General features: G+C 38.2%; 2 protein-coding genes across 4 annotated transcripts; one reads left to right on the top strand and one right to left on the bottom strand.

Moving 5' to 3' along the window:
- Positions 1 to 55,201: 55,201 nt before the first annotated feature.
- Positions 55,202 to 82,917, top strand: LOC145997275 (FAST kinase domain-containing protein 5, mitochondrial). 2 transcript variants are annotated; one of them, XM_083134152.1, is made up of 6 exons: positions 55,202 to 56,999; positions 61,021 to 61,136; positions 65,819 to 65,966; positions 67,528 to 67,751; positions 68,438 to 68,538; positions 82,035 to 82,917. In XM_083134152.1, the coding sequence occupies exons 1-5, from the start codon at positions 55,541 to 55,543 to the stop codon at positions 68,531 to 68,533; spliced, it is 2,043 nt and encodes a 680-aa protein (XP_082990278.1). In that variant the 5' UTR covers positions 55,202 to 55,540; the 3' UTR covers positions 68,534 to 68,538; positions 82,035 to 82,917. The 2 variants fall into 2 exon arrangements, with proteins under 2 accessions (XP_082990278.1, XP_082990277.1); XM_083134151.1 differs by lacking the exon at positions 68,438 to 68,538.
- A 1-nt stretch (position 82,918) lies between these two features.
- Positions 82,919 to 143,835, bottom strand: LOC145997276 (mitochondrial ornithine transporter 1). Of its 2 annotated transcripts, none has more exons than XM_083134154.1 (7): positions 143,641 to 143,835; positions 108,421 to 108,499; positions 107,496 to 107,740; positions 99,901 to 100,050; positions 95,958 to 96,138; positions 89,417 to 89,566; positions 82,919 to 85,696 (listed from the first exon to the last, which is right to left on the bottom strand). In XM_083134154.1, the coding sequence occupies exons 1-7, from the start codon at positions 143,668 to 143,670 to the stop codon at positions 85,572 to 85,574; spliced, it is 960 nt and encodes a 319-aa protein (XP_082990280.1). In that variant the 5' UTR covers positions 143,671 to 143,835; the 3' UTR covers positions 82,919 to 85,571. The 2 variants fall into 2 exon arrangements, with proteins under 2 accessions (XP_082990280.1, XP_082990281.1); XM_083134155.1 differs by lacking the exon at positions 143,641 to 143,835 and adding an exon at positions 121,796 to 121,911.
- Between the last annotated feature and the right edge of the window lie 344 nt (positions 143,836 to 144,179).

The raw sequence follows: 144,179 nt of genomic DNA, 5'->3' as shown, positions 1-144,179 counted from the left end.
TAAAGCAAGGAGCTGACAACACTGCTTGAGGTTTGCCTTACAGTGCATAAAGCAATGTTGCCAACCTACTGGTACTTTTGCCATAGCTTTTTACAAAAAAAAAGAGAGGAGAGAGAGAGAGAGAGGGGGAAAAGTTAAACAACCGACAATGTTGCTAATATTTACCTACAGTTTTTTTACTTGGCAAGGGCTTAACCAATTTATATACTGACGTAACATACATACACTGGGGGCAAGGAGAACTGGCAACAAAACACACACTGCCGTAAAAGAGAGAGAGAGATGGATGGATGGATGGATGGCAACACAGTATGTGTGTGCGTGTGTGTGTATAATATGTAGTATTATTAACTAGATTGTGTTGACAACCCACCTACAACTAAAAAAGATAGAGATACCAATATTGCTGTAAGATGAAGAGAGAGAGACCTAGAGCTGACAACAGTGGTGAGCGAATATGCATTATTTCCAAGTTCTGGGGGCTAATGTATATTGTGACTTTTGCAAACCTCTCTCGCGGGGGAACCACGATGTGCTGCACATGCACACACACGTACGTACTTTTTTTTATTTCTGTATTGTGACGTAAACAAACAAATAAATAAATAATTGTTTTTTTTTTAGGATTCCTGGCCCCTATAACCTCGCCAGGGGGGCGTGGTGCCCAACACAGTTCTAATGGCCACGGCTAACAAAGCCATGCCTCTGTAGAGTTTCATGGGTTTTCTTTTTCAAACCCCCCCATGACCCCCTACAGAGGACCTCCGTGTGTAATGTGTGTGTTTTATGATTGAAAAGAAGAAAAATTTTGGTTAAGAATGGAATGTGTAAGAAGTAAAAAAGTTTCCGTAGGGTGCAGCATCTGAAAGAAAAAAAAAATATCCTCAAAATAGTGTACATAATATGATAGAAAAATATAAAAAAAAAAAGTGTGAATGCAAAAATTAGTGTGAATGATTGTTTTTTTTTTTGAAAAAAAAAATAGAAAAATATAAAAAAAGTGTGAATGCAAAAATTAGTGTGAATGATTGTTTTTTTTTTAAAAAAAAAGTGGTGCAAGAAATAATACGTACTTTTTTGATGCAGAAGTCTAATGGTGCGAGCAGATTTTTTCCTCGCCATGGTATCCCCATTCTCGGGTGTGGATGTTGCAGTCTAGCAGCCTCAATTTGGTGTCGTGGGGATCAAGCGCCACTTTGTTTATCGTGGATGTATGCAACTGATCGATGGTGCTCGTGATCCGATGTTCGGTCACGCGTTTGATTTTTTTGTCGAACAAGCACGACTTGTAATCTTCTACGGTTAGTTTGTTTGTGCTCGAACGCCCCACCCCTTTTGCCTTTTTTTATTTCGGTCTCATCCTGAATTTTGATGGCGTACATTTTCGCTCGAAGGCCAGCAAACTCTGTGATGATGCGGCCGTTGACTTCATCCTTCATCTTCCCGATCGTCATTTTCTGGCTGTCGTCGAAGAGAGGGTGATCTTTCGGATAATTGGAGAAATCGAAATGCTGGCTCATGCTTTTGAGATCTTCGTATAGATCATCGGTGCGGATGTTGTACACGAAGCTGTCCGTGTCGGTGTACGCCACCTCGATCGCCTCTCCATAGCGTGGTTTCATGACGTCGTAGTGAAACTTGTACATGGCCAGCTTCGACAACTCGAGGATCGCGACTCCTACGGCGATTGGTTTGTCGAATGTTATGTTCCTGAGAGCACGTTCGATCAATACCAACGTGTCGCTCAGTATCGTGAAGTTCTTGTACGTGGGCTGAGCGACGAGCTTGTTTATTTTCTTGGGGTCGGAGACCAATTTGATATTTCTTCTTTTCCTGGCATCTTCCATGCTCTTGCCGTAGATGCTGTTGTTCATCAATATGTATAAGTCTTTGTCTGCGGAAGAAGAAGCTGATGCTCGACGTTGAGTGTTGCCGTCGATATAGGGTGCTAGCCACCTGGTCTGTTTAAACTTCAATCCCGAGTGCACGTGCTTCAAAACCAATCCATGCTGGAGGTAGAATTGTAGGAGACGATAATGCACCACGTAATTTTCTTTGCTCTTGAAGGTGAGCATCAGCTTTTTCTCCGGAGCCGTTTCCATTACAGGTGCCATCGCAAATCCATGGTGTTCTTGATGAAGCGATGCAGGATATTCCAAATCTACTTTCAGGAAACATCCATTTTCATGATCTTCGCTCCATTTTAAACAATCTCGAAGTTCCTGCTCGCTCATCCATTCGTATTCTCCGATGGGCAGAGACTCGGACATGGCATAACCATACAGGTTGTTCATGTCCCAGTATACCAAGAAGTTTGTCGGTTTCCCTGCATCGAAATCGGCAACATATGGATTGTTGGCCTTGACGTATCGAAGGGGGCACTGGACGATTCCACCACGTTTTGCCTCTTCGACAAACAAAAGTTGATTGACGTTCTTGATGAGTTCTATCTTCACCTTCGTGGATTTTAACATCGCCTGCCAAGAATAACCCGGTGTGGTGTAGCTGAAAGCGGGGTCCAAACCATATGCTGCCATTCCTCTCGAGCGATGGAGATGAAAACGGTCGCTCAATAGCGTAACATCCAGTTTCAGATACAGATCGTGATAGTCGGCCATGGTTTGACAAGAGAATGTAGACCAGACGAGCTGAGCATGATGGTAGTCCTCTTCGGTGCAACAGGTGTCGCTAAGACGACTGTAGAATGCTTCTCTCGGTGGTAACGATGTTTCTGAGAATTTGGAAGCATCCGTCATGTATTCGTAGGGGTAAACACCCTTGCGTCTCAACAGTGCTAAATGTTGGTCGCCAAAACATTTCCTGGTGGCAACCAAATCATTGTCGGTGAGTTGAGACGCAAGTGTCGCCAAACTCGAAGACAGAAAGTTGTAGGAGTCCAAGAAGCGAATTTCTACGTGATTGCCATTTCCAACGTCCACCATCTTGCTGAATGAAATAAATTTCTCGTTGGTGCGAGCTATGACGCTAATGGGTTGAGCGTCACATCCCATCTCCTTTATGAAGATTTTGGCGTCGTAGCCCTCCAAATTGTGAATGAATACAGGAATAAAATTTGGTTTTTTGATTTGTATATTACAGTCGTTACACAGGGGGGCCACATATTTTCCCGTGTGATGATTGTGGTGGCGAACTTTGACATTTTCGAGGGTGAAGTTACATTCGCACGCATCACACTGAGAGGCAAGGTTGTATGTTTCCTTCTCTTCCTGGGTAAGAGGCTCCATTGGTTTGTCTTCTCTTAGTAGAGGAGCGAATTTTATAGCCATCTGTTTCAAGGTTTGAACGAATTTTTGTGGAGCATCATTGCCACGATGTAAAATAACATTGCCTGTGTTGTTGACCATCAATCCAAAAGCGCAGGCTTCGTGATATAGAATTTCGGTGGTGCTCGATACGCTGGGATTCGGTTCGCAGATGGCGAGTGGAAGTTGGAAACTTTCAAAGTCAGCGCATATCACCACGGGATGCCAAAGTAGCGCCTTGTAGTTGGAAAATTTCATATCATGAGAAGGCATTTCGATAGCCGTAGCCGGATGTTTACTACACATTTCATCATGATCTTGGAGTTCTTCATCAGCATTCTTTTTTCCTCGACCGTAGAATATACTCAGGCATCTGTCGCATACTTGAATTTTATGGTGATGTGTGGTAATTTGACTTCTTATTAATTTTGGAAGATTCTGAATTAGACAATAATGATAATTATCATCATCTTCGATCAGGAGTAATCTGATGACACGATTACTTTTAATGTTGCTATGTCTGAGAACGTAGATGGTGTTGTTTTTGTCTAATCCGAAAATGTGTACTGCTATACTTTCGTTTTTATCTGTCTTGTACTGTACCTCAAATTTACTAATATCTCTCAGATTTACAGGGTAATTAATACCAGCCATAGATTTTTCAAATTCTGAGAGATATTCTACCTTGTTATAGTGGTATAAACAATGTTTGTCATTATTGGCTGGGTGATGATCGGCAATGATGCACCACAAAAAGCATCTGTTATCCTCATTTTGAATGTTGATGATGGCTTTCTTACTGGCTATTTCCGGGGGCAATTTGATGTAGCTGGATGCTCCCATCGGGTTGTATCGTGCCACCTTCAAAGTTAAAGTGTGAGGCGAACCGCAAAGTGTCCAACCCGATCCACGTTGTTCGAAAGTCTCGTGCTTGTTCAACAAAGCGTCAAACATCTGGTTGCAAATGGCATCCAGCTCATCGACATCGGCGGCGTGGAGGCTCTTTACACCAGTGTAATGATGGAAAGTTTCTTGCTCTTTTTTTACGTTTTCGTAAATGACGGAAACGATGAGGTGGATTTTCAACGAGCATTGCAACAAAGCTTTGGTGATAGACGAAATTAACTTGCTTTTGACCGAATGAAAAAAGTTGTTTAGATCAGATGTTTCTTCAGATTGGAAAGTCTCCTTGGTTAAAATATTACGAATACTTTCGCCGGCACTCTTCTGCTTCTTTCGTGGCGCTTGATCGTCAACATCGAGCTCTCTCTTACTTGATCCTTCCCCATGCACATTCTTCCGATGTCTACCCAAGTTTGAAATAGATATATATTTCCCACAGTGGTCACATGCACGTTTCGCTTCCTTCTTCTCCATTTTTTTGCTAAGAAAAAAAAGGTGAAGTTACTAAATTGCACACATTTTTTTTGTGGTGTTATTTATATTAGACCCCAAAACCATAAATGATCTACCATAGATGAAGTTACTATTTGTGGCGTTATTTATATTAGACCCCCAAGCATAAATAATCTACCATGGATGAAGTTACTATTTGTGGTGTTATTTATATTAGACCCCAAAACCATAAATAATCTAGCATAGATGAAGTTACTATTTGTGGTGTTGTTTATATTAGATATGTTCTCAATTTTTTTTAAATAACCAGCATGAATCTTTTTGGTTTTCGAAAACAAACCAACATGGAGACTGTACACCGCACGACGACAGATCTACCTTCCATGTTAACTAAACTCAATGGTCTACTGATTGTTCATCTTAACAGTATTTGGACGAAATTGGATGATGATGTGGGCAAGATGTTTTACGTCTTCAACAACAATTTACATTTTTACGAAATTCCGATCGGTGGGAAACTTCAAATCACCGTGAATCCGGAAAACGTAGGCGAAATCAAAATATCTACCGGCAAGAACATTTTTCGAATCAAGCACGACAAGATACTTTCTAACATTACGTACGATGTTTCTGCAGGAGATTATCTTTACGTTCAACTCCTAGGAGATTATGATAAACTCATTCCTCTCTTCGTAGAATTACGTATTGTCTATCCTATTATAAATAACCGTTAACCAAAAATGCCTAACGACATTTTCGGCAACACTAAGCGTGTAGACCACGCAGAAGAGATTCTCATGTTGGACGGCCGAATTAAAAAGTTGAGGAGCGATTTTATCGCTTTGCAGGAGACCTTAAACAAAAGTTTAGAGTCGGAAATCGCTACGCTCCAAACGCAATGTCTCGACCCCATTCTGAAAATCGATTCCGAACTGAAAACGCTCATAAAAAATTATGTTGACGTACCTTCTTACGACAGCGTTCAAAATATACAGTTGAGCGTGGATTCGCTTCAAAATGATTTGGCCAAATTACAGCAATTTCAATCGAAAAATGAAGATTTGGAAAAATTGAAGCTCGAAATCGAAGAACGAACTTCCGCAATCGAAAAGAATTTCTCTGAACTTCAAACCGTCGTGAAGGATATTGATGTAGAACGCTTGCACGTCGTCGTTTCCAAATTACAAGAAGAATTCGCCAGCACGTTGGAAGAAATTAAATCCAAGTTACAGACTTTGGAAGATACCATGACGAACCTACCATCGTCAGACGAACTGCAGGTCATCGGCAAAAGCGTCGCGAACATAAAAATTCAATTGGAGGCTTATCAAGATTTCGAACACATTCAAACCACCATCGCTACGCTTCAGGCGTCTCTGGAGTTGATCAACGAAGAAATTAAAAATATTCACGCTGAAGCGAGCGCGTTGACGAGCATTCAGGACACGTTAATCACGGTTCAGCAGAAGATCGAATATTTAGAAAATTTGAACGTCGAATCCAATCTTGCTCATTTTCATCACGTACTGGACAACATACAGGGTGATTTGGAATCGTTACGGACGAGCGTGCCTTCGAGCGAAGATTTGGAAAAATTGAAAACGGCGGTGACGGCACTATCCGAATCGAGCGACATCAAAAGTTCGTTAAGCGATCTCGAGAGTAGGGTGGCCAATCTCCCCACCTCCAAAGAATTACATGCTTTGAAAAGGAACATATCACGTATGCTGAAACGACTGGAAACAGAAACGGCGAACGTGGAACAGATGCGAGACGAACTTGCTTCGCTGGTGTCGACGCTGCCCACTTCGCAGAGCGTCGCCGATCTTCACACGCAGTTTACCGAGATGCGAAGCATCGTGAACGATCTCACCGAGAAAAGTTCGAAATTGAATCAAGTCGAGAACCTTCAGAGTATTGTCGTCAACATCAAAAATCAAGTTGGAGTGTTGGAATCCACGCAGGAATCGACGCTGGCCTCTTTCGGTGCCAAGTTGCAAGAACTCAACGAAAACTACAAGCAGTTGAACGTGGAAGTGAAAATCAAACCGTCATTTTCTACAGTAACGGATACCATAGTCGAACATTTGTTGCCCGTACAAAATACACTGGGACAGCTTCACAGCAACCTCGTTAGCGTCGATACTAAATTCGCCAAACTGCATTCTCTGCAAGCCATCGAAATCAACAGCGTGCCCAATCAACAAAGAATCTCCACGTTCGTCGAAGGTAACAAACTGTACATGTTACATCCTTATCATCCGTACTACAAGTTTCTCCTCGATGGCACGATTCAGATAAACGAATTTTCGTACTGGTCTCACGGCAGAAAAGCTAGCGTTCCTACCATGACCTTGATATCGAATCGTGGTGTCCAGAAAGCAGGAAACATTCCTCTTGCACGTTGGAACGAAACGCGCAACGTATATGAAATACACGAAGACGAAGATCTTACTGTTTTCGACGTGAGTGCCGGCGATAAGCTGATCATTCAAAACACAGGTGAGGTGCCACCCTCTTTGAATCCCATCACGCTCGTGCTTCTCTTCAAACGTAATCTCTAAAAAATGTCTAGGCAAGCCATCGTCCAAGAATTGCATAAACCTGCACGCCGCAACTACGAACGTTTGGCGGTGGTGACCAAGGGCATTGATGACCTCTGGCAAAGTGACCTCGTGGAGATGAGCAGCGGCAATTTGAAAAACGTACATAAATTGAACAAGGGCAACAAGTACCTCCTTACCGTCATAGACACGTTTTCGAAATTCGCATGGGCTCTACCTTTGACGGCGAAAACGGGAACATGCGTCACGGAAGCATTCAAGACAATTTTTCGCGAAAGCGGCGGCAGACGACCACGGTTTTTGCAAACTGACAACGGTAAAGAATTTTACAACGCCGTATTCCAAAAGTTTATTCAAAAACATGGCATTCGACATTATTCGACCTTCAGTCACATCAAAGCCAGCATCGTGGAAAGATTTAATCGAACCTTGAAAACACACATGTGGAAACGATTCACGCTTCGGGGAAATTACAAATGGGTCGACATTCTGCCGGAACTCGTCGATACCTATAATGATACGGTACACAGAACGATAGGCATGAAGCCAGCTGACGTTACCAAGTCCGACGAGCAGCGATTAATTTCCAGCGTTTACTGTCCAAAGTACACGCCCACAACAAAAAAACCTAAATACAAAATTGGAGACCAGGTGAGGGTCAGTAAATTGAAGCGAACGTTCGACAGGGGTTTCACACGAAACTGGAGCACGGAACTTTTTACCGTGGTTCGAGTTCTACCCGGAAACCGTCACACGTATATAATAAAGGACAGTGGCGGTGAAATTTTATTGGGACGCTTCTACGAGGAGGAACTCTCTAAAACGAAATACCCCGACACGTACCTTATCGAAAAAGTTTTGCGTAAGAGAGGCGACAAACTTTTGGTGAAATGGCTGGGACTTCCGGACACGAGTTGGATCGATTCAAACGAAGTGATTCTATGAGTGCGTGGAATGTCGTGAAACGTCTACCTGATTCGGAAAATCGAAAGAAGAAAAGGAACGGCGAGTTGCTTCCCGACAGCATCCGCTGTCTGATCGTAGGTCCTTCGGGGTGTGGGAAAACGACACTGCTCGTGGACAATTTTCTCCTCGCACCGAATTGGTTAGATTGGAAGAACAGGCACCTGTACGTGTTCTCGAAAAGTTTGGAGCAAGCGAAATACCAGCAACTGATGAAACTGTACGATGGTCTGGACATTGCAATGTTCTCTTCGGAAATAAAACCACTCGACGATTGTCGTGAAAATTCAGTCGTTGTGTTCGACGATGTCATCCTGGAAAATCAAAATGAAATTCGCAACTTTTTCACGCAAGGTCGTCACAAAGGAATGGATTGCTTCTTCCTAGCTCAAACGTTTTCCAAAATTCCAAAACAGTTAGTACGCGACAACGCTAATTTCATATGTTTGTTTCGTCAAGATCACACCAACCTCAAGCATGCGTACGATGACTACGTAGGCGGAGACATGAACTACAATCAATTTTCGGAACGCTGCTGCTCCCACTGTTGGAACAGTGACGATTTCGGATTCGCGACGATCGACATGACGAGGAAACCCAACGAGGGAAAATACAGAAACAAAATCAACGACTTTCTAAACGTTGCAACGTTGTGAGAAACGACGTGTATAAATAACGTTATGACGAAACGAAAAATCGAGGACGAAAATCTCAAGCTTCGCGATTACCTCGCGAAACGCTTCAAAGGTTGGAAATCCGAGAATCGCGGATTCTACGAAGAGAAGAAACGTCAAGATCAACCTGTGATCGACGCCATCAGCGATCTAGGTAAAGAAATTAAAGGCGTCACGGAACAAAATAAAAATTTGATCAACGAACTCGTACCACTTGCAGCTAAAAGTTACACCGTACCCACGCCCATTTCGAGCATTCCATCGACGCCGTTCGAACTGAAGGACGTACCGGCACGACGTCGAGCCATAGGTAGCACGTCCTCGTCTTTGGATAAGATCGAGTTGGGACCTTTGGCACGAGACTACCTGAGCACGGGGAAATTCGACAAGGATGAAGTGTTCGGATTGTATCCGAGCATGGAGAGCAACGAGGGTGTGGTTTGGAAGATTGGGAAATCGAAGGTGACCTTCGAAGGCAACGACATTAAAGTTAATTTAGGCGAGAAGGATAGTTGGAACAGGTATCCGGGTACGGTGGGACTGTGGGAACTCGTTGCCAAAAAGCAGCCGAAAGATTACACCGACGAAGATTACCAAAGTTACAAGGAAATTTTGATCATGACGGATGCCTTGTACCAGAACAACGACGCCTCGCAGAATAGGGTGAAATCGAGCAGCGGTGAGAAGTACAGAAATCTCATCAAACCGATTTGGAACCAGGTCAAAACAGGCAGCGGCGTCAAACTCTACAACACGTTACCCAAAGAATACGTTTGGGTGGACGACGTGCGCAAGCTCATAGACCGATTGTTGGTTATTGCAGGAGAGGAGAATGCAGGCAATCGTAATTTCTACAACGAGAAGGTTGGCATCGTGGACATGATCAGCGCCAAACTTTCCAACTTCATCGTGAACGACGACAAGGGCATAGGTTACCTCATCAAAATTATCAACACGCTGCCTCCGAGATTCTGGAACGTGGCCGAAGGAAAAGGACTCGTAAACGACATCATCAACAAGTTACCTTTCGAGATGCATTTACCTGGCTACCAGTACTGTGGACCGGGTACCAAACTCGAAAAAAGATTGGAGAGAGGAGACAAGGGTGTGAATCCGTTGGATGCCGCATGCAAAGATCACGACATCGCTTACAACACCACTCGCACCGATCTGGATGCACGTCACGAAGCAGACAGAAAGTTAGAGCACGCGGCTTTCGAAAGATTCGTGAGCAGAGACGCATCGCTGGGAGAAAGAGTTGCGGCACTGGGCACCACCATAGCCATGAACACAAAACAAAAACTTGGGTGGGGTATATAAATAACATACAGTAAAAAAAAACATCATGTCTGGTATAACCGACTTGCCACACGAACTGCTGTGTAAAATATTCAAACATGCAGTAAACGGAGATTGTGAGGATATAAGAAAACTTTTGATCATAGCGAGATCAACGCCGGAATTTCGCATCCCTTGTGAAATGGCTGTCAAGAATTATCTTCGGGAAATTAGCGGCATGAGGTGCGGCGATCTCGACACTCTTTTTTCGGTCGCAGGGGAAAAATTAAACAATAGGTTAGATGAACTGCACGAGGCGAGGCAGGGGAGAAGACGATTCACAGATGATTGGCATAAGTCGAAACAAGAGACGGAAGATATCATCACGCACATCATCGCGTTTTCCGAAGCACAAACTTTCTTCCTCTAACACAGACAAAAAAAAATCTTCGATACAAAAATCTCGTGAAAAAAAAAATATATATAAAATAACACACATCGTGAAAAAAAAAACAATCTTCGGTGTATATATAAATAACACACATTGTGAAAAAAATTAAATTTCTCTAACACACACACTGAAAATTTCTCTTCAATATGACGACTGAAAAAATGAGTGACCTCCAAGCATTAAAACAAATGCTAAATTTGTCAGTAGAGTATGTAAAAATTCAGGAATTGGAAGTCGACAAACCTTACACGATAACTTCCGGTTCAATTGTTTCTACCCAGTATGGTCCCAGGGTGCGTCTGTTGCTCAACGCACAATACAGTCTATTTTTACCGGATCGATACGCTAACATGTTATCCGACGAGAAGCTATCTATTTTAATCGAGAACAAAACTCGAATCGTGTACAAGGGGACAAAGGAACTTCTTGGTAAAAAAACAAAGCACGTAATAGAATTTGTTAAACAACGCTGCGCGGAGTATATCCTTGAAAAAAAATTGCACGAGACAAAAAAAATCTCGGAACATACATATATATAAATAACATACCGTAAAAAAAAATTACACAAAAAAAATCTCAGAACATTTATATATAAATAACATACCGTGAAAAAAAAAACATGAAGCCCAAGGGTGTCGTGTACCAGATACCATACTCCAATCTGAAAAATCTAGGTGCCTTCGATGGGTTACTCACCAAGAAACAACGCGAGAAGAAACGTTCTTGCTTGACGAAAGGACACGGAATGAAATTACTTCTCAGCACACCTCAATTGAGACGCTTGCAGCGTTCGCGGAAACAGCAAAAGATTGGAGGTTTCATATTCAGCATCCCAGCCATCCTGGCAGCTTTGGGGGCCGTTGGAAGTTTGGCCGGCGGAAGTGCCGCCATTGCGAAAACCGTCATCGACTCGAAGAAGAACAAGGCAGAATTGGAAGAACAGAAACGTCACAACCTGGCTATGGAGAAGAAGGGGAAAGGTATAACCAAAAAACAAAAAAGCAACCTCGATGCTTTGAAGAAATATAAAAAAAAGAAGAAGCCCTGTCCAACTTCGATATTGAATCTCTGATCGAACTGTTGGGAATAAGAAACTTCAGGGGTGTTTTCATGTCCGATTCTCTACCCTCTGCTGTGAAGAAAAAGGAGTATGGCATGGTCAACCTGGACAGTTACAAAAATCCTGGTACACATTGGATATGCTACCTCAAAATTGACGATAACAATGCATTTGTTTTCGATTCGTTCGGTGGCACACCACCTGCCAGGTTGGTGAAGTATCTCAGTGTTGCCAACCTCTACTACAATGACAAACGCATCCAGGGTTTCACCGATGTTAACTGCGGCCACCTATGCCTTTCCGTTCTCGCATACATGTCTAAAATAAATAACCCGTCGGTGGAACATTTTCAGAAAGCATTGTGGAATCTTAAACACAATGGGCGTGTTCCATCTCACGAGCGAATCTTCAATCTTGAAACTCACGCTGCACGACGACATCGTCTATCCTAAATCTGTAGCTCTGCGCGCATTCTACAGCATGTACCTCATACCTAACGTCACGCAGCACAACAACAAAATTAGCGTCGGAAGCGAACACATCGTCGTCACGCCAGGTCAATACAATCTTTCCACTTTGCAAGCTCAGTTACCCAAAGGCACGTACCTTTCTCAAAATTCGGTCACGCACAGAGTGGAAATCCTATCCGCGACGGAGACCGTGGACCTGGGCACCATAGGAGAACTTCTAGGTTTCGAGAACAACACCAAACTCGAAGCTGGCATCAAACACACGGCAGTCAATATTCCTAAATTTCTAGCCATCGAAACTCTGAACGTTCACTGTAACGTGGCAGAAGGAATGATCACGAAATCCTCGGACGGATTACTGGGAAGTCACAAGCAGACGGGAATCATAGCCACGTTCAAACCAAGTTCCGAATTCATGGAACCGATCATCTACACACCTTCTTCGCCGATCTATTTTCCAGTATCTCGCAACCGCATAGACGACATAGAGTTGGTGGTGACGAACGAGAAAGGAGAGGTGGTGGATTTCGCAGGTGCAACGACCACTGCCATCGTGGAGATCAACGTATAATAAATAACACACATAGTAAAAAAAAAAAATGGAGCAAATCGAAAGTTACGAATTGCAATCTTTCCCTCCCAACCGTCGCACGTTTGCCAATCTCAACGAAGCGAACAGGGAGATCGAATACGACGTGGACGTAGGCGACGGGTTCGTTCATCCTCACAGAGCGGACCTCTACCTTCAATTCGACGTGGTGAAGAAGGAAAGCGGAGACGCGTTTCCGCCCAATGCAAATTTGATACTCGTGGACAACTTCGTGCCTCACCTGTTCTCGCAGGTGGAGGTGAGGAAACACAACACCGTCATCGACAGAATAGACTATCCAGGCATCACGTCGACGGCAGTGGGAACATTGAAATTATCCAAAACGGACGCAGCATACTATCAAGCGGGAGGATTCGAAGCGGGAACAAAAATATCGACGAGAAGTCACACGGTGCTCTTTCCCATGCGTCTGCTACCGGGATTCTTCTCAGACTACAAGGAGATCATGTGGAAGGGGGGATTGCGCGTCACGTTTCGAAGAGCAGCCAACGACAACAACGCACTGATGCGATACACCAACTTGAACGCCGACGGCACGCCGATAGCCAACACATTACCCGAAGCAGCCAAGTGCGTCATCCGGAGCATGGAATTGAGAATGCCGATCGTGGAATACGAAACGAACTACGCCCTCAAGTACAAAGCGGAGATCTTGAAAAGTCCGCAGGTGCCGATTCACTTTCACGGTTACCAGTGCGTGCAGAAGATGGCGTCGAGGAGTCACATGGAATTCGACGTGACGACTCAGTTCAACAACATACAGTTCGACATGCCAGATTTCGTCGTGGTACTCTTTCAGACCGGACGCGATAACAATCAGGAGAAAGATTCCAGTAAATTCGACGACTGCAAGATCAAGAACATTTATGTGAAGAATGGCAGGAACGAAGTGTTCCCGCGCGAAAATTACAACCTGGACATAACCAAAGACGATTACCTCAAACTTTACGAAGCTTACACGGCTTACAAACGCGTGACCGAGGGAAACGTCGACATGTACTACACCCCCAGCGAATTCAAAATCCGCAGGCCGATGTTCGTCATCAACACCACAAAAAGAAAGCAGGTGGTAGTCAACGATCGCACCAACATCAAGGTCGTCTGCGAGTTCCACGACGCGCTGCCTGCCGATACTCTGTGCAGCGTCATCCTGGTCGCAGAGAAGTCCTTCATCCACGACGTGAAGAACGAGAGGGTCACAGAGCAGTTTTAAAATATATTGTTTTCATCAGGCAAAAATAGTTTTTCTAAAACTTATTACAAATTTTTTTAATTTAAAACACATCCAAAACACTCTAATAGGATGTAGAGTGTTTTTTTAGGATCAAATCGAATTTTTTAAACAAATTGAGAGGGGGGGGAGGAAAAAAAAGGCAAAAGGGGTGGGGCGTTCGAGCACAAACAAACTAACCGTAGAAGATTACAAGTCGTGCTTGTTCGACAAAAAAATCAAACGCGTGACCGAACATCGGATCACGAGCACCATCGATCAGTTGCATACATCCACGATAAACAAAGTGGCGCTTGATCCCCACGACACCAAATTGAGGCTGCTAGACTGCAACATCCACACCCGAGAATGGGGATACCATGGCGAGGAAAAAATCTGCTCGCACCATTAGACTTCTGCATCAAAAAAGTACGTATTATTTCTTGCACCACTTTTTTTTTAAAAAAAAAACAATCATTCACACTAATTTTTGCATTCACACTTTTTTTATATTTTTCTATTTTTTTTTCAAAAAAAAAAAACAATCATTCACACTAATTTTTGCATTCACACTTTTTTTTTTTTATATTTTTCTATCATATTATGTACACTATTTTGAGGATATTTTTTTTTCTTTCAGATGCTGCACCCTACGGAAACTTTTTTACTTCTTACACATTCCATTCTTAACCAAAATTTTTCTTCTTTTCAATCATAAAACACACACACATTACACACGGAGGTCCTCTGTAGGGGGTCATGGGGGGGTTTAAAAAAGAAAACCCATGAAACTCTACAGAGGCATGGCTTTGTTAGCCGTGGCCATTAGAACTGTGTTGGGCACCACGCCCCCCTGGCGAGGTTATAGGGGCCAGGAATCCTAAAAAAAAAAACAATTATTTATTTATTTGTTTGTTTACGTCACAATACAGAAATAAAAAAAAGTACGTACGTGTGTGTGCATGTGCAGCACATCGTGGTTCCCCCGCGAGAGAGGTTTGCAAAAGTCACAATATACATTAGCCCCCAGAACTTGGAAATAATGCATATTCGCTCACCACTGTTGTCAGCTCTAGGTCTCTCTCTCTTCATCTTACAGCAATATTGGTATCTCTATCTTTTTTAGTTGTAGGTGGGTTGTCAACACAATCTAGTTAATAATACTACATATTATACACACACACGCACACACATACTGTGTTGCCATCCATCCATCTCTCTCTCTCTTTTACGGCAGTGTGTGTTTTGTTGCCAGTTCTCCTTGCCCCCAGTGTATGTATGTTACGTCAGTATATAAATTGGTTAAGCCCTTGCCAAGTAAAAAAACTGTAGGTAAATATTAGCAACATTGTCGGTTGTTTAACTTTTCCCCCTCTCTCTCTCTCTCTCCTCTCTTTTTTTTGTAAAAAGCTATGGCAAAAGTACCAGTAGGTTGGCAACATTGCTTTATGCACTGTAAGGCAAACCTCAAGCAGTGTTGTCAGCTCCTTGCTTTAGGTTAGGTTAGACCAATAAAAACCTTGGTGACTTTTTCGAGTAAAATGTTGGCAACACTGCGAGCACACAAGTGCCAGCTCCTTGCTTTAGGTTAGGTTAGACCAGAATAAAAACCTTGGTGATTTTTTCGAGTAAGATGTTGGCAACGCTGCAAGGCAGACCTCAAGCAGTGTTGCCAGCTCCTTGCTTTAGGTTAGGTTAGACCCAAAAAAAACCTCGGTGATTTTTTCGAGTGAGGAGTTGGCAACACTGCAAGAAAATGAGGCTCATGCCTTACGAGAGAAATCCATTAAAGCGAGCCTCACCGAGCCTCATTTTCGGTTTGTGAAAAAAAACCTTGGTGATTTTTTCAAGTAAGAAGTTGGCAACACTGCGAAAAAAGCCTCAAGCAGTGTTGCCAGCTCCTTGCTTTAGGTTAGGTTAGACCAAGAAAAAAAAACCTTGGTGATTTTTTCGAGTAAGAGGTTGGCAACACTGTCATTTCAAAAGTAGGTCAAAGGACCCAGCCAGAACGTACCATTCCACCTACTTCAAGTGTTTCAATATATTTCTTAACATAACTAACTTTTCAAGAAAAGAATACCTTGTGCCCAGATAGCTTAGTTGGTATAGCGTTAGGCTTTTAACCTATCTGTCCAGGGTTCGAGTCCCTGTCTGGGCGGTTACCATTTTTAAATTTTGTCATCGGATCTTTTGCAGAATGGATATAAAATATGTTTACAGTCTAACAGATTATTATTTATCTAAAATTTTGCAAATAAGCTTTTAAGTTTCTCAAATATCAGCATCTTTAGCTAACAGTACAGCATAACCAGTATTATTATAATAGAAAAGTTCTGGTGGTAGAACCTACACCTACTGTAATATCTCTGTGGTATTAACTTACATGCAGCCCATAACTTTTGGGACTGTTTCTCCTCCGTTACATTTCCTCGCCATTTACCCTTAGCGTCGCGATTAGCCTCAGAAGCAAAAAAAGCGAAATCTTATATTTGTTCTTTTCATATCTCTGAAACCACATATACTATAGAACTACATTTAATGAATTTTGCAGTCTTCCTGTTTGATCTGTTAAATAATCCAGTCAATAAAAATATACTTGCATAGAAAAATCTGTTTTTCAGATACTTTAATCGGGTAATCTGCTTTTGCGTACTTCCTCAGAAATATACACAATCATAGTTCTTTATAAATTTACCACCTGATATAGAATAAGTCAAAGTCTAGTTAGAGTTGGCCTGTAAGTGCTTCTGGTACAAGTAGTTACTTGAAAAAGCAAATATTGGGTGTATAAAAGATAGCATTCTTGTGAAACAGTAAAAATCAACCTCATTTCCTCGTAATATTAGCTGTAAGTGCTTCTTGCAGATTAACAAAGCTCTGGCGTCTGGTCCTACGTCACCTACAATCCTTTGTAAGGTTCGTGTTGTCCTATAAATTGTCGATATACATACTAAGTCCCTAGTTACAGCCTAAGCTTTAAGTTTCAATCTGAGGATTTCAGTGTTCAGATAGTGATTGTAGCCTCGTATAATAAACCAAATGGAAATAACCCAAGTGTTGATGCACCCAAACACCAGTAATACTTCAAAAATACCTTGAAAAAGGCTATAAGGCTAAATTATTCTTCTAGCATAGAAAAAAGTTTAGCAAGTGGACCTATGGTTCATATAGTCAGTCGTGTGTGAACTTCGTCTTGTCCTGTGAATTGTCAATATATTGATAAATGGTTATATTAAAAAAAACAAAAAAAAAACAATGTTGGTAAGCGTCCAGTTGTGGACCCCTCGGTAAAAGGATTTCAGTCTTTATAGACACAATAATTTTCGTTACACAAAAAATTTGGCAAATAGTCGAAATGTTAAACATTTCGTGTACTTTATCCAGTAAGCCTTAGCTAGAAATACAATAACAGCGTTACAGGCATTAAAATTAAGCAAGCTTAGATATTCTAGTGGCCCATAATAAGTATAAAATATCCTTTAAAATACTCTGACAAATAGTTGTGGGTTATCTGAGATCAAAATTTTCAAGCCCTCTCTCCTGCATAAATAGGCTCTAGAATTCACTAAGCCTCAAAATAATATTAGGGTACATAAAATAAAAAAGCAGATGAAGAGTGGTGCTGATCTCATCGCATCATCTCCAAAATAGCAAAAACAAAAATATACAGAGCCCTATCTGATATATTTAGAAAACTTTTACCTAGTACAACAGTAACATAATACTCAGAAAACTCTAAAATAAACAAACTTTCGTTGTTATTTGAGTAATAATAAGCCTAAACTTGTAAAATAAAAGGGTAGAACTTGCCAAAACATACTTTTGCATCCAAAATATAATTGAAAACTCTTTCTTGAATAGACTAAGAGGTCTTACTTTGGTAAAATAACCATAAAATTGAAAAATAAAGGGTAAAACTTGACGAAACACACTTCGTGTGTACAAAATTTAATTCAAAACACATTTGAATTGTGTTATTTGAGTAAACGTGGAGAATAATCCTGTAAACTTGGAAAAAAATCTCTCTCTCTCTCTCTCTCTCTCTCTCTCTCTCTCTCTCTCTCTCTCTCTCTCTCTCTGTGTGTGTGTGTGTGTCTGTGTAAGTGTGTAAGTGTGTGTGTGTGTGTGTGTGTGTGTGTGTGTGTGTATGTGTGTGTGTGTCTGTGCAAGTGTGTAAGTGTGTGTGTGTCCAAAATGTAATAAAAAACACGTTCAAATCGTGTTATTTGAGTAAATATTAGAATAAACTTGTGAAATAAACAGATAAAAGTTGAGAACACACACTTTGTGTGTCGAAAATATACCTAAAACTCTTTCCTGAATAGTATAAATAGTGTTATTTAGGTAAAAATAGGTATAAAATTTTAAAATAATAAGTTAAAAAGTTGTAAAAATATCTTTGTGAGTCCAAAATTTAATAAAAAATGTTGCCTGAACAGCTGAAATTGTGTTATTTGAGTAATAATAAGCCTAATAAACAGATAGAAGTTGAGAACACACACTTAGTGTGTCGAAAATGTAACTAAAAGTCTTTCCTGAACAGATTGAATTGTGTTATTTTGGTAAAAATAAGCCTAAACTTGTGAAATAAACAGATAAAAGTTGAGAACACACACTTTGTGTGTCGAAAATATAACTAAAAATCTTTCCTGAATAGTATAAATAGTGTTATTTTGGTAAAAAATTAACGTAAAGTTGTAAAATAATAAGTTAAAAGTTTAGAAAATGTATTTTTGTGAGTCCAAAATTTAATAAAAAAATGTTGCCTGAACAGCTGAAATTGTGTTATTTGAGTAATAATAAGCCTAATAAACAGATAGAAGTTGAGAACACACACTTAGTGTGTCGAAAATGTAACTAAAAGTCTTTCCTGAATAGTACAAATAGTGTTATTTTGGTAAAAATTAACATAAAATTGTAAAATAATAAGTTAAAAGTTGAAAGAATGTCTTTGTGAATCCAAAATTTAATGAAAAAATGTTGCCTGAATAGTATAAATAGTGTTATTTTGGTAAAAATTAACATAAAGTTGTAAAATAATAAGTTAAAAGTTGAAAAAAATGTCTTTGTGAATCCAAAATTAATGAAAAAATGTTGCCTGAATAGTATAAATAGTGTTATTTGGGTAAAAAATTAACATAAAGTTGTAAAATAATAAGTTAAAAGTTGAAAAAATGTCTTTGTGATTCCAAAATTTAATAAAAAAATGTTGCCTGAATAGTATAAATAGTGTTATTTTGGTAAAAATTAACATAAAGTTGTAAAATAATAAGTTAAAAGTTGAAAAAAATGTCTTTGTGAATCCAAAATTAATGAAAAAATGTTGCCTGAATAGTATAAATAGTGTTATTTGGGTAAAAAATTAACATAAAGTTGTAAAATAATAAGTTAAAAGTTGAAAAAAATGTCTTTGTGATTCCAAAATTTAATAAAAAAATGTTGCCTGAATAGTATAAATAGTGTTATTTTTGTAAAAATAAGGATAAGCTGAAAAAATGTTTGACATAAAGTCAAAGTTTGGTAAAAAATAAACTCAAAATTAAGTTAAATAGCACACAGTAACATACATTTACTACCTAAATCAATAATTAAAGGGTCCTAGGTTCGTTACCCCGTGATAAAAGTAAATGGTGAAAACTGTAGGCCCCGTCCCTGATAGCTCTCCCTTCTTCATAGTACAGATAAAAAAAACCCTGCGCTAAAGCGGCCTGTGCCTTGGGGCAACCCTGAGCGGAATATTAATTGGCGGCGGAAACCAGTTCTACAAGCGACGCATAGCTTCGGAGATTTGATCCTTGCTGTGCATTTCCAGACATCCTTTGTTGTCTGGATCAATCCCTTCGCATGCCCTACGGCGATGCATAGCTTTCCCCTGTTATTGCGTACTGGTTAACCTTGGAAAAACCGGTTCTGAAAACCTACCGACGCGTTCTCTGATTGGTCAATCAGATTCCTTCTTTGTTCTGACGTTGTGACGTCATTTGACCTTGAACGCACACTCCCCAAATTCCTTTCTCGTCTACCCTCAGAGCGGAGCTCACCGGTCTCCTGTCTGGCGTGTCGTACCACCGTCCTTAATACAATAATAACATACATTATTACATAGTACTAATTAATAATATTACATATCGCGGGTTCGAGTACCGGGACCGTCCCCAATCGTAATTGGACCTGTACCTACACCCATTACCACCTTTCATAGCTGTTCATAAACCGTAAACTCTTATTTTCAATACTATAAACATTAATATTATCGATTTATACATTACATACTTTGCAGTAATGAATATAAAACCATATGCATACCGTTTAGTACCTCTAATTACCTTCTATATACATATTTTTCATAAAATAAATAATTATATATTCATAAAAAGTTATAAATAAGCAAATACATAAATGTAAAGTACTCTAAGTACTTGCAAATTAGTTCTAAGTACATGCGAATTAATTAAAACCCGTGCAAATTAGTTCTAAATACATGCAAATTAAAGACCACCCACGCAGCGATTGAGCTTATCCCGTTCTCCTTCTACTGGAACGCATGGTAGTTTCCACAGATGCCACATTTTTTTGTACACATGAGGCCACCACACGTTACGAAATCAATAATGTTACTGGTGTCAATAAGTTTGACAGTATTTTTACCGCCCCGAGCATTACAGATTAGCGTACACAGTTCGTACAACGTACAGTGCGTCCATTTCGATCTTCAGCCGAGAGATCGGGAGGAGCGTGGCGGGTGGCGCTGACGGAGATGCCGACATTTGCGGCCTGTAATGCCCGCTTATTTTTATGGACATATGCAGACATTTATATAAATATTGCAAAACGAGCACTAACCTGTGTTATAATTTATCATCTGTAATTCATCCAAGTTCTGCCCTTATATACACAAATAAATACGCTTTAGAAACGATGTTAAGAGTCACAGATAATAGAACATTTTAATCATAATTTTGACCAGTAACGTCCTGCTTAAGTTTATATCCTTGAAAGAGTTTTGTGCCGATGGGAATCGTTTGGAGGTTTCGAATGTGCAACACTGTATCAAGATTACGCTGCAGACGAAACCGTTAAAAGTGAATGGTTTTCGTGAGCTTCCTTGCAATCCGAAATCTCCGAGCTCGAGTTTTTTTGTTCCTTCGCGACTAGATGAAGACAGAGCTGTGAATATAGTGGCGAACAATGTAAACCAAGAGCGTGTTAATTTCGTACTGTGCGCAAGAGTGTTATTCTTGGTTACTTGCAGTTACTTGTTTGTGTTATTGCAGTGTGTATGTGTGTTGTGTCAGTTAGACGATTGGAATGCCAGCCGCAAGGTTCACGTTAGAACAAAGAATTTTTATGTATGACACTTACGTGAAAACAGACTCGTGTCGAGACGTGTGTAGGCAATTTGTACAGAAATTCCCAGGCGTTTCACCTCCACATGAAGATACGGTTAGACATCTTGTCCTTAAATTACGAGAAACTGGATCGTTAAATTTTAAATCACCTAAGCAAAAACGACAGATTCTAACCGAAGCAAAACTCGATGAAATTGGTGCAGCGTTAGAACGTTCTCCAAACAAACCTCTACGCCGTGTTTCACAGGAGATGGGCGTGTCAAAATCATCAGCACATACAGCCACTAAGCTACTAAAATTAAAACCATACTCTTATAACACAGGTTAGTGCTCGTTTTGCAATATTTATATAAATGTCTGCATATGTCCATAAAAATAAGCGAGCATTACAGGCCGCAAATGTCGGCATCTCCGTCAGCGCCACCCGCCACGCTTCTCCCGATCTCTTGGCTGAAGATCGAAATGGACGCACGGTATAAATACTGCTACAACGTCTGATGGGATGTCGAATCAAAGTAAACTTCCGGTCACATGGAAGATATGAGTGACCTCTGATAGGAAAATGATGCACGATTTTGTGAAATCTGCCAGTGTCCGTTAATGCTAGTAGAACGTGACACAATGTGTGATTTTTATTTTGTGCACGACAATTGTCCGAGAAAAGATGCAATTCTGCAACACTAAGGGCCGGTTGCACCATTGGCACTCAATCCGCCACTTTACAAAGTGCTGGATAACGACAGGCGGGAGATTTAGGCGGCGGTGGGTTGCACCAAGCATTTTTATCCTCCGCCTTGTAAGGTGGAACTTTCTCCTGCTTGCCGTACGACCTGGCAACAGAAACTGGAGAAAGTTGTGTTTTCGATTGTGTTTTGTTTGTTTGTTACGTGCTAATGTCTGCTATACAATTCGAAATGCATGCTTTTTCAACCGAAATATATTTTAAAAAACGAAATATTTCTTGCAATAAAAATGATACAGTTGATCGAAGTAGGTAATGCATGTGTCGTACTCTCATTTAATATCAAATGTATTATATATGATACAATAAAACTCGTAATCTTTCGAAGTAATGGGGAGTTATTCTTACAAACTCTCCAAATTATTATTACGTACTCCAATTAACATAATGCAAAGAAAGAATATTCCTAGACTTATCTTTCAGTAAGACATACGGTCAATTTTTTTAATATTAAACACTACTAAACAGTAACCAAAATTTTACGAAGTCGTAACAAATTCAAGTTACATTTTTTAAATTTTTAGTGCGAGGGTGACATATCTGCTCTTACTAATTTATCATTCGGTTCTGTTAATAATTTATCAATCTGTAACCCCTTCTTTAGAGAATATCGAATATCAGTTTTATCATCGTTGACCATCTTATAGGTTTCCTCTTTATTATAATGCAGCTTTTGTGCAAGATTAATATTGAAAGTTGGTTGAGTAATAACGATGCATATGAAAATTAAATTTTTGTATTCAAAACAACACAGTAGTGTAATTTATACTACGATAAACTCGAGAAATGAGGAGGTGTTTTGACTGAATAGAAATATTTAAAACTAAGGCAAAATGTCTATAAAATTTCATTGTTACTGTGTAAAACCTATGATTTTTTTAAAAAAAAGCTTCCGAGAAAAGAGGACCCTCTCAAATTGATGTGACAAAACCTGAATTTGCCAAAATTATTGTTTATAAATTTGTTAAAAATATGGCTTTTCTCGATATTGTTTTGTCTACACTTAAACATAAGAGCTACACACACCCACACACACCCACACCCACCCACACACACACCCACCCACATATTTATACCTACACATATTTACCTCCACATATATATACCTATCTACATATATACCTATATCTACACATATTTATTTCTGGTTTATTTCTAATTATTTCTAGTTTAAATTTAGAATATTAATATGTTAACTCAAATATTTTAATTCGGGACCAGGCAGGCTCAACTTGTTTATCTAATACTAAACACAATATAATATGCAAAAGTCTTCTAGAATTGCTCTGTGACTCTCTCATTTCTTACATCATAAACATATGATTTTTCACCTATAAGAATAACACTACATATGGTATCATCAGGGAGTGTATCATGGAATTCACAGATAATTTTAATGTTTGTCCTGTCATTAACAACAACTTGTTTCCTTTTTGAGGTGTTGATGACAAACATGGGTCTCTGTGCTTTGAATTCATCTGGTGAGTAATACATGTCAGTATTCCCAATTGTAACCCTTTTGAATGCTGTAAATGCCTCATATAATTTGAGGAAATCATCCTTGGACATGTTTAAATTATAACTTTCTCTAGGGAACACCTCATTTCTGCCATTTTTAAGATATATGTTTTTGATGTTGCAGTTATCAAATTTACTTGAATTTTTTTCTTGATTATTGTGTCTTCCAGTCTGAAACAGTACCACCACAAAATCTGGCATATCATATTGTATACTGGAGAATGAATTTGTAGCATCAAACTCATAATAGGTACCAGTGGCGGGCTTCTGCACACATTGATATGTATAAAATTGTAAAGGAACCTGTGGATTTTTTAGAATATCTGCTTTGTATTTAAGAGCATAACTAGCTTCATATTCAACTACTGGAATTCTTAGCTCCATAGTCTGAATAAGGCACTTGCCCTCATCAGGTAGGGTATTAGGCAACGCTGCCCCAGTAGAATTTAATGTACTATACCTCATCAAAGCATTATTATCATTGGCAGATCTTCTAAATGTAATTCTTAAACCACCCTTCCACATAATATCTTTGTAATCTGAGAAGAATCCAGGCAACAAGCGCATAGGAAACAGTACTGTGTGACTCTTAGATATTATTTTATCACCAGCTTCAAATCCACCTATTTTGTAGTATGAGGCCTCGGTCTTGGATAATTTTAGTGTAGCCAATGCTGTGGAAGTAATACCAGGGTAATCTACTCTGTTTATAACAACACCATGCTTTCTAATCTCAATTTCAGAGAACAAATGTGGCACAAAATTGTCTACCAATCTTATATTTGAGTTAGCCGGATAATCTGTACCATCGAGTTTTACAACATCAAATTTAATATATAGGTCTGCTCTGTGAGGGTGTATAAATCCATCTCCTACATCAAGGTCAACCTCAATCTCTGTGTTGGCTTGATTTAAATTTGCAAAGGTCCTCCGGTTTGGAGGGAATGATTGTAACTCATAACTCTCAATATTTTCCATTTTATTTATTTATTTATTTATTTATTTTTTGTATGTATTTTTATTTAAATATTAATTTCTATGATAGCGGTTGTTGTGGCTCCAGCAAAGTCAACTAATTCTTCTTTTTCATTAGTGACCATCAACTCAATATAATCTATTCTATTATGGCACACAGGAAAATATAATGTTGGTGATGGAGTATAGATGATCGGTTCCATAAATTCAGAGTTAGGTTTAAATGTTGCAATAATGCCAGTTTGTTTGTGAGTGCCAATACCATTTGATTTGGTGATCATACCCTCGGCCACATTACAGTGAATATTTAGAGTTTCTATGGCTAAGAATTTAGGTATATTAATAGCAGTGTGTTTAATAGCTGGTTCAAGTTTTGTGTTGTTTTCGAATCCCAATAGTTCTCCTATAGTACCCACATCTACTTTTTCTGTAGCAGAGACAATTTCTACTCTGTGAGTGACAGAATTTTGAGTTAACAATATACCTCTGGGTAACTGAGCATTTAAAGTAGACAAATTATACTGCCCTGGAGTGATGACAATTTTTTGGTCACCAACTGCAATTTTGTTGTTGTGGTGTGTAATATTAGGTATCAAATACATGCCATAGAATGCTCTGAGAGCTATTGTTTTGGGATAAACTATATCATCATGTAATCTAAGTTTCAATATTGAATTTTGGCTGGTGAGATGGAATACCCCCATGATGTTTTAGATACCACAAGGCTTTTTGAAAATTTTCAATCGATGGTTTATTTATTTGAGATAGATATTTAAGAACAGATAAACACAAATGTCCACAATTAATATCTTTGAAATTTTGAATACGGGTATTATTATAATAAAGATTAGTTGATTTTAGATATTTTACTAAATTCTCAGGTGGAACACCTCCAAATGAATCAAACACAAATGCCTCATTGTTTAAATATTTAAGATAACAAATCCAGTGAGTGCCCTGATTTTTGAACTTATCCAAATTAACTATGCCACACTCTTTTTTGAGTGGTTGTTCTGGTAAAGAATCGGACATGTATACTCCTCTAAAATTTTTGATGCCCAGTGGTTTGATTAAAGTTTCAATATCTTGGTTGGTAAGCGGCTCTTGTTTTTTTTTTAACTTATTCATAACTTTCTTAACACCTTTGCCTTGTTTTTCTATGGCTATATTATGGCGTTTTTGTTCATCTAATTCTGCCTTATTCTTGTTGGCATCTATTACTGTTTTTGCTATGGCAGCCGATCCCCCAGCCAAGCTCCCTACGGCCCCCAATGCTGCTAAAATAGCTGGGATACTAAATATAAATCCACCTATATGTGATTTTTTTCTAGATTGCTGTATTTTTTTTAATTGAGGGGTACTAAGTAATAATTTCATACCATGTCCCTTGTCAAGACAAGAACTTTTCTTTTTGCGCTGTTTTTTGGTTAGAAGACTATCAATAGTTTTAAGATTTTTAAGACCTGAATAAGGTATCTGATTCATAACACCTTTGGCCTTCATTTTTTGGGTTTATTATATACATATTTTGGGATTAACTACCTCAATTAAATTGTATCTAATTTACTTAATATATTACAACCCCCACCCCAGTTTTTGTTTAGTGTTCATGGCTATGGTAGTCCCCAATGCTGCTATTCTCTCACCCAAAGAAGCATTTTTGCTTACAAATCTACCAAATGCAGCATCTTCTAATTTTTTGTCTGCCACATGTCGCTTGTCAAGATTGGTATGTGTATTGTATGCTATGTCATGGTCTTTACAAGCAGCATCTAGGGGATTAACACCAGGGTCACCTCTGTTTAGTCGATGGTCTAATTTGGTACCGGGGCCACAATATTGATAGCCTGGTATGTGTAGTTCAAATGGCAACTTGTTTATGATGTCATTAACTAGCCCTCGACCCTCAGAGATATTCCAAAATTTAGGTGGTAGAGTATTAATAATTTTTATAAGATATCCAATGCCCTTAGTGTCATTCACTATAAAATTAGACAATTTGGTGCTTATCATGTCCATAATTCCAACCTTTTCATTGTAAAAATTGTGATTACCAGCATTTTCTTCCCCAGCTATGACTAGCAATCTATCTACAAGTTTCCTGACATCATCAACCCACACAAATTCTTTAGGCAGGGTGTTGTATTGTTTGATTCCACTACCTGTCTTGATCTGTGACCATATGGGTTTGATTAAATTGTTGTATTTTGCTCCACTGCTAGATTTGACTCTTTTTTGTGTGGGATCATTGTTCTGGTATAGTGCATCTGATTTTATTAATATTTCTTTGTAATGCTCAAAATCTTGATCTGTATAGCTACCAGGTCTCAATTCCCATAACCCAGGTGTTCCAGGATACTTAACAAAACCACCTTTTTCTCCAAGATGAGATTCTGAATATACTATCAGATCATCTCCCATAAATGTTACTCTAAAATTGCCAATTCTATGTATGATGCTACCATCAAGTTCTGTGTCGGCATATAAACCAAATACCTCATCTTTGTTGTCTTTAGGTGTGGTTAAATATTTTTGAGCAAGAAGACCCAATTCAATAGGATCCTGACTAGCTTCAATTCTTCGAGGAGCAATAGGACTAGGAGTATGAATACTAGAAAGTGGGGTGATTGGATAATCTAATATGTTCCTAGCAGCTACAGGTACAAGTTCTGTGATTAAATTTTGATTTTGCTCTGTAACAGTTTTGATATTTTTACCTAATTCACCAATAGCATCAATTATAGGCTGTTCTGTTTGTTTGTGTTTTTCATAGATTCCACGGTTCTCTGATTTCCATCCCTTAAATCTTTTTACAAGATAATCTCTTAATTTAAGATCATCAATAATTGGTCGTTTCATGGTTATTTTTATATGTTTCAATGTCTAGAAAATTGTTTATTTTATTTCTATATTTACCATTATTAGGTTTCCTTGTCATATCAATTGTGACAAATCCATAGTTGTCCTGATTCCAGCACCTACTGCAAAACTTAGAAAAATTATTGTAACTCAAGTCGCCACCTACATATTCATCATGTATGTGTTTGAGGTTGGTATGGTCTTGATGAAACACACATATAAAATTGCTGTTGTCTCTTATCAATTGTTTTGGTATTTTAGAAAAAGTTTGTGCCAGGTAGAAGCAATCTATGTTTTTGTGTCGGCCCTGTGTAAAAAAATTTCTAACCTTGTTTTGGTTTTCTAATATAATATCATCAAATACAACAACAGAGTTATTGAGACATTCATGAAGTGGTTTAACATCTGATTCAAAAGTGGCTATATCCAGTCTATCATATATCTTCATCAACTGCTGGTATTTTAATTGTTCTAAACTCTTAGAGAAGACATACAAGTGCCTGTTTTTCCAGTCTAACCAGTTGGGTGCCAATATAAAATTATCAATCATTAGTGTAGTTTTACCACAAGCCGATGGCCCAACAATAAGACATCTAATATTATTAGGTAGTAGATTGCCATTTCTCTTATTCTGCTGTTCAGGATCTGGTAGTCTTTTTATAACATCCCAGGTGTTCATAGTATCACTTTGTCTGCCTCGATCCAACTGTGTTCTGGGAGTCCTAGCCATTTGACCAGTATTTTGTTGCCTTTTTTGCGAATGACTTTTTCTATGAGATATGTGTCCGGCTGTTTAGTTTTGGTAAGTTCTTCTTCATAAAACCTGCCTTTGAGAATTTCTCCTCGGTGATCTTTTATTATATATGTATTACGAGCCCCAGGTTTAACTTGAACCACTGTAAATAATTCGGTACTCCAATTTCTTGTAAAACCTCTTTTAAATAAGTACTTATATTTGCTAATTCTTACTTGATCACCAACTTTGTATTTAGGTTTTTTTGTTGTTGGTTGGTATCTAGGATAGTAAACAGTACTGATCAATTTCTGCTCATCAGATGAAGTTACCTCGGAGGGTATCATGTTATTTGTAGTGTGAACTGAATTATTATATTTATCTAGAAGTTCTGGTAGGATAGTAAGCCATTTATAATTACCTTGAAGGGTAAATTGTTTATACATATGATTTTTTAGAGTTCTGTTGAATCTTTCTACAATAGATGCCTTGAGATCACTCTAACTCGAGTAATGTTTTATTGACCGGCTTTTAATAAATTGTTGGAACACCAAATTATAGAATTCTTTGCCATTATCTGTTTGTAGATAGCGTGGTGATCTTCCACTCTGATTAATAATTGTCCTGAAGGCTTCTGTAACACATTTTCCAGTCTTAGATTTGAGCGGCAATGCCCAGGCAAATTTTGAAAATGTATCTATGACAGTAAGTATATACTTGTATCCTTTGTTGACCTTGTCTAAGTTTTTCAACTGTCCCCCATGAGGGGCCATTTCCACCAAGTCACACTGCCATAAATCATCTATGCCTTTTGTAACCACTGGCAGTCGCTTATAGTTACGTCTAGCTGGTTTGTGTAGTTCATTAACAATAGTTTGTCTAGACATGGTATGTAAATAAGAATATTGCAACTATAGGGTGTTCAGCAGCAGATACTACAGGATTTTCTAAATATAATTTGTCTCCTATTTGTATTTTAAATTCCAGAGATCCATCATCTTCGGCATAAGATGTTTCTAATGTATTGGGATCTGTAAAATCTTCTAACTCTATTTTAGTGATTTTTGGTTTGTTCTCAGCATTAGTTATTGATAAGGTAGGGTAGTGATGTGCCTGTGGATGTAGCCAATATTTAATTTTGATTGGTCTAAGTGTGCCTCCAACAAAAAACTGGTAATAAAATTGTGCAGGGGATAGTTTATACAGTTTCCCACCTGGTGTAAATGGTGAATCATATTCATTATTAGGGATACTGTTTAATTCAAGAATTACTGTATGCTTAGGATTCTCGATTAGGCCAGTTATTTCTCTTTCTGCTGTAAGCAATCTACTTGTTACAGATTCAAGGTGCTCGTTGATAGTCCTAACAATTTCATTGTGGCCTGGTTTTATTCTTATGTCTACAGCAAGTTTTTTGTATTGTTGCACAATTTCTTGAAGCTGGGTGGCAAAAACAGACAGAGTATTTGTTTGGTTGGATTCCATGGTCCCTAGTTGTTGCTTGATGTTTGCTACAATTTGCTGTAAATTTTCAACAATTGCCAATTTAGAATTTTGGGCAGTAAGATCATGGACTTGTCTTCTAATATCCTCAAATAAAGCATGCAGTTCATTAATATGTTGATTAGTTGGAAGAGTGGCCACTGTCTGAGTAAGTTGTTTGATCTCTGTCTGGATATTCTTAATATCTTCTGATTTCAATATGCGATTCATTGATCTTTTAATATTTTTAAGTTCCTGAGATGTAGGTAAATTAGATACAGTATTCTGCAAAGATTCAATTTCACACTATTTAATTCACTAGCGTCAGCCACATTACGCATAGCATCTTGTAGCAGGGTTATGTCTGCCTGAGTAGGTGTCGATTGTTGTAAAATTTCAAGTTTTGTTTGGATATCATCGATCAAGTGATGAAAATGAGATAGCTCAGATTCGGTGTTGAGGTTTTCAAGTTTGGTAATCTGTTGCTGGACACTGACAAGGGTGTCTACAATACCAGGCAAGCGAGATTCTAGAGTTTCTTGTACATTTGTCAGATCATTTTGTACTGCTGCTATGGTACCCTCAAGGTGGGTTATGGTACTCTGAATTTTTCCAAAATCTTCATATGTCTCAAGTTGCAGTTTGATGTTGGCAACATTACGAGTTATAGCACTTAGAGCATCAGAAGATGGTAAGTTGTTCATAAAATTCTCAAGTGTCTCAATTTTTTCTTTAACCTCGGATATGGCATTGTTCAAGGGGTCCAGATTAGGTATCTGTAGTGATTGAATTTGTTCTTTTAGAGTGGAAATTACTAGATCAAAATCTTCTTGTGATTTTATGCTTTTGACAATTGTTTGGAGTTGTGCCTGGACACTACCAATTTGCTCTTCTAGTTGTTGTTTTAATTGTTCAGAATTGGTATTCTGAGTTTTTAATTTGTCTTGAAGAGTCGCTACAGCCTCCTCTAAATTTTGAAAATTATCCAATGTTGCCAAATCAGTATATTTTTGAAGCAATAATTTAAGTTCTGAATCAATTTTAAGAAGAGGGTCCATGCATTGTGATTGTAAATTTGTAATTTCTAGTTGAAGACTGGCATTGAGTGTGCTTTGTAAAACTTGTAAATCACTTCTTAATTTTTTGACTCTGACATCAAGCATCAGAATCTCATCACTGTGATCTTCATGTCTTGTATGGCCAAATATATCATTAGGCATTTTTATTTTTATTTTATTTTAGGGGTTATTTATTATTGAATATCTAATTCTTAATTCTATAAAAAAAGGTATAAGTTTGTCATAATATCCCGGGACCTCAATATATAAACAATCACCGGCAGAGACGGTATATACAGTACCAGAAATCATGTTTGAGTGCTTAATTCTATAAATATTTCTCCCTACTGAAATTTTGACATCACCCTCGGGAGTTGTAATAAATTGTAATTGACCACCTATAGGTAATTGGTAATGGTTTAAATTATTGTTAAATATGTATAATGTTTTACCTGTTTTATCATCAACATCTGTAAGTATGCTATTGAGATGAATAATTAGCAAACCAGTTAGTTTAGATATTATATCAGGAGAGGGTGCTGGTGTCGGCAGGTCCATAATATCTTGTTTTTTAAATCCAAATAAATTCATTGGCATGTTTTATTTATTTCAAATCATGCTCTGTAATTGGGCATTGATTACCACTTCTCAAGTTATAATGCCCCCATGGTAGAGTATGTATGCCACATGATAAAATACATCTCTTATCGTCATGTGGGTCCAGAGCCACTTTTCTTACAATATTTGTGGTCAACAAATGATCCACACTCTGGATTCTACATTCGGATGTTCTAATTAACCTATCTGATTTAAGACAATCTTCATAATCCTTAAATTCAAGTTCTTTATCTACAATTACTCTACCAACGCCCTTGGCTTTTTTAGTAACACCACCACTACATGTTTTAAAACTATACATCTTGGCCCTTAACCCAGCAAATCCTACAATAACATCACCAAGTGTCTCATCTTTTAACTTGCCAGGCACCTTTTTGTTGTGGGGTTGAATTTTTGAATGTTCACTGGTATCAAAATATTTAATTAATTCAGGATGTGATATATCTTTATAAACATCTTCTGTTTGAATATCAAGAATAAAACTATCTGTATCCATATACATTAATTTTACACGATCACCATAAAAAGGTTTCAACACATCATAATAAAGTTTTAACATATGTAATTTTGCCAATTCTAATATCACCGCCCCTACATAAATAGGTTTATCAAACTTAATTTTTGTTTTTTTCATGTTGAAGAGTGCCATATTGTCATCATAAATTCTTCTATAATTAAAATTCGGCTTTGCCACTAATTTTTTGCTCCGGCTGGGGTCGGTAACTAATTTAACATCACTATGCTTTCTAACATTTTCTATTGTTTTGCCATATACTGAATTTACCATTAATTTAAACAAAGTTTTATCAAATTGGCTTACTGCAGATGTTCGAAGCTCGGTATTGGTATCAATATATGGTTTTAACCATTTTGAGTGCCTAAATTTCAAAACTTTGCCAACCTTAGTTACTTGAACACCATGATGTATTAGGAACTGGAGATTTTTGTAATATATTACATAATCCTGTTTTGATTCCAAAGTCATCATCAATTTTTTTTGTTTAGAATTAGGTGAACACTTAACCTCAGAAATTGGGGGCAGATCAGAAAACTTATTGTGTAAATTTTCAGGAATTATCAGATCAACTTCTAAGAATAAACCATAGTGACTGTCATCAAAATCCTGAAGATCCCCAATACTAAAATTTTCAACCCACTCAAGTCCTGCATATGGCAATTTATCCATCATAGCGTGACCATACAAATTATTGGCATCCACATAAAGTATATAATTTGATGGCAATTCTGGATCATAATTAGAAATATATTTGTTATTAGCCCTGGCATATCTCTGAGAGCATTGCACCATCCCTCCTCTTATACACTGTTCCATAAATAGATACATATCTTGATCTTGGATTAAATTTAATTCCATTTTAGTTTTAAAAAACATTGCAGACCATGCTAGACCTGGGGCACTATAAAAATAAATTGGATCTAGTTTATAATTTTTCATGGAAGATTTTCTAAATGCCTGAAGTATATCGGCTAAAAGAGTGACATCAAGTTTTAAATATGCATTATGATAATCACCAAATGTCTGGCATTTTAAGTTGGTCCACATCAACTTGGCATGGTGATAATCTTTATCAGTGATTTCGGATGCCCTGAGTTTACTATAGAATGCTTTTTGTGGTGGCAGAGAACACTCATCAAATTTAGAAAAATCAGTAACATAATCGTATGGGTATACACCTTTCCGCCTAATTAATTTCAGGTCCTGATTTGGAAACATATCACAAGTAATTTTAAATTGATCATCTGATAATTGACTGGCCAGAGTAGCCAAGCTAGCCGACAAAATTCTATATGAATCAAGAAATCTTAAGTGAATGGAAACACTATTAACTTTAATTATCTTGCTAATAGATATATATTTCTCATCATTTTCTGCTAAAATATTTAAATTCTGCTTGTCAAACCCCTCGTACCTGATCAGATGATGAAAATCATAATTAGATGCACCATGGCAAAATATCGGGACAAATTTTGGTCTCTGGATCTTAATATTACAATTATTACACAGTGCCATTAAAAATTTACCACTTGTATGGGAATGGTGTTTCACCTTGATATTTGTATTTGAAAATTTAAAATCACATACCGGACATTTTTCTGCATTAATGAAATTTTCAATTTGTTCTTCTGTTAAAGGCATCATAGGTCTTGATTTTAATAAAATATTAGATGCTATGTCATGGCACTCATTTTCTATTCTATGTGCAAATTCTTTGATAGCATTTGGTCCCATGTATAATTGTGGTTCACTAGCAACACCATCCCGTATAATTATATAACAAAAACTAGAAGGTTCATGTAATTGATATGATGTAATTGAAGATTCATCAGGATCTGCACTGCAGAATGCAAGAGGTTTGAGGTTTGACTCAAAATCACAAACTATATATGCTGGGTGTTCCAACAAGGCTTCAAATTTTTTAAAATTGGCATTTTCACTTGGCATAGGCATTACCATATGAACTGGTTTATGATTCCCACAATATTTTAAATGTTCAACTAACTTGTTTTTAGCAATTTCTGCATTTTTTTCACGAACTCCATTTACCATTTTTTGACCATCAAATACAGTTAAACATCTTCGGCACAACTTGAATATTGTATTAGATTTATTTACTTGTTTTCTTACTAAAGTTTCAAGATTATGTATTAAAGTGTAATGGTATGTACCATCCCCCTCAATTAAAAGCAAATCAATCGGAACAGCAAAATTATCATCAACTGTACTAATTCTGAGAGGTTCTATTAAGCAATTTCCAGCACCAGTAGAACAAATAAATACATTAATAGATAATGGTTTACCATTAATATCTCTGGCCTTTTTTTCAAATTTATCAATATTCTGAACATACATTGGATATTCTAAGCCCCCCATTGCGTTATCAAAATCGTGTTCATATTTTTTATAATAACTTATTCTTTGTGGATTCCTTAAAACTGGATACAGAGCAGCTAAAATACACCACAAAAAGCATTTCTGATCATTATTTTCCATGTTAACCACGGCTCTTTTATTTTTAATATTGGCAGGTAATGGCACATATGTCGAACCTTGTAGTGGGTTAAATTTGGAAATATTAATATATAACTTGTGTGGACTTCCACATAAACTCCATCCGGATTCTTTTGCCGCAAATTCAGAGTGTTTAATAATTAATTGCTCTATCAAACTACTTATTATTTTGTTTAAATTTGTATTTGAATATATAACTACAGTTTCTGTTATGTGGGGGTGTGTAAATTTTGTTCCATTTGCTTTCTTATATTGTGTAAATAATTTAAAAGATAATTTATAAGAGTTATTTTGCTTATTTAGAATATCCTGCACATCAGGATTTATATTATTCAAAAAATTCTCAATATCACATTTTGGCTCTGATATAAAACGGTAATCACTTAGTTGACCATTAAAACTACTATGAATAGGTGCATAGCCTGCCTGCTTTGCTGGTTTATAATTAATAGGGGTTTCAAGTTTTCTTTTTAGACCAGATGAAGATGTAGATGGATGTGATAAAGTAGGAAACTGTGCAGAACAAGTATTTTTATGTTTATATGTAATATATTCCAAATTATATTTTCTATGGCATTTTGGACAAATTTTTGTGGGAGTTCTATATTTGCCTGGATCACAATTCTTTTGGTGTCTAGTCCAATTATGGCTAGATATATTCTTATTGCATTGATCACAATATTTTTGATTTGGCATTTTTGTTATTAGTTATAAAATTTCTTGGGGTTCAAATTAAATCTCTATATTTAATATATAATATGAATTGGGTTCAGGAGTGTACTTTATATAATTATTGTATATATTTAATATGTTAATATTATTAATTTTTATCCTCGGTTTATTATATCAAATTTCTCGGGTTTCAAATCAAAATTTTATACTTAATAAAACTAAGACAAATTGTAATGCCAATATAGCTTACATGCACGAAGGTGGAATAAGTATGGATCGACAGAAAAGCAGCGACCTACTGAAACACTAACCTTCCTCAATTGCATGCACAAACATGCACGTCGGTGGCAGTGACCCAATAGCGTGTGCTATATATTGATTTTGTAAAACACACGGAAACAGATTGCAACAGATGCAGGCTAAAACTCTAAATATAAACTAATTACAACTAGATGTAACAAATATCAGACTTTTTTATACAAAATATAAAATTCTTGTTCAGTATACTAGAAATATGTTTAATATAAATAATAAAAAATTCACTATATCAAACCAAACAGAACTATAATATGAGGAGCACTGGAACAACACGTCTGTACTCTTCAACTATTCTCACAATATTAACTATTATAGTTAGATCCCGCTTTATATATATAGCTAAATCCGGTCTGAGAAAAAAGAAAAACGGGAATTTCCCGAGGAATTTGTTTTTACGGGAATTTCCCGAGGAATTTGTTTTTACGGGAAATTCTGAGGAGTCATACTTTTTACGGGAAATCCTGAGGAGTCATACTTTTTACGGGAATTTCCCGAGGAATTATACTTTTTACGGGAAATTCCTGTGAGCTTTTTACAGGAAATCTTGAGTTAGACACTATAATCAAAAAACTCATATGAGCATCTTAACTTAGTTTTAAGTGTAGACAAAACAATATCGAGAAAAGCCATATTTTTAACAAATTTATAAACAATAATTTTGGCAAATTCAGGTTTTGTCACATCAATTTGAGAGGGTCCTCTTTTCTCGGAAGCTTTTTTTTAAAAAAATCATAGGTTTTACACAGTAACAATGAAATTTTATAGACATTTTGCCTTAGTTTTAAATATTTCTATTCAGTCAAAACACCTCCTCATTTCTCGAGTTTATCGTAGTATAAATTACACTACTCAACACAAAAAATCGTTAATCAACGGTTCTATGTACAAGGTACATTTTTGGAATTACTATCATCTTAGCACAAAAGGAATAATCAAATAGTAATGTACCGTAGTACTATATGTATGCAGTTTTATTCTTATTAAGAAAAAAAATAAGAAACTCCAGGCTGTACATACTTTGAGATGAGTAGTTTTGTGCAAGGTTATATGCTAGTGCAGTGCAAGAACGAATACATTTGTTTACAAAAAAATGCTACTATCAACCCGAAAACATATCTTGTACATACGTACAAGCTGTGGTCGTTTTTAGACGAGCGGCTAGGGACAGCATTAGCACATTGAGAAATAAATGCTAATGCACCATTGTAATGAACCTTGCACAAATCTATATGCCTGAAGATGCATAAAACGTGAACTCATGTTTTTCTGTTTTTTTTAACAGTTTTTGATTTTTGAAAATAACTGGCCTAAAAAGACGAGAGTCGAGACAAATTATAACTTGCCAAACCTATTTACATGCTTATTTATGCTGTTATATGACTACATGGTTAGGTTACGCAGGCCAAGTTTGGTGTTGTTAGCATGTATTTCTCAAGGTGCAATGCTGTATAGCCGCTCTTCTTTTTAGGCCCGTTATTTTGAAAAATCAAATACAAGATCATGTGTATTGCATATGAATGTTAAAAAAAACTTGAGTTCACGTTTTATGCATCTTCAGGCATGCAGATTCGTGCAAGGTTATTAAATGGTGCATTTTATTTGTATGTACGAAACGTAACACCATTCGGAAATTGTTCCTTGTATAGATCTATACGTATCAACGTCGTAAAGATACTGCTCTACCTGTGTCTCTATTATTTTTTTCTTCCCAGTTTTAAAGTTAAAGTACAAAATATCGCACAATCTAATTAAAATATGTTGCTTCGCATAAAATGTTTCCTGTAAATAGTAAATACAAAAAAAAAAAACTTTGACATTTACGTCTTATGCACTCCCGTGTGTATTAGGGTACGTTAGGTTAGGTACAAAACAAGTAGGAAATTGTTCCTTGTACATGCTTGTCAACATCGTAAGGATGCTTGTTAACAGTAAACTTTTTTTTGCCAGTTTTGGAAGTTAACATACAAAATCACACAAATACAATATACGTTTCTTTAAAGATTGGTATTACGTCCTATGTACTATTAGGTATGTAGGTTCTTGCAAGGTTATTATTGTAAATGTGTGTGTTTGTACAAAACACACCACCATTCGGAAATTGTTCCTTGTACATATGTATGAAGTGCACGGTATTATACGTGCATTCTTTGCCAGTAATTTTTCCAAAACAACACGTTACTTGTTTATTTGCAATGTTACATTCACATCAATGGCGACGGAAGTGACTCGAAAAATATTACATGTGTCATTTTAAATTACTAGGATTGCGAAAAAGCAACTGATGCATGGTGTACATTTCGTGTACTGTGTTGTTTGGTTGAAGAAATTTGTTACAGCAAACACAGATTCATATATTTGGAACGCCATTTTAACACAATTTTGTAAGCATCAAACGCATTACTATAACCTGGAACGGTAGTTTTTATTTATATATATACACCCGCATTCACTCAAATCCTACTTACGAAATTAAATTACAGTGAAACTGCTAATATCAATATGCATCATTTTCGGAACACACGCGAAAATGATCACCTGATATTCATTTTTACACATATATTTATAAACGTTGCTTTATTTATTGCCTTTCCTGGGATAATTAACAAATCTGCCTTTTTTGCAGTTATTTGGTAATGCAAAACAGTAGCAAATTTTCGCAATTTACAACAGCTGATCGAGACTTTGCCATTTTATCAACTATAAAAGTGCAAACACAGATTATACTAGGTACTGCACGTATCTGTTGGCTGCACAGTGTACTGCTTTTCCATGTTTATCCGGCACTTAACGCGTCAGGCGGAGCCCCGACCGCCACTTACGTTACACGGGACTTTAAGTGCTAGGTAACGTTAGGCGGACATTGAACAACCGCAAAATGGTGTTAAGTGGGGGATAAGACGTTAAGCGGAGATGGTGCAACCGGTCCTAAGAGGCACATAGTCTGCAATATAATCTAACAGGAAAGAAGTCACGGCATTTGGTCCTTTGCCTGCTTGTCCTTCACGATACAGGAAAAACTGAGAATGTCCTGTTTTCATGTTAAACACACAAAACGTACTTACAGTCAGTTGAAGCAAATAGAACATGCCTTGTACAGGAACTTTTGGTAGGTCCAGATTTTGCATGAAATCAAAACACAGCCCCACTGTGTCTTCCCTAGAACGAGACAAAAGTTGCAGATTCCTTCAGTGCTGTGTAGAACTTGTTTAATCGTGTTTTATGAACTATTAATTCGGCAGCAGCAACTCTTTTTGCATTGTCATTTAAGAGTATACTCTTCATTTTGTTAGTCTGTTCTTCACCGACACCACACGTGTCTAGCTGTGACCTCCCAAAACTAAACGCAAAATTTTCCTTAAAATACTTGTAAGAAAAAATTGTATTTTATTCTGGACGTAGGGTATTTTTCTTTAAACAGTTCATACATCTTTTGAATTGACAGGTTTTCATGTAGGTATTTGATGTTTGCATAATGTCCACGTTTAGTTGGAAAATACGCGATATTTCCATGCACTGCCTGTATATCCTCAGCCTTAATCATATTCCCACCTTTGCTCTGTCCGCGCATATCATGAGGTATTTTGCCCTATAACAGTAACTTCCGCAAACGCCATATTCTTTTCTCTGACACATCATTAAGTCTGCAAAACGCCTCACGACAAACTTGTATTTTGCTACTTGCCAGTAGTACGTGGTACTTAAACGACTTTTCGTGTAACGCAGCATATTCTTTGCGTGGACGATGTGTCTTAACATTTTCAACATGGATGATTCTCTGCAAATGTATATCCTGTTCATCTTTACTTTGCATTCTATACAATATGTCAAACACTGCACGTTGTTCGTCTTCTTTGAATTGTTCATAACACTTTTTGGGGCACTTACACGGCGACCGCACACTTTTCGCAGGTGTTGTAATACCCCTGTACTTCACATACTCCTGTCCATTCACCCTTGCAATTTTAATCACATTTCTGTTATGTTTCCGGATGTCGAATTCCTTTCCGACGTTTTCTTGTATTGTCAACGCTTACGTCTCTAACACTACTATCGTCCTGCATATCTGTAATTCAAGCAACAAAACCTCTAACAACAGTTGCCACCGCTCTGCACTAACACATATTACCCTCTACACACCACGGCTACAGACGAACTTTTTTTTTTTTTTTAGGAAATCGCTTGTCACTTGTTTCAGAGTTGAAAAGTTTATTTTCCACACGGTTCTCGTATCTCTTTCTCTGTGAAAAGGGACCAGTGTCCGTGCTACAGAGTAGCTAGGTTTATTGCAGAAAAGGACCCGAGTCAGTGACTTAGGTACCTTTCTGCATTAAAGTACACTTTTCACTGTGCATTTTCTTGGCTATAGTCTCGTGTGACTGACGTCCTATCTGCACTAAAAGATGTGTCTGTAACTAGGAAATCCAAAAATACCATTAACTCCGATACCTCAAAAACGTGTCTCAGGTCCCTTTCTGCAATAAGCCATTCATATGTATATATATATATATATATATTAGAGCTGATCCGATACCACCATTTGCCGATACCGAAGCCGATACCGATACCATGACCGATACCCACCAATACCGATACTTGTATAATTCCAGTACAAAATAACAAAGGCTAGTTACCGAGTCATACTAACGCGTCACATCACTAGGCACGTATTTAGAAATATATAATTTGGGGAGCTAGTCCGAGCCAAGTGTCTCATAAATATAATAATAAAATTGTTTCTATTTACAACTTTATTGTTGTATGTAGCCACAGACTAAGAAATGGAGGAATGGAGGAAAGACAAAGTTAATACTTATTTTGTTCTTTCTAGCTTGACTAAAAAATATTGTTATTACATAAATAGTAAAAAGACGCTATAAAATCAGATATAAACCAGCAAATATTCATCATCTAGCTTACGTGTAGTCAAGACCGCTAAAATTTGTGTAGAAACAACAGTCATGGCAAGGAAATTTATGTCAAAGAAGTAAAAAGAAATTGAATATTTATTGAATAACAAAAAGAATGATGGTACGTCCATTTGATGAAAAGTAAAGTTCCTGACAAATATTTTATGTACATTATTGTAAGTAGTGGTGTCCATAAATCTGCAGATGGGGTCTCTTCGATGGTGTCGCCGTCGCCTTGTAATAAATAGATCGCAGTTTCGATACTCAGTGGAGGCACATAGTGGTTCGGTCCCACTTTAAATTGTAAGTCCAGTCCCGATTAGCTTATCTGTCTTAGTACTGTCATTCAAAGCCGTATGTTCTCAATCTAATCTCGGCGGAAATTATTGATTGATTAATTTGTCTTATTTTACTTCCCTTTTTGTGCCTATTTTGGCTAATTTGCGAAGATGGGGATGAGTGATGATGTGATGAAATTGCTGAATGGACATTCCCAAACATCCATGCCCAGGCCGATGTGCTAACCACTCCGCCACGGGAGCCTGCTTTCGGCGGAAATAAATAGCCATCATTGGCCGATACCGGCAGTCACACAAAAGACAGAAGTGAGGAGCTGATTCCCCTTCGCGCTTGTACGTAGATAAAACCAAGCTAATTTCACAGTGACCTTCATCCCTCTTTTCCAAGAACTCCGCAACTACCTGACCCGGCATTAGTGGGGCGGGGGGGTTAGAAACTTCCACCTATCTTACCACCACGAGTTTCAAGCAAGAATTAGCAATGAATGGTTTATTTCCCACAGCGTTAACTAAGCAGTTACATGCCTTCATAGTCTTTGGGTTCATCTTTCACTTACCATGCCTTTGATCTTGTCATATGCTTTCCAGGAGGGTGGGGGTTTATGATCCAGTGTTTCTAGGAAAATCTAAGGACCTTCCTGTGTTGGTCTCCCAATCTGTCACAAGGAAGGGTGAACGAACTTTTAGAAAGGACAAATGTTGAGAAGAGCTGTTGCCTTTGCCCGCTCTTCTATAGCCACTGAAAATCTTTGGTATCGGATGATATCGGTAAAAGAAAATCAACCGAAATAAAATTACGCCTGGACGTATTTTGCAGTTGATACGAAATATTCAACTAGCGTTGGCTGACTAGGTTTCACCTGTCAGTTTATTCGTCAATCTAAATCAAAATACAGTCGTTTCCAGACCTTCTAGCACTCATGAAATTGGCTTGAAATTGGCCCCCTAAATACAGCGCCTTGAATAACGTAGTGTGGAAAACGACCCAAGAAACTGGTTCCCCAGACGGATGAGAAACATAGATGGCAGTGCGATCAATGTCGGTGCTAATTTTCTTATGAAAGTAATGCGGCTTTGTTAGTTTTTGGAATATATGATGTAGATTTGTTCGTCTTGAAAGGCGGTACGTGAATTGATGGAAACAGTTATATTTGTTAAGTGATTTGCAGGCACGGAATGGCATAAATTTGGAAAATAAAATGAATAAATAAATAGCATTCGTGCGTGACACAAGAAGAAACATATCAATGTGATTCCGGACGTCAGGTCTTGCACTGTGTATTAGAGTTTATTTTTCTATGTTATTAGAATATAAATAGTATCCTGAGAGATATTTCATACCGAGGCAACAAACCACAAGTGTCACTTGAAAGCGAGCAGTCGGAAATCAATGCAGCCTTTCGAACCGTAGGGGGACAAGCTCTGACTGCACCGTTTCCTCAAGGAGAGTTTACACCAAAGCGACACGCGACAAACGATAATAGGATTTCACACCAAAGCGACACGGGTCATTCGGTCCAAGGCAGCTTTCATACCGAAGCTACACATGTTGCTTGGAAAGGAGCCAATCAAGAGCAACATTTCACATTGTAGCGGCATGATACAGGCCAGCGTTCGGTTGGTGAAATCCTCAAGCGATAAGTGTCGCGTGCCGCTTGTCGCTTTGGTGCGCAATCTTACTAAAGCAAGACACTCATTGCATCGCGTATGCGCGAACAACAAACATGTTGCAAACTATTGAGGAAATGGCCCAGTTTGAGCTACGCACAAGCTAGAAAGCGACACGTGTGGCTTATCGTGTCGCCTAGATCTGTTGTTGTAATGTGTGGTTTATCGTGTCGCCTATCTGTTGTTCGCAAGCAACGCTTGCTAATAGACTGAAGGCACCATGTCGCTTGTCACTTAGTTGGGAACTCCCCCTGTAGCGCGTCGCTTCGGTCTCAGCACCCTTCCTTTAAGGAGCTTTCCGACCGAAATAACAAGTACCACGCAAATACGCCATATGAACGTGTCGTTTGCTGTTTGGACTCTCATGTGCAATGAATGCTATTTTACAGTCTGGAAGTGTGTGTCACTAGTGTGATGGTGTGAACATCCCGTGTCGGTTGTCCCATTGGTTTGAAAGTTTCCTTACACTCATGTCGATGGCACTAAGAAAGTTTTGTGGGGTTCCCCTTGTCATTTCATGCAATCATCATTATCATCATCGCCGCGATTAGTTTAAAGCGGAAGAAAAGAGACAGTAAATATCAAAAATACAAATGCTTCAGTGTGTATATCTTTAAAAGAAATGATGATGATGATAATAATAATGAACCTAATTCATACACAAAAATTTAGTTGCAAAGAGCATTCCACGCGTATTTTTTTCTCCCGTATTATTAACGAAAGTATGACGATAACAGGACGTGGTCGACTGTCTAGAATGTTCGTTAATATCTTCGCGACCACTGTATTAAATATCATAGCAATAATCACATTCATAGAAATGCTTCATGTCAAAGAATCAGACGCAGCGAAAACTCCATTTACTTCCATTATAAGCAGACGAATACCAAGCACCGGGTCCAACACCAGCGCCTCTAGCGGATCATTTTCGAGTGGAACCAGCCAGAGAGCGCTGAACCGTGCCGTTTTCCACACTACATTATTCAAGGCGCTGTATCCTAAGTATTTCCAGCAACCGTTTGATTGAATTACGAGAGAGCAACGTATAAAACATTTGCAAGTCGACGGTGTCGCCGCCATGTGGCGTGTTCGTTTCGCCGTCTTGCGTGACTCACTTTATTGCTTTTACGTATATGACTCCTCATACATGATGTCCGTACGTTGAGACCAGAATGCGGTGTATCGTTTGAACCATTAAAACAAATTTGATGGCGTTCTAAATGAGGCAATATAGTGAAAGTAATTTAAATTTGAAACACTCCTTCCCCAATAAGACAACTACAACACCAAAAAAAGTGCGCATTATGTCTTGAAATGGGACCTTTCTTTCCTTCTATTCCGGTCACTTTTCGTCGCTTTTATTCGTTTTGGATTAATCGCGAGTATGACTTCGTAATGTGTAGCGTTAACGTAAACACTTCGCCATTTTTATATTTTAACGTTATTGTAAGATACGGGCAAAATCGGTGTAAAGCAATCAGAATAACGTTGCAATAACATGAGAGGAGAGGCAGAATATTTTGAAGAGGGGTTTAAAGAGGTTTTTTTTTTTAATACGAATTTGGGGCACAAGTTTATTAAACCACAAAGTTTTTCTTGCCTGTCCTGATTAGTAATCGAAATATGGTCGTGATCTCAACAGTGGCGTAGGAACGTTTTTGATTTGGGGATTACAAAATTAATACAAACACACACACACATAATTTGTGTATTTGAGTATGAGCAATTTTTCAAGGTAGCTTTTAACAATTTTAAAAACATGTAAGACTCAAGGCTTCATTCCGTAGTTTTCACTCTTTTAAAAACGTTTATACTTCCGTACAGTGGGATCCATAAGTATTACCAAGCAAATTGTCCATCAGCACGTTTACTTCCTTTATTTTATGCAATGAGAGCTTCAAGAACTGGCACAAAACACCAAACAATCTTCTTTCAACCTCTGAACCAGTATACGTAAAAATACAGTCCTTAAAAATACGTAGGACTAAGAAAAAGGCCAACGAAAATAGTCATGGACAATTTGCAGAGTAATACTTATGGATCCCACTGTACAAAGCTTTCTGGGAGCACAGAACAAGTGAGGTGACTAGTACAATGAGATGCATAAGTATTATCCTACTCAGCAAATTGTCCAGGACTAGTTTCATTATTTTTATTCTCTTTCATTCAAAGTGTTTTTAAGGCATAGATTTTTACGTATACTGGTTCAAAGGTTGTCAGCGACTTATTTCGCGTTTTGTTTCAAATCTTGAAGCTCTCATAAAGTAAAATAAAGTGCATGAACATGGTAACGGGCTACTTGCTCTGTAATACTTATGCATTCCACTGTACCACAATGATTATGGAAAATTATTACTGAAGGCAGCAACTGTTGAAGAATTCTTTCTTTTTTTCGAACATTTTATTTGTTGGTTGGATATCATCACTCACTCTTCACATTACTTCAGGCACGTATCGGGGGGGGGGGCTTAGGGGGCTCGAGCCCACCCCCGATTGTTTAAGGTTTACACTAGATAAAATTAGGTTTTTGGCTTCTTGAATAATGTGACGGTAATTTAAGGAGATAAATAATTATCGAGGCAAGATGGAGAATGTTCTATAACCCTGTTGTTGTTAATAGCACGTATCCAAGGTGGGGATCAGGGGGATGGAGCCCCCACCCCTATGAAATTTTTCAGTTTACACCACATAAAATTAGGTTTTTGTTTTCTTGAAAAATGTGACGATAAGTTAAGGAGAGAAATACTTATCAAGGCAAGATGGAGAATCTTCCATAACCCTGTTGTTGGTAATATTGCACGAAAACTTTTCTTGCGCTTTCCGTGTTGTCGCAGCACTACGTAAATACTTGTGAGCATTTGGAAGCTGCAAACCTAGAACCACACGTAGGGCGATTCATTGTAATTTTTTTTAATCTCTGGAAGTCGCAAGACGGAACGTTCTTGAATAAGAGAAGGAGTCGAACTACTGGCAATATTAACGAATCGTTATATCTGCGGAACGTTCTAGAATATAATGAGGATATAACTGAGCGGCTTTAATTTCCTGGTTGATCTGTACATTGAATCGGTTAATGAGACTTCAAAGGTAAGTGTGACACTAACTAACTAACTAACTCCCTAGCCTTCTTAAACCCGAAGGTTCATGGGTGCAGCAACACAGGCCTTCCATCTTTCCCTATCTTGAGCAAGTTCTATATACTCTTTTCCATCCCTACCGATTTCCCTTAGGTCCATCTCAACGTTATCCCTCCATCTTCGTCTTGGCCTTCCTACAGGTCTCTTACCATCAGGTTTCCCAACAAGAATCCTGTGAACTCCTCTTTCCTCTCTCATTCGTGCCACATGGCCTGCCCACCTAAGTCTTCTTGATTTAATTATTCTAATAATATCTGGACATGAATACAAATTATTTAGTTCTAAATTATGTAACCTTCTCCACTCACCTGTCTCCTCATCCCTTTTACGTCCAAAGATTTTCCTACGGATCTTATTTTCAAATACTCTCAATTTATGTTCCTCTTTCAATGTAAGGGACCAGGTTTCACATCCATATAATACTACAGGTAAAATTACTGTTTTGTATATTTTAATTTTTAGTTTCTTAGATATTAACCGAGAAGCCAAAAGTTTATGAAGAGAGAAGTAACATGCATTTCCTGAATTAAGCCTACTTTTTATTTCCTCTTTAATATAATTTTCATTTGTTAATATTACTCCTAAGTATTTGAATTTGGAAACTGGTTCAAACGAGTTGTTATCAATAATTAGATTTTGATTATTACCTAACCCTTGGTTTCGGCCTGTAAGCATATATTTAGTTTTCTCTTTGTTAACTTCCAAACCTATCTCTTTAGCAGTTTTGAAAAATATTTTAGCATTATTCTTAATTGTATTCACATCATCCTCCAGTAAGTCTACATCATCTTCATATGCTAACAACTGAGTCATACCATTTAATTTTAGTCCTTCTTTAGTTTCTTTTACCTTCCTAACAGCATATTCTAAGGCAAAATTAAAGAGCAATGGAGATAATGCATCTCCTTGTTTTAACCCATCATGAATTGTAAATTTGTCAGACATATTAATACCCACACGAATTTTACTTTCTGTTTCACTGGTGTATATTTTTATCATACTAACAAGCTTCTTAGGTATTCCAAATTCTACTAATATATTATATAATTGACCTCTCTTGACCGAATCATATGCTTTTTTGAAATCAATGAATAGCTGATGGACATTTTGATTATATTCCCACTTTTTTTCAAGTGTCTGTCTGATGTGAAAAATTTGATCTGTAGTTGATCTGTTACGTTTAAATACACATTGATAATCACCTATAATTTCATTAGCATATGGGGTTAGTCTTGTTAAAAGAATGTTAGATAATATTTTATATGTTGTTGAGAGTAGAGAAATTCCATGGTAATTATTGCAGTTCATTTTATCACCTTTTTAAAACACAGGAACAATTATTGATTCTTTCCACTGTGGAGGGATTTCTTCTTTATTCCATATTAAACAAATTCATTTACGAATTTGACATATTAACGAATTTCCACCATATTTAATTAACTCAGCTGGTATTAAATCAATGCCAGGTGCTTTGTTATTCTTTAGCCTTTTAATAGCATCTTTAACTTCAGTCAAGTTAGGTTCTGGAACTAAATGTTCTGCTGTGTAGACTTCATTTACTTCTGATTTATCTCCTACATGGACATTTAAAAGGTCATTAAAGTAGTTCTTCCATCTATTTAGAATATCGCTTGGGTCAGCTAGAAAATCACAGTCTTTATCTTTTATCAAGTTTACTTTAGGTTGCCAACCCTTTCTAAACTCATTTACACCTTTATATAAATCTCTGATATTTTTATTTTTGCTGTTTGTTTCAATTTCGTTAATTTTGCTTTTCAAGTAATCTCTTTTTTTACTTCTAAACGTGCGGTTAACTTCTCGCTTTATTCTATTATAATTGTTTAGATTTGTATCATCAGAGTTATTTAACCACCTAAGTCTAGCCTGATTTCTTATTTCTATTAGATTATGACATTCATTATCAAACCATGGCTTACTTTTTCTCGGTTTATGGTATCCTATACTTTCTTTAGCTGCTGATTCTATTGCATTACGTATGTGCTCCCAATTCTTATTTACGTTTGTTTCATTTATATTTTCATCATCATTTAAATCCTGCAAAACATCAAATCTATTTGACAGTTTAATTTGGTAATCTTTCTTAATTCTTTCATCAGTAAACTTTCCTGTATCAAATTTTAGAACTTTTAGATTTTGTTGCTTATGATTTATCACTGAGAGTCTTTCTCTTAATTTAGCAATTACTAAATAATGGTCACTGGCACAGTCAGCACCTCTATGTGTACGAACGTCAATTATACTAGTATGCCTTCTCTTATCAATGAGAATATGATCTATCTGATTATGAGTTTTACCATCTGGAGAAGACCAGGTATATTTATGGATATCTTTATGTTTAAAAGTGGTACTTTTCACAATTAAATTCTTTGAAGTTGCAAAAGTAATCAATCTTATACCATTATCATTACTTAATTCATGAAGACTTTCTTTACCAATCGTGGGTTTAAATGTCTCTTCTTTGCCAATCTGTGCATTACAGTCACCTAACAGAATTTTCATATCATACTGAGAAAATTTATCAAAGACCTGTTCTAACTGTATAAAAATCATCTTTAGTATTATCATCTTTATCTTCCGTTGGTGCATGTATGTTTATTAAAATAATTTTACACCACCTACCCTGTAAAACTGCATATGATATCCTATCATTAATAAATTCTACTGTTTTAAGAGCCGAGATAATTCTATTATTTATGAAAAAGCCTGTTCCAAAATTATGATATTCAGTACCACCATATAAAAAAGTATAATTTTTAGTTTTACAACTCTCTTCTCCTGGCCACCTAACTTCCTGGACAGCTACTACATCTAATTTATACTTAACTATCTCATTAACTGTACACTGAAATGCCCCAGGCCGGTAAAGGCTCAGAACATTCCAGGTGCCTAATTTAATATCCTTATTCCTAACGGAGATCTTATCCTTAATCCAGGGACCTCCCAAAGTAGTCCCCACCCGGAGATCCGAACGGGGGACTATTTTACCTCCGGAATATTTTACCTTGGGAACATCCATGGCCTTATATTGCTGTTTCTTGACATTTTTTTTTTTTTTTACCGTGCAGAGTTGTCAACTCTACGCCTAACCCCCAATATCAATGGAGGAACTATTACACAAGACAAACATAAACACATTAGACAGCACAATTACTACACAAGACGAACACAAACACATTCGACAGCACAACTACTACACAAGACACACACAAACACATCACAACTATAACACAATATAAACACACACACACCACAACTAATACACAATATAAACATAAACAAGCTACACACCACAACTACTACACAAGACAAACACAACCAAATTAGACAGCACAACTACTACGCAGGACAAAACAAACATACTAGACAGCACAACTACTACACAATCATACTAGACAGCACAACTACAACACAAGACACATCATAGAGCTCGGAAGTAGAAATAGAACTCGATAGAAGTCGTAAGAAAAAGTGTGTATTTCATAAACTAATCAATGTAACAGTATCATAGAGCTCGGAAGTAGAAATAGAACTCGATAGAAGTCGTAAGAAAAAGTAGATAGACATGTTATACAAATCGAGGGTGTAGAAAAGGGTCCCGGAGCCCATTTCATTTGTGTAATAAGTGGTTTTAAAATCAAATTCTGGATTATATTCAAAATTTTAAAACCAAAATGTCATTTTATATACTGCTTTTGATTCGATTTTTCACCGGTATAACACCGAAATTGACTCTGTTTTTGTACCAAAATTTTGCTCCTTTATTTACCAAAAAATGTGCCTCTACCAATACAGTATAAATATTACAAATTATGAGTGGGACATATTAGTTTGTCACAGATACTGATGTTTCAAAATATTCAAGAATTACATCAGCATGCAGTAATTTTATATTCTGCATAATTTCCAGGATAATTAGACTCCCGGAAATTGTCACGCAGGATTTTTTCAGGGTGTTCAAACAACCAAAACGTTGGAAAAAATATCATTCATTAAATAAAATCCGACCAATACTTTCTGATACCACTGGTGCTGTCATTTGTATGGATCAGAAAGAATAAAAAGGTTTTCAGTTTTCAATTCTGGCATGCAAAAGAAAATATATATTTCTTTCCCGGACTTTTCAAAGTTTTACAAAATTTGACGACCTTTCCATACCCTTTTCATCTCAAGTGGATTTCCTGGACTTTTTCCACCAGGTCAGTGTAAACCAGGGTGGATAAAAATCAGGATTTTTATTTTTAAAAAAATATTTTTAATGATTTTTTTAAAATAAAACATGCTTAAAATTGCTTACATAGAAATCTTCAGCGAAAAATGCAGGCTCGACCAGGACTACAACACGGGTCCCTGGCACACCGCGCCATTGGTCCAACCACTGAGCAGGTAAAACAGCAATAGCAAAAAATCAGGCGAGGCCAGGATTGGTCGGTAGCTTAGTGGTTAGAGCAATGGCACGGCACTCCAGAGACCCGGGCCCGAGTCCCGGTCAAGCCTGGACTTCTCGCTGAAAATTTCTATGTAGTACATCTCCTGTGTGTGCCTAATCTACAATAATGTGTGTGACACTTCATACAGTTAATTAGTGATCAGTCTTGGACCCGAATCAGGGCTCTACCAACTGAGTCACCGAGCCACCCTTGATTTCGACTGATTTTTAGACATGTTCTGTGTATGTCAAATCGTAAGATGTTGCCTGTTTAATTAACAAGCACAGAAAATAAAGGAAAAAGAAGAACGTTGTTGTTGATTGGCTCATTCCAAACGACATGTATCGCGTGCCCCTTCTGTCTGAAATCTTCCTAAGTATTGAAGATCCATGTAAATTATAGCGAAGGCAGGCGACAGCACCATAAAGGATCATATCCAAACCTGCAGGAAGAACGCATCTTACTTCAGTCTCCAATACGAAAGGCTGCTGTGACATAATTTTGAACACTTGCGAGTGCTTAGGCCTGAATATGAACAATTTGGTGCGTTTCGGCTTTTATAAGAGCTGCAAACATGGGAGGACAAGACAGGCACATTAGTGGTGTTCAGGCTCGAATCAGAGAAAATATGCGAGTGCTGTCTGCGTCCACTTCGCAACCCACAGTTTGAATTTCGCGTTGTAGAGTGAATTGTCCATCCCGTGCATGTGTAACAGCTTCGTAAAAACACTTCTGGTATATAGATGTTTCGATGCCTGATGAGAAGAAATGGGCACACAATGTTAATGCATGGAAACAGAGGAGTCGAGTGGTTCTGATTAAAATGGCAGCCTTAAACAGTGGCGACGACTTAGGGGATAGTTGCTCCCCATTTCTTTGCCTCCACACTATGGCCTCTTAATGCTAAGCCTTGTCTACCAAGAGAAAGTAAACTTTCCTTGCACCCCCTCCCCCGTTTTGGAACCTAATTGCCACCATTGCCCTTAAATATACAATTGTAAGGTTCTATCTATACCCCTTAAAAAGAATTTGTTCAGCCCCCCCCCCCCGAAAGGAATTCCTGGATATGTGCCTGCATTATTTCTTCCCTATCGGAGGGGTATGTACAGTGGGATGCACAAGTATTTCTCGGAAAATTGTCCATGGCTATTTTCATTGATTTTTCTCTTGCATTCTACGTGTTTTAAAGGAATATTTTTTATGTATTCTGGTGCAGTTTGAATTTTATTTCAAGCTCTCATTGGGAAAAATAAAAGTGCATGAGTGTGATGATCGACAATTTGCTTGGTAATACTTGTGCATCCCACTGTACCACCGTGCGAACAAATAAGCCGAAAATTTCAGAAAGCAAAAGTCTTTCGACAGAACCACCTCTATGGATGTGGGTTTCAATTATTTTCTACATCAGCACCATCGAGCGGTCTAGCGTGCATTTACAATATCTCTGAATTTTATTGCAATAACTGAGTAGATGATATGGAAGAAGTTTATCACTGTTTTCGTAATCCGATTATACGCCTTACAATTTTCTTGAAACATACACGTAAGGCTATCATTAAAAATTTGAAGGGAGGGGAAATGGTGAAATGGTGATTTCGTAAGTAGAAAGAAGAAACCCGTCTTTTCCCATCCCTTCCTCAAAGTGTTGATTGGATGAGGAGGGGAGGAAGGGGGGTTAGAAGTCAAAATCAATAATGTCATGAATATGTCTTGCCGTTCTGAAAAGCCCCGCAACTGTGATGAAGGGAAAAGATGCAACACTTCAAGATTTTACCATGTCCCACAAATCAGCGCGTCTAAAAATAGAGCATTAACCTATATGTGCGAACCTGAGAAAGAAGGGTTACTCATATTCGCCCAACTATGATAAGTAATAAGCATACGTATGAATGTGCACTGGCCTACGCAGGATTTTTTGGTGGGAATTTTAAAGGTGTATAGAACATACTTACTTGCTTTCTAGGGGGAGGAATACACGACAAGATATTTCGTATTTTTAGAACTTTCCACTCTCAAAAATTGCAAACGGGATCATTTTAGAGGGAGGGGATTGAATTTACCTCTTTGGTAAATTCACCTGAGTTCTTCACTCCTCTTATTTGAAAATGTTGATTTTCTCAAAATTTCCGAGGGGGCTGTAGCCCCCCAACAGCCCGCCTTCTGCGTACTCCAGTGTATACGCGCGCGCGCGCGTGTGTGTGTAAGAGAGAGGAAGATAAACAGTGGAGGGGGGAGAGAGAGAGAGAGAGAAAGAGATAGAGTGTGTGTGTGTGTGTGTGAGAGAGAGAGAGAGAGAGAGAGAGAGAGAGAGAGAGAGAGAGAATACATCTAAAAGCCATTTCCCCATTTTGACCGTGACACACACCTACACTGGTCCTCTAGGGCCTGTGAATGGTCAATGTTAGGTTACCCAAATCGGACTTCTCAGTCAGGCTAACAGGGTGAACAGATGACCAGACCCTGACTGGTCACAGGTGTAGGATTGATACCTTCCTTTGTGAAATGAATGTTTATGGAAATTTCTTCCAATATATGTCTTATTTATTGTCCTTTATGCACAATTACATCAAAATCAAAAACGTATCCACTGGCAATCCTGAATCGGGTCGACAGATGCAGATCTGCGTACAAATTTGTAACAGGCAACCCTTCCAAGATTAATAACGGTTTGATAGTATCGCAAGAACCTGGCTCGAAAGCAGTAGGTTATGAGACCTTGGATTTTTAGGATCTAAAAAGTTTGCTTTTAGATTCCTAAAATAGGCTCTAAAAATCCAAAAATATGTTCCAAAAACCGTAAAATAGGTTCTAAAAATCCTAAAATAGGTCCTAAAAATCTTAAGTTAGGCTCGAAAAATCTTGAAGTATGTTCATAAAACTTAAAATAGTTCAAAATTCCTGCAAAATGCTGATTAGGTATAGTCACCGGCAATGAAATTGGGACACCTATATCCTGAAATACACGCTATCTTGCATAACGTTATGTGTGTTGCCTAACCCTACGGCGATGGCAGAACTTAACATTGGAAATAGTGTTGTCCACGGGAAGAGACGGAACAGACTTTTAAAAATTCGAGATATAGTTTTTTTTTTGGCACTATAAAACTTCATCAGTTGCGTTTTCTAACGGAACGCTGACGTAACTTATTATTTCTTACATATATGTAAAGGAAAAAATAGGTTAAAAACCTAATATCCGAGGTCTAGTTATGAGAAACTAGCCAAGCATAAGCCGATTCGCCCATTTAGGGTACGGATAGTTTTCCCTAGGAGCTTATGATACCAGCCTCACGGCAAGCGGGTAAGAAAGCCAAAAAATACAGAAATCTGGTCCCTTTTTATATTGAACGGTTGTTGACAAAATACCAAGGAAACTTGTTCGATATTTACACGTATGCATGAATCTACATAATTACATCATGATTACATCATGCAATTTAGGCTTTTACAATATTATCATAAAATTATTAAACCAATGCTGAAAAAGATCACAAATTAATTAATTTTGATATCTAAAAAGATTACAAATTAACTCGAGAATGTTCGAATTTCGTGCATGGCACAGATAATGTAGCTACGCGCAGATGTTGCGCTGCTGCTTACAAATGGAAGCATGACCAGATTCGACTGGGGCGACACAACCGTTCCCCAACTGACAATAAAAGAAAATACTCGTATTATCAATATTTTGAAGTATCTCCGCGAAGTTTACTCCTTTCTTATTTTTTTTCTGTATTTGCTCGTTCGGCAACCAGGGTGACTGCCCCTCTGTTTCCCCCTAGCTACAGCTATGCCAGAGAGCATAGCTATGCACTCTAACGAAAAGGTGGGCGGTCACTCCTCTCCCCCCTCTCCGTCTCCTCTCTTTTCAGTGACATTTCCTGGCCTTGAACTTGAGGAGTTGGCAAATATGGAAATTTTTATTAACCCTAACCCCTGCCTTTTCTGTGAGCAATGTTTCAAATTCTCCCTGAGCAATGGTTCACTGTCTTTTTTTCACTGCAATATTAAGTTTGTTTAACTTAGAAATTCAGTGTATAAAGATATTATCGCCATTAATAAACATTATTGCACTAAAAATAGAATGATGATGCATTTTCAAGATGACTAAATTTCCAAGCAACAAGGGAAGCAATCTTGTGGCAGTGGCAGTGGCAAAGCAGAAATTTAAAACTCTTGTAGTGGGATCCATGAGAATTACCGTGCAAATTGTCCATGGCTATTTTCATTAATTTTTCTCTTACATCCTATATGTTTTTAAGCGATGGATTTTTATGTATGTTGGTGCAGAAGTTGTCAACATCTTGTTTTGAGTTTTCGTTTAATTCTTGAAGCTCTTATTGGGACAAATAAAGTGCACGAACACGGTGGTGGACAATTTACACGGTAATACTCATGGATCCCACTGTACCAACTGAACGAGGACTAACATTGTAAGAAAAAAATAGTTTATTTTCTTAAGACTGCACCAACAATGTTTCGAGTGCTGTCCAATATTTGTAAATATATGTGCATTCAACTCGCATATAGTGTGGTAAAACAACACTTGGCATGAGTTTTTTCCCCGTATATTTTCTTTCCGACAGCCCGCAGTTTCCACGGTTCAACGGACATCGCTGTGTGCCCTGTTATATTTACTCCGTTGAGTAAAAATCTGCATAAAATCTGTTTCGCAATGTGAACTAGCAATGATAATGGATTTTTAAAAAAACATGTAGGTCTACTGGTTAATTTTAAATTGGAGTCTAAACTCGAATATCCAGTGGCGTGCCCAGGAATTTACGCATACTTTTCTTTAAGTAGTCAGAATCCATTTTACCATCTTTTCCTGACTTTGGTATTCTCTTTTTAGAAATGCATGGTACATGGACGTCTGGAAGGGGGCAAGGATGGCCACATATCCCCCTTAGAAATCGAATGTCCACCTAAAAGTACATTTTACACGTATAATTTGATTTGTCATAATAATAAGAAATAAATAAGAAAATTTATTATTATTATTATTATTATTATTATTATAATGGGGATGCAGGAATGCGATAATTTCAAATTGAGCAGGTGTTGTTTGAGGGGCAACACTATTATCGGTGTAATATTCCCCATGGTAAAATACCTTGCTTGTCCCTCCGTAGAAAAAATCTGCGGACGTCCATTATTAGGGTTTGCATTTGACCCCCTTGCGCACGCCTATGATAATAGTGTGTTCTTGGTTTTATCTACTGATCTTATTTGGCGCTGCAGTCGAAGTGCGATTCGAAATATTTCGATTCCAGACTCCAGTCTAAGCTCCAAGGCTTCAAGACTGAACCAGACTGAACTCCGAGTCCATTTTCGAGGGATGTTCGCTTCAAGTATGTTCTTGCACCTTTCGGACACGGTGGGTCTCATTTCACGCGCCCCTGGTGAAATACCCTATAAAAATCTATCTTCGCATGTAATCACTAAGTTTTATTTACACATCAGTCTTGTCCCTCTTTATCCATCGCGATTGGTCCCCGGTGTAGCGTACTTCTGGAACAACAAACAGTTCTGTTTATTTTCTTTTTAGTCTCGTTCAATAGCATGACAAGCGTATCCACACGACAAACTCGCAAGATTATTTCCAGCTTAACAATCTAGACAAACACCGAGAGAATTTTGTTAGTTGTAATGGAAGGTTTTCAAGTGTGTTTCCATGAATAAATAATGTTAACACTAAATAATATCACGCAGAAACTGCTTTTCTGATAGTGCTAATTGATTGGAATTCTCTTCCATAACTAATTTTAATTGAGTGCTAATTGATTGGAATTCTCTTCCATAACTAATTTTAATTGAGGTAATTACAATGATGAAAATTTATAAACGCACATTTGGGTTATTGAACAAGTTAAACATCTTGCAAAAACATGTATGCTTGCAAGTAAGGAAGAATAATAATTTCCGTAATTTGTTCCACGCAAAACCATTTGATGCCACTAGACAATGCACAAGTGAAGTATCACATCTTTCATTAAGGTCAACTAGCAATTTTTGGTGCTTGAATAGGCATTCCCATTCAGGACCTGGAAGAACAGGCAAACTGTTTGCAGAAAGGGAGAATGAACTTGCACATTCTATTATGGAGAATAAGTCCGAGTATAGTGAAACACTGGCTTCCCGTTTGGAAATGGAAACTGTGAATGAAACTGAATTTCAGAGCTTATTGTCATCAAGTTGGACGGACTTAACACCACAACAAGTTGTTGGAAACTTTAAGAAAGTATCTTTTTACTGTGCAAATTCACAGCGAAGTATGACAGATTGTGCTTTTGATCCTGTTTTCAAATCTCTGGTAGAAACATGCAAATCTGTAAGTGATGATGAATTGTTGATGTTACTGCAGTGCTTGTGTATGTGGAAGCAAAATGTAGAAGTAGAATCCATAAATTCTCATAATTTCTGTGAAGCATGGAGTTCTCTTGATAAAGAGTGCATTGCTCGTTTGAAATTGTGGAAGAGACAAAAAATTTTGCTCTTTGCAGATCATTGGTATAGTCTAAAGTTGGGCCGTGTTTGTGACTTTGTGTGGTATGGCATAAGAAAAATCAGCCGGAAAACTGACAAACTTTCTCCTTCAGAACTTGTACAAACCATGTTCTTTGTGAATATCTGCAGAAGGATAGATTCAAACATCAGTATGTATGATTTTGAATATTCATTTGAAAGATGTATTAATGAATTGACCAGCAATGAAATGGGAATTATAGCTATGGGATTTTTTAAATCGCAAACAAAGATTCATAGCCATACACTACTGACTCTCATTATGGAAAAAATAATTGACGATATTAACATTGTTCATGAAATTACGTTGTGTTCTTTGTTAAAACTTTTTCGATATGGTATGCCAATTAATCTTACTGCCATGCTGTATGAACTCCTAGATAAGTTAGTTCCACAAGTGGAGCGTTTGTCGTGTCATGCTCTTGCTCACGCTGCATTAGCTGGTGTCAATTCTCAAGTTTTTCATGAAGCATTAATAAGAAACATTGTCCATAAGTACATTGAAAACATACACAGTGTACGTTTGAAAGAGTTGGAGAAAATCCTGTTTGTAATGAATTCATTTAACTTTGATCCAAAAACTGAACCATGCATCTTCGAAATTATCTTGCAAGAAATGACCAGGCAGGAAAGAGAAGTGGAAATAACAAAACACCCAAAGTGTTTCATAGAATGTATTCAGAACCTAAGTTTCAGAAGGATATTTCCTTCTGAACAAATAAGCAGAGCGTTAGATCCAGATTTCATCAAACTTGTATATGGTAAGTTTCCTAGGAACGACTTAAGATGACCGGACCCCTCTCCGATTTTCTTCATATTTGGCATACTCACTAATTGAGGCCTCCTAATCACAGATCTGAAGTTAAGAGTTGTCAGAAACGTCTAGAAATTGCAAAATAAGCAAAAATAAGTCGTTAGTTTTCGGAATGGAAGAGTCTATTTTCGCAATTTTTTTTGTTTCACAAGGAAATATATATATTCCTGATACTACCACGACACCAAATTTTAACTATGTTTGCCTAACCTAACCTAACCACATGCCAATGGTTCGTGGGGCTAGCGTCAGTGGTTCGCAATTATTTTGCAATTTCATAATTATGAATAGGAAATAAGTTAATATAAATATTGTGAACAGGATTATTCAATTTAGTGGGTATATTTGTGGAATAAAAAAAGTATCTAGCTATAAGGATAATTTAGGTTTGATTTCCGACAAATTTTAACTTCAGATTCGTCATTAGCAGCCCTCAATTAGTAAGTATGTCAAATATGAAGAAAATCTGAGAGGGGTCCGGTCATCTTAAGTCATACTGTTTGCTATATATTAGTGACTATGGTTCTTTATTAGAATGCCTAGATCCAAAAATGTGTAACAAAGAGAAGTTCCGAAATACTATTGGATTGATTGAATTAGGTTATTTTACATCACTTTTCTGCCACTTTTGACTATTTGTGACGATACATGTGAGTGATTATATGATAAAATTGATGAAGGAACAAGTATAAAGAATGCCCATGGCCAGGCAGGGATTTAAACCCTGGAGTCATAGCATACTGTGCTAACCACAACCCCATGGTGGTTGGCAAAATGCTGTTTGAGTATTAGATGTGACCACCGATAGTCACCCACCGACCCTACAATCAGCAACATGACTTACGGTTGACTGTTGTCAAAAAGTTTAGTATTTGTATGATATTTCTAAATTTTCTATAGCCAATGACCCCCTCCCCCCACACATAATTGAAGGAAGCGTGTGTAAAACATGGTAAGTGACATTTTGGTCATTTCTGAGTTCATTAAGAAAAAAGGTTATTAGAAGCTAATAATTATTACAAATGATAATAGGAAAAAATATTCCATAATAATACACAAGACATGTGAGGTACTGTTCAATGAAACCTACATCCACCATAAAATGCATCCTTACTAATAAAATATTAAAAATGATGTAAAGCATATTTAAAATAAAATGAATGTTTCCCTACAACTGGGGTCATCATATATCTGTTATTACACCAACTACAGCAAATGAACATACAGAAACCAAGAACAACATGATTATGATTGCTTGTTATACAAACAATATAAAGATATTTGTAAGAGTTTTATCATGAAATAACAAAGTTTTCTTGCCTGAAAACTGCTTATGAGTTATGTGGGTACTAATGTACTATTCCACAAACAGATTTCTTCATTTTTACACAAGAAACTACTTATGGTAATATGTTCCTGTTGCATTGTCTAACATCTGGAAGGTGTTTTCTGTCATGTGGGAATATATCATAGTGGAAATTCATTATTTTTGTTGAAAATTAATTCTCCGACGCACAATAGCCTTTGGCGCGTACAGCTCCGTAGAGTATCGCGTGTCGTGCTTGTGTTTTGTCAATTGCAGGGTTTCCAACCAACCACTCCATTGTTTTCCGAAAAGATGATGTGTCGTGGATGCGTGGTGAAATTCATACCATGTGTGGAAGATCCACTGGATTTTGTAATTGGGTACTTGAAAAATGGATAGCCCCACAAACCATTCACGCATAGCCCCACGAACCATTTCCGGCAAGGTTAGGTTATGTTATGCAAGCATAGTTAAAATTTTGTTCATAAAATAATGCGTAGAAGCTTAAAAATAAATAAATCACTGGAGTATTTTATGGGTTACGAAGGTTGGAAACACTGCATCGACAAAGCACGACGCGCGATGATCTGTGAAGGTGTACACGCCATACCGTTTCTTACGCAAATGAAACAACGCAAATAAAGAAGTACTTGTAATGTAAAAAAAATGACATTACCTTCATCAAAAAAACGTGAATACATCTTCAAGAATGTTCCGCGAAGCAGATAGGTAAGTACAAATGTTAAAAGTGACGAAACTAAGAAGTTACATGTGTTTGTGGAATAGTAAATTTTTACTGTTATTTGTACTACTTTAAAAGTTCACATAACCATTACTGTACAGTACAACATAGTGTAATAAACAATAGACACACAACCTCATAGGGCTATTCCCTGTAAGATTGGAAAAGATCTAGTGAACTAGGAAGAAAATGTTGCTAGAAGACTAAAAAAAACATTACATTACCAGTTCGATCTCCGGGAAATGTCTCTAACTCGTTTCTTCCGTCATTTTTAACATTCGTACTTACCTATTCGACATTGCGAAAGATTCTTTAAGATGGGATTTTGCTTTTCTCATGAAAATAATTTCTATTTTCAACATATTGAATAATTTTTGTTCGTTCTTTTTTCGCTTGCGTAACACACAATATGGCAGGCACAGCTTGACTAGCATTGTCGATCATCAGTGGGTATGCAGTGTTTCCAACCTTCCTAACCGAAAAATAACTACTTTAGTGTTACTACATTAGTTACGTTTCGTTAACTAGGTTAGGTTAACATAGTTTAAAAAAGGGTACATAATTCATGACTGGGTAACATATATTCTGCTTCTTTTTTTTTGGCATTATACATCTTTTAATGTTTCACACAACAAGTGCTGTTTCACTTTAACTACATTATGCATATCCTGTACGCGTCATCTTTTCGCAAAACAATGGCGTGGTTGGAAACACTGACAGGAGGTTACGTCATCACACTTACACAGCATCCGGTTTACATATAGAAAGCAATTACAAGCAGCAGCAACTTTGCGTTGGAGAGATATTTTCCTTTGAAAATACATTACTTCCCAGGAAAAATGGAAGAAGACACCACCTCCACCTTTCATAAGGCAACATGAACTCCTTTCCGTAAGTAGTTTCAAGGGTCCCGGGTTCAAATCCCGGTCGGGCTTGGTTGTTTGTGAATGTCCATTCATCCATTTCATCATTTCATCACTCATCCTCATCTTCGCAAATTAGCCAAGAGGCACAAAACGCGAAGTAAAATAAACTAAATCAATCAAAACCGTAAGTAGTTTCTTCTGTAAAAATTAAGAAATACGTTTCCCAGAGATCGAACAGTTACCAACGTTACATAAAGACCATTCATTGAATTATTTTGTACTACTTCTAGAAAAAAAGTATTTTTTTTTTACACTGTGTTTATGATAACGTGACCAGATGTCCCCCATTCACAGAGACAGCTCCATTGTATCACATGGCAATTTTACTCGAAATTTGAAGGATGGCACGTTGTACTTTATAACTCAAAAATGACCAAAATGTCACTTAACATGTTTTACACCTGAGCCTTTCAATTTACCTTCATTTAATAATTTTAAACTTTTGAAAATTGGACTGGGTTTAAAACCCCCACCCCTTCCACTGATATCCGGTGAGCTTCCCCTGGAGATCAATTTTAGACACGGAGCTGAGTAATAGTAGAGAAGGTGTATTGTTGCAGTAATTTTAAGCTGGTAAGGCACAAAAAAAGAATGCATTTTGTGGTGGATGTAGGTAGAAGTAGAGCATAGGCTTTATTGAACAGTACCTCGTGTGTATCTGTTGTGTATTATTTATTATGTAATATTTTTTCCTTTTAGCATGTGTAATTAGTATTATTATTTGTGTAGTCAGAAGAAAATTGCTGCTTAAAATATACCCTAAAATTTCTGTAGGTTTTGACAGACAAGTGGCAATACATGATGCAACATGTTTTCAGGATAGAGTGTAAGTTGTAGGAATTGCAACATGTTTTTCAATAAATTCTAACAATGGTAATGTATCTCTGACCGGAGGTATGCAATTTGATTCAAATGTACAGAAAGTGGTGAGCAACATCTTTGTTCATACTTCTGCATGTGGGACTTTCGTTTGACTTATTTCTGTTAATTTTAGGGTCAATGTATGGCATTGGAAGAGAAGTCCTTATCCTGGACTGCAATTTGGAAATAGATTGTCCAGAATATAATGGAAAGAGACTTGATTCTGATAAAAGAAGACATTTGGCACATGTATGTAAAATCATAAGATTTCTTTATTGGTTCTTTAGAAAATTAGACATTGGTGCCCATGAAAGGCTCTAGGTTTGAGCTATGTCAATGGGTGTTCCTTTATGAGTGTCGATTTGCCGTATTTAAGTGTATAATGCGCACGCACCCTGGTGACAAACAATTATATCTCGTATATAATGTGCAGTACAATTCAGGTCCAAGAAATGGCTTTCTTAGTTGTAGGTCGTAAAGTTCTTGCTATGCCGATCAAGAGGAGAATATCGTCTTGTGTATACAATGAGTCGCCAACCCACACCACCTTCCACGTCTCCCTCTACCGTGCTTATCATCCCAAAGCTCCTGTAACCACCTTGTTTATTCTGTAGTAGAAGAAAGTGAGATCAAAATTATGTTATGGATTTGCAGCGCTCATAAAGTTATTTTGTATCATTTCCTGCCCGACAAACACCACTGATACCATCCCATGTGACAGAAGGTGCATGCTCGAATTCAGCCAGAACAGCACCATTTTTCTTCGTGATGGATGCGGTAAACACGGTTTTAAATTACTTACGTGAAATTTAGAAAATTTCGCACTTCCGCTTTGCACAATTTAATGGTTAAATCCAATTAATTTCGAAGATCCACTGTTTTCATTCACAAAAGGGTACAGCGTTTGAAGCGGAGATAGTTCCGCATCACTGCTTTGTTTGTTCCCAGGCAGCAGTAGTTGCAATTTCTCCCGTTCAGCGGCGCTGGCATGCAGTACCTGAAGTTCTGTGGATGCTAGTTTAAGCAATAGACACGTACTTCTTCCAATTATAACTTAACGCCCATTTCCTTTTAGATATATATAGGCTTATTCATATTATATTTACATAAGTTAATTCTTGGCCGTTATTAGCAAAAATCTACATTTCGGTGTACCCTGTCCCCCCTTCCTGAAGAGAGTGTGTAGACTTGCGTAGCCACTGGTTCCACGAGTAAAAAAATATATATATAACCTTCAGTACCGCAAAAGGTGGCTGAAGGTATGTGTACATATGTACCCGGTTTCCCACATGAGATGTACTATTGAATTAAAGGTGAAAAAAAGATCAAGTGTGTGTATTATAAGCAAGAAAGAAAGTTAAAGTATCCGCCGATTCATAGTATCAAGAAAGATTCTTCGTTTCATTCATAGAGAAAAGACACCTCTTTACCTAGCTGTATTGGACCAAAACATCTGAGGCCGACTGCTCCCTTCCCTTCCTTTTATAGGCCCCGCTAATCACCTAACCGTTACTGGGAACTTTCCGCTGGTCGGCTGTCCAGAGACACACCTACCTACCCAACGGCCAAGAATACGCACGTACATGAATACATAGACATCCACCACATTACCAAAATACATGACACTAAAACCCGATCGATCCAATTAAATTAATTAATTACACACATAAAATAAAAGAGGATCAAGTAATGATTCGCCTCATTACAAGGTGGCAACAAAAACTCCTTCGTCGTCGCTTTGTAATCAAGGGGTCCCAGGTTCGATACCCTTAGGAGAGACATAGTGGTTCGGATCCCACTTTAAACTGTAGGTCCAGTCTCAATTAGCCTTTCTGTGCACAAAGTGGACTTAAAACACCAACTCAATCAAAAACAAAAACTCCTTATGCCGCGTGCCAGATGTTTTAGTATACCAGAACACAAAACAATTTAAGAGCACAAAAAAATGTCAGAACAGATTGTTATTTTTTTTCTTTACCATACTATTCATTTCTATTGTATTGTTGTACACTAAAATTTACAATAGTATTGAAAAAAGAAAATCTTCATTTTTGTCTGTGTGATTTGAAATCTGGCTACAATATGTAACATTTTGGATGAATTCTTCAACAAAGTAATTCCTTGATCAGTGGGTGTCCATGATTTTTATAACTTGTTTATTTAAGTCCACTTTTATGCACGGATGGTTAATTTTTTACTGAACCTACACTTTAAAGTGGGATCCGAAACACTATGTGCTTCCACCAGGTATCGAACTCAGAATCCCTTCATTGCAAAGTGATGACATTACCACCATGCCATCAGGGGGGCGTGATTTTTGTAACTTGTAGGGGAGGTATGATTTCTTTCTTTTTAGTAGTGATTCATATATTTTGAAAATTTTCCTGCATTTAACATTTTTTTAGGAATGCTGTGCCAATGTAAGGAGATGGTATCCTGGGTAAGGTGTGGACATTTAATTGTGGTGGTTAATTAATCTGTAATCATCATCATCACCATCATTGTAATTATCCCAGAGAGGAAGAAAAGCAAGGTACAATAACAAAAATATGAGCACCAACGGAAGCAATGAACAGGGAAGATCACTAGTGCTATTAAATGTATGGGCAGATCATCTTAGACCCACACACACACATTTGTGGAAAATCATAATTTTGGTAGAGGAATGGACTGAATTTTCAGTTCAAATTCAGTATATTAAATGATATTTTGATGTTGAAATTTGATGTAGAAACTTTGTGCTTGTTACAAAAAAAATCTATCCTGATAATCATAATCACCTCTCCATTTACCTATGTGAAAGATATGGACTCTTAATAAGTTTATTACAGTGTGTAATGACCCTGCGTTATCGCCACTTTCTTACAATAGACCCTGCGTGGTCGCTATATTCCTTTTGATTTAACATTTCAGTTGAAAGAGTTGAGCGGAATGTCTCTGCAAGGCATACACTTTGAGTTTTAAATTAGACTTGTTCTTTAAATGTTAATAATTGTCACTTACATTGTTATATCCATTGTTTTGTAATGCAGAGTCCTGCGCAACTTGTTATTAATTGTATTGTCTTAATGCACACAGTTTTTGTTTACGTTAACACATGTATCTAGTGATTTTTCCACTAGTGACTTCTTGGTATAAAAACATGATAATTCTCAGTGTGGAGGTTGCAACATGTGAATGAAAAGTGAGTTGGCAACGTGTACTCTTAGTTAGAGAATTTTCACCGCCCATGCACCACCACAAGTATAAAACCAGCGCAGCAAGGCCGAGAGCTCAGTTGGATCCCTGATGTCAACTGGCAAACATCCAGGGTGAACCGACCTCCCAGCCAGAAGCCTGGCAGCCATCCCAGAATGAAGGAGGGAGAAGAAAGAAGAAAAGGGCCTATCAGCAACCTACCTGCCCGGCTTGATTGGGAGTACCAGGACCGTCCTTCCTAACCTGCCGTCCCTGAATAGGAGACACTGGTTGGCTTGCCAATTCCCAGCTAACGCCGGGGGTGTCACGGCATCCTTTCTTCCCTGACCTAGCGCCCCCTTGTCAGAAACATCAAACCGGTTAGTGACCGGGGGGTGCCACTTCTCCTACATCCCACTTGTCAGGGGTGCCAATTGGCTATGGCCAGTTCCCAGCTGAGGTTGGGGTTACCGCATGCTTCATACTGTCTTTTACAGGAGAGCCCGTGACGTCATCAGCGACCAAGGCCCTAAATAAAATTAGATCCCCATACTCCCCCTGCCACCTCACTGCAAGGAATAAATTGGTTGTCCCCCCCACCTTATCTCTTCGAGACCAGAAGTGGTGCAGGTAAATGCCGTGAGTGTTACAAGACACGTGTGTAAGTGTGCTAACTGACATCCTTATGTTCTTTATAATAAGTATATATATATATAAAGCTGGTGTAACCTTTCCTTATCCCACTAAGCCCTAAGATATTTATTGGAGTCTGTGTTCCACAACTGTTAAGAAGTTTGCACTTATGGGTATACTTTGCCACCCTCCTAATGGGAGTGTTTAGGGTGTTGAGCGCAGCCTGTATTGCTGTGTAGTTTTGATAGTGGACATTGCAAGGGGAATCTCGATTTTACGTTTTTCGGGGCCAAGCCGGAAAAAATTTAAAATGGGGGAAAATGTAACATGAAGGAAAATTTTATAACATGTATCTATGTTGGGACCATCAAGATTGAATGTATAATGTAGGAAAATGTAAAATCAGGGTTCCAGTGCACTTTTTTTTTTCATTAAATAAATATAATTGTTATCCCACATTTTGCTGTAGGAAGTATAATGGTTCTGAACTCACACAATAATCTACATTGCGGAAAATATATTGGAAACTTAACTGTGAATTTCATACACAGTGGTCTCTTTTTAATTCGAATTATGTGATAATTTGAACAGAAAACTATTGAAGTTATTTTAATAACGTACGTTTAATTAATTCGAATTTTGGATAGTTCAATTTTTTACTGTGTCCCCTTAGAGTTCGAATTAAAAAGAATCCACTGCATATGACTTTATTCCGGACATAATTTTATTTTGGGAAAAAGTTGCAGGTAACTGCACTTCCAAACATTGAATTGATTGATTTGGTTTATTTTACTTTGAGTTTGCATTTCTGCCACTTTGGGCTAAATGAATGTGAATATTACTGTGGTTAGTGCATCTGTCAACAACAAACGTGCGGGGGGAAATCAGGAAAATGCAAATTGAAGTTGTGATATCATTTAGTGATATTTAGGAAAAGTAGCTAAGAATCAAACATTTGAATATAATTAAAAAGTAGCTATATTCTCCATGCATAGCAAGCAAAATGTGTTTAGCTGTAGTTTAGGGGTATGTTGATTTTCATTTTATGTTACTGGGGCTGTATTTGTATGTTTTTTTTTAATGCTGAGGGTGTAGATTCACACACTGTGTCTACATTTCAGAAATTTTGCAGTTTTATTCCTGAAGAAGGCAAGAAACATTCAGTGGCAAACAGAATGCTTCTTGAATGTTTTCAAACTTCGAAAGAGTTGCTGAGAGAAGATGGATCAGTGGTGATGAAACATGTACTACCTCAGTATGAAAGGGCAGGTACGTTGTTCTTTTTACTTTTTTTTTCCCCAATTTGATTGCTATTCTCTATATTGATGTTTCAGGATTAATCTGCACAGTGGCCAAATATTGGGTTCAATTCTAAGTAAGGAAACCAGGTTATTCGTTGTTCAAAGCATGTTGGTTCTGTGAATTTCAGTGAGAAATGGGTGGAAGTTAGGGATCAACAGCTCTCTAGTTGTACACATGTTACAAGGTGTCTACCAGTCTGGTAATCCTGGAAAAGTCATGGAGATGAAAGTGAAATTTACTGAGTTTCTGGAACAATGAACATTTTTGTAGCAGCGTACTCATAGTAGGTTTTTGAACAACAACAAAAAGGACAAACAAGAAATTTTAAATTTGTTGTCGACAAACTGTACTTCAGTTTGATATACCTAGTGTTACCAGTAGTTCCAATAGAAATTGTATATTAAATACTCGAGCAAGAGAGGTCATATTTTGTACTACAGTAAACCCTTGTTAACACAAACTCGCTTAAGACGAACACTCGGTTAACATGAACAAAATGTTGGTCCCGGCAGGGATGTATTATATCTTATAGAAAGTTTTATCAGTTCATGCGAATTTCGGTTACCACAAAAAGTTTTTCATATTTTTTTTTTCTGTTGTTCCTCTGTCATTCCTCTGCTAGGTATGTAAGAAATCTCTCAACAATCTCTATCATCTTGTCAAACAATCAACTTATACAGTTTTGTAACCAATAGATTCAGATCAACAACGTGTTCAAATGTGGTTTTCTATTCTTTAAAACATAGCCAGTATGAGTATTATAAAACTTGGGTGCAATTGCTCGACAATCGCGACCATCGCGTCAACAGTGAGCTTATATGAATTTAACCAACAACTCCATTTGTGTGTTCAGATCTGTTTCTCTATTCCTTAAAACGTAACCAGTACAGTTGGCCATGAAGGTACCAGGCATTTGCGTTCCCGTCCATGACAGCACAATATACAGGAATTTTTCACCAGTAAATGATCTGTGAATACTGTAGTACTGTTTTCTATGTTAACATACATAATACGTATTGTAAATGGTTAATGTGTAGAAAGAACTGTAATGCAACAATAAAATTTGAGTCCCCAGTTAGCACGAATTTTATTAACACGAACTTTTGATTTTTCGGTCCCGTGGGATTCGTGTTAACGAGGGTTTACTGTATTTTCATGTAGAAATCTTACACAGTGGCTGTTGGCATTTATCACTTTCTTGTTGCAATTTTTGGGTTGGGGGAGGAGAGGTGGGATGGAGAGAGAGTGTGTTGTGTAAGTCATTTCCTGCTGCCAGCCCCCAAGGTGGAGTGGTTAGCTCATAGCGCTATGACACCAGGGGTCCCGGGTTCAAATCCCGGTCTGGGCATGGATGTTTGTCAGTGTCCATTCATCAATTTCATCATGTCATCACTCATCCCCATCTTCGGAAATTAGCTAAAAGTGGCACAAAAAGCGAAGTAAAATAAAGCAAATCAGTCAATCATTTCCTACTAACGAACATTACAATTAATACATCTATTAATTTCATTTTCTTTTTTTCTTTCAGACATTGTGTTTTGTCTCGGACAGGATCAGAAACCTCTGAAGTTACCAGATGAATTCTTGATGCAATCAAATCCTAGCATAAAGTATCCCATTATCAATTATGGAGACTGGTACTGCTTAGTCATTGGGGCGTACAATGCATTTATAAGAGATACAACAGACCCTGTTGGTAACTTGGCCAGAAAGCTTCGTCAGTTGGAGACGATAGGATTTAAGCCTATAGTGGTAAGTGTCACTTTGAAAAATAGTCTGGCCTCTTTCATGACATTGCTGTAAGTTCTGTCGCATTGTAACTAAGGGGTCCCAGTTTCGATCCCTGGTGGCAGCACGTTGCACAGTGATTCGGATCAAACTTTAAACTGTAGGTCCAGTCCAAATGAGCCCACCTGAACGTAACATTGACTCGGAAGTTGACTTATCACTGTTGATTGATTGCTTTGTTGTTTTAAGTCCACTTTATGCACAGTAAGGTTAATCAGGACTGGACCTACATTTTAAAGTGGGATCCGAACCACTTTGTGCCTTCACCAGTATCGAACCCAGGACCCCTTGGTTACAAAGCAACGACGCAATCATTGCACCATCGGGGAGGCCCTTATTACTGTTGAAAATGAGTATTCAAGGAATCTGCACTCTGTACACTTAGATATTTATTGTGCACAACCAGGGTGTACATGATTTACATGTTTATATTCATAAAAATAATATAAATCATGGATCAAGAAAGTGTGGGGCATTACCCCCACACCCCCTATACGCCTTCATGGCATGGTGCTAAGCACAGGGGAGCACTTTACATTTTTTTTAACATAAATCATGGTGGATGCAGTAAACGCAGTTTTAATATTGCGTATGTGATGTTTCGTATTTCCATGTTGAAATTTTTTTTTTTTTTCCGATTAATTTCAAAGGACCACTGGTGTTCGCTCCCGCTTGCCAACAGAAGCACCTCTTCTAGTTTCGGGATGCAATCTGTAGGTGTCTCAGGAATGGTTGTGATGCTGTAGACAAGGTACACTTAATGGAAATATTCAAATATACATATTAGAGTGTTTTTTGTGTACATAATACAGCATTGCTTCTTCATTCTATCACAGACTACTAACTCACTTTATATGAGGTGCTAGAGTCCTGCAAGTCTTGTGGTGGCCATCTTGGCTCCAATTGTATAACTCACTGAACAACTGGCTTCGTTAAGAGAGGTTACAGCATGTGGGGCAGAGATAGTAGTTAGTGCATCATCACTACTTTGTTCCCAAGTGGCGGTAGTTCCAATTTCTCCCATTTGACAGCACTGGTGAGGGTTACTTGACTTAAGTTGTCTGCTGTGCTCCAGTGCTGCCAGGTGACAGAAACACAGAACACCCGCAATAGAGAGCACAGCATACAACTCAAGGCTTTCCCTCTCCCCCCCAAATGCAGTAATAGCATAATCTGAGAATGTTGCACTAAGTTACAGGCAATTTATAGAAATATGTAATTCATTGAAATATGTAAAATCATTGGCAATTTAAACAATCTCTGTGTCAATATTGGCTGATACGAATTAAAGTACCAATTAATTTGCCCCGCTCATAAAACAGATGTTCATATGTACAAAATATTCCCTTCTCTCTCTCTTTTAACAGGAGTCAATGCTTTGATAGTTTTACTCAGCAGCATACTGGGGTGTAAGAGGTGATCCTTCCACTTAGTGCACCCAATTGTCAACCTCACTTCCACATAGTGCACCCAATTGTCAAACTCACTTCCATTTGTGCACCCAATTGTCAACTTTCAGTACCACATAGTGCACCCAATTGTCAACCTCACTTCCACATAGTACATCCAATTGTCAACCTCACTTCCTTGTAGTGCACCCAATTGTCAAACTCACTTCCAGGTAGTGCACCCAATTGTCAACCTCACTTCCATGTTGTGCACCCAATTGTCAACCTCACTTCCATGTAATTCACCAATTGTCAACCTCACTTGCCCATAGTGCACCCAGTTGTCAACCTCCCTTGCACATAGTGCACCCAGTTGTCAACCTCACTTTCATATAGTGCAACCAAGTGTCAACCTCACTTCCACATAGTGCATCCAATTGTCATCGTCATTTACAAATTGTGCACCCAATGGACAACCTCACTTCCACATAGTGCACCCAATTGTCATCCTCACTTCCACATAGTACAACCAATTGTCAACCTCAATTCCATGTAGTGCACCCAATTGTCACCCTCACTTCCACTTAGTGTACCCAATTTGTCAACCTCACTTCCATGTTGTGCAGCCAATTGTCAACCCCACTTCCACATAGTGCACCCAATTGTAAACCTCACTTCCATGTAGTGCACCAATTGTCAACCTCACTTCCATGTTGTGCACCCAGTTGTCAAACTCACTTCCATGTAGTGCACCAATTGTCAACCTCACTTCCATGATGTGCACCCATTTGTAAACCTCACTTCCATGTAGTGCACCAATTGTCAACCTCACTTCCATGTTGTGCACCCAGTTGTCAAACTCACTTCCATTTAGTGCACCAATTGTCAACCTCACTTCCATGATGTGCACCCAATTGTCAACCTCACTTCCGTATAGTGCACCAATTGTCAACCTCACTTCCATCTTGTGCACCCAATTGTCAACCTCACTTGCACATAGTGCACCCAGTTGTCAATCTCACTTCCACATAGTGCACCCAATTGTCAACCTCACTTCCATGCAGTGTACCCAATTGTCAACCTCGCTTGAACATAGTGCACCCAATTGTCAACCTCACTTCCACATAGTGCACCAAATTGTCAACCTTACTTCCATGTAGTGCACCCAATTGTCAACCTTACTTCCATGTGGTGCACCTATTGTCAACCTCACTTCCATCGTATGCACCCAATTGTCAACTTCACTCCATGTAGTGCACTCAATTGTGAACCTCACTTCCACATAGTGCACCCAATTGTCAACCTTACTTCCATGTTGTGCAACCAATTGTCAACCTCACTTTCATCCTGTGCACCCAATTGTCAACTCACTTTCATATACTGCACCCAAGTGTCAACCTCACTTCCACATAGTGCATCCAATTGTCAACCTCACTTGAATGCAGTGCACCCAATTGTCAAACTCAATGCCATGTAGTGCACCCAATTGTCAACCTTACTTCCATGTAGTGCACCAATTGTCAACCTCACTTCCATCTAATGCACCCAATTGTCAACCTCACTTCCACGTAGTGCACCCAATTGTCAACCTCACTTCCACATAATGCACCCAATTGTCAACCTCACTTCCATGTAGTGCCCCCAATAGTCAACCTCACTTCCACATAGTACATTCAATTGTCAACCTCACTTCCTTGTTGTGCACCCAATTGTCAACCTCACTTCCATTTAGTGCATCAATTGTCAACCTCACTTCCATGTTGTGCACCCAATTGTCAACCTCACTTCCATGTAATTCACCAATTGTCAACCTCACTTACCCATAGTGCACCCAGTTGTCAACCTCCCTTGCACATAGTGCACCCAGTTGTCAACCTCACTTCCATCTAGTGCTCCAATTGTCAACCTCACTTTGTTGTTGTGCACCCAATTGTCAAACTCACTTCCACATAGAGGACTCAATTGTCACCCTCACTTCCACATAGTGCACCCAATTGTCAACCTCACTTTCATATAGTGCATCCAATTGTCATCCTCATTTACAAATTGTGCACCCAATGGACAACCTCACTTCCTCATAGTGCACCCAATTGTCATCTTCACTTCCACTTAGTACACCAAATTGTCAACCTCAATTCCATGTAGTGCACCCAATTGTCACCCTCACTTCCACTTAGTGCACCCAATTTGTGAACCTCACTTCCATGTTGTGAAGCCAATTGTCAACCCCACTTCCACATAGTGCTCCCAGTTATCAATCTGACTTCCACATAGTGCACCCAATTGTCAACCTCACCTCCATGTAGTGCACCCAATTGTCAACCTCACTTGCACATAGTGCACCTAGTTGTCAACCTCACTTCCATGTGCACCCAATTGTCAACTTCACTTCCATGTAGTGCACCCAGTTGTCAACCTGATTTCCACATAGTACACCCTATTGTCAACCTTACTTCCATGTAGTGCACCCAATTGTCAACCTTACTTACATGTAGTGCACCAATTGTCAACCTCACTTCCACGTTGTGCACCCAATTGTGAACCTCACTTCCAAGTTGTGCACTCTATTGTCAACTTCACGTGTATGTAGTGCACCAAATTGTCAACCTCACTTCCATGTTGTGCACCCAATTGTCAACCTCACTTCCATCTAATGCACCCAATTGTCAACTTCACTCCCATGTAGTGCACTCAATTGTCAACCTCACTTCCACATAGTGCATCCAATTGTCAACCTTACTTCCATGTTGTGCACCCAATTGTCAACCTCACTTGCACATAGTGCTCCCAGTTGTCAATCTGACTTCCACATAGTGCACCCAATTGTCAACCTCACTTCCATGTAGTGCACCCAATTGTGAACCTCACTTGCACATAGTGCACCTAGTTGTCAACCTCACTTCCATGTGCACCCAGATGTCAACCTCACTTCCATGTAGTGCACCCAGTTGTCAACCTGATTTCCACATAGTACACCCAATTGTCAACCTCATTTCCATGTTATGCACCCAATTATCAACCTCACTTGCACATAGTGCACCGAGTTGTCAATCTCACTTCCACATAGTGCACCAAATTGTCAACCTCACTTCCATCTAATGTACCCAATTATCAACCTCACTTGCACATAGTGCACCGAGTTGTCAATCTCACTTCCACATAGTGCAACAAATTGTCAACCTCTCTTCCATATAGTGCACCCATTTTGTCAACCTTACTTCCATGTTGTGCACCCAATTGTCAACCTCACTTCCAAGTTGTCCACTCTATTGTCAACCTCACTTGTATGTAGTGCACCCAATTGTCAACCTCACTTCCATCTAATGCACCCAATTGTCAACTTCACTTCCATGTAGTGCACTCAATTGTGAACCTCACTTCCACATAGTGCACCCAATTGTCAACCTTACTTCCATGTTGTGCACCCAATTGTCAACCTCACTTTCATGCTGTGCACCCAATTGTCAACCTCACTTTCATATAGTGCACCCAAGTGTCAAACTCACTTCCACATAGTGCATCCAATTGTCAACCTTACTTCCATGTTGTGCACCCAATTGTCAACCTCACTTTCATGCTGTGCACCTAATTGTCAAACTCACTTTCATATAGTGCACCCAAGTGTCAACCTCACTTCCACATAGTGCACTCAATTGTCAACCTTACTTCCATGTTGTGCACCCAATTGTCAACCTCACTTTCATGCTGTGCACCCAATTGTCAAACTCACTTTCATATAGTGCACCCAAGTGTCAACCTCACTTCCACATAGTGCATCCAATTGTTAACCTCACTTGAATGCAGTGCACTCAATTGTCAACCTCACTTCCACATAGTGCATCCAATTGTCAACCTTACTTCCATGTTGTGCACCCAATTGTCAACCTCACTTGCACATAGTGCTCCCAGTTGTCAATCTGACTTCCACATAGTGCACCCAATTGTCAACCTCACTTCCATGTAGTGCACCCAATTGTGAACCTCACTTGCACATAGTGCACCTAGTTGTCAATCTCACTTCCATGTGCACCCAGTTGTCAACCTCACTTCCATGTAGTGCACCCAGTTGTCAACCTGATTTCCACATAGTACACCCAATTGTCAACCTCACTTCCATGTTATGCACCCAATTATCAACCTCACTTGCACATAGTGCACCCAATTGTCAACCTCACTTCCATTTATTGCACCAATTGTCAACTTCACTTCCATGTAGTGCATCAATTGTCAACCTCACTTCCACGTGCACCCAATTGTCAACCTCACTTCCAAGTTGTGCACTCTATTGTCAACCTCACCTCCATGTATTGCACCCAATAGCCAACCTGAGTTCCACATAGTGCACCCAATTGTCAACCTCACTTCCATCTAATGCACCCAATTGTCAACTTCACTTCCATGTAGTGCACTCAAATGTCAATCTGACTTCCACATAGTGCACCGAATTGTCAACCTTACTTCCATGTTGTGCACCCAATTGTCAACCTCACTTTCATGCTGTGCACCCAATTTGTCAAACTCACTTCTACATAGTGAACCCAATTGTCACCCTCACTTCCACATAGTGCACCCAATTGTCAACCTCACTTCAATGTTGTGCAGGCAATTGTCAACCCCACTTCCACATAGTGTACCCAATTGTCAACCTCACTTCCATTTATTGCACCAATTGTCAACTTCACTTCCATGTAGTGCATCAATTGTCAACCTCACTTCCATGTTGTGCACCCAATTGTCAACCTCACTTGCACATAGTGCATCCAGTTGTCAATCTGACTTGCACATAGTGCACCAAATTGTCAACTTCACTTCCACATAGTGCACCCAATTGTCAACCTCACTTGCACATAGTGCACCTAGTTGTCAACCTCACTTCCATGTTGTGCACCCAATTGTCAACCTCACTTCCATGTTGTGCACCCAATTGTCAACCTCACTTCCATGTAGTGCACCCAATTGTCAACCTCACTTCCACATAGTGCACCCAATTGTCAACCTTACTTCCATGGAGTGCACCCAATTGTCAACCTTACTTCCATGTAGTGCACCAATTGTCAACCTCACTTCCATCTAATGCACCCAATTGTCAAACTCACTTCCACGTTGTGCACCCAATTGTCAACCTCACTTGCATGTAGTGCACCAAATTGGTAACCTCACTTCCATGTTGTGCACCCAATTGTCAACCTCACTTCCATCTAATGCACCCAATTGTCAACTTCACTTCTGTGTAGTGCACTCAATTGTCAATCTCACTTCCACATAGTGCACCCAGTTGTCAACCTTACTTCCATGTTGTGCACCCAATTGTCAAGCTCACTTTCATGCTGTGCACCCAATTGTCAAACTCACTTTCATATAGTGCACCCAAGTGTCAACCTCACTTCCACATAGTGCACCCAATTGTCAACCTCACTTCCACGTTGTGCACCCAATGGTCAACCTCACTTCCAAGTTGCGCACCCTATTGTCAACCTCACTTCCATCTAGTGCATCCTGGACTGTATTTTGCAGACTAACGAGGCTCTGACGTCTGGACCTACAGCCAGTATAATCTTTGTAGGACTGTTGTCCTGTGTTTTGTCCTTGTGTGTGCTGAGTGTCCCTTTAGTCAGAATGTGTTAATATTTTAGTTAACATTACAGCTATTTTAGTTATGGTAAACGGCTAGACCGTGTATAACGTGATGGGTGCAAAATAGCCTTGAAGTGCTGATGCACTCACAAATTTAAATTCAAATTCCATTTCACTCAGCATACTGAGCTTAAAGTAAGTTGAAACCAGTCGCATATGGTGGGTTCAAGATGTTAGCTATCTCACCATATTGTAGTGTTTGAATTGAGAACAATAATATGCTTAAAGAGGAGGGGGCGGTGCAAGAACAACCTTGCCCAGACAGATTTGAACCTGGGACCCCTGGCATCATAAACAAAATAATAAAGAAATATTATTTCATTGACCCTTGCTCATAAAGATGAAAACATCAATAAAATGAAGGAATAAAATATGTATTGCTTAATGGAATCTGCAAATAAGGATGGAAAGTAGGATTATTGGTATGTAAAATTGCCACCAGGGGGATTGTATTCAAGATAATGTTTTAACTTACAGGGTGGCGACAGACCTGGAAAACCTGAAAAAGTCAGGGAATTTGAGAGGTCAAAAAAAGTCAGGGAAATGTCAGGGAATTTTGTCTTTCTTGACTTTTTTTTCATGGAATGAATGTGCTAGTTGTTTGCTGTGAATGATGATGTTATGTAGCGCTGCATGGGATCAGGGGCCCCAATCTCGGGCCCCTATTATGCACAACACAACCAGAGCATCAGAACAGACACCAGTGATGAGGGGAGGGAGAGGGAGAAATTTCCAAAGGAGCAGAAAAATTTGATAAGCCTGTAAATATCATGTGGATAATGCATTGAATTATCATTTTCTTGTCTGTATGGAAGTAGTAAGGGGACAGAACATTCAACAGATGGAGGGTAGGGGGCGATGGGGCATTACCACAGTGGCACTGTTTAATAGTTGTTGGACGTCGTAGCATGGCATTTTGTCAGACATTCTGAAGGAACATGGAAACAAAAAGGGTGCTATGCAACCCTGTATTTTTTTTTTTTTTTAATGTTGTAGTACAGCATTTGTAACATGAACATTTAGGCTCCATTGATGCATACGATTTTTGTTGGATATCGCCGTCCGACTAATGTTGAAATTCGACAAAATGTTGACTACAACGTGGGACAAAAGATGCATGCATGGCATTCTTATAGAATTGATTTTTGTTGGATGTCCTCGGACTGCAACATCTGACAAAAATTCCGTGCATAAACAGAGCCTTGTACATCCGACTTTGTCTGTGTGGTGCAACATTTCATTGAACAAATTTTTGGCTTCTTATATGCATGCGATTTTTGTCGAACATAGCAGTTCAATACTTGTCATTCTGCGACATCCGACAAAATCACATGCATTGTGTGACAGTATGACATTTTTTTGTCGTTTACGACATTTGTTGGATGCAACACCCAACAAAAATGAAGTGTTAGTCTGCTGCGCCACTGCAAATATGCTGCTGGAATTTTATTGCTCTTCTGGCTCACTTAATCTTATTTAATGTAGAAAAGCATACGAAGGTTTTCTTTCATCATTCAGGCGTAATACTGGTTTTGTACAGGTGAACATTAGTTTACAATGACATGGAACTGTAATTCCATGTCAAGAAGAATCCAAGAAATCCGTATATATATATATATGTTGAATAATGTCACGAAAAAGTAAAACAGAAATCTGCATTGTTAAACGTCATATAAATTTGACAAGTGCATGATACTCCCAACCTAAAGTCAGGAAATTGCAAATTTTTCCCATCCTGAATGCAGGGATTTAAAAAATTTCCCGTCCCCACCCAAAGATTCTGTCCTGCACACCCCTAGAAAAATATAATGCATGTTGTGCGTGGAATAATTCCGATAGCCACATTCAATCAAATATTTCCCAGGATTTCCTCAATTTCTATCAGAACAATTTGCATCACAGAGCAATGTAGCAGGGTTCACACAGAAGCTGCATCTCCAGTATTTGTCACGCGAGAAGGGTTTTGAATCACTGATCTAAGTGGTGTGATGTTTTGTGGAGATCGAGTGCTTGCCTACCGCCAAGGAGAATCGTAACATTGGCATTTGTCGAGTGAGAAATAATGGAAAATAACTTTCTCAAAAATCTGATCGAACATATCAAACTGTCACGAAAATACGTACACCACCTGACCTATAATTGAAAACAGTAGTTTAAAAACACTATGATGGTATAATTTTAGGTAATTTTGCCACAAAATGCGCTAAAATGAAAATGTGAATCTTTGAATTGTAGGAAAAATAACACTGAATACTAAAAATAAATAAATGAATAAAAAAAAGAATAACAACAATTTGGAAGAAAAATAACAAAGGATCAAGGTTTCTACCAATTAGGCATACATAAAACAAGAATGTCAGTAGTAATAAATAGCATTAGCTACAGTGACTCCTGATCTAATTTTCGGCATAATCACCACTGTTGTTCTGGCATTGGTCGTAGCACAACACTAAATTTTGTGTGTCCGTGGCACGAACTATCTGTACTGCAGTGTAGCTGTCAAAACCTTATCCTGCCAGAAATCTCTTCAGCTGAACAAAGAGATGAAAGTGGGTGCATGTAAGGCCAGGACTGTACAGGGAGTGGTCCAAGATCCCTCACTTGAAATGATGTAAGCCAGCCCCTGTGGCGGAGTGGTTAGCACATCACACTACGATGCCAGGGGTCCCAGGTTCGAATCCTGGCCTGGGCATAGATGTTTGTAAGTGTCCATTCATCAATTTCATCATGTCATCCATCACTCATCCCCATCTTCACAAATTAGCCAAAAGTGGCACAAAAAATGAAGTAAAATATGGCAAATCAATCAGTCAATCATTGAAATGATGTAAAAGAGCCTGCATGTACTCAGCTGTATGGGGTCGTGCACATTGGCTTAACCTTCATCGTGTGATCATACTATCGTTCATGATGTCTGGTCTGTACACCTCACACGATTGCTGGTTGCTCTGCTGGATTCTGAGCATGCAAAAATTTGATTACCACACGTACCTTGCAGTCGGTGGGAGACTGTATGAGAACTGCCATCTTTAACCTAGAACTGTCTTAAAACGGCTGCATTTTACTGCACCAGATTACAGCCACATGACACTTCTTCCTGCCTGCGTATGCATGTTGCCCTCCGACCATTAGCACTGCATTCAGATGCCATTGGAATTTTTTTTCTGGATTCCCCTCGTACATAAACTTTCAGAAGCTGTTACCAAGAGGGTATCCTCTTTTAATATTTGATTAGCTAAATCAGGCACCTTTACAATGCAGTAGATTGCCCTTCCATAAATTGCTTGCGTTTAATTTTGATGCATATATACCCTTTTCGCCAGTAATAATGGTATAACTGCATGTTGGCAGTTTTACAGTACTTCACTTGGATATACTGTGAATGTTTGTACTGAAGTAGAAATTCCATTGCTAATGTAAGGAAATATGACACTTTGTTTTTTATGATTCAATTGTTTCACTTGTGTGCAAGGGTTAAGTTGTTTGCTTTACATAGAAAACAGAAGTAGGTTTGTACATTGAAAAATGAGTCTGCACTCATGGTTCTTGCAATCAGAGGGTTCCAAACCTCAGTGAAAATATCAACATATAATAACGAGAAAGGCTAAAGAGATTGAAAAATTACAAAATTCCTTTTTGCATCAATCACTTCACTCTAATCTCATTTAGTTGTAACTTTAAAAATATTTAAATATTGTATTGATAAACTGGCTGCTTGTGAAAAGTAATAATTTTCCAAATTCACTATTTTGCAGTTGAATACAAATCCTAAAAAAATGAATTCAATTTCGTGGAAACTAATATAGGTACTTAATATACCTGGATCTGTATGACATTCCTATTTCCATTTTCAAGAACATGAATGTAGTTTATAATTGTCAGGGAAAAATTTAATTTTTGTCCTGGAAAACCTGGAAAAGTCAGGGAATTTCATTTCTGCTTGTAGCAGAAATGACTTAGTGTGTTATTATGATAAATTTGGAAAAGGTTGCCAATGCATTTAGTGCCATCTTATTGAAATGAATTTTTCTTCTGTAATTTAGTCTGTAGCATTCAGTGTAGCTAACCTAGAATATACACTCCTGGTTGAAACACTATAGGAAGCACACAATATACTCAGATAGGCCAATTTATACTGAATACACAGTTTAAAGTGAGATCTGAACCACTTGGCATTGTGCCCCCTGAATTCACCTTGATCACCCACCCACATGGGAAATCCTGGATGGACCCTTGCCTGTGACCATTTGACTAAAAGGCCACAGCATTGACTACCATTCTACCAGGGAGGTCAATAGGAAGATTTGGATATTTATTTTAAAAATTCAGGACACTGTTTTGTTGAACACCCTGGAAAAGATTTTTAAAACATATACTGTATGATGACGCCTCCTTAGCCAAGAATGAAAAGTCCACGCTCTACTGTCCCGGATTGAAGTATTTGGCATGTACCACTATAGGGATGATTTTTCTCACCTAAAGTAGTAGCTAGTAGTCGAGCGCAGAAAACATAAACTCTAGTTAAAGATTTAAACACAAACCATCATTAAGTAAAATGTACTACAAAGATAAAGTTTTATAACATTGATATTGACTGAAATCAAAATTGAACAAGATTCTTCTTTGTCTGCTAACATCAACAATCTATTCTGCACTCTGATATAAAATACTCAAGGATCCATGCAAAAGAAATAAGTATTGGCCTCGACTTTACCCTTTCTTCCTTACAGGAAATGTAACAAATTTGAATAATCACCATGATGAATTATGTGAGTTACACGAGTTAACAATAGCTCATTTTTATAAACTTACATATATATTTGTAATTCAGCGATTGTAACTTCTTAGAACTCATCATAAGCTATATAGTTAGGATATTTTCCTGAGCACAGCATAATCCTGTTATTGTAAAACTTCTAATGTGGCAGAAATTAAGATTCAGCTTATTTTACATTAAACAGCTCGAAGGAACTAGGCAAGGTCAAGATTTTTACCATGGAAGTACCCAATGAGCAGGGTGGATAATATCACATTTTTATTTTAAAAAATAATGTTGATGATTTTTTTTATTTTAATGAGATTTTTTATTTAAATACATTTTTTATATATTTTTTTAAAAAACAAGCTTAAAATTGCTTGAATTGTTTTTGGTTACGGTTTAACGTGGTTAGTGATTTGTATATCAGTCTACACAAAATGTTTGCTGCTATTGCATTTTAAATCAAGCAAAATGTAAGCAAGTTTACATATTACATTTTCTTTCACATGAGCTTCACACCTTCAGTAAATATATTTTGTTTATTTTCCTTTCTTAGAGCCTAATAAACACCATTAAATGATTACAAGATTAATGTACTTTCACCAAAAGTGATTCTGAGATCTAAAAAATCCTTATGTACAGTGGGATCCATAAGTATTGCTCAGCAAATTGTCCATGACTATTTTCGTTGGTTTTAATCTTCAGCCTACGTATTTCTATGGACTGTATTTTTACGTATACAGATTGTTTGGTGTTTTGTGTCAGTCCTTGAAGCTCTCATTGCATAGAACAAAGGGAGAAAACGTGGTGATGGACAATTTGCTTGGTAATACTTATGGATCCCACTACATTATTCTACAAATTATTTATTTAAAGTGATTCAAATCAATCCACCTTCCCAGAGGGGCTCAATGATGTCCAATACTTACGATCGTAGCCACTTTCCTGAACGGGCCAGGAAGTCTCCCCCACACATTGCAGAGAAAAACCTGTTACTTGGAGAATGTTCTTCTTTGTATCTAATCAGTGGTGATTTATTCATTCTAGTGTTTTGGACTTTTAACCACTGTTAATTTTTTAAAAATTTACCTACGTTTCGGAGGCTGAATCTGCCTCTGTCTTCAGGGTCATGACCTTGACGTGGTCATTTGACAAAGTGGAGCCTGGGCCACTCATAATCTTACCTGGCAATTTTTTGTATATAGAGGTCCTTGTGACTACAGACGTGGCGAAGCCTAGGCCACCAAGAATAATCCTCCTAGGCAACCATTTATGTGACATAACAGACTACACGCTACCCTGAAGACGGAGGCAGATTCAGCCTCCGAAACGTAGGTAATTTTTTAAAAAAATTAACAGTGGTTAAAAGTCCAAAACACTAGAATGAATTGGAGAATGTTCCATCACAATAGCATTCACCACTTGAAGTTCGATTGAAACTTCCATTTGTCAGGACAAAAGAACGGCAATGCGAATGCGATTCAGACACAGACGACACAGCCACATTCTTTGACTGCCATAGTGCAATATGACTTGAAACTTGTAACCTTTTGCACACTGAACACACGGGAATCGCAGGAAAATAATCTTCCTCCATGTTGCATTTAACTTCATGTCGCACACTCTCTCTTTGCAAAGTGCCATTCCCACGCAAATTACTTAGAAAAATAATATTCTTGTATGCGTACTCTGCGGAAAACTTTTGCATCGTGCAAACTGCACTTCTCGTAGCGAACTAACTTCTTTTCCTTTTTTTATCACAGAAAAAGAAAGAGAAAAGCCACACTGTAACACAGAACATCACAACAATAGAGGTTTGCATTCAGATTTCAGCACCAATACTTGCTACTTCTATGAACAGTGTTCTCATTGTTAACATCCTACAGTTGTTTACTGATATACATTCAAGACTGCTGTGATTGCTGGTTCCTTACCAACAAAAACAATGCTCAAGCTTAACAAGATTCTTGATAATAAAATAAATAAATAAAAGAAAAATATACCTGCAGTGCTAACTTAGTTCAGGATGCTTCACAAAGAAAAAATTAAAAGAACGTATCAAATACATAATTACGAAAGACCTCTCTCTGTTCATATTGGATGTGGTAAACATGGTTTAAGCATTACATACGTGAAGGTTCATGTTTCCGAAGTGGATAGTATTTTCCCCGATTAATTTCGTAGGCTCACTGCCTTCATTTACTAAGGGTAGGGTGTCTGGAGTGGAGATGCTGTACCCTTAGAGAATGAAGGCAGTGAGCCTTCGAAATTAATCGAGGAAAAAAAAATCCAATTCTGCAACGTGGAAACATGAAACACACTGTATTATTAACATATCACAGATTATTAAATACTGAGATACCTGTATATTTCATTTTAATATTAACATTTTGCAGGTTTTGGAATTCTATGTTGCTGGCTCATGACTTAGTTTTACAAAGCTAAATATTATTTTCTCCGTTTCAGATTCCCTGGTTTGAGTGGACCAGAATTCCTCTGAACACCAGACAGGATTATCTTCAGGAGAAATTATTTGGCAAAAGCTGTCTTGCCAAGAAGATTGGAGCCTGAAAGATGAGTTATATGAAACATAGCACAAATAAAATAAGTACAGTAGAACCTCGAATTTATGTTTTTCAGTGGATCAAAGTGAAAAACAATTAAAATGCAGAAAAATGTAAAGATGAGGGAAAATTTTGTAACATTTAGCTCCATTTGGGACACAAAGAATGAATGTATGATGGCTGAGGCATAAGTCGCAGCAACTATATTTTTTTCTCAAAGTTAAACAGTAGTACCACAATATGATCGTATGTCCCGGAGAACATGGTACCTGTAGTGTGTGAACACGTCACCATATGATGGTGTAATGAACGGTTATTGTACAGAAGGCAGTGATAATTCATTGTTGAATCAATCACTGTCGCACGGCATCAACAGCATTTTTGTATCAGGATAGCTGTTCTTCAGGGGGAAAATGTCAGGGAGCTTGTGGAGAAGAGAGTCCTGTAGTATTCATCTCTTTTGTTACTGTAAAACTTGTATGCTATCTTTAAGAATGTTTTGATCACTTCTCTATCCTACATCTGATACACATAATCTGCATTGTTCATACATCCCACATTCTCACAAAAAAAATAGTTGCCATGACTTATGCCACAACCCTCATACAATGTGGAAAAAATGTAAAATTTGGGTTCCACTGTACTCTTGTGAGACATGCAGACGGTCAAGAAAATAGGCCCGAGGATAAATAAGAAAATACAGTAAAAGAAAACATTAATTTATTGTACAACATAGTTTATTTACAAATAAATTATATATAAAAATTTACAATATTTTTGTGTGAATGCTAATAAATAGTCAAAAATTATTACCACAATATTTTCACATCATAAAATAGATTAATATGCTACTTGAGACACACTTCAAAGAACAGAGGTATGGTGAGGAAGGGGTAGCAAAATCAGCACTAGGTGAGGTAAAGATATTTATCCCCCGTTCATTTTGCAGTGCAGTGACAACACATAGAGGTGATGTAGTCAGCACCATGCTCTGTGTCACCTCCAGATCCTTGATTAGAGGCTAGATGTGAGCTTAAGAGCCACTTTTTGCATTTTGTCAAATATTTTCTGGGAATCAACCGCAGGTCTCTAATATAAGAGTCAGATGGCTTATTGACTGGACAACCATTTCTCCACTGGTATATAGGGGAGTGAAAATATTTTTGTACAAGATAGGACAGTTCCAAAATGATTTGGCAAGGTACCATATGGCCAGAATACTATTATCTCTAAAATGATAAGATGCTGGGGGTTTTTGGAATCAACCCTCGGCACTAGCCAGGTCTTTCAAGCCATGTGAGGACTCGCGAGTAGAAGATCTGCAAGGTTTAGGAAAACTAAGGAACGAATCATTCTCCACAGTCCTCCTGGCTACAGCTTAACCAAGATAAGAATCAAACTAAAGTAGGGTGATTTGTTTTCTCCTCTCGCTTCCCGTTTTCTCGTGCATTTTGACAGTGCTGCACAATTTGGCAATGCAGGCAGCTGATTGCATCGCCAATGCTCACAATGGCATTCTTTTCTTTGTCAAGCTGTACTCAACCAATCAGCATCAACAGTTCAGAAGAAAACTCAGCGTGGGAAAATATTGAGCACTGGTAACTCAAACTGTCTGGAAAAGCCAATCCCGACAAGGCGAGCACATTAAGTACAGATGAACAGATTGAGCATATTCATATATAATTCTAATATTCATACAAAAAAATATTGTACATTTCACTTCCCTGCTGTGTTTTTTATCACTGGTTTCCTTGAATATAACTTTATATAATCTAGCCTTGTTACATATTAAAGTACATGCAACTGGTTCACATATCACTAGGGAATGAATTTTCACCTTGTTGCCTTGTATTCCTTTGTATGAAAACAGGCTCATGTTTTAAACTAGTTTCATGTTTCGAGCCTGATAAGGCATTTTTAGTGCCTATTAATGTCTATTTACTATAAATCTTGCTTAACAATTTTTTATTTTTTTTTCGTATTTCCAGTTCCTTTTGCTACTTGGGCATTGTAGAGGGCAACTTCTTGTTTTATGAGTGTCCCTTCAACAGTTTCATCTATACACCATTCATTTTGCTTCATGTTGAAAAAGATATGTTTCAAGCTTTGTGCATAAACAGTCACAATCTGTTTAATTGGTATCACACATATAGGGTGAGGCAAAAAAAAGTAACCGAAACATACAAATGAGATGAAGTTGTGATTTATGTGTACAGGGAGCAGGTCATCGTCCAGTTTCATACAGATTTACAGACATTTTGTCATCTGGATTTCCATCAGCAAGATGGATCCACCCCACACACACGCCTGGGGGACAGGGCACTGTTAGAGGAACTGTTTCCAGAACGTCTTGTGTCCTTCCCTTTTCCTCAGAGAAGTCTGGACCTGACAACGTGTGATGCGTTTCTGTGGGGAATGTTGAAGTAACAATGTTTCTCACCAGTACCACAAACTCTGGAACAACTACGTGAGTACATTGACTCAGTGCTGGGAGATGTATCCCCTGAAGAGTACTCCCAGATGGTATCTAAACTCATGGAGCACATGGAATTTATTATTCACAATGACGACAAGAATGTGGAACATGTCATTTTGCGATAAATACACCGTCCTCACGGACACGACTTCGGTTACTTTTTTTTTCTCCACCATGTACAATTCAATCTATATTGAACACATTAACATAAAATTGAATCAAAACCACTGAATTGTTCCCTTACCGGTAATTGAACCTAGGACCCCATTTGTAATGACAAGCTGGGTTTCCTCTATATACTTATTATGTAAGTCTGCCTGTACAAAATAAGTGTGCAAATTTTATTTCTCCTAGGAAAGAGAACAAACATGGCACAAGTATTTCGAGATGACCTTGACATTTAAAAAAGAAAGGTGGTGATCACTAACTGAGTGTGTGCCACAATATTAAAAATGTGACACCAGATTAACTTGCTCAATGAAGTAATAAATTCTATGTTGTATTTTGTTAATGTTTAATTAATTCTATAAGAGGCAAGAAACAAAATATAATCTACATCTGACATATGGGGAATAAAAAATAATCATGATATAATAAATAAAAAAAATACTGATCATAAAAGCTATAACCTAAAATTATGTTGCTGCCACCATTCAATTTGTTAAGTATCTACTCATATTACAACAAATTCTCTATCCTTCATGTTTTATACATACATAATTTAAAATTATGTCATGGACTATTATTTCCATTTTCAACATTATAACACAGCACAAACAACAACTACTAATAACAAATGAAAAACAGTACAAGATTGTACTTGTAAAAACATGTCTCAAAATAAACTCTTGAGCAAGATTTCCTTTCAGTAGAGAGAAAAGTACAACAAGGTATTTACAAATGTCTGTCTCATGTATAAAAAATATATAAACAAGAAATGTTCCTAGGGATACCTAGAGTTTTTCAAGCAGTATCTAGGTATTTATGAAGAAGTTTCTTCGTGGTTTCGTATGCAAGAAACAAGGCTCCTGATGCTGGGAATGTCCTCACAAGAGTTGGTCCAAGTCCATTGTATAAGGTACGGAATCCTGGAATTAAAATCCCAAATAAGCACTGGAAAAAGTAGTAGATATCTCAACAGATAACCACACCCTTAATTGAATTAAGGCAGATTGCAGAATGGTATTCAATACAGTGTGTCTGAGCTAAAATATTAAAAAAAATAGTAATGAATTATTCATAATTGGGAGAAGAGAGATGCAGTAGTAGATAAATACGGAGAAACTAGTACTCACTTTATCCGCAAAACTGAAATGAAAGAATCCAGCAACATCTAACAGATGCGAAAAAAGCCCAACCCACTACTGGTCTTGCTAAACGCATTAAATACAATAGCCATAAAAGAGAAAAGGTACAAGTCAAGCACACCGCCCACACATTCGTAGACACCAAACTGAAGGAAAAACATGCCACATGAGCTAAACATCAATAGCAGACAGGCACACCACACTTGGATTCCCCTACTACAACAGTTAGTGCTGTAAAATAGCAGATGACACGGACACAGACGTACAGTTAACAACAGTGCACCTAGCGGCAGTCGGAGAACTACAAACAATACAAGCACGCCAAGCAACAGTACAACAAGTTCCAACGAGGATGGTGCCAGTGGCCACTGACATTAATAGAACAAAGAAGAAAAACAGTTTCGTGGATAAAGTGAGTACTAGTTTCTCCGTATTTAATATATCATGTGTTGGAAAACACTTGGTGAAAACTTGAGGATTGTTTTGACATTTGCCGATCCACATTGAACTTCTTGTATAATCACAAAAGCACCATCACAGATATGAGTGTTCATTTAGTCCAGACACCCTGTAGAAGACAGTTGATAATATGTATATCATACTCAAGGACGATTATGATAACTGTATGATTCATCCAAAATTAATAGAAAAATGAAAAAAAATCTTGTTAATGGAAATGTTACATTTTTTATGTAAAATAATCTCATGTTATTTGTTAAAAAAAAATCATCGCCTATCACAAAATATAGGATAGTGTGACTTCAGTTTACACTGTGCAGATATGATCTCAGGGTTAGCAGTCTCGCCTTTGGTGTGAATGATCCCAGGTTCAGTCCATGGTGGGAGATCTAAAATTTTGGTGTTGGCCCAGAATCGTGAGGACAATTCAGAGCTACTTGAAAGCAACACACTCCGCCACAGAAAGCCAGACAACAGATTGTGTACACAAATAAAAAGGAGGGCCAAGAGGAAGAAAACAATTACCAGATACTGGAAAATTCACATTTTTATGGAAATGGGCTGTGTATCATTAGGCATATAGAAAAAGATGGTGTACACAAAAGTAAGCATTAGTCCTGCAGGGTTGCCAGGTCAAGAACAAAGATGAAAGTTGGCATGAATTAACGGGGTACTGTAGACGGTATTTTAGCAACTTGTTAGTAACTTGGTAAAGGATAGATGATGGCTGATCAGAAGCAGCTGGTGAATGTGGTATTATTACTATTAGTGTGAATGACCATAGTGAAATTCAGGTTTTGTTTAGAAGAGCAGTGGTTTTTGATCCTGAGGTTGAGAAGTGTTCATATTTCCTCCATGTATAAGTCACCACATATATTAGGGTGGATCAAAGGTAATCTCCAAAGTTACACAAGCACTTGTCCCACTGTTTCACTGAGTGGTGAATACCCTGCTCGTAGAACTCCTTTGGCTGAGATCGGAACCAGTTGCGAACATTGTCCAGGACTTCATTGTCCGAGTGGAAGCGCCAAACCACTCCAGAGGTCAACAGGCTGGGCCGTTTGGCTTTGTTTGCTTTTGGACGATACTGCTGCTCGACCGCCTATGCATATCACGTGCGACTATCTAGGGCGAGTCCATTATGCAGTAGGGGTTTTCTTCCTTACCTCCCCCTCTACCTCAACACAGGGTTGTCGCTACACATGTACAGAAATATAACCCAATACATCCACTGTTCCGTTTTAATTTGATCCACCCTCATATTACAGATATAAATGTATTGAAGTTCTTTTGGACGATGGGTGAAGTTGGCACACATAGGAGAAAAGAATGAGAATGCAACAGATTTTATAGCTCATGTAGATGCATTTGTGGACAGGAAGGTGTCGTCTCCAGTGTCTCGTGGGTGTTTTATATTTTCCTCTTAATATACCCACACTTACATGGGATTGGACCTAGAATGTGAAACCAATGAAATGTGTGCACACATGAGGAACCAAAGTCATAAAGAAAGCACACATTTGTGACAAAATTCAACATTACAATGACAAGACACATATTAATAAAAACAAAAAAAAAACTATGTTATTGTGGCCATGTGCGGCACAAGGGGAGGGTTGCACCGCTTGTATTGCCAGCATCCACAATTTTCATCTCAATAGTAACCATAACAAAAATAAAAAATGAATATATAGGAAGGCATAAGGAATAAGCTGATCTGCTTCTCTCTATCAATGCACTAAAAAATAATAGATTCTTAAATTAGTCACTAGCATTTTTCTTTGTGTTTATATAGTTAGTTACCTACAAAAATGAGTTACAAAATTACTTCTGATTCTATTAATGCCTCTCATTATGCATATTTCGATTACATACATTATCTTCTGATTACTAGAGGTATGCATATTTTATATTTGACAGAAACATGAAATACGTAACACACTGTAATGTTCATTTTTCATGTTTTTAAACAGTGCGAGGTACATTTACAGAGTATGTTTTGTCACGAAATGATGCAAAATGAACTGCAAAATGCAACAAACTCTTAAACATGAAATTTAAAGTTTATTTACTGATGCGACACTTTCTGAAGTCTGAATTATCCTTTAGTCATAGAAAAGCGAAAGAACAAAAAGCATGCGTTATGCAAATCACAGAAAATTGATTAACTGTGCTGTAAATGTTTGACAAGCAAAAATGGATTCCTTTACACAGGAAAAAACGTAATCCTATGACAATTTGAATTTGAATTTATAATTTTGGGTGCATCAGCACTTAGGCTATTTTGCACCCATCACTTTATATGGGGTCCAGCCCATTACCAGAACTAAAATTACGTAACTGTAATGCAGTGTCGTAACTAAAACATTAAAATATTCTGACTTCGGTTAAAAGCTGAGGCTGTAAAGAGGCACTCAGCACACACAAGGACAAAACACAGGACAACGCACAGAATTATACTGGCCAGTCTCCAGAGCCTCGTTCGTCTGCAAAATGCAGTCCAGGGAGTGAGGTTGACAACTGGGTGTACTACTTGGAAGGTCACCCCTTACACCCCATAATCCTCTGACAACTACATAAATGTACTATTATAAGGATTAGCTTTATGTTGTGTAGTAAGTATAGTTTTTAAATCAAATGTAGGGTTATATTCACCATTTTAACTCCAAAGTGCCATTTTGCATACCTCTTTTGATCCTGAAATGTGCCCAGCTTTTGTAGCGAAATCTTCATTTTTTATTAACCATAAATATATCACTCTATAGATTATGTATTAACATTATACTTTTACTGCATCTGGTGCAAAAAATTGCACCCTATATTTCTAAAAGATGCAAAAATCGACCATGAAAGCATAACGGCAAGCTATCTGCAAACAAGAAATATTAATAACAGGCTGAGTCGCTGTGAATAAATCATGTTTTTGACATAAACATTGCATCACATCATAGTAAGCTCCACACCCTAGATCTTGAATCCTGGTGGAACCTATAATTGTAGCACACTATTTTAGGGCATTTTGAATATCGAAATAGCACTTACCCTCTTGCCTAAAAATCTGCAGCCCAACCTTTGTCATAGATTCTTTTGATCCACTCACTTGTATTCTTGATTTGATAGAATCTGCTGGGAAGACGGACAACCAAAAGGCCATTCCTCCTAGCCCACCTGAAATGATTGTTCTAGCAGGACCTAGAAAGATAACATTAATTTTAGTTAACTTTCACTTTGACTCAAGTCATAATAAAAGTAGAATTGGAACCATAAATGCAATTTCTGGCACTGTTTAAGTATCATGAAGCTAGGTATTCTTTCGTTCAAATTCTTCATATGGCCTGGGCATTTCACAGTGTTCATTACTTATTTGTCTACGAGGGATGATTGAAAAAAAAGGTTACAAAGCTTATTATGGCGTATGTGTTAGACATAGCTGGAAGATCAACACACCTGATGATGGAGGGCACTCAACACTAGTCCTCGATGTAATCACCTTTTTTGTTCAAGCACTTGTCACAACGGTAGATGAGGTTTTCCATACCGGTTGCACAGAAATCCACGTCAAGTTCTCGTAGCCACTGTGAGGCAGCTCTTTTGACATCATCACATGTCAGATAATGGTGGCCAGCCAACCAAATGGTAGTCCCAGCTCAGCTGATATTGAGCGTAATGTTCTTACTCTGTCCTCACGAATACACTCATCCACAAGAGCACAGTTCACATCAGTGGTTGAGGTACTGGGCCTACCGCTGTGTCCAGGGTTGTCATTAACAATACTGGTCCATCCTTCTTTGAAGGCACAACACCACTTCGCTACATGTTGCCTTGAAATTGTCCCCTCCCCATACACCTCCACAATCTGCCTATGAATGTCAGCAGGTGTAGTGTTTTTGGCCCACAGGAACTGCACCACTGCCCTCACTTCTACTCTTGACCAATTTTCTAGACGAGTCACCATTTTATATGTCCGCTTCTCAGTTATACATGGTCAGAATCCAAAGTCCTCAAACTCGCAACAAGACAAACATGTTATTAATTTACACATAAATTTTTGTTACGTTACAGTGAATAAAACAAAAGTTATATGCTTTGTAACCTTTTTTTCCGATCATCCCTCCTATTTTACGAAATTACAATTTGTCATCATCATTGCACTTAAAATACAAAAGCAATGTAAAATGAATTCCTTGCTTCAGTATCATTTAGGCAGCTTTCAGACTGAAGCGATAAGTGACATGGTTTTACATTGAAGTGACAAGCGACACAGGTCACTGTAAAACATATCCTTTGCTGCAAATTTACAACCAGCCAAGACACATGCAGCTTGTTGTATCACTTCAGTACAGAAGGTTGCATTTGTTTCTGACCTATCGACACATGTTGTCTGCCACATGATGTTTGTTGCTACAGTCTCAAAGCTACTCTATTTCCAAACGTATTTCACTTTCAAAAAATGCACATTATATGTAAAGCATTATGGGTCTTAGATTATATGAATCCAACTATGATACCCCACTCCTCCTTTAGGCATGCCACTGAATGTAAACCAAGTGATACACACAGAAACAAAATATATTAACTGAACTGATATACTTTGGAATCCACTTTTTTATTCAGTTAATTATTGTTTATTTATTGATTTGGTTTACTTTACTTTGCTTTTCTGTCACTTTTGGCTAATCACGAATATGAGAATAAGTGATGAAATTCATGAAGGGACGAAGGGACATTCACAAAGAACACCCATGCACAGACAGGGATTTGAATTTGGAACCCCTTGCGTAGCATGCTGAAATAACCACTCCACCACCGAGGTTGGGTTTCAGTTAAATTTAACACAAGTAAAAAAAAAATCCAAATCTCATGTATTTATGCATCTTAAAATCTACAACTGTGTTTCATTTATATTAGCTTAGACAAAAAATAATAATAACTTTTAAACAAATTTCTTCTGATATATGCTCCATATCAAATCCTGTTATTTCCCATACCATGGAACCAAGTGATATACACTGGTCAAAACAATTAGGGGAGCAAGCAAGAAATCCCAAAACCAAAGTTGGAAAGTCAAAAGTAGAAATGTATGTTGATGAAGTGAGTGTCCTCAACCAGTACAATTCATCTGTGATGAATCATCAGCATGAAGAGCTCTCTAGTGACACCATAAGGCACGTGGCAGAATTTGTGATATGAGGAGCAATCACGAGGTCACTTGGGAACACCGGTTGTTTGGTGCTGGCAGACCGTAAGTGCAGGTGGGATTCAGTTGAGTAGTGTTGAATAGGAACGATGGCAGAACAACACGATTTAGGGGAATCTAGCGCATGGAGAGCCATTGGGAGGATGGAAGCAGGGCAAACACAACGTGAGGTGGCTGCAGCCCTTGGTGTGTCACGCAGTGTCATTTCCAGGTTGTGGACACGATTTCAACAGACAGGTACAGTATGAAGGAGGCCTGGGCAAGGTCGCCCACGGTCAACAACAGTGAGGGAAGACCGGTACTTAGCATTGTCGGCTCGCAGGAATAGGCAGCAAACTGCAACTGACTTGCAACGCGGCCTTGTTTTGGCAACAGGACGAAGAGTCTCGGGCCAAACTGTATGAAATCGCCTGCGGGAAAGGGATCTTTATGCAAAAAGACCAATGGTGTGTGTCCCTCTGAATGCCCAACACCATAGGGCCCGCAGACAGTGGGCTGTGGAACATCGTGAGTGGGGACATGGAGAGTGGAGTTCAGTTCTCTTCTCGGATGAGTCGCGTTTCAGTCTCCAGTCAGATAATCGATGCATTCTCATCTGGAGGGAACGTGGGACTCGCAATTATCCTGCACATGTGCGCGAAGTGTCTCAGTATGGTGGCGGTGGCTTAATGGTATGGGCAGGGATCAGTGTTGGTCGACGTACCCCCCTGCACATTTACCTGGAACGGTACTTTGACAACCTTACGGTACCGGGATGAGATCCTCAGGCCTCATGTTGTCCCAATGGCTGCAGATATCAGTGATCGTTTCATTTTTGTGGACGATAATGCCCGACCTCACCGAGCACGTCTGGTTGACGCCATGCTACGGGATGAGGGTATCGAACAAATGGTATGGCCAGCGTCCTCCCCAGACTTGAATCCCATTGAACATGTGTGGGACACACTCGGAAGATGCATTGCTGCTCGGCCAGCACCGCCTACAACTCTGCAACAGTTGGAAATGGCCCTTCTGGAGGAATGGGTGCATATCCCGCAGGCTGTCGTTGATAACCTTATTGGTTCCATGCAAAACAGATGTGCAGCTGTCATAGCAGTTCATGGCGATCACACGCCTTATTAGAGGTATGGATCTGTTGGGTATCTGTCCATTTCTGTTGTCTTATCACCGTGCTGTTCTCTTGTTTTTGTGCAGTTCGAGGGTCACTATTTATATTTTGAGCCTAACAATGAAAAAACAGGAATTTGGCATTGAAAACTGCTTTATTGTTTTTCGAAGTATTCTCCTTTATGGTCAATACACTTTTGCATTCGTTCGAACCATTTGTCAAAGCAGTTTTTCCAATCTTCTTGAGACACCTCCATAATATAGTTTTTGAATGCATCAACGGCGTCTTCCGCCGACGAAAATCATTGTCCACGCAATTTATTCTTGACATTCGGGAACAAGAAGAAGTCATTGGGTGCCAAATCAGGACTGTACGGCGGATGACCCATCAATTCGATTTTTTGACTGTTCATAAAGTCGGTTGTTAGACGAGATGTGTGACAGCTGGCATTGTCTTGATGAAGAATGATCCGACGGCGTTTGTTTGTTTTCTGTATTTGACCAAAGACCTCTGGCAAACAAATTGTTATGTACCATTCAGAGTTGACCGTTCTACGTTCCTCTAAAGGCACAGTTGCCACATGACCAGTTTTCCCGAAAAAACAGGCGACCATTTGTTTCGATGAGCTTCAAGCGCGAACAACTTTTGTTGGATTGGGTTCATCTTGACACATCCATACAGTCGACTGCTGTTTACGTTCCGGCTCATATGCATATATCCATGATTCGTCACCTGTTACAATCTTATATACGTCTTTTGAAGCACCACAATTGTATTTATTGAGCATTTGTTTGCAGCAATTGACGCGAGCGTCTTTTTGAGTTTTTGTGAAATTGTGTGGGATCCAACGAGAACATACCTTTCTCACAGCTCAATGATCATGTAATATTTTATATATGCTGGTGGAACTAATGCCTATGGTTGCCTCAATCTCACAGTATGTCACATGACGATCTTGCAGTATTAGGTTTTGCACAGCATCAATGTTTTCTTGAACAACAACTGATTTTGGACGACCTTCGCGAATCTCGTCGGTGAGCGAATGGCGGCCACAATTAAATTCGTTATACCAGCGTTTCACAGTGGCAAAGGATGGGGCTTCATCGCCAAATGTGGAAGTAAGTTGATCGATGCACTCTTGTCTTGATAATCCACGTCGAAAATCGTAAAAAATCATCGCACGAAAATGTTCACGAGTTAATTCCATTTTATTGTTGTCGCGCAATCTCCAAGGCAACATAAACAACACAAATGAAGCTATTGACAAAACATTTGAAGTACTTTATGGTCAATAATGCCAGACGATTCCGTGCAAACTTCAAATCGCGCCTAACTTCAATCAGTGTTGCCAAGGCTCAAAATATAAATAGTGACCCTCGTACCTTGCAGAAATCACCCCTAGAACTCTGTTGTGCTAATGACTCAATAGACATGTATTGTACTGGTTGAGGACACACTCACCTAATCAAAATACATTGCTACTTTTGACTTGCCAACTTTGGTTTTGGGATTTCTTGCTTGCTCCCCTAATTTTTTTGACCAGTGTATGTACTGGGGTATAAAAATACAGGGTGTTGGTCGCCATGGTGCCTCAAAAATGTTAACCTGGCAAACTGAATTTTTAAATTCAGTTCTAAAAAAATATATAATATTTTGAGTTCACTCACAGAAATTTCCATTATTTTTTTTTAAAATAATGAGTGCAGTATATGCTTTTTAATGCTTGCATGTTTTCTATATCATGTGTATATAAATTTATGCACTGTTCCTAGCCAAATTTTAAAATCTACAGAGATATGAGTTTGCCACATAGAATGTATTGCATACTTATTCATGCTGTTACCTGTCGAGTGTTATTTACGAAGGACATGCTGGTGCAAGAATTAATTACTCTTAATCCAATCTTGTATTAATTAATAAATTAAATGTTGTAAGATCACATTTCATAGCTTATCTTAGTTGGATTCATGGCTTTATTAGCCAGTGTTTGGCTCCTGAGAAAAAGGGGCTGGCACCTACATTATTTTTAGTTTTTCTACCCCTCTACATGTATGTGTAGTGGAACCTCATTTTACATTCTTCAAGGAGACCAAAGTGAAAATGAACAATCTGGGATCATATTGATCCATTCAGAGCATGAAGACTGGAATGTACGAAGGCCATTTTTCTTGTAGCGGCAACACTGTTGATATTGTTGTCAGTTGTCGTTGGGACAAAAGACGATCGGGTCTTGTACTATGGATTGTGTGTACGTGTTTGGTGCTGAAGAGTACTGTTGTGTGGTAGTTAGAAGACGTTAAAGTGAAGTGTGTGTATAATACTGCCCTGAACAATGTTCACGCGTGAAGAACAGAGAATATTAATCAAATTTCAGGTTGCACGTGAAAAGAATGCACGGAAAATTCACAAGGGCTTATACGAGGCATGTGGGGACCACGTACCTTGCCAGATGGGCCAAGGCATTTGAAAGTGGTCGTGAATCAGCCGCAAAAGAACATGGTGGCGGGCATCCTCGCATGGCAACAGATCCACACCGCCTTGATTAAAAAAAAGGTAAAGTGCTCCCCTGTGCATAGCACCATGCCATGAAGGCATATAGGGGGTGTGGGGGTAACGCCCCACACTTTCTTGATCCGGTCGTGAGTGGGGGTGATGTGATCAGCATCACCCCCCTGACCGCCTTTACCACCCAGGGTTTCCCCCAGGTACCCATGTTATTCGATGCTGGGTGGGCGCCGGGGCCGCTTTCACCGTTAGAAAAGTTCCCGGATTTGAACCGGCCGGGGATCGAACCCGGGACCTTTAGCATGGTAGTCAGATGCATTACCGACTGAACCACCACCTTGATTCACTTTGAAGATTGCTGTAGAATGGAGAACCCACCTTATTTTCCTGACATGAGTCCCTGCGACTTTGATTTGTTTTCCAAGATGAAGGAACCGCTGAGGGGGAAACGCTTTAAAAACGTCCCGAGCATCATTTCGGCCACAGGACAGGCTCTGCGCATACTGGCACAAACAGGAGCTATCAATGGCATTCAACGACTGCCAGATGTTTGGAAACATGTTCACGCAGCAGCAGGAGATTACATTGAAGTATTGTAAATGATTACAGGTATGTATCTTCTTTCATGTTTCTTTCTCATACATGTTGCCACTACAAGAAAAATGGCCCTCGCATAATACAGGAAAACATTAAACCAAAGTGCTACCGTATTCACAACACTGCGTTCAACACAAAATAACTTTAAAAGTTTTAGTACAGAATCACACATTTACCAATTTCTTCTTTCTTTTTGCCAAAAGGTGTCAAAAGAGTTCTGCTAGCTTCATATCCTCCAAAGAAAAAGAAGTACCCCGGCATTTCCCGTGCAACTGTTGAAGTTAAGCCACGAAAGAATCCAGCTATTCCATCTTGCCTTAAGATTTGCTTGACTAGATTCCATGCACCCAATCGGTTCTGCAACAAGAAAAAAAAATGAAAAGAGTGTTCATGTTAACATGCTGAAACACATTTCAGATTTAGATACTGCTTCTAAAAAAACTATACATGTCCTACACACTTAAATATCATCTTAAGCTACATGCTTGATAGAGAATGCTCTATGACTACGAGTAAAATAGAAAATACAGCACAAAAAAACACATTAAAATTACATTGTTTCATAAGTTTCTCACACAAATTGTCATGGTTTTCCTGGTTGAGAAACACCTGAAATGATGTAATTTTAATGTTATGTTGTACTGTTTTCTATTTTACTCCTTGACTCTACAGCAGAGGTTCATGCAAAATTTTCCATTGGGGTGGGGGAAGTATATATATTTAGAGCCACAATTACCATGAATTGGGCCTTTGTGAAACAAATAGAGGGGTGTTCGGGGGTATATGAATAAATCACTGATCAACAGGTAAGAGAAAGATGCACGTGGGATGTTAAAAGAAAAAAAAGGTAAAGGCAAAAGCAACTCTTGTACGTTGCAACATGTCATAAAGGCATATGGAAACCCAGGTTCAATACCCAGTGGAGGCACATGGCTCAGTGCTTCAGATCCCACTTTAAACTGTAGGTCCGGTCCCAGTTAGCCTATCTGCATAAAGTGAACTTAAAACAATAATTCAGGCCCCACACATTTACACATTCTCAATCTTCACCATATGTAGAGGTGATATGATTAGTGCCATGCTCTCGTGGTTGCAGTTATCCTCCAGGGATGCCCCCAGGTACTCATGTATGCAACTATAAGGGGTTGGGAAATTTGCACATAACGAATATTAGGCAAAATATTGTCCTTGGTTGCATGCAATATATTTCAGCAACTCATGCTTGTGAATTACACAGCATTAAAACATCTGCGAACATACACACACACACTGAATTTAAATCTAATCTCATAAACACTGAATGGAGTTATATATAAATGTGTATCTTCATATGATGCTACATCAATGCCATTTTGTATTATCTTTGCAAGTCATGGTATGTAAGCTCGAAAAATTGAATTTTTATTTACCACATATTATCTGTTAGCACATATTTTAGTTATTTTCACATATAATTTCTTTACTTTAAAACATTTCTCACATACCCATATTCATACTACAGGGTTATTCTTATAGAACAGGCCTGATAAATTTGGTAATAATGTTGTAGGTGATGCACAAAACAGTTCATAATTATGACATCATAATCCATGGGCCGTGCTGAGTCCAATGGTGTCCAGAAGGTCTGACAGCTGGCAGCACTTATGCTGCAAGGTTAAAGGACACATAGTGATAGACATACGAACGTGTTTGCAGTGACCAGGTATCAGGCCCCCCAAGATCCCCCTGCCCCTACCAGCCCATCAGATTTTCTTTGGGCCGGGGGATTTACTAAAGGACAGGGTGTATACAAACAAACTGTGTACGTTTCAAGCTTTAAATGACAACATTTCGGCTGAAATCAGGAACATCACCAGAGAAACTCTGCAGCAAGTCACGGCAAATATGCAAATGTGGGTGTAGGCATGCCATCTTGAAAACGGCAGACACTTTCAACACATGCTCTGATCACAATGAACAATCAAGGGAACACTATCTATGGTACGTCATGTATAAATTAAGTTAATATCTGTATGGTATATTTCATATTACAGCTCATTTTGTCTGGCCGGTTCTATAAGAATCACCCTGTATTACTACTTTCTTCCTTCTTGTGTTAAATACCAATGTTATTCTGTTTGTCTCGTATTCTCTCTATTTCACTTCTGCAGTGAAATCCATTGCATATTTTAAATATACTCCTATTACTTCGTGTGTTGTTGAATGCAGTTTCAGTCACCATAAATTTGTCCTTAGGGACAACAAGCGGTGGTTCACTTTTCAGCACTGAAAAGAAAGTTTAGTAATCCAGTGTTTTGGTAATAGAAAATAAAGCACATTTTCTATTTGAGTTTTGAAAGTATGACATTAATTGTAATGTCAACAGCATTTTATTTAGCTAGATGTGCCACTTGCTTAACCCCTTAAGTGGAGATGGCATAAATATGCACCATCCACAAAATGCTGTAGCAGTGCAGAAGGCGAATATATACACTTTGTGTTTGCTTTGACTCGATTCGACTGCATGTAGCATATACGAGGTGTGGCTATAAAAAAAACGGACTGTTGCTACAAAGTCTTTTATTGGTAAGGTAATTTTGTACAATACGAACATTATCCCCTTCAAAGTACTCCCCTGAACTATCGATACACCGCTCCATATGAATCATTCAGTTCTGGAAGCAGTGCTGGAAATCATTTTCTGAAATCATGTTCATGACTTCCGTCGCTTTTGTTTTCACAGGTTCTACAGTTGTAATCTTTTTTTTTCAGTGCTCATATGACCTTTGGGAATAAAAAAAGTCGCACAGAGCGAGATGTGGTGAATAGGGTGGATGTTCTAACACTGGGATCCGATGCTTGGCCAAAAAAGCCTTGACTGACAATGCCGTATGGACAGGAGCATTGTCCTCATGAAGAATCCATGACTTCCTTTTCCACAAATCAGGTCGACGTCTTCTTATTCGCTCACGAAGGGTCATCAGCACCTTCATGTAATAATGCTGATTGTTTTGCAATAGCTCAAATACTCAAGCGACGATCCTCTCGAATCAATTCACAGACATTTGCAATGTTTAATTCCGTTTTCGATGTGCAAGGCTGTTCAGGATGCGAGTCATCCGCAATCACTTCTCGTCCCTCTTGAAACCTTTGAAACCACTCAAACACTTGCGTGCGTGATAAACACTAATCTCCGTATACTTCCTTCAACAAACCATAAGTTTCTGTGGCAGATTTTTCGAGTTTCATAAGAAACTTCATATTGATACGCTGTTCCACTTTCACACTTAACATTTTTCCGACAGAGCACAGATGTACGCTTCACTTCGTCGACAAGCTACAGTGGAACTGAGCGCCGCGCACCCTGGGAAATCACAAAGTCGATAGGCAGGACATCACGTTATACTCTCATGCACCGCTTGACATTGATGTGCTTGCCGTTTGTCAATAGCAACATCAATCCAGTTTTTTCTAGCCACACCTCGTATATACATGTCCAGACGTTGAGAACTTAACAATTATGTTAGGTAAGATTATGCTAGCTGTAGTCAAAACAAAAACAGTAGCAGAAGAGGAAGGAGATCATAAAGAAGACGAAAGAGAATACAAGTTAGACGTAAGGAAAGTTGTCTGCTGTTGTGCATAATAGAAAACCGAAATATGGCTCAAAAACTAAATTTGCATGATGCACATGTTTGAAGTTTTGTTTTAAGTCCACTTTATGTCTAATTGGGACTGGACCTACAATTTGAAGTGTGATCCGAACCACAGTGCAATGTGCCTCCACCAGATATCGAACCTGGGACCCCTTGATTAAAAGGCAATGACGTTACCACTACCCCATCAGGAAGCTCCGAGTTACACTTACTGTTGACTTATGAAGGCAGTGACAATTCATCTGAATCGAAAAATGACGAAGAAGAAGGGAGTTATGAAATGAAATTTTGCCAAAAAAAAAAAAAAAAACAATTTCCAGTTGTGACTTGTTCAGAAAATCCAACACTTAGGGGATTAATGAAAATTGACAATTTTCACAATTTTAAGTCCATATTTAATTCCATATTTGATAAAAATAAGTAAATATATATTTACATTTTTAACACCTTTAGTACATAATGTGAAACCCACCTAAAGACTTACCTGATGCTGCAATGCAATTGTACCATGCGTCTCCCTCATTGCCTGAAGTCGACACTTCACCAGCTCTGTAGGGCACAGGGTAAATGACGAAAGGAAGGATCCGAAAAAACCAGCAGTTGCATTGGACAGCACACCAAGTTCATCCACTCTCTGTAACAAATGAATATAATTGTGTGTCATTGTCATATTGACAAACTCCTTTCACATAGTGGACAAAATAACAGCAATATTACCGTAGTTCTTCGAATCTAAGGTGCACCTGAATCTTCGCCTCATTTTTTCAGAAAAAAAAAAAATCTTCGACTTCAAGGTGCAGGAATATGCACAAAGACGTTCATATTTTAACCACTGCGGTGTTTATTTAAACATCTATAAGGTACATGTGTATTTGTTTACAAATATGGTGTATGGTACTTTACCTTGCAAAAAATATTTACTCTCTGTAACTACCGGTGTTAGAGACTGCAGTAGATTCTATGTTGTACGTGCATGAAATACGTTTATTGTAGTATATACATCGAATCGAAGATGCCATCGAATCTAAGGCTCACCTGAATTTTGGACGTCTAAAATCTGACAAAAACCTGCACCTTAGATTCAAAGAACTACAGTATATAAAAATCATTTTTCGCATACAAACACTATGATAATTTGCCTTTGTATTTGTTTTTTTCTCTTTCAATTCCACTTTTCTGCTAACTGCAATGATGAATGATGATTTGATGAAACTGTTGCATATTCACTCACAAGACACGACATGCCATAGCTAGGCTTGGACTCAAACCTGGAATTTTTTGTGGCTTTTAAGAGCACTCTTGGGAAAATATTAACTACCATATTAGTGCGTTATGGACAGAAAAGTTTAAAAAAAAAATAAGGTTTATGGTTATTTATTGTTTAACCCTAGCTTGACATCAGACTAGAAAAAAATCATGGTGTAACAGCCGTGGAAGGGCACGATTTGCAAGTTGCTTTTCATTGGGTAGTGCAGAGTGTCCCATCGCCACGGTCTTCTGGCTTCCGAGACCAGATTGCTACTGCTTTCAAGTAGCTTCCCAATTGTCCTCAGTACACTGGATCAACACCACAATGTAGGAGCTTCCACAGGGGATAGAACCTGGGACTGCTTGCACAAAGGGCTACACAGGAGCGCTTCACATCAGACTATACATGAAAATGCAACTCCGTGCTGAAGTGGCTATCTGATAAGCGTACCCCCTCTGCAAACTTCTAACAAAAGGTTATGATACAACACTTGTTAACGCATACATGAAAAAACAAGGGTTGGAGCTATGTATGCATGTCATATGGTGCTGAAAGTTCAGTAACCAGTAGCAGACTGTGATGAATACAGTGGTGACAGTCATGTGTGTCTAGGTAGCAGTGAGCATTGCCTTTAACTGGAGATGGAAATAGCAAGCATCCTGAAAATGTGTGGAGCAATGCTTTGGATAAAAATGTAGAATACAAGAAGTCAAGACAGTAGGCCAACCAAATTCCCCTCTCCCTAGGGAACGTGAGACTTGGCAAGCAAGAAATGTAATAATAAAAGTTGCTTGCTACCTAGAAAAGTTTGCACATTAAGTAGCAGGAGGGTGAGGGATGGACTGGTACAATTTATTTCAATAAAAATTAGGGCTGACCCGATACCAGTGGTATCGGTGTCATAAAGTATTGGTTGGAACATCTATCAATACCAGCCGATACTTTTCTGACATATATGCTGGTCTCACAGAGTCCGCAAAAATGCCTTTCGCAGAGTCTAATTGTCCTGGATATAATGCAAAATTCAAAATGTATTTCTATTTTGCACCAAAAACTACAATGTGATTACATAACATCTATTTTGATATTCTGATGTAATTCTTGAATATTCTAAAGCAAATTTCTTGGTAAATTGATGTATATAATTGGAGAAGAATATTTACACACCAATATTGATCAATATCTGAACAAATTTTAAATATTGCTATTTTCAAGTATCAGTATCGGTGTGAATCAGTAAGAGTATTGGGATCGGTACCGGCTCAACACTAATAAAAAGGCCTTGATTTTTGAGTATGCGCCAATGGAACTCTGAGCTGTCCCTCAGAGGAATTTACGAAATTCCACTCATTAAAGGCACGGATCCATGGGAAGGGTGATAGGGGCGAACTGCCATGGTTTGGATATATTATATTATGCCTAATACACGTAATATTCAAGACTCATTCGTTCTGTATTTTTATCTCCACTTTTAACAGGCTCGAGAAGTCCACTTTATGCTCATGATAGGCTAATCGGAACTGGACCTACAGTTTAAATTTGGATCAGAACAAATCTACAAGATGCGTTAAAAGGGAATCGGACCTGAGACCACTGCAGAGAATGTGTTTTTATTTTTCGTTTATTCTTTTTACTTCTCATATCTGACAATGGGAGGAGTTATGATAACAGAGGTACACATGCACCAGACACGCAACCACGAACGTGTCGAAGACGATCTCATCCTCTTAAATTACATAAAAAGAGGGTACAAGTCGGTGTTAAAGCATTTGTGTTGGAACAAACTATTTCAAACTTTTTTTTAAAAAAAATCAATTTCACATTCATTAGTAATGGAAAACAAGTACACAAACTGTATTTTTGAATGGCAGAAAATTCATGATAAATGCATTCCGAATATTATTATTTTTGTACATATAACATGTATAACTTTCATGAACAACATATGTTTTACACATATTCAAAATGAAGTGATGTAAAATAAGAAAATACATGCCAACAATAAATTGTGTATGTATTCAAAGTTTCCTTAATACATACAGGTCTATTATTTATATTCATTAATAATCAATTCATCCACCTCATAACAAACCAACAGCAAAAATTATATAAATTGTCTCTCAAATGTGCACGCTCCTTTTCCTCCCAACAATTGTTCATGCATTTAAGACAAAATCCATTAAGTCTTATTTCTCTCTCTGGTAATTTACAGTGCATTACAGAAAACAAGAATATTGGGAGTGAAGCAAACAAGAAAATTTTTAATCCACTCTTTTACAAACTGAAAACAATATTGATTTAGTAGGGTGCAAATAATTTCACGAGGCACCATGGCATTCTCTCTCTTACAACTTTTATCATTTAGATTGTTCGGCAGCCAGGGTCTATTCACGCTGCTCCCTACCTACGGCTCTGAAGTAGACGAGACTAAGAAAAGCAGGCATTGCGAGCTAAGCCAGCGAGAAAAATTTTATGAAATGTATTTTCTTTTGCATAAAATTTGAAATCGAGGGGGATAATTTCCCCTCTGTGCCCTCTGCAGGTGCCCTTGACCATCAATGCTTGCCCCCTTGCCCTCCTTAGAATTGATTTCCATTCAAGGTGGTGGGGGGGCAATGCCCCCTGCCCCGCTCTGGTTGCGCCACTGATATGCACACACAAATACAGGATGTTCGGGGAGGAAGCGGCAATACTTTGGGATCTGGTAGTATGGGTGATTCTAAGCAAAAAAAAGTTCATATGAACATCGGTCCGATTTTGAACAATAACGGAGATATGAACAGAAATAGTATGATGTAGGAAAACGTAAACAAAAACAGTAACATGTAAAACATGGTAATGTAATGGCAATTGTGTAAGTAAATATTCATGTTATTCGACGCTGGATAGATGCCAGAGCCTCTTCCACCATCAGAACAATTCCGGGTTTCCCCGGTCGGCAACCCGCAACCCTTGGATTGGTAGTGGAACGCCGTACCGACCGAGCTACCACGGCCCCTAAGTATACCATAACGTTCCCTGACAATTTCGCAAGATTGCCAACAGGTGGCAGCACACGTGACACAGTTACTTATCGAAGCATCTTACCTGCAGTGCTGTGAGAGAGTGTACTTGGGACAGGTGCACATTTGTGAGATGCTGTTATCTGGGTTGTTTCATAGCAGTTCACAGACAGTGACCGTCAAATGGCACCTACGTACACGAATGAGGAGTATGCGGACATGGTGTTTGTGTACGGATTTTGTAATGGAAGTGAGCATGCAGCTGTTGAAGAATACAGGAGGTGTTTTCCATTACAAAGGACACCAAATAAGGTAGTGTTTACTAATACGTTTCGTGCATTGAGAGAGCATGGAACACTTCCCAGTGCTAAAGTGACTTCTGAATGTGAAACCTGACAATCTGTTGACGAACAGGAGGAAATACTTACCATGGTGCAACAAAGTCCTACCACTAGTACCAGACGAATGGCAACATGTCTGGGTATTCCACATACTCGTGTGTGAAGGACATTACATGGGGAACATTTGTATCCATTTCACCACCAACCAGTGCAGGACTTACATCCTGGTGATTACGCTTCCCATCCTCGATTTTGTCAATGGTTACTACAGCATGCAGTACAAGTGCCATACATTTTATTCACTCGTACTGGTGTGAATAATACCTGGAATACACACACTTGGGCTAGGGACAACCCTCACGAAACCCTTGTCACAGGATACCAAGACAGATTTTCCATAAACGTGTGGTGGCAAGGTTGGCGACATTCTTCTTGACCCAATTATCCTTCATGCACACATGAATGCACAGCGGTACCTTTATCTGTTACAAAATGATTTGACGGACCAGTTAGACGATGTTCCTTTGCACACAAGGTGGAACGTCATCTTGCAGCATGACAGAGCACCTGCTCAGTCCAGTCGGTTGATCATTCAACATCTGAATTCCACCTACCCTAATCGATGGATTGGTCGTTGTCGTCATCGTGGTAGTGGTCTGGTTCCATGGCCTCCTCATTCTCCCAACCTAACCCCTCTTGATTTCTGTTTATGGGGGTGGATGAAGCAGGAGGTTTACCAGGAAAGGGTGAATACAAGGGATGAACTGCACGTTCGCATTATGAATACTGCTGCGTTAATCCGGGAACATCATCGGGAACTTTGTAGTGCAACACAAGATGTCCTCTGACGTGCTCAGAAGTGCATTGATGTTAGTGGTAGTATTTTTGAGAATCTGCTGTGACCTGCTATCATTTCTGTGGCCATTTCCCTCCTTACATTCGTTCATGTGAGTACTGACCAGCAGGTGTTAACATTTCATTTTTCTACATTTATTGCTTGCTTCGTTACTTAATTATTGTGTACTAATTACTGCTACACCACAAATTCATGCAATAAAGATTAGTATCAGCATGTCCCTTTTCGTATTTACTTACAAAATTACCATTACATTGCCATGTTTTACTTGTTACTGTTTTTGTTTACGTTTTCCTACATCATTTTTATTTCTGTTCATATCTCCATTATCGTTCAAAATCGGACCCATGTTCAAATGAACTTTTTTCTGCTTAGAATCACCCATACTACCAGTTCCCAAACTATTGCCGCTTCCTCCTGGAACTCCCTGTATAGTAACAATATGAAGTGGCTTTGTGATTCCAATGTATCCAAAAATTCTAATTTAATTTAATGAAACGGTATATTTAAAACATTTAATTTGAGGTCCTTAGTTCACATTTGCAATTTCACATACTCAGACTCGAAATACATCTACAAACACAAGTCACACAATTGTTATGGTATATATTCTAACCGGCGAAAAATTGTTAATTGTGTAAGAATTTCAAACTCAAATCTACCCAATCATCTTCAAGAAATCTTCATCTTTCATCTTACAATAATCTTCCGTCTGTCAGATTGCTCTACAAAGGACAGTAACAAAGTAAACAGATCGAGAGAATTCGGTTTTGTTTTTCACATAACATTATTTTCCTTTCTCGATAAAAATAAAAACTTAACTGTGAAAATCTCGCCTCAGGGCATTTATCAATATGTATAAATTCAATAGGATTTGGATTAATAAAGGTTGCAATTTTTAATGTCTACAGAGAAAAATTCAAGCAGAATTCATGCATAATTCCCGGAGCCGATAATTCATGCAGAATTCCCGGAATTCTCGGTGAGTAGCCACCCTGCTCCAACTGAGGAAGAAAGTACTGTTCAAACATGTCCTTGGGGAGAGTGGGGGAATAAGAAACATGGGTAATAAGAAACTTATTTTCTATTTTCATTATTTGTGAAAGTAAAAATTTGAAAAAAATTCACAAGCTAGCCTCATTAATTGTCTATCACTGTAAAAAAAATCAAGAAGATTGTGGTTATGTTTAAGATTATTCCATCATTTGTTTATGCTTGTGTGAAACTTTTCCATCGGAAAATAGCGTTTTCACACTAATATTATTTTCTATAGTAAATACAGATTATACATTCTTGATATTTTTTACGTGATTCTGTGGACAAAAGACAGGACTTTCTGGTCCTATTTTGTTAATTTTCTGTCTCAAAAATAGAGAGTGATTATTGTCATGTATCTTATTACCCCAAATATGAAAAGCAAATGGGTAATAAGATACTGATGTCTATAACCCTTTGCTTTGGGCAATAATCAATAACACTTGATTTCTCATCATGGCAAGCAGAAGTCATCTCATGAAGATCAAGAAGACAGTGAAACAGATTCTATTATACCAGAACAATAATATGCCATTTACTATGACCAGCTGGTATGTGAGACGAGTTACTAAAGTTCAAGAAGACAGCTGCATAATCAAGTTCCTCAAATAATCTTTGGGTACTTTTAATTGGCCTTCTTATGACGACATACAAAGTGTACATAAAGACTTTATCTTGTGTGGCCCTATATCTTTAAATGAAAACGGACCATTTACTTTAAGCTGCTCAGACCTAGTTAGAATCAAAACACTATATGCAGAGAAGAAAAAGGACATTATAAAGTCACAAATATGATTTTCTTTGTTAATTTACCATAAAACCTATTAGAAATAAGAATTTCAAGATGTCAGTTGCTTTTGCTTTGAAAATATAGAGCTGTATCAAAACTTTTGCCATTACATTTGTTTTCTAGCATTTCCATTTCTTTGTAGTAAAAAATATTTTAAAAAAATATGCACTAAAATTTTATGGGTAAATAACATACACATGTTGAGTGTATCCTTTTACTCCAGCCAGTTTAATGGACAGAATGCATTAAAATACACAGCTTGTTTCTTATTACCCCTATTGGGGTAATAAAGTGAAAAAAAATTGTCAATTATTTTACAATTTTTGTGTGCTTGTTTTATTACACAATTGAGCTCATTATTTTTTTCTGTGTACATTGGGTTACCAACTATGCAAGAAAAAATGATCAATGCTAGAAATTTAAAATTGTCGGCTATGTTAATTTTTCATGTTTCTTATTACCCCATGTGTTTCTTATTCCCCCACTCTCCCCTAGTAATGTTATTTTGTAATGGTATCGGGACTTTATGAACATCCTTTATATCATTGACTTCAATCTCTCCTCCAGCCAGAACACAATTCACCTAGGAAGTAGATTGTTATTTAGGAAGGAGTGGGGGAAACTCATGCTGTTTTTCAATAATACAATTTTCCACAGCTTGGTCCATGGTAGAAGGATTACAGCTTCACTAATGTGCATATTCTCTGTCAAAGAAGGAAATTAATGATGCTTGTTACCCACATACGATAATAAACACACAGACACAAACATACAAATACTCCAATAACTAAATTAGTTAACAATACCTTGGCTCCTGTTATATACACCATTGCCTCCTGACAAAGTCCATATCCAAAGAAGAGCACAGAGTTTTCTGATACGTTGGCAACTATTGCAGGTGTAGTTCCTGCATACAATCCTCGAATGATACCATCCTTCACCAAAGTCTCCCGGAAACAATTCAACATTCCAGTATACATCTTTGGAAATGTCTGCATCTTCACTTTTACAGTGTCGAATGGCTGTCCTACATACACGCAGGCTATCCCACCTAGTAATACAATGAAGGTCAAGAGTTAGTGGAAATACTTATTGCAAAAGAGTTTTCAGGCCAAAAAGACAAACTATGCATTGAGAAAATTGCCCAGTTTGAGTGATACGCAAGAAACCATGCAGCTCGTCATGTCATTGCAGTACAAAAAGTTTCATTTTTTACTGACAACTGCTTGTGCCTTGGTACTTTGGTCTGAAAGCTTTCTTAATATGTGTACAAAATGTGTTGTAAGGTGGCATCTTCACATGCTACTAATATGGATGTCTGGAAGGGGACCATGCCCCTGGAATGTTAAACTAAAATTATGTAATTCACACATATAATTCCATTTTAATCACAGTGATTTTTGTCAACTGTTTAAAGGGTGCTGCCAGGAACATGATAATTCCTTTCGAACTGAAGGAGTTTCTTTGAGGAGATGACACCATCATGGGAGAAATATGTCTCATTTGCCTCGCCCCCTCCCCTCCTTCGAAAAATCTGCAGATAGCTTCTAACAACCATTCTTTTTAATTATGACTTTAAAAATGTTCAACAAGATATAATAAATCAACTAATTAGGTCAACACCAGTTAATTACATGATATACCATAAGAGGCATGAGACCTCAGCATTGAATGTTAGATGCAAACCAGTAAGCAAATACACTACTATAAATAATGCAAATACAATCTTACCACAAGAACCTCCAATGAGATCTATGGCAGCATTCTTAAACCTTATTTCTTGTGGTGAAGGGACCACTATTGCTTCAGCCTGAAAATATAAGAGTAATTATCTTCTGAAGCAACGGGTAAAGTACAAAGAGTACACATTCAATTGTTCACAACAAATTAATTGAGTCAAAACTTGAGAACAAAGCAGAATTCCCAATAAACAAAATATTTTAACATAAAGTTAGCTTGCACTTGGCTGCATATACAAAGCTATCTCACCACTGCAAATGCTACAAATAAATAACAATAATGGATCAACTCTTTGCAAGTATTATTTTCATCTCTGTGGCTGACAGGCTTTAGAAATTATAATATATCCTTCCTCTTTCCTTTACCAGAATAAAAACCACGTATTTTTGAAAAAATTAAAATTTGTAAAACTGGACATATCCCTGAGCAGCTATGCTGGAGGTAATATTTTTATTACTATTATTTACATTGCATATGATTATTTATGTAAAAACAGCAGGAATAGAAACTATGTCCAATGTAGCTTGTTCCTTGTCACTTGCTACGAACTTGAAAGCTCCGTTAAATGGCAAGATGGTAAGTGTGCCATGTAAAGAGTTTACCCGCCAAAGCAAGATGTCATCAGATACAACGGATAGACTTATTGGGATGACCTATGATGAGCTGCACCCTTCTACTAAAAAGCACTAATGCCATTCTGAATTTTTAGTTTGCCATCTTGGTGGCCAAGTGTGATGAGAGCTCAATTCAGGATTTTGCTATCAAATGTTTTGGTTTCTAATCCTATCTAATTCCCATTATCAATTTCATCTCATTATCGCTCATCCTCATTAGCCCAAAGATGCACAGAAGTGAGGGAGGAAAGACTTATTATAATACTATTTAAAAAAAAAGCGGGGGGTGGGGGGCTACCAGTAAGTTCTTGAAAGCTCACTTAAGTGTGAAAAATCTTGTCAATTAACTGCAGAACCATATTGTCAAGTGTAATGATTTATTTGTAGTTCTGCTAAAAACAGCCAGCCCAGAACATCTCCATTATATTCCAGTTTCAAAAAAATAAAAAAAATTAAATGTCACATTCACAATTGCATATCCTACCTCACACAGTTTTATGGAGATTGAGGCACCATGTGCTTGTAGGTTATCAATTATGCTGATAAGACGAATGCAAATGACCTTTGGAAGCATTATCTTATTGCAACAGAAGTGACATTGTGCAATCCTTCAGTGGAAAAGTTTATTGTGGAACAAAGATGACCAGTTACAGCCAGTTTTTGAAAGGGTTTCTTCCATTTGATGCGTTAGTCATCACGCACACAAAAATGTGGGCTGGGATGTGAGCCAAATTTTATTATGAAATCTCAACTTGTCATACAGAAATGTTGAAAAATTCCAGCTTTTTCCTCATGCTAATTCGTTTGGGCATAGACACATTTACCTCGAGTTATCCAACAGGAAAATGAGTTGCCCACTGAGCTGCCTCAGGCTTCCTCGATGGTGTAGTGGTAACGGTGTCACCTTGTAATCAAGGGGTCCTGGAGTAAATATCCAGTGGTGGCACATTTCATAGTGTTTTGGATTCCAACTTAAACTGTAGGTTCAGTCTCGATTAACCTATTTGTACATAAAGCGGACTTAAATCAAAAACTCAATTACTCAGTGGATGTAGCCATTGACTGAATAACTCACGTCTTTGCCATCAAAGGTTCCAGAGTTCTTGTCTAGGTATGGGTGTTACTTTGTAAGTGTCCATTCATCAATTTTTCATCGTCATAAGCGTTGCAATTATACAAAAGAAGCATATAAGCAATGAAAAATAAAAAAAAGTACAAAAAGTACAAATGCAAATAGTTGATTATGTCAAAGTCACTAGGTGGGCCTCCCCAATCAGTGGTCGGAAGTAGCACACTACTTGTAGCTACAAAATTTGTAGTTGTAGCTGTAGCAAAAATTTTGCTACAACTACATTTTGTTCTCGGCATTTCCAGGTAAATTTTGAAAGTGGCAACAGCATAAAAAAAATCGACAATAACACTTACATTTGCAGGAGGTTCACAAAGACAAAGTCCGTTACATGGAAATACGAATAATCTAGATTATAAATATCTTGATATCGCAGATTATAGATAATTTATTTCATTAGTATCTGAATAATTCTAATATTCAGATAACTAACTGACATATATTTCGGCTAACAGCTACTTTTTTTTGAGCTGCATCGCTATTTTGAGGAGAAACTTGCCTCCTTTGCCTCCTGGAAAAAAATGTCTTGTTTGCGCCACCCCCAGAATAAATCATGTGGATATCCATGGTCTAAGAGTCAGAAAAATGTCCTTAATTACTATGTAAAACACAACTTGCAGTGCAAACATGAGCGATAATTTTCCACTACAATGACAAAGCAATAGTGCCAGCAATCACTGGCTCAGTATGTTAACAGCATTGATCATTGTCAGTATATAGGATCTCACTAGCAAGAAATACACTTGTCATAATATTTGTTTACATTTAAAATTACAATATGTTTAGGATACTCACATTTACATGTCAGGTTCCTCAATAATACTTACGATATTGTAAAAAGTACATACAAGTTATTGACTTTCCTGCAGAAACGACAATTTTCTTTAGTTAATATATAGTTTCCATATGTATGCATTTTTCCTACTTTACGTCGCTTTTCTATAACTCTCCCTAATCATGACAATCAGGATTAATGGTTTTAGTAATTCTCTATAGTCGCTCTCTGCCACTTTTGGCTAATTGTGAGAATAAGGAAGAATGATGAATGATGAGAGCAGTCTGGAGAATGGAGGAGCAGAACGATCCCATTCTCCCAACTAGGTGTCTTTCCTAGTTTTTGTTTTGAGTCCACTTTATGCACAGATAAGCTAATGAGGACTGGATCCAAACCACTATGTGCCTCCGCAGGGTATCTAACCTGGGACACTTTGATTACAAGGTGACAAATTTCCACTGTGTCTTCAGGGAAGCATTCCAAACAGGAAAATTTATGTAATGCATCGCTCCACCTGTTTCTCATGTATACCATAGAAGCATACCCAAAGTTCGAGCAACCCCCCCCCCCCCCCAAGGTTAACTAACTAACTAACTAACTCCCTTGCCTTCTTAAACCCGAAGGTTCATGGCTGCAGCAACACAGGCCTTCCATCTTTCCCTATCTTGAGCAAGTTCTATATACTCTTTTCCATCCCTACCGATTTCCCTTAGGTCCATCTCAACGTTTTCCCTCCATCTTCGTCTTGGCCTTCCTACAGGTCTCTTACCATCAGGTTTCCCAACAAGAATCCTGTAAACTCCTCTTTCCTCTCCCATTCGTGCCACATGGCCTGCCCACCTAAGTCTTCTTGATTTAATTATTCTAATAATATCTGGACATGAATACAAATTATGTAGTTCTAAATTATGTAACCTTCTCCACTCACCTGTCTCCTCATCCCTTTTAGATCCAAAGATTTTCCTAAGGATCTTATTTTCAAATACTCTCAATTTAAGTTCCTCTTTCAATGTAAGGGACCAAGTTTCACATCCATATAATACTACAGACAAAATTACTGTTTTGTATATTTTATCTTTTAGTTTCTTAGATATTAAACGAGAAGACAAAAGTTTATGAAGAGAGAAGTAACATGCATTTCCTGAATTAAGCCTACTTTTTATTTCCCCTTTAATATAATTTTCATTTGTTAATATTACTCCTAAGTACAGTACAGCATCGATTATCCGAACGTCGGTCAACCGAACGACCGCTTAACCGAACTGTGTACTCGCTCACTTTCAGATATCTGTAATGAAAAAAGTACGTGACTTAGCTGCTCGTAAGCGTGTAGGCTTGCTTAGACAGACCAAAATAAAGGATTTTTTTAAACGTTAATTTTGTGTACTGTGTGTATTGTTCATGCAAAATGTGTATGTAATATGTACATATTTTTGTTTAATAAACTGTACCACATACTATATATTCCTACTAAAGTTGCCTTTGTACGTTACTTTGTAATACATACTTAAAGAGATGCCTGTTTTTATGAATAAATTTACTGTACAGTACTTCTTTTTTGGCAAATAAACATGTATAGTTCGATTATCCGAACAAACCAGTTTTCCGAACACCCATGTCCCCCAATTACTTCGGATAATCGACGCTCTACTGTATTTGAATTTGGAAACTGGTTCAAACGAGTTGTTATCAATAATTAGATTTTGATTATTACCTAACACTTGGTTTCGGCCTGTAAGCATATATTTAGTTTTCTCTTTGTTAACTTCCAAACCTATCTCTTTAGCAGTTTTGAAAAATATTTTAGCATTATTCTTAATTGTATTCACATCATCCCCCAGTAAGTCTACATCATCTGCATATGCTAACAACTGAGTCACACCATTTAATTTTAGTCCTTCTTTAGTTTCTTTTACCTTCCTTACCGCATATTCTAAGGCAAAATTAAAGAGCAATGGAGATAATGCATAGAAGATAAAATTGATAAATATCACATTTTAATGTTATTCCCTTTTGCATAACACATTATAAGTAGTTCCAATACATATGATAAATTTCAATCATTTTGAAAAAAGCAGGCAGATACAGAAATATTTTTGATGACTTATTGAGAACATGCACACGTGTAAGGACTCATTTCATTAATCTCCCACGTGGACAGCAGGAATATTTAATAAGAAAAATGATCATTACAAAGCATAGTTTCCCAATTATTGCTCCTTCTCCCATTATTTAAATCTGACCAAGATGGTAAAACTACCCCATACGTTGTCTCTCCATAGGCATAGTAAAATGGACTGTCGAAGAGCAGACGACAAGTGAGCCAGGGCCAAGTAACATATCAACATGGTGGATAATGTTTTGAGTGCCCTACTGTCCTCACAACTTTAGATATCTTGTTTCTTGCCTTAAATTGAATGGACAGAAATAAAAAAAAAAACCTTCCAGGGGTCAAGTTTCTATGGTGTAGTTTTTAAAATAATGTCAGTTTTAGAAGATATCAGTCATAATTATCTAGATATTCAGAAAATCTGGTTTTCCACAATGTTCACGCACGAAAATTATCGTCCTTGAAAGAGTCAGTGAGATATATTTTTCATTCAAATCAGTCTATTAAAAAATGCAATATTTATTCTCAAGAAAAATATGTTGATATATAAATATAAATAATCCTACAAAATTTTATTTATAATCATTATTTTGGGTAATGCCCTAATTGCAATACTCATATACTAAATTTGAATCGATATGCCACTTATGGAGGTATGTTATTCTCAAACACTATGACGGTAAAATAAGCAACTGAAGTAACACTGCTACCAAAATTATCGAATGACGAGAATAATGATGAAAAATAACAGAATCTATTTTCCAGTAAGTACAACTATCAAACTAGGGGCTTCTTTTGAATATCCATATGGTTGTTTTAAGTTGTTTTTATTCAGAAGTAACGCAAAAGTAGCGAACAGGAGTAGCATAGCGAGTTTTTTGGTAAATGTAGCTGTAGGGAAGCTACATTTTGAAAGAGTATTGGTAGCTGTAGTGAGGATAATTTTAAGCTGTAGTGAGGATAATTTTAAAATGTAGCATTCGTTCACTGTTCCAAATGGCGTCATTGCCTTGTAACCATGGGATTCCAGGGTTGGATACCCAGTGGATGCACATTTCACAGCGGTTCAGATTGCACTTTAAACTGTAGGTCCTGTCCTAATTAGTCTATATGTGCAATGAAGTTGACTTAGAACAAAAATTAAATCAATCAATTAAAAGTTACTAGGCATGACTCCAAATGTGACAACACCAACTTTTGTAATGACATTACTGGTCCCAGGCTCGATACCCTGTGGAGGACGAGTGATGATTAGATGAATTTGATAATGGACAGCCATGCCTATGGCCAGTGCCAGTGCCTATGGCCAAAGCTAGGTGCCAGCTCTGAAAATCAGGTGCCAGGAAACCACCTATTAGCAATTGTGCTACAGTATCTTTCAAAAGTCGCACAATCCAAACTTTGAAAATGTATATCATGAAAATCGTAAGAGATATTTACACCAGGTTTTCTGCACTAAACTAATCCTGTAGGCTATCACTAGGTTCATAAATTTATGTTAGCATTTATCTAAAAAAAGGTAAAGGTAAAGTGCTCCCCTGTGCATAGCACCATGCCATGAAGGCGTATAGGGGGTGTGGGGGTAACGCCCCACACTTTCTTGATCCGGTCGTGAGTGGGGGCGATGTGATCAGCATCACGCCCCTAACCTCCTTTACCCCCCAGGGTTTTCCCCAGGTACCCATGTTATTCGACGCTGGGTGGGCGCCGGGGCCGCTTTCACCGTTAGAAAAGTTCCCGGATTTGAACCGGCCGGGGATCAAACCCGGGACCTTTAGCATGGTAGTCAGACGCATTACCGACTGAGCCACCTCGGCTCAAATCAATTACATTATTTTAAAAAACATTGTTAATTTGCTGAAAACACCGGAGAACTGATTTTCAACAATAAATACCAACTCTTAAACAATTTGTGGGATCATATGTTGGTGTTTGACTGGTTTTAAAACAGTTGCTTTGTGAGGTACAGCAGAAGCAGGGAATTTTTATTGGAAAACCTCTTGCACATGAGTGTAAGAATGAGTAGTAAAATACTCTTCAGCAATGCACACGCACTGCGCCATGCTGAATCAATTAAAAAAACAGGCACAGTAGCGGCGAAAGTGAGCGAAGAGAATTCAGTGTAACCAGGGGCAGTCTAAGATTCTCTCAAGAGTTCAATTTCGGCACGAAATCTTCATTTACGATTTTTCACGTAACTGTATAGCCAATACTTAGACACCTGTTGCATGCGACTGTTGGCAATATTTCGACCTGCTAGTGTTGCCATATACGGAGATATGTCCCAAAAATGGCACTTTTCACTTACCCATAAAATCGCCAGTCAAAAATTCATCAAATGTTGCACATGACCAATATTGGTAGCAAATGACAGACTGACATGGCATCAGTCATCAAATGTTTAATTATGACCCTTCGATAATTTCTTACATATTTTTCTTACTCAGAAGATCATTTCTGGAAAAAATTGAATGTTTCTTTCCGTCAGTTATTAATTTATATAATTTTCTGTACGGAGTGAACTGATAATTTTAAGCATTGAAAAATATCTCAAAGGATGAGGCTTTATAATGCAGAAAATCCGGTGTATATATCTCTTACAGTTTTCATGATATACATTTCCAAAATTTGGGTTGTGCGACTTTTGAAACACTCTGTGCGTCACGGTATTCAAAACAAGGTTAAATTTTTTGAGAAAGCAGGAAATGGGGGTGTTGGGGGAACAAAGGGTGAGAAATTGTTACGGACTCTATGGAGTGTTCACAATGTCGATAAAAAATAATAATAATTTGCTAACTTACGATGTACTGCAATTTGAACTTAAAATCATCAAAATTTCGTACATATTACAGCAAAAGATCACAGTCGCCAGGTTGAAATATTTAGTCGCCATGGCGACCTGGCGACCGGGATTTTTCGAGCCCTGCCTATGGCATGGCTTAAATGTGGAAACTTTGGAATATACTCAATCACTGATGCAGAAGCAATGATACTAGCAGAGTTGGCAATGTTTAATTTCACTTTATGCTCGGAAAGGCTAATCATGATTGAACCTACAGTTTAAAGTGGAATCCGAAACTTCGAAGGATGTGTCTACAACAGCAATCAAGCCAGGGACTTTTGAATACAAGTCGACACTATGCTACAGGGTAGGCCCATGACACAATCATCAGTGATTTTTTAGCTTTTTTTTTTTTTTTTTTTTTGGCTGGAACACACCGGAAGGTGTAAACTATATTATTTGTTCCAATACAGTCGAAAATTTTTAATGAACATTTGTAGACAATGTTATTTTGAATTTAGTCTATTTAAAAATCACAGTAATGGACATCGTCAACTCCTAACATATTTTGATCCTTCAAAGTATGTGAAGTCATGGTTGCTGGCCTATCAGCTGTGGACAATCAAAATGAAGTACGAAAAAGAGAAAATGTAACAGAAGATATGTCAAAAGTGTAGAAAATCTTTCAAAACGTCAGACTTGAACAAGAAATTAGCCTGGTACCCTTTGATAGTAGATTTTTATTATTTATTTATTTCCTCAGGTGGAACTGTCACAAACATGGGAAATATTTGACTCTCAGTTTGTGTCCTTCCAAAAACATTATTGCCCTGTAACCAACAAGTACCAGATTTGATTTCCGGTATCGGCTTATTTGTCTATCTAGTAAAATTTCTCATTGGTAGGCTCTAATTTATGAACAAGACTTAATGCTTTGTATTTATATTTAATTGGAAAAGTATTTAAAAATTAGAATTCCTGTACCTTTTTGTTTTGCATGATTACAATAATGTCAATTTCAATATAGTTGTTTCCAAATATATTATAATCAGATTTATAAAAGTTTTACAAATTAAACTTAGAATAACTAAGTTAATTTCTACAAATGCTGAGAAAATTAAGTGAAAATTGCAGGTCCGATCAGGAATCGAATCATGGTAGTATCTGGCATCTTGTTCCATTTCTATACCAACTGAGCTCTAGTTTCGCCAATTTTCATTTCCATTTGGGCCCCTCTATACACCTGCCAAAGTTCATGGAAATCGGAGGGGGACACAGGGATCAGATCCCCACTTCAATTTGTCCTCATCTTGACATTTGAGGGGGGTTGCTCCTAGAATGTTTTCTTAGCCGAAACAAAAAACACGTATTTCTTCCTTTGGACCCCTCTATGCACATGCCAAGTTTTTGGAAATTGGTGGGGACACTTAGATAACCTCCCTTGTTAGTCTTACACTTTGTAATTATTTGATTTGATTTGAATTTAAAATTTTGGGTGCGTCAGCACTAAGGCTATTTTGCACCTGTCACATTATACGGGGTCCAGCCCCTTATTGTTACACATAACAACTCTTAACGTTGCATAACTAAAATCATAAAATATATAAAATCTTCTGACTTTCGTTAAAAGCTGAGGCTGTAAAGAAGCACTCAGTACAAATAAGGACAAAACACAGGACAACACAAACAAAATTATACTGGCTATGGGGCCAGTCGCCAGAACCTCGTTAGTCTGCAGTCCAGGGTGTACTACGTGGAAGTGAGATTGACTATTGGGTGCACTATGTGGAAGGAGCACCCCTTACACCCCACTTTGTAATTATATAACACTGCATATATTATAATGTTTTATTTTAATTTTTAAAACTGTAACTGTAGAACAATTGTATAATTTTTGTATAACATTTCTATATTGTTAAATGTGTTAAAGATTTCATCCTGGAATGGAAGTCTCACATTTGTGTGTGTTTCCATTTCTAATACATTCGAATGAATACATATTCGTTCCAATGGCATTTACAAAATAACCTCAGACATTTTATGTTAAACAAGTAAGATTATTTTTGTGCAGTGTGTTAGCCGATGCGTAGCAAAGTATTTTAGGAACAACACTTGAAAAAAAAATCTTGTACGACTAACTAATGAAAAATTTATTTGTAATGTAAGATCATAATACCTTTTAAGGTGTGGTAATATTATAATGGGATTAAGATACAAAACTCTCAGATCCGGATCTGGAACTTTCGGACCCAGATCCGGATCCCGATGTGGAACTTTCGGGTCCAGATCCTGATCCATTTGGCCATCCCTAGTAGGGATATGTTTGCTCGAACTCTGGGGTTGGTTAGGAGTGCCATAATTGAATATATTGGCAATGAAACAGCTGAGGTGAAGCTTTGAGTAAATTTTCCTAGCTGTGGTGGGGCTTTGAGCACTTTTTGTTGCCCCTTTAAATTTATCCCAAGTCTGCTCTACTGACACACACACTACACTACACTACACACACACACACACGTGCACGCACATGTATTTTATGTCAACCTAACTTAATCCTGTCCCCAAGAATAATCAAAGTCGTTGTGGTGAGACAAATGTACAACATGAGAACAAAATGTCACTGTCCATAGGAAACTGATTTTTCCTTGCTCTCATAATTAGTGTTTAGAAACCCTTAATAAGTAGGCAAGTCCAACAGCAATGCCATACATTTCACCCATTAACTACACGATCACAAGTTCAATTACAATAACTCAGAAAGTGAGAATTTCATTTTGTAGATACAACAGATCTTTTCTTCCGACTCTACCATCGAAGTTAAATTCAGGCGAGTTTTACAGCGTAATCTCATAAAGCGCAATTACCGAATCCCCCCGTTCCACCTTTTCTTTCCTTCTGTCAGTTTCAACACAGCTCCTCAGCTGCTGCCAACTACAAAGTTAAAACAATTGTATAAGCTAGGCAATCATTACGAAATCATGTTTCTCAATTCAGTTTCAAGGCATGTAAACATTTTGCTCCATACGCATTTTAAAATAAATCTAAAAAAACGCTCATATTTATGGGATAGTTGTATTACAGCAAAATGAATATAAACTGGTGTTAAAATAAAAATCTCAAACCTGAAGTCAGGTAAAAGAATCTTCCGAATTATTTTACTGACGAATTGAAGAGAACTGATGGTTGCCTCGGTTTACGATATGGATTAATACATACAAGAAAGCTTTTACTCATGTAATAAGTACATGGATGCACAACAACCTGTTTCGCGTGAAATTCTATCCCATTTTGAAATGTCCCGCATTTCTATTTAAGAAAATGAAGTTGACTATCAACATTTCGGATGCCATGTCGGTAATATAACCTAAAAATTTTCCTTCCTATATCAAGTATCAGGACGTATGATTCGTGTTTCCCCATCAGTATTTGTTTTAAACAGATGTGTATCCACTTTTGGACCACCCTGTACATATACTATGTTGCTGACATAACAGCCTTTTGAGGGGCAAGGCCTGTTTCATTGGGTGATTAATGGTTAGAGCATGAAGTCCCATTGCCGCTGTTTTCCGGCTTTCTAGTCTGAAGTCCGCATTTCTTCTTTAAGTACTTTTTCATTTGTGTGCAGGGGTATCTGGAATCCCGAAAATTCGGGAATGGAGTAAAATATCGGAATTATACACCTCCCACCGGGGCAACAACACAATTCTGATCTTGACAATGTGACAGATCTAATTATACATACATGAATTTGAACCGTTCGAACTCGGAATTATATTTTCATTATTCTCCAAGTGCTAAAAATCTCTTCAAAATAGGATTTTTTAATTCCAGAAATCAGAAATGCAAAATCAATCACTCGACTGGAATAGTGTTGAGAATTCGAGATTTCCGGCGTCAGAAAATTTCGAATATTTCCCGTTCCGAAATAGTGAATTTTTACCCGTAGTGAACGTCGGGTTTTTTAAAAAAAATCGTACATATCCCGTCCCGCACACCGCTAGTATTTTTAATAACGAAAAATTAATTTTAAGCCAGTTTCCTGGCTACCGATGGTGATAGTTCTTTGTGTATCTCTAATAGTTTAAGTTTGTAAACCAAGTAAATATTTTTTTGTTGCTACTATACTGTCACTAAAACAACGCAAGAAGTAGGGTATAAAGAGCGGCCGGCACAACGCTTCTGGCAAATTTAACCGGGGAAGGGGGGGGGGTGCACGATTTGGTCCCATTCAGTGGTCGGTGCAACACAGCCGTGCAGGCCAAAGGAACTCCACTCCAGTGTGGCCGCTCACGTATATTTGTAACGCGTTTCAAAGCATGACTATTACTGAGCATTCCCTGACATTCGCTACGAGACTCGGTGGCAAGCGACCCGGCGTCAGCGCTTGTCTTTCCCGGTGAACGGGGTCCGCGACAGTCGCACGCTACAGTCCGTTTTTGTCGCTCTCCTTCCCTTTCTGTTAACGTTGCAGACTGACGCCAGTATAATCCTTCCTCGGAAGTTGTGTTCTGTCGTGTCCGTGTGTTGAAGATTGTGGCTTAATATATGGCACCACAAAAGTTTACATTACAACAAATGATTTATCTTGTCGAGTGTTACTTCGGAAAGAGGAATTGTGGAGAAGTGCGACGACGTTTTGCAATGAAATTTCCTGGTGTTCCCGTTCCACATAGGACCACTATATTAAACCTCGTAAAAAAGTTTAGAGTAACAGGGTCAGTTCTGAATAAAAGTGGAAAGAAAAATGGGGAAATCTAAAAAATAAAGTATACAAAGACAATCCGCACACCATCCGTGAGTTAAAAGAGAGTATTGTACGAGAAATCGGGACAATTACAGTAGACGAACTTGAACGTGTAAATGCGGATTTCCTTCGGAGATGCCAGGAATGTGTTGCAGCATTTTCAACACCTTCTGTAGTCAAGGTTAGTACACAATATGAAAACTGTAATTTTGTATAGGTATAATTTTCCTGTAATTGACTCTAGCGACTGTCGCGGACCCCGTTCACCGGGAAAGACAAGCCCTGACGCCGGACCGCTTGCTGCCGAGTCTCGTAGCGAATGTGAGGGAACGCTCTGTATTATGTCGCTGCGAAAACTTTGCCATTTTCTCTTCTCATTAATTTTGACCTTAATTTTGTCGGCGCCAACAAAAGTCTTGAAACTTCTTATATAGTACTGACCAAAAAAATAAGAACCTGAACAATACCAAAATTAACGAGACTTTGTACACTAAAATAAAAATTGTGTCAATATATCTTGCGATATCGGTGGCCCTCGGGATGGAGGAGAGGCAGGGACACGTGTCCCCCTTCCCCAGGCAAGAAAGTATGAAAAGTGATGATATCGTTATATCTTAGCAAGCAAACATGTTACATTGATTGATCGATTTTTATATGATGGACAGAACAGCACACAGACAGCCTCCTAACAAGAAAATAAAAGGTTTGTTTAAAAAATCCAAACTCAATTTTTTAAACCAATACCTTCAGTCATTACTTAACAAGTATTGGTGTCCCCGAGGATAAAATGCTCATACTATAGTTAAAAGCTGAGGGTGTAAAGGGGCACTCAGGACACAAAGACAAACACAAGACAGCCCGACTCGCTCAGGCGCCAGAGCCTCGTTAACCTGCGAGAAGAAGTTACCGGAGGGTACCAAATAATGTTAGAGGATCTTAAAAGTGAAATGATTCGACAGCTCCCTTCATCAAAATTCTTTACGAGCGTCAATGATTTTTTTTTTATATTTTTAAAAAAGAAAACAGAACAGGATGTAATATCACAAGTTTACAGAAAATTCTGTCCCCCCCTCGTAGAAAACTAATTTAAAATCTGGATCCGCACATACCTTACGGTCTTCATATAACTAACGATCGGTTTTGTGATGAAACGACTGTTGGATTAATAAAACCTAAAACGATCAATGCTAAGGATAAACGAATAAATTTCCTTACCATGTTTAGTGTTAGGAGAGTAGCTCTTTTCCGTGTTCGTCGCAAAAGGTATGGAACCTTCCACTGCACAAAATAATCTAAACTTCCCGCATGGTAGCACGTCTGTCAGTTGCTCAACAGGAAAATGAACTTGTTCAACCATCTTAACCTTTCCGATAAGAACACGAAATAGCTCCTCTTTCACAGATAACAGCTGTTCAATTGGCGGCCCGCCATTTATTCGATAGTGTGTGTATGTGCGTGCGAGAAGAGAGGGGGGCGGGGTAAGATAAGTAAGAGAGAGAGAGAGTGTGGAAAATGAAAGAGAAATAAGGTTGATTTGGTTTATTTTAGTTCGCTTTTCTGCCACTTTTGACTAATCGTGAAGATGGGTGGTGATATGATGAAATTGATGAAGAGACACTCACAAAGAACACTCATTCCTAGGCAGTGGTGCAGGAACGTTTCTCATTTGGGGGGGTACAAAATTCAGCCTCCCATAGTATATATATATTACTATGTATATATATATACTATATATATATATATACCTAGGTATAATTTTCCTAGGTCCATTTCAGAACAGCACACACGAATTTCTTCTTATTTAATGCAAAATTTGCACAAATAATTTTTATTTCTTTGTTTTTATTTAGATTTATGATTATTTTAAGAACAGATTCTAAGACCAGATAGTAATTCCGAAACATATAAAGCTCTGAACCTTTTTCTGGGCTCATTTTGAATTTAATAGAACGGAAAATCAGGAGTTCGAAATGTGAAAATTGCGAACAAAGATACATCTATTCATTTTAATGTAGATTGCGATTTAAAGGATGTGAGAAGGATTCCCATCCCCTCTATCTCGAGCCATCCCAACCAGAAATAATCATCTCCCACCTACTGGATATAGAAACCATATTATTGAATATATCATACTTATAGAGTTCCACTTCAGTTTAGTTCATTTTAATTTTAAAGTCCCATGCCTACATATAAAACAATATCTTTAAAAATTCATGGCAAAGCATTTATTTGTAATATAATTAATTATCTGTACCTAAAGACGCTCTTCAAGCACCAAAACCGAAATCCTTCATCTCAGAGCAAGCAAGGAAAACCATACGTTCAAAAGTTTCCATCTTTTCAATCTTTGGTGGACAATATGAAGAGCCAGCCAAGGTTTCTTTTCGTATGTAGGGGCATTAAATATAGATACATGCGTGTGTTTTAGGGTGACAAGTCAATTCCTCGTCCTCCGTGGCAGAGTGGTTACCGTGCTACGATGACAGAGTTCCCGGGTTTGAATCCCGGCCTGGGCATGGGTGTTATTTCTGAGTATCCGTTCATCCATTTCATCATATCATCACTCATCCTCATCTTCGCGATTAGCCAAAAGTGGAAGAAATGCGAAGTAAAATAAACCAAATCGATCAAACAAAAAATTCACATCTCACTCAGAGACCTTGTGAATCCAATCCAAAATCAACTGAATGTGAAAGCGGGTTCAATGCAGTAGTTTTAAATCTACTTTTCCTTTCAATAAATAGACCCCCAGCGCATTATTTTCATGCAGAAAAATTTGCAAGAAGTTGGATCAAGTCTAAGTAAGCATCACAGTGTCCTTGACAAGCAAACTGGCAAACCATAGAACCTGCAGTGATTCTCATTTCTCTCGTACATTCATCTGATTTTCTTACAGTTTGACTTTAGGGTTTAACTTAAAATGGCGTTGTGTTTTTGTTTCATTCGATATCAAATTAGATTTTAGGCAATTAGTGTCTTAATTCTAAGTATACCTAATTCATAGGTAAAAATAAGTTCTCCTCCCTCTGATAAAATTACAAATCGCACTCTGTTTTAATGACTAGGAAACATTTCACTTCAACTAGGAATGATATTGCGATGAGATGAGTCGAAAATTGTCACAATCTCACCTGTGTGGTGAGGTCTTTCCTTCTGGTTTGTGCTTATTCTTGTCTCTGTTTCGGATCAGGAGTTATTCAAACTTTTTCTAGATTCACTTCATGCTCAGATAATATAATCGGGACTGGATCTACAGTTTAAAGTGGAATCCAAAATACTGTGCATGTGGGACCCCTCAATTACAAGGCGATATATCTCGTCCTGATTGATTGATTGGCTTTATTTTACCTCGATTTTTGTGCCACTTTTGGCTAATTTTGCAAAGATGGGGATGAGTGATGATATGATGAAATTGATAAGTGGACGCTCACAAACATCCATGCCCAGGCCGGGATTCGAACCCGGGAACATGGCGTTGTAGCGCGATGTGCTAACCACTCCGCCACGGGGGCGACATCTCGTCCTGACCCACGAAATGTTTAGTATAAGCAACATGTACATTGTGTCACCACTCTCACAAAGTACAATATGTAATTATTCTTAATAACGTTTGTCTGCTTTACATCTTGTTTCGACATTGCGAACCGTCGAAATACGGAATTTTATCCTGAATAGATTAAATCGGGCAGCACAGGCTCGTAATTGTCACTACTGGATTTGCTTTGCAATTACAATTAAAAAAATATGCGGCTAATTTGAAAAATCAATGAGATATACACTTCATATGTCTGAATAAGACATAGTATTTTACATTTATTTTAAGCAATTTCTTCAAATATGATAACCAAAGTTTCCAACGAGATTTCTCTCGGACATCAAGTATTGTCTCGCTTTGATTTTGCAGAGATTTATTTCATTCTCGTCTTGAAATTTGAGAGGAGAGACTTTTCTTGTCTTAGAAACATCTATATTTTCAACCAATATCTTAATATATAGGTTTAAGTATAGTTTTCCGAGGTGTACATTGTTGTTGTTGAGTTAGTGTTTTAAGTCCACTTTATGCACAGTAAGGGTAATCAGGACTGGACCTACAGTTTAAAGTGGGATCCGAACCACTTGTGCCTAAATCGGGTATCGAACCCGGAACCCCTTGATTACAAGGCGACGACGCTACCACTGCGCCAGTGGTGGCGAGGCTCTATCGGCGAGGCCCTAAGAGTTGTTCATTGTACCCACCCAAGTTGGTCTGTCGTATCTAGTCTAGTTTGTGTTAGTATTTAGTTTCGGAAAATTACATTTGAAAAATTGAAAAGAAAAGGTCAGTCATATACTCTTCTGATGAAGATTTGTATCTTATCATCGAATTGACGCGACAGTTTCTTAAGAAATGTGTACCCCCTTACGCAAAAGAGGATTCGCCTGGAGAGTGATTTTCTGAGAGTAGACTAATCTTTACCTGATTTCACTGTTCCACACACATTTTGAACAGTTTTCATCTCCTTAAAGAGGTTTTCAAGAACACAGGTCAATGAACTAAATCGTAGTACGCTCAATACAATGGTTTGAATTTCTGTGGTAAGGAAGATAATGCTCACGAGTTATAAACAATTTAAACTTTTTTTATTGAGCTAATTGAAAATAGGTTATTTTAACAGTAGCATCTTGCGTCTGTCAAATTATCTAAGGGGGGTATAATTAGATTTACGGATTTAGGGGGTACAGTACCCCTCTTCAAAAATTTAGGGGGTACAATGTACCCCTGTACCCCCCGTTCCTGCGCCACTGTACCTAGGCCAAAATTCGAACCCGGGACCCAAAGAGAAATATGAAAATGACAAGGAGGCGCAGAGAGACAAAAAGAGGCAGTGAGAGAGAATGGAAGACACACAAGAGAGAGAAAGAGAAAGAAAGCTGAGACTGAGATAAATAAGGAAGCGAGAGAGTGAAAAGAATAAAAAAGAGAATTAAGGATCGACGTGGCGAAAAAAGGAGATATCAAATGAGACATTCAGAGAATAAAAGAGAAACAAGGAACCGAGAGAGGGACGTTAAACCCAACCAAAAAATTAGTTTGTGTGCTACAGTCTGTCTATAAAAAGGGAGTTTCTGTCCTGCGTGTATGCAACCACGCGACACAGGTTGCCACTGCCGTTTATGTTTTGTCAGAAAACGAGATTGGTTTGATTTTTATTATTTAGCGTCGCTTTTCTGCCGATTTTGGTTAATCGCGACGACGAGGATGTGATGGACACTTACAAAGCTGGGATTCGAACCTGGGACCCCTGGCGTCGTAGCGCACTGGGCTAACCCCTCCACCAGGGAGGTCGGCAAGGATAGATTAAATTTACAATCTAGACAAGAGTCGTTCTTTGGAGTGTGACTACATTTGGACGAAACTGATGAAGTCTCCCATTAATGAAAGAGCATCAAGGCAAGCAACATTATGTTGTGTGTCAGTGGCAACAGTGAATCTCGAAGCGTTGATGCATACATCTACAGGAGAGAAACTACCGATCTTCAATAATCTGTACCGTCGAAACGAGGCATAATTGGCGGAAAAAATTGTGTAAAGTTATTCGATGTGCTGTGAAAGCCAGTTTTTGAACAATCTGATTTGATTGTAGTTATTTAGCGTCGCTTTACTGCCACTTTTGGCTAATAGCGACGATGAGAATAAGTGATGGGATGGTGAAATTGGCGAACATTCATAAAGAACACCCATGCCCAGATTGGGATTCGAAGCCGGGACCTCTGGTGTCGTAGCGAGCTGAGGAAACCACTATACCACGGAGGTTAGCTCCTTGTTGGACAGAAACTCCCTAATTGTAACAGGGTCCGGCAGGAAAAACTGTCTGTAAACGATTGATTGATTTGGTGTTTTAAGTCCACTTTATGCACAATAAGGCTAATCGGGACTGGACCTACAGTTTAAAGTGGAATCCGAACCACTATGTGCCTCCACCGGGTAACGAACCCAGGACCCCTTGATTACAAGGCGATGACGCTACCACTGCGCCATCGAGAAGACCCTGTCTGTAAACGAATACCAAGGAGTTGTACATTAATAGGTTTTACTTGGAAAATCTACAGAACATATAACATTTGTTAACATGTAACTTTTCATTGTCTTGCAAATAAAGTCATCCGAACGCTCCATGTATGCATGGTTCTAATCTAACTTGGAAGCTCTGCATTGCACGTAGCACCATGTCTTCAGGTATTGCTGTAATTTCCTGGTGAATGGCAGCTTTCAATTCACAGGGTATGTGCGGTTTATTGACAAACCCTTTCCCTTTGATATATCCGCAAAGAAAATAATCACAAACAGAAAAGTCTGGCGAACAAGCTGGCCATGACGAGTCACCGAACTGGGAAAAGACGTGCTGGCCTGTGTATTTATCTTGCAGTCATGCAACAGAAATTCGTGACTTCCATTAACATTTTTTCTCTGTCCATCGCTCTGAGCATCAGTAGGAATTTCATTGTAAACGAAGGTAGTATCAGAATAAATCAAGACCAATTTAAAATCCATAGATAATGCAATTAATTAAAACAGCTGAATGTAACCATCATCTGCATTTTCTCATATCTTTTATGATTCAATTATTGTGTATAAAAACAAAGTACCACTTCATTTTCTAGCTTTTCATGATTATTTGTAACAAAACTGACTGATCGAATGATTTTAAATTTATGGGCACATCAGCACCAGAGGCGTGGCGTGCATGTAGCCGATAAAGAATTGAACCCGTCTTAAAATATTATTACGTACATAAACTGGTAATATTGTCGTAAAGTAAACATTGCAGACTGACATTTTTTCTGACACCGGCAAAAGCGAAGAGGAGGACTGATCCGGTACCCTCCACAGGCAACATGAGGAAAGGTCCCTGAGCCCACCCAAGGAAGACTTCGCCTTGCGGCAAAGACTGACCGCGGGAGGAGGAGGCGGGTTTATGGTATGCCTGTTTAGCCGGCGCAGTTGCCGGTGATCCTTACCGGAAACATACCAGTGTTGCCATATTCAATTGACAGAAAAGAGCTAAGTCGCCTAATCGGGTCTATCTTACTCTGAAGGTGTCCAGTCACACTGGGGAACGATGGCGCAGTGGTAGCGTCGCCGCCTTATAATCAAGGGATTCCGGGTTCGATACCCGGTGGTGGCACAAGTGGGCGAGAAGGAGAGGAGAGGGATGGGTATGGTCAAGGGGTCCGCTGTCCTTCTAAAAATGTCAACCTAAAATTCTATATTTCACACATATAATATTATTTCGGTTACAGGAATTTGTGATAATTGTTGATAATACTGATTGAGATTGACATACGTTGTCGCAGGAATGCAATAATTTCGGATTGAAGCAATGTTTTTGAGGTGGTAGAACTGTTTTTGGGTGAAAACAATACTTACAAGCATAATTTCCCGATTGTTATCTTAGCCCGCTCTGAAGTGTCAGGTGTCGCAGGTTCGAATCCTCAGCAAGAAATGGTTATTTCAATGTTCGTTGTTATTATTTTACTTACATAATTATAAAAATTAATAATTACATACACAAAGATATAATAATTTTATTTCAATAATTCACCATGCATCCTCATCGTGACGATTATCCTATAAAGCGAAAGCCTTAAAGGTAGCAAAGGACGTAAAATATACGAAATAGTAGTGGTGTCAGAAATGAGATTTCAGTGGATTTAGCGAAACATGGGAGTGGGAGTAGTTAGGAAACAGGTGAAGACTACATCTACTCTACATACGTCTTATTTGAAACGAAAAGTTTCGCGATTTGGGCAAATCTCGTTTCAAAAGAACTAAGATGGCAACATTAGTAGAACTGGACTTCTTGCAGGTTCGGAAGGAAATATTAGGGAAGGGCCGATGCTGAGAGGGGAGGGGGCAAGGAGGGTGCTTCACGTGTTACAAAAGTAAACAACGGTTTGTGGGAGGGACTGTGCAGTGGGAGTTTTGTGACTGGTGTCTTTCGTCTTTATGTTGTTTTCGGGCATTGTCAATTAATTAATGAAGTTTGCTCCGAGTTCCGAGGTGGCGGGTTCATCCTATCTGGACAGTGTGTGTAATCGTGCGATAGAAGATATTTTGAAGCAATCTTTCGGTTCGTTATTTTGCAGAAAAAATCGAAATTGTGGCGAAAGGGAGGCCAAATCCTATTTTGAACGATTTAAAAACCAAGTCGTCTGCTGGATATGATCGACATTTCAATGTTTCGTGGTATAACGACTATCCGTGGTTATGTGGATGTGTGCAGTTGTCGAAACTCTTTTGTTAGCCATGTACTCTATTTTCGGGTGAAAAAAAAACGTGTCGAATTCAGATGTGGATAACGTAGACCATGACCATGACGCACCCAAAAATTCAAATTCAAATGAAAAACTTCGCTTTATGACAGCATCATATAAGTTTTTTTTATTTGATTTAATTGATTTTGCTTCGCTTGTGCCACTTTTGGCTAATTTGCGAAGATGGGAATGAGTGATGATATGATTAAATTGATGAACAGACATCACAAACGCCCATGGCCAAGCTAGGTTTCGAACCCGGGATCCCAGCATCATATAACTATTTTCAAAGTCGGATTGATCTGCTCTATAAGTAGCCTTCGATGTTTCTGTAAGTATCAAATTACGTATTATTGTGTCAACAACCAATGTTTGCGATTTCACTTTAGTCCTTATGTCAACATTTTTTTTCCTGATTAATAACTTTACCAAAATCTAGTATTGAATTGCATACGTACCAGATTAATATTATATGAACTACTTGGAAGACATTGGGGGGGGGGGGGGGATGAGGTGGGGAGGCGCCCAAGTCTCCCTTAAATGTCCTACTGATAACCGGTAACACTTTTAAAAATCCACGCCACGCCACTGATCAGCACATAGGTTTTTTGGCCCATCATGCAATATGGAGAAAACAAAATGGAAGACAGGACCCTAACAAGAAAAAAATATGTCTCTTAAAGACTTCCTCAATCAATTTCTTTAACTAATATTGTCGTAGATTACTATCAGTGACGTGCACTGAGGAGTAGCTAGTCTAGCAGAGATAGATCAATCAATCTCACATCTCGAATTATATTCAAATCACAATATTTATTGTCTTGTTAAAGCCACCACAGCTCATAATGCAACACCTTCTTTTCCACGCACTTCTCGTCCATCGGTGTTCTCCGCGGGCAAAGCAGGCTGGATACCCTAGCTCGCTCTTCTTCAGCCAGGCCAGTTTCCAGGTAGAACCGGCCGGCCCAAGGAAAAGGAAGATTTCGACCTCTACTTCCCTTGCCCCCACGCCCCCCGCTGCAATGGTTGAAAGCCCAGGCTTTCAGGTCCCCCAGTCTATCTCCTATAGGACAGATAGGGGATTGGTTTCTCATATTTTTTTTGTAAATCCTCTAAAGAACACAGGGTAAAATTTTCTGCAGTACTTATGTTCTCTGTATTTACACAACCTTTTACACGTTGTACAATATGTGTGTGTGTATAATATGGGATGTAGTTTTATTATTTATAAAATGGGAACGTGTTATATGCAGACAATAATGTTATGCTTTCTTTCTTTTTTTCTTTTTCAAATATGGAATATATAAAGATTAAATTACAAATATGTGTTCAGGCTCTCTCTGACTCTCGTTTTAGTAGTGTTTTATTTAAATATACTAATATATTGGCCTGTAACAGTCATAAATACGGATGTATTTATTTGGGCAAGAGAACGCGTGTTCATATTGTTGTTGGTTTGGTTTATTTTACTTCGCTTTTCTGCCACATTTGGTTATCGCGAAAATGAGGATTGAGTGATGATATGATGAAATTGGTGAAGGGACCTCATATGAACAATCCAGGCCAGGATTCGAACCCGTGATGAGTGCGCATTCTTGTCCTATGTGTTGCAGTGAATAATGAAATAATTTGGAATGAAAAATGTATCTCAGAACTCAAAAAGTCAAATGAATATCATTGAAGAAACTACAAAAAAGTGTGTTGTGTTTTGTTTCCTGTCACCAAATCAACCAAGCGCGGGGGAGTGGTTATCACAGCGCGCTACGACACCAGGCGTTCTGGGTTCGAACCCCGACCCGGGCATGGGCGTTCCCTATGCTCGTCCCTTCATCAGTTTCATCGTATCATCTTCACAATTAACCAAATGTGACAAAAAAGCGACGCTAAGTAACAAAAATGAAATCAAATCATTGATTGATTGCTCAAATTGGTTTATTTTACTTCGCTTTTCCGCCACCTTTGGTACAACAAAATAGATGAAGGAACACACACAAAGAACACAAATGGCCAATCCGAGATTCGAACCCAGGATCTCTGGCTTAGAGTCAAATCAAATAGTTTTTTTATTTTCGAATGTGGGTGGGGTTTACGTGTACTTTTTTCTAGTACTCATTCATAATTTTGCAATCTTTTCCTGTTATTGACATTCTTCTTTTTTGAAGGAATACTGGCCCTAAAGAGAGGAGGGGTGTGACTCACACCAACCCCCCCCCCCTTTGAGCACGCCACTGACTGCTACCCCAAGTGTCGACGTCACCGCACGTCACTGATTACTATGTAGGTTTCAACAACTAAAGTTTCACTATCTTTCAGGATAAAAATCTCCATTTAAAAAAAAAAAAAAAATGGTGCAACAGCCTTGAAGGCCAGGGCCTACCAACCAACTGCCGGCCTCACTCCTACCTGCTGAGGTGGGAGATCATCCGACTAGCTCCCCAATTTCCTCACAATTGTGGGTAGCCACCGGTCCCCTACACAGGCCGAAATCTCATGAGAAAAGTTGTTATGTTTTCCTTGCCTGCATGAGTGCCATAGCTGGAGTCCACAGCACTTCACCTCAGACCACACAGCCAAGGTGTGGGACAATAAAATCTCCATACTCAAGTTAAAAGCTGAGGCTGTAAAGGACAAATACAGGACAACAGGACCCCACAGAGGATTATACTGGCTTTGTTTACAGGTGCCAGAGCCTCAGTGTTTTGTAACAAAAGTTATAATAAATTCAACCAGACTCAACCAAACATCCTCCACCTAACATTTTCTGCTTCAGGAGCTGATTATATTTGTGAAGGTGATGATTTCTATGAACAATATGTTTTAATTTGCATAAGTAATTGGTACAATTTCTATGCTCAGGTAAGATTTCACATTGCTCCAACTTAATACTTTAAGGGTTCTTTTTCTGGAGAATCATGGATCAACAGTAGTACCAACATATCCAAAAACTTAATGTACTTTGTAGTTGCAGAAAATTTATGCATAAGGTAAAAGTGCTCACCTTATCAATTGCTCGAAGTAAAGGGGAGGATGTTGGGGCAAGGTATCCTTCCAGCTAGCAAAATTTTCTTGAAGTTAACCCTAAGACTAGACCAAACACCCCCAGGTAACATTTTCACTTCCAGCACTGGACATCAGTAGGCAAACGACATGGGTGATTTGAACCAAAACTTAGGGTAAGCTATGGAACAGATTAGAGCAATGAACACAGTACCACAGAACAGTTCCAAAACCGGGGGCAACGTGCCAAAACTGGAGGGGGGGGGGGGCGAAGACAGTTTATTTCCCTTTGTAGATAAGGTTTAGCATAGTGCGGGGGCAAAAGTGAATAAAAGTGGGGGGGGGGGCAAAAGCCCACCTCGCCCCCCCTAATCTCCGCCACTGCCACAGAATGAAGGAAGTAAAGTGTATATAAAGTTGATTAGACTTGGATGTGGAAAGGTCATATAATTAAATGAGAATGACCCTGAAACGAAGACATTACTAACAAGTCCAGGAAGATGGCATTCAAGAGAATGAGGTGAAACCAATGAATACGATATCATCAGTCATCAGGGTCTGTCAGCGATAGTGGTCATGCAGAAGTAACAGAAGGCAATTTGGAGACTGAACTGGAATGTGATGGTAATTGCTATCATAGGAAAAGTGATGCATTAATAAAATGTTTGTAAGATGACAGTAAATACGAATGTAAATAGTAATAAATAAATGTTTTTAAGGTGATTAAGAATCATTACATAATAAATAACATAAATTACCCATGGTGCAACAGCCCGTAAGGGGCAGGGCCTACCTACCCACTGCCTTCCTCACTACTCCCACATGCCTCAGCAGAGGTGGGCGACCATCCAACCAGTTTCAGGGTGATGTGTGGTCAACACGAGGAACCCCCCAGTCGTTGTTGTAGGTTTCCATGACTAGGTTATGCTACTCATTTGTAGCTTGCAATTTCCTCAGGATGGTGGGGATGGATGGTGTCCCATACACTAACAGGAGAAAGGTTATTATGCTTCCCCCACGAGACTTGAACCAGCATGCATCCCGCAGCCAGAGCCCAAAGCCTGATGCCTTAGACCACACGGGCACAGTGCGGGACAAAAATCATTACGAATACAACTAAAATAAGGTGAAAATTAAAAATAAATCTTGAATATGTTAGTAAAACCGTACTTGTATCTCACAGATAGAGCAACGGATGAAGGGTGAATGACTGATAATTACAAGTAAAACTGGTACAGGGTCATCATAGGAATGCTGTTATCTCAAAATAAAAAGTTTTTTGGAGAGGCAGGATGGTTTTCACTTTTTTCCTTTTTTGCTTGCATCTCTGCAAAAAAATCCATAAATATCGATAAAATATTTGGAGCATGATTCTGTGTTAGCTTCATTTATTCAACATTTAATCTGTGCCTAGAGTTGTTTAAAACAGGCATATCGAGAGGGAACGAAAGGATGATGAAACTATGCTAAATGGTGCGTAAATATAGGCTAGAAGGTCTAAAGTATTTGTTCTTCAACAATTATGATGCTATGGCAGAGCCAAGCCATAGTTAGAGGTTTCTACAGCTGGAGTAAGAACAACATTCAGTACCTCCTGAACTACATTTACTTCTACTTGATTTAACACAAAAATATTATTATCCTTTCCTAATATTCACATGAAAGCAGCAACTACCCTACCCATTAGAAGTGGCGTAGCATGGGCATTTCGGGTGGGAACGCCAAGTCCGAAGGAAGGGTCGGCCTTTTCTTGCTTAATAATTTACTTATGGTATTAACCGCCACAGGTATTATTTGCCTGAAGTCAGCTGGGTTTTCAATAAAACATCATCGATGCATGTTTTAGGTAGAAAATTAGATACCTCACTAAGCCAAAAATGTTTTGAACTCTGGTGTTTTATACCTTTTTGTTATACCTTTCTGCATGACGCAAGTCATTAAGAAACCTACCTGAATCACAAGCACCTCTGAATAACAGTAGACGTCATTGTTGTGGGTGGTCCAAGTACTGATTAATTTTGTTTATTTTACTTCGCTTTTCTACCACTTTTGGTTAATCGCAAATATGAATATGAGTGATGATATTGAAGAAGGGACACTCACAAAGAACACCCGTGCTCACTCCGGGATTCGAATCAGGGGCCTCTGTCATCTTGGCACGCTGTGCAATACACTCCGACACAGAGATGGGTGGATGGTTCAACTATAGTACACTCAACTGACGTAACAGTGCTGATTAGTAATTCAGACCACTGTTTATTACATCTAAAAAATGTTGATAAACAGTTTAAAATAATTTTGTCCAGAGATTATTCGATGTTAAGAGTTTTCAAATGAATGCTAAACATTTCCATTGACAGATACTAACGAAAAAATAATAATAATAATAAAAGAATAGTTTTGCAGGTTAAGTGGTAGAGCAGCCACAGGCTGAACTTCTACCACGAGGACTTCACCAACTTATTTGACAAAAACTGTGTTGATCTTATAGTTTTTTGTGCACATCGCTGTTCGTGCGATAAATTATACAATGCAGTGGCATGAGCATGAAGAACTGGGTCCAATTCTACCGCCATCATCTGCTTCAGAAGGCAGGAAGGGTCACATGAACCAATCACCGTAGCCCTCTGCTCCGTACGCTGGCGTACGAGAGAGCATTTGCGCGCATGCTGTAAAGATCCAAGCTTTCCCTCCAGATAGACAGCAAGGAATATAGAGTCCTTTAAGCCGAACCTGCCCAGCATCCGGCCAGGAAAGGCATTGGAAAAAATGCTAACACAAGTGTTGTTAGTGGAGCGTTGCAAGTGGATCGCGAGAAATAGCTATTATAATGCCATGAAGGTCAAACATGTGCGAAGTTAGTCAAGTTTTACTTTATACTTACAGCATTTACGCATTTTTGAAATTTTAAATCTGGGAATGCTGGGCGTACGGGCATACTATCACGCTACGCCACCGCCCATTAGACACCCATAGGAAAATTGGTGACAATTTTGAATTCAATATGTGCAATATGATGCAACAAAATTCATGTTTCTTAACTGGAGCAAAATATTATAACAAAACTGACCTGCTACGACGAAAGTTCAGAGTGCATATTTGACCTTATTTATCACTTTGTTCTGCTGGGTGATTTGTAGTGCATTACTATGTGAGCCGCGGTAGCTCAGTCGTTAGGGCATCTTATTAACATGGGAGAGATTCAGGTTCGATCCCCGGTGGGGGAAAACTGGGACTTCTTCCACCTGTTCAACTGGCTCCAGTGCCCACCCAGCATCATATAAAGCGGGTACCTCTAGGAAACTCTGGGGGGGGGGGGGTTTAAAGGCAGCCTAGAGCATGGTGTTGATCACATCACCCCCACCTTCAGCCGTGATCAAGAAAGTGTGGGGCCCTAACTCCACACCCCCTATACACCTTCATAGTGTGGTGCAAAGCACAGGGGAGCACTTTACTTTATTATTATGTGGTACATTGAGTACAATTATTACTTTGTACAAAGCACCATTAGTACTGTATTATTTACACCAGATCAAACAAGACACACACAAACACCATGATGAAGCACTATTAATTAATGCTGAGTATATTTACTTGTCTCTTGCGATGCCACTTAATCACTTCATCAAAGCACTGAGCACATGATCAGATTTTAAACCATTCCAAATTTTAAAAAAGAACATGTATGCACTGCTAGTCATTACTTGGTAAACTGTACATGGCAACAACACTAACAAATCATATATAACAACAACTTTTCAAGAGATGTCTCTATTGCAAATGGGGCAAGCAAGATTTTTTTTTTACTGGATCTATTTATTTGCACCCTGAATGCAATATTAATTTAATAGGTAATAGTAATAAAATAAAAAGCCCTAAATATGATCAAATATATAGTTTTTGTCCCTTTCCACTCAAGCTCTAGCCCCAGTTACTTATAAACGTTTGACAATGACTTCACATTTTATATTACATAAAACATCTAATTCTACCAATTAATAAATTCTCTAGGGTGGACAGTCGGTCAAGAGACCCACATGAAGCACTTACTTTTCGCAGGATAATGAGTATTTTCACTCATTACAGTATCACAAAAACTAAAGAAGAGTATGTTGTACCATTACACTCTGGATCATCTAGATGATAACACTCCTGTGAGAAGTTGTAGAGTCCAGCGCAGATAATTCTGCCGTGCGATGCGCGAAACAACTAAAGAAGCAGTGTTGCTAATGGAGCAGATAGAAAAATCGCTGCAGTGCGCCGATGCACAGCTGTTACGTACAACAATAAAATTAGAGAATTCAGGTCTATCTAACGTTGAGTTTTAAACGTCATGCATTATACCAGGACTAGGATTAATATGTACTCACAAGTGGCTTTGTATGTAGCTACATACATATGGACTAAAAATTCGCAAAATATGAACTAACACATAAGTAAAATTACCAAAAATGCTGCAAAGAAGACTTCTTCATACGATTCCTTATTTGAGTGATTTCAAACAAAATAAAAAAAATATATATATTATTTTTCATTGCATTAATGCACTGGTGGCGTTCTAACTTTTCACTCCCAAAACCCGTATACACTGGTATGGAACTGCAACGGCAGATAATAACATGCCAACGTGTTAAACCGCTACAATTGCACCATAACACTCCTCCTGAAGCAGTATTATTATTTCCTCTCTGAGATCGGCGACAGTCGGTTGCCTTTGTTGTACATTTACAAAGAATGCCGGCTTCCACAACAATAACAAGTACATATACTGCCACTAGACGATAAGCTGCGCGGCTTTTTCTTTTGTTATGAACCAGGGCCGGCGCTTGTCATTTTGCCTCCCTGGGAGGTGGCGGCAGATGCCGCTCTATTTCGACCCCCCCCCCCCCCCCCCGGTCATTACGCAGCAACGGAAAATTGAAAATCAATATATTCCTAACTAAAACATCAAAATATAAAATAAATAATGAGACTTCTTATGCTATTTCAATACTATTCAGCGCAAAAGAATATCTCGCTCGATCACAGTTTTCAATAGGCTTATTTTTTTCTTCTCTTCAAATTTTGCCGCTCTGGGCGATGGGACGGTTCGCCCTCCCCTTCCGCCGGCCCTGCTATGAACTTGGTCACCCATCAAAGCATGGCAATTTTAACACAGAAAACAATATGTATCGCATTAAGCAGCAAAAATGACAGCCTCCTCTATGCAATTTCTACAAGAACACGTGCCGGAGCCAGAGTTGAAATGATGTTGGAGCCACATAATTTATTTATTTTGAATAATTCCAAAATTATGAAATATGAACAATTTGTTGCTGCTGTTTGCTGCTCTCTTGCCAAAATGCTTTATTGGGATGCTGACACCATGACTGGCTTCCTCCTTCATGAACTCGTGCACGTTACTTAGAATTTCCCGAGCTTGGCTATGCAAGGTTTTTGATTTCAACTTCGACAGAACTGGAGGCATTATGGAATTTAACGTTCATTAGCAAACACACACTTTTACATACACACACGCAATACACGCACACAAAGTCAAACCGGTCAAATACTTAGTATAAAATAAAAATATGGTGCTTCCAATCCAACAAAACTCACCGCCACTTTACCTGCCTTTTCCCCTTCCGTGACAGAAATAGTACTTCATCATTACAGTTGGCAACACTAGTTACTAGCTAGCCAATGAACATGCACTGCATAAAAGAAGCAAGCACTACGCCGTGCTATATTGCCACATTAGCGTCCCTACCGAACGGTGGGAACCGCGAGCTGGAGCGCTATTCAATTGTTTTCAATTATGTTTGCGCGAGTGTGTCCAGGAATGGAATGACAATGTGGCAACAATAGCGAAGGTTTTCGAGCAGGGTAGAACACATGATGCTAAGAGAGAGGGAGACGAAACGAAAATTCGTTTCTACGCAACGGCAAATTTACGTGTGTGGCACTCTACCTGAGGTAGGGTGACCATATTTTCAGAAACCTAAGCAGGGCACTATACACAAAAGCCCCAGTCATGGGCGTCCAAAAGGGGGCAAGGGGGGGGCATGCCCAACTCCCCCGGAAAATGAAAGTCAACCAAAAATTTTGTATCTCACATATATAATTGCATTCTAGCCACAATAATATGTGTTAATTATTGCATGAACACCATAAATTTAAAATTAACCAATGTTTTTTTTAGGGAACAACACTATTTTTGTGGAAAATGTGCTTTGTTTGCCCCCTGGAAAAAAATACCTTCCTTCCCCTCCCTGGAAATAATCCTGTGGACGTCCACGGCCCCAGTATACATTTTTTTTCAAATTGCTTCCTGGTCTCCAAACATTCCAAACACATGCATAAAGCCAAGGTTATATATAAACATCAAACAAGCATCCCCAGAATTTGTCCATTTTCAGTTTTCAAAGGACCCCTGCATATACTTTGGCCATCACTTGGTACCTTGCATATCGTATCATGAACAAAATGCATTCAGTATCTCCTTCTAAGCAGTTTATATAAACTTTTCAGTACTAATGTCTCAAGTGAAGCAAGTGTGAATTTTTCTTTTACATACAAGTATTTCTTTGAAAAATGACAGTACCATCAATTTAAAAGACACTAACAGTTTCACAGGTGAGAGCTTTATTCTTTTGCACCTTTTTGCTCATTCAGTGCCATCTTGGCTTTGGCCACCCCTCTCCTCCTTAGCTCTGGTTGTGGGTCCAAGGGTATTTTCAAACTGTGCAAATAGATGCATCAGTGAGTACCTACTCATTTTTCAGATATTTTTTAGCACCAATTCCATATCATGTGAATGAAAAGGTTGAGAACCTGCTCATGTGGGATTACCTACTCTCTTAGTGAACTGAGTATGTGATTGTGTAATCACGCACACTAGCACATGGACAATGTACATATATGTATGCTGCCAGTTTGTATAAGAAAAATCGTATGTACCTATTAAAAGTAGTTACATTGGCATTTATGAAAGGGAGGACTTTATTGAGGTAAACAATTCATCTGGATGTTTTGCGGGACATTTTGCAGGATGCTGTTGTAAAAAGAACATATTTAGATTTTTTAAGTGGCGTCGCCACAGGATGTGGCCCTCAAACAAAGTGACTTCTGTCTGGTCACACTAACCTGAGGTATAAATGGGAAATTTCACCTCCAATCTGTGATGTCAGCAAGCATTCTACCTGCAAAGTAATTCTGAATTGGACTCTCATTCGCAGGATATGGGTATGAATACCATTGCAGAATTGCATAAACTATTTACATTTTGTAGCAAATACATGTTATGATTATCCTAGCCTTAAACACTTGTGTTTTTTATGAGAAAAATGTCACATTAACCACTCCTAACATGTAGGAAGTCCCAAAATGTTTCAATGGAAACATTGTTTAATCTAGTAAATTTGGATGGACTTCAAAAGCTGTCTCTAAAAATAATTGATGGGAAATGGTATGCATTATATGCAGTTAGGTTCATTGACTGCCTAAAAGCATATTTTTCTACAGTATTAACTTGTGTTTAAGATGCTATGTGATGTTGCTTTAATTATGTACTAATGACGAATGCAATGCAAAAATGGCATTCAAGATTATTAACTGGCAGCTTCTTAAATAAATATTTCGGTTTTGTAAAAACTTCGGATGCAGTCATAAAAGCACTAATCTCCATAGAAAGGTAAAAGTTTCCAAAAAAGTCTGAAGTAGTGTTCTCTTCACAGACAAGAAAAGTCACTTCTCTTGTCTGTGCTCTTTGATATCAGACAACAGGTAAGGATCAAGGTACTTTAGTTACAACAAAATACATGCACAATTTTCACGCTTGCATTATATCTGTGTATTTTTTTTTATTTTGCGTTGCTTTCTGGTACTTTGATCTAGTTACAATATGAATGAATGAAAACATGGACCAATTGAAGGTGACGGGAGTGTTCTCCAATTTATTTACTAGAGAATGTACTAACCAAATAAGTTTTCCGGATGAAGTATAAGAGGTTCTGATGTCCCGTTTGTCACTGTTTGAAATTTAGATATTACATGTGTAAGGTGTAATATATTGCTTTTCATCATGGCAATATTTCTCCAGAAAGAAGTGAGGAAGCCATGTTTTGTGGAATGTAGCCACTGAGTTGCGCTGTCTACAGTGTGTTTGTCACTTGAAGAGGAAGGACCGGTTGAGAATGGCGGGACAGCAGAGTGTGAAGATTGTAAATGTTGTGCCACTGCAGCTGGAGTGTGGAGGAAAATGGACTTCAGCTGATAAAGAAACTAATGGAGTATGGTGTCCCTGAGGATCAGACCGCACAATAGAATTTTTCCCGCTTGTAGGACAGCCGTACGATCTGTTAAAAGAATGCGATGAGCAGAACGACAGTGACAGTTATAACGACAACCAGGAAGGAGAGGAACATGTTGAGTGTGTATTTTAAGTGTGGCATCACTGTATCCACCGTTGGATTGTAAACACTACAAACTTTGAAGGTAAGCTTAGTGTTATTTGGGAACGACTTGACTATGTCAAATATGAAGAAAATCTGAGAGGGGTCCGGTCATCTCAAGTCATACCCCGGGAAATTCTAATGTTAGATTAGTGTTCAGGAGGCCTCATGTAGAAAGTATACAAAATTTCAAACAAATCGGGGAACATTCCAGTCATCTTCAATTGAGCCGATAACATGAAGCAGTACAAAAATTTGATTGCACATCTTGAGCTGATGCACCTAAAACAAAGGTAACAGTTTCATACATCGGAGACACATTTCTTCAATTTTACACAAGAAACTACTTACGGAAATGAGTTTCTCCAAGATTTACAACCTTCGTCGATATATATTCTTCCTTAAACTTCAACGTACAATGCAGCAGAACAATAAATAATCACTTTTCATGTAATAATATTGCGCATTTTGTGAAAATCGACATCATCATGCTGTTGTTTCCAAGATGTACCTGCAGATCTTCGCGAAACGTACGGTTTTTTGTCGTGAAAGGAAAATGGTTTTTCGATGAATTTAGGGGTGAAATGGGTGCTAATGGAACCTAACCTAACAGGCCTACAGGGCTACCCGTGGATGGTTTTTGCTGCTAACGTCAATGGTTTGTGGGGCTACCCGTGAATGGTTTTTGGGGCTAACATCAATGGTTTGTGGGGCTACAAGTGGATGGTTTTTGGGGCTAACGAACAATGTTTCATCAAAATGTACAATTTCAAGACGTGATCCCCGGTTTTTTACAACTTTCATGCACAATAGAGTTGGAAACATTGATATTCGAAAACAAAAGAAGCGTTACCATTCGCAAAGCAAGCGATATCGCACTGTGACGTGCTTTCCATAGCATTACGGAAAATGGTTTATTTTAGCAGAAAAAGTGTTTGTTTTCGTGCAAAAAGCATAATGGCACCTTCCACTATGTTCCGCAATACATAATTGGTAAGTACTAACCATGACAAAGACAAAATATCCGATTTAAATGTGTCTCCGATGTATGAAACTGTTAATAAAACGAATTATGATTGAAGATTTATACTATTTATTTATTTACATCAAAAGGATTTACAAACTTGCCAATGGAATAGGTGTTTGTGCTCTCTCCATACACAAACACCTATTCCAGTGGCAAGTTTGTAAATCCTTTTGATGTAAATAAATAAATAGTATAAATCGGTAAGAGTTTCATACATCGGAGACACATTTCTTCATTTTTACAGAAGAAACTACTTACGGAAATTAGTTTCTCTAAGGTTTCCAACGTTAGTCGAGGAATTTTCTTTCATTGTGGTATCTATTTGACCGGGAAATCATGTCAGTGTTTCCAACCCCCCCCCCCCTCCTTTTTTAACTACGCTTGCCTAACCTAACCAAACCTAACCTTATCGGAATGGTTCGTGGGGCTATCCGTCAGCTACCCGTGCATAATGTACAATTTGCACACGTGACGAACACGATAGGGGTCGGGTACCCTATTCTACACCCTCGAATTTTGAAATTTTTTCTTTTTCATTATGAACATTATTTGATCCTATTTGTGAATAAAAAAAAATTGGAGCGCGGAAAGAAGTATTTACGACTGTACAGCCGTTTAAAGTTGAAATTTTGTCATTGGAAATGGTTCGCAATTATTTCCAATTTCTAGATCGTGATACTAACACGACACCAAATTTTAACTATCGATCTCAACCTAACTGAACTAACCTATCCACGTGCCAATGGTTCGTGGGGCTAGCGCCAATGGTTCGTGGGGCTAGCGCCAATGGTTCGTGGGCCTAGCGCCAATGGTTCGTGGGCCTAGCGCCAATGGTACGTGGGCCTAGCGCCAATGGTTCGTGGGGCTAGGTTCCCTGTAAGTCAATTACAATGTCCCGTATGTCTCGTCGAACAAAGTCCTCTATGTCCTTCATCCGTTGAACGTGTGTCAATCTCATATTTAGTAGTCCTTTTGTCTTAATTCAATGTCACACAAATCAATTCCAATGTCTAAAGTCGCACAAAACAATTGCAATGTCTCAAATATCCAATCCGCCAATAAATTACATAAATAATATATTGAAATCGCAAATTATCCCATTGCACAAGTCATTCATAACAAGAAAAAATTGCAAATTATCCCATTGCACAAGTCAAAGATAAGAAGAAAAAGAAAATGTTCAGACGTGCGCCTGTGACATGAATCCAAGATGCGCCATGATCAAATCCCTGCAAAACCGTTTCGACATTACATAAGGAATCTAAATATTGAAAAACGTAAGTTTCCTAGCACGTAGATCTAAAAAAATTACTTTCCGCGCTATTTAGAAACATCGTTTCTTATGAAGAACTAATTTTCGTAACGAGAATATTTGAAATGTGCGAAAAATCGAGGGTGTAGAAAAGGGTACCTGAGCCCACGATAGTAGGTATTTTTCGGTGAAGAAGGTTGGAAAACACTGATATTTGAAAACAAAAGAAGCGACTATCGCACCGTTGGTAACACTTTACTATACCTGAGACAGATTTCTTCAAATTTACAGGAGAAAGTACTTACGCAAATCATTTTCTGTAGCGTTGTTGATGTTCGGGAATGTAATTTTGATTCATTTTAATGCGAATGCATGTGGTTTTGTACGAAAATCTATTTCCGACGCGCTATTGCTGCTGCCGCCATTTGCTTCCTGCATGAGAGCACAATACGCTCTCGTATTGTCCGTATATGCTAAATTGAACGAATGGAGTGCTAATGGAACCAAACCTAACAGGCCTAACCTAACCTAGTAGGCATACCTCGTCCCCGTGATGGTTTGTGGGGCTATCTTGAATTTTTGGGCTAACGTCAATGGTTTTTCTGGCTCAAGGAACGATCAACGGTAAGCTATCGCCATGTTGTGTGTGGAAATAAACAAGAACAGTAAGTACTCGTAAATGTAAGAAATATACATTACTTTCCAAACAAATTCAATAATTTCACCTAAATAAGTGTTCCGGAATGCAGAATAGTACGTTAGCAATGTAAAAAAATGCGAAAGATATGATTCCCAGGTGTCTCAGGTATAGTAAAGTAGTACCGCACCGTTACGTGCATTCGGTAGCACTTAGATAAATGAGTTTTTTCAGTAGAAAAAGTGTTTGTTTTCGTGTAAAAAGCATAATGGCACCTTGAACTATGTTCCGCAATACACACGTGGTAGGTACGAACCATGCAAAACACAAAATATCTGATTTTAATGTGTCTCCTATCTATGAAACTGGTACTGATGTTTGGTTCAACTAATATTATATGAAAAAAGTGTCAAACTATACCTGCGTATTACTGGTATTACTTTCGGTCATGCTGTCAGCTTGTTTGTTGTTTCTCTATTTAGGAAGAAGTATCTATTATTTCCCTATCTGTTTTTCTTCTGTACAAACACTTGTTATTTCTTTCATAACATTCGGATTGTTTCATTCTATCTTGCTCTTATCGTCAATAAATAACATAATAACCTTGTCTGTTGGGAATCGTCTGCACCGCGGAAAAGTAAATGTAGCTGCGATTTGTCCGACACCGGCATAATTATGCAAAAGTATCACCAACACAGAAAATATTTTCTCTATGAGAATCTAAATTAGTTCTAACAATCTATTTATGAACCACATTGTATATTACCTCTCTTGTGAAAATAAAGATATCGGTCTACGTTCTAAAATATAATTGTAAACGTGCGATTATGATACAGGAAAATGTTACATATTCCAACCATATTCAGTATTCAAAAGAACCTATTTTTTTACTAGCGTCCTAATACAAAAGAAAATGTTCCAAAATACTAAGGGTACCGGGAACAAAGGCGCAGCCAGGG

The sequence above is a fragment of the Lepisma saccharinum genome, chromosome 13 (assembly GCF_977018435.1).
Source record: "Lepisma saccharinum chromosome 13, izLepSacc3.1, whole genome shotgun sequence".
Classification (NCBI taxonomy): domain Eukaryota; kingdom Metazoa; phylum Arthropoda; class Insecta; order Zygentoma; family Lepismatidae; genus Lepisma; species Lepisma saccharinum.
Note: the sequence above shows the minus strand (reverse complement) of the source record. Positions and strands in the feature narration are given on the sequence as shown.

Bases quoted from the DNA above. Each gene is read 5' to 3' on its own strand.
- LOC145997276 (XM_083134154.1), bottom strand. From the start codon at position 143,670: ATGACCGAAAGTAATACCAGTAATACGCAG. The intron at 108,500-143,640 runs GTATAGTTTGAC...TTATATTTTCAG, and splicing joins GTAATACCAGTAATACGCAG to GCTGAAGCAATAGTGGTCCC. The intron at 85,697-89,416 runs GTAAGTGCTATT...TTTTAATTCCAG, and splicing joins GCAGATTTTTAGGCAAGAGG to GATTCCGTACCTTATACAAT.
- LOC145997275 (XM_083134151.1), top strand. From the start codon at position 55,541: ATGATGAAAATTTATAAACGCACATTTGGGTTATTGAACAAGTTAAAC. The intron at 57,000-61,020 runs GTAAGTTTCCTA...TGTTAATTTTAG, and splicing joins TTTCATCAAACTTGTATATG to GGTCAATGTATGGCATTGGA. The intron at 65,967-67,527 runs GTACGTTGTTCT...TTTTTCTTTCAG, and splicing joins ACCTCAGTATGAAAGGGCAG to ACATTGTGTTTTGTCTCGGA.